This window comes from Hemiscyllium ocellatum, chromosome 26 (genome assembly GCF_020745735.1).
Source record: "Hemiscyllium ocellatum isolate sHemOce1 chromosome 26, sHemOce1.pat.X.cur, whole genome shotgun sequence".
NCBI lineage: Eukaryota > Metazoa > Chordata > Chondrichthyes > Orectolobiformes > Hemiscylliidae > Hemiscyllium > Hemiscyllium ocellatum.
Window position 1 is genome coordinate 48944878 of NC_083426.1, and position 108735 is coordinate 49053612.

Genomic DNA, 108735 nt, shown 5'->3' on the forward strand with positions numbered 1-108735 from the left:
TGTTAGTTTGATTTGACTGGAAGTGGAATGGAAAAATTAATCAATTTACACCCTTTTGCGAAGAGGAGCATTGGTGGGAAGGGAACAGTTTTATGTTATTTCGAGTCCAGCAATCTTTGAAAGAATGTACGGGGTAATTTTACACAGATGTTAAGCAATTGTATTCAGTATCTCCACAGTCTGATGATTTATTCACTGTACGTTAGTCAATAAAAGTCTACATGCTAACTATAAGTCTGTTGTGGATTCCTCATTCTTTTTCTCAGAATCGGGCTCCTGTTCGGTGGCTGTGGGCTCTTGATCAGTGGATGTGGGTTCTTGGTCAGTGATTGTGGGCTCCTGGTCAGTGAATGTGGGGGTGACCTTTTCTGTGTCAGCTATTGCTTCCAGCTCCTCCTCAGCAATCGTATCTTGTTGGTCCTGAGGGGACAATATCTAAAGGAACAACATCAAGAGTCAAAGCAGCACAAACAGCATCAATTCACAGTCTTTCAGAAACAAAAGTTCCATCTAGTTTTCTGTTTGGGAATCTATCCTGCAAATATGTATAGCCAATAACTTCCTCAGATTCTTCTCTCAACTGATCAACCATTATGTCAGCACAACTGATTTTTCAATGAAGTTTTGGTGACCACTTCATAGAAGCTCAAGGAAATATAAGTTTTAGTTCAGGGCTCTTATGGGGTGGTGGTAGTGACCCTACATCTGGGCCATGAGATCTGGTTTCAAGTTCTACATGTTACAGAGGTATTGTAATGTTACGACATTACAAATATCCAGCTGTTTTACATTCCAGGTAATTCATGCCAACATTTCCACCCAAATGTTCATTTCACATGTAGTACACTCCTCATGGGGGAAAAGAATGTCACTTAGAGTTGATAATGCTGTATTGAAATGATTTGGTTTGGAGCAGTATTCTGGCTATAGTGAACATAACTTAATTTCTCATAATTGGTACGTTACTTATTAAGAATCCTTTGGTCATTTCTAGGTAGAAAAGGTCAGGCTTTTCCAGTCTTATGGCTGTTCTCTAAATATCCTCGAGTATCTCACACCCTAAGACAGTTGATCTCTGACCTGGGGTCGATTGTAGTTGAAAAGTGGATAATCCACTCGAAATTTGATTTGCTCATGGAGGACACTAACTTTGTTATTTTTTTTCTTATGGAAAATTTGAAAAACTAACACTGACATTGGTTTTCAGCCACTTGCAGAATTTTGAACTGTGTCAGTTAGAAAACGTTGTGTCCCCTCGTTATGCAGCTCAATACTCAGGCACAAAGATTCTCTGGTTCCTGTTCAGCCAGAAAGGGACAAACTGAAATTTAGATAGCTGGGGAGATTTACTCAGGATATCAATCTTCAAGAATCTTTTTGAACACAGGACTGGCTAGAGAATTTGGCTTGAAAATGCATTTAACACACCACCAGCGGCAGTATGGAGGATCTTGTTATAGTCTGCTATGGGGAATGTTATAAAGTGATTAGTAATTCACTATATTCATTAGTCTGTTCACTTACTGTTTGAAAATTATCTACAGTAATCATTCACAGTCCTTCAACTGAACGTCACTCCAGACTATTAAGTAAAGGCCTATTCCAGATCATATAGGGCACAGTTACGTGAAACAAGTGACACTAAACACAAGAGAATTTGTAATTTGGTCCAAAACATGCATTAATGCACAAATCACGGTTGAAACGGTATTATCATTCTCATGCATAAATCCTCAAGACCATAGGATGTAGAAGGAGAAGTAAGTCACTCAGCCCACTGAGTCTGCTTTGCTGTTCTATGAGATCATGGCTGATTTAATAATCCTCAAATCCACCTTCCCATCGTATTACCGTAACACTTGATTCCCTTATTAATTAAATATCTGACTGTTTTCAACCATGAATATACATTTAATGACCCACAGCTGTCTGTGGTAATGAAATCCATAGATTGTCTGCACTCAGGAGAAGAAATTCGTGCTCATCACAGTCTTAAACGGGTGATGCCTTAATGTAAAATTATGCCCTCTGATCTCATACCCATTTACAAAGGGAAATAATCTCACCACATCTACACTGTCTAAATTCCTAAGAATCTTATAGATTGCAATAAGGTCACCTTTCATTCTTCTAAACTCTACAGAATATAAGCCCAACCTATTCAGCCTCTCCTCATAAGAAAATCCAATCATACTTGGTCTTCACATTTTTTAAAAATTTGCTCATCGGATATGGGTATCTCTGACTGTTTCAGCATTTATTGCCCATTTCTTGCTGCCCTGGAGAAGATGATGGTGATAAGCTGTCTACTTTACCCACTGCAATGCATGTGTTGTAGGTAGACACATAATGCTACTGGGGTGGACTGGCATGCAATTCTGATCTCCTGCCTAACGGAAAGGTGTTGTGAGACTTGAAAGGGTTCAGAAAAGATTTACAAGGATGTTGCCACGGTTGGAGGAGCTGAGTTAAAGGGGAGGCTGAACAGGCTGGGTCTATTTTCTCTGGAGCGTCAGAGGCTGAGGGGTGACCTTTATCGAGGTTTACAAAATGATGATGGGCATGGATAGGGTAAATAGCAAAGTCTTTTCCCTGGGGTCGAGGAGTCCAGAAATAGAGGGCATAGGTTTAGGGCGGGAGGGGAAAGATATTAAAGAGACCTAAAGGGCAACTTTTTCACTCAGAGGGTGGTATGTGTATGGAATGAGCTGCCAGAGGAAGTGGTGGAGGCTGGTACAATTGCAACGTTTAAAAGGCATTTGGTTGGGTATATGAATAGGAAGGGTTTGGAGGGATACTGGCAGGTGGGACTAGATTGGGTTGGGATATCTGGTTGGCATGGATTGGGTTGGACCTAAGGGTCTGTTTCCATGGTGTACATCTCTATGACTCTATAACAATGAAGAAATGGCAATATATTTACAGTTCTGGATGGTGAGTGGTTTGAAGTGAAATTTGCAATTGATGGTGTTCCCATGAATTGGCTGCCTTTGTCCTCTTAGATGGTTATGGTCCTGGGTTTGGAAGGTGAATTTCTACGTATAATAGAGTACAAACTGTTTCCACTGAGCATCATTGATATGTGTGGATATGGTGCCAATCAAACAGGCTACTTTGTCCTGGATGGTGTCAAGCTTCTTGAAGGTGTTGCAATGTTAGAGGATTTCTAGCATCTGGCCTGCTTTTGTAACCACTCCATTTATATGGCTAGTCCAGTTTCTGGTCAACCTTGTGAAACTTCTCTGGTCTGCCTATAACTCCAGTACATATATTTCCTTAGATAAGGGAACCAAACTGGTCACAGTATACTAGGTGTAGTTGAATGCCTGGTACTGTTTTAGCAAAACCTCCATATTTTTATACTGCATTCCATTTGAAATAAAAGCTTCCCTATTACCTTCTGAACTTGCATGCTAGCTTTTTGTGAGTTATGTCAAGAACTCCCAATTCTCTGGGCTGCACCTTTCTGCAATCTTTCCCTATTCAAATAATATTCAGCTCTTCTATTTTTCCTGCCAAAATGCATTACCTCCCAGTTTTTCACATTGTATTCCGTCTTCCAAGTTTTGCCCACTCACTCAATGTCTATATGCCACCGTTTACCTTCCCACCTATCCTTGTATCATCTGTAAACTTAACATTCACATTCCTCAATCAAGTCACTATATATTGTAAACAACTGCAGCCACAGCACTGATCCCTGTGCTACTCCACTAGTTACAGGTTGCTATCATGAAACAATGCCTTTATCCTAATTCTCTGTCTTCGATTAATAAGCCAATCCTTTATGCTAATCGTTGTCGAGTACCAGTGCACGCAGACTTCTGTTGACATAGATGTTGTAGCATAGCGAATCCTTGTAAGTCATCAGGAGCTTCTTGTCCACCACGTTCTTCTTCCCTCCTGTGGGAATCAGTAGTGGATTCAGTGCACATCAATCACATGGCAAGAACAACTTCTCTGAAAACCTACTGAGATTGGAGAAATGCTAGGTGATGTCAGGAGCAAACAGCTGATCACAGTCACCATCACTAGTGGAGGCCAAACATGGCCTATGGCCATACTAATCTCAAAATGACTAATCTCGGATGCTAAGCAAATTCAGGTCTGGTTAATACCTGGCTGGGAAACTGCCTGGGAACACCAGGTGCAGTAGGCTTTAGAAGGCTCTTGTGGTGCAGTGGTAATGTCCCTACCTCAGGCCAAGAAGCCTGGGTTCAAGTCCCACTTGCTCCAGATGTGTGTGGTCACATATTTTGAACAGTTTAATTATAAAATATGTAGAGGCCAAATGAGGAGTCTTGTGGCAGTGATAGTTTCCCTGTCTCTGGGCCAAAATGTCCAGCTTCATTGTCCCACCTGTGCCACACACCCGTGTAAACACATGAACTGGCTGATTAAAATATCTAGAGGCCAGATGTCAGTTTGATTAAACTATCTAGGGGTGTGAACAGACTGGCAGAGTCATTCTGTCGCACTGTAACAGTCAGATAAGGGAAGCTTTGGCAAACTCTGACCAGGTACTTTCTGTCTTTCAGACAGTGTCATCTTCACAACAAAACATTCACAATGTTTGAAGTTTAAGGATAGCCGCAGGAATTGATCAATGATGACTTTTTTAATGAAAGTAAACTAACTTTACATAAATAATGTCTCAGAAGGTTCAGTCAATTTCAATTTGTGAAGATTAAAAAGAACCCTGCAGCAAAAGCAAAGTACAGCTGATACTGTATGTCTAAAATAAAACTAGAAAACACTGGAAATCTTCGGTATCATCTGTGGAGAGAGAAATGAAGTTAATGTTTCAAGCTGAAATAAACCTTTGTATTTGATGTCAGTAGCCAGTTTGACTCCACTATTGGAGGAAACTCGAGCACTTGCTTGATTTTATCAGCAATACAGTGGGTCAATGCTGAAAATTCAAAGGATGGATCCCCAAACTCATTCTTACAGAGATTCTGCTGTAAAGTGTGAACCTACAATCTCATTGCCATAGAGATCAGCTGCAGTGCAGATTCCCAGGGGGAACAGCTGCAAAATATAGGTCCCCAATATCCTTGCCATGGGGATGTGGTGCAAAGTGCGGATCCATAATTTCATTTCCACAGGGATTAACTACAGTGTGGATCCCCAAACTCATTCTGATGGGCATTTGCTGCAAAACATGGATCCCTAAACTCATTTTGTAGGGTCCTGCTGCAAAGTAAGGATGCCAAAACTCATTCCTGTTCAGGATGGATGGTCGCTCATATTTGGACAGAGCTGTGTAAGAAAACATGCTGTTGGCTGACTTATTTTTTATTGCACACAATTAATATTGCTTTATAGCTCTTTAAATACTGTTACCATCTCACCAGTCTATGAAGCCCTGATAAACTCAGAGGAAACACCCACCTGTCAGGAAACTGACTATGAGACCAACAACCACAACAATCAGTGTACCGATTGGGCTCAAGTAAAGATATGAGATTGAATACAAAGTGTCTGCGATTGCTGGCCTGAAATTGAAAATGAGAAAACAATTGAAGGTTGTCACTAAAATGTTTGGAAGTACAGAACTTAAACAATGCAAAATGTAAACTAGGAATTAAAGCCTTCTGATAACTACAAGACCAATAGTTTCAAATTCTGGACACCTTTTAGGAATGCTGAAGTTTAAGGATGGTATTAAAGTAAGGCAAAGATCAAATGTGTTTTATTGTGAAGTAGATTGTTGATAAAATGGAGCTTAGATTGAGGAGTATAATTGTTCATTTACTGCTGTTCCAAATCTAAAGCCTGATTCTCTGCTGCCTGCATATCTGCTAAGTTGGGATATTTTCAATCTATAACACAGTACATGACTAAGTTGGTATCCTTAATAGAAAATAATAATTTGGGAAACTGAAATGTCACTTGTAGAATAAAATCTTATGAAGGTAAACTTTTGAGATCAGTCATTATCCACCATCTTCAAAACTCACCACCCCTGCCAGTGACACACAGTGGCTGTTCTATCATGTATACATTTCAGGAACTTGCCAAAGCTCCTTGCTAAAGTACCTTCCAATTTGTGATCTCTTCCACCTAGAATGACAAGGGCAGCAGATGTGTGGAAAATGATCACCAACATATTCCCCTTTGAAACACTCTCCATCCTGACTTGGAACTATATTGTCGGTGAATGAAATCCTGGAACTCCCTTCCTAACATCATTGTTGTAGTAGCAGGACATCCACATAAGACCATAAAACCATAAAGTTAAAGAGCAGAATTAGGCCATTAGCCCCATCAAGTCTGCTTCAGTTTTCAATTATGGCCGATATGTTTCTCAACATTCATAAAAGTTCATAAGATATAGGAACAGAAATTGGCCATTTGGCCCACCAAATCTGCTCCGCCATTCTATCCTCACACCCATTTTCCTGCTTTCTCTCCATATCCTTTCAACCCATTTCCAATTAAATTCCTAATGCCCGAAACGCTGATTCTCCTGTTCCTCAGATGCTTCCTGATCTGTTGTGCTTTTCCAGCACCACAGTCTTGACTCTGATCTCCAGAATCTGCACTCCCCACTTTCTCCCAATTAAAAATCTGTCTAGCTCCTCGTTGAATTTACTCACTGACCCAGCATCCATTGCTATTTGGGGTAGCGAATTACAGATTCACAACCCTTAGGGAGCAATAGTTTCTCCTCAACTGTTTTAACTTTGGTATCCTTTATCCTAAGACTATGACCTCTCGTCCTAGAATGCCCCACAAGGAGAAACATCTGCTCCACGTTAGTTTTATCCACACCTTTTATCATCTTCAATATAGCAATATGATCACCCCTCATTCTTCTAAATTCTCCTGACTGCTCCCTGTAACTTTTGATCCCTTTACTAATAAATAACCTGTCTGCCTGAAAGGCTCTCATTGACTTGGTCTCCATTGCCCTCTGTGGCAGAAAGTTCCATAGATTCACTATCCTCTATGTGAAGAAATTCCTTTTCATCTCAATTATAAACAGCCATCCCTTCACTCAGAGGCTGTGTCCTTGGGTACTCATATCTCCTACTATTGGAAACACAATCTCTTTGTCCAGTCTATCCAGGCATCTCAGTATACTGAAAGTTTCAATGAGATCCTTCTCGTCCTTCTAAACTCCATTAAGTACAGACCCAGAGTCATTAACCACACCTCATATGATCCCTCCTTCATTCCCAGGATCACTTTTATGAACCTTCTCTGGATCCCCTCTAATACCAGCATATCGTTCCTTAGATATGGGAACAAAACTGTTTGCAATATTCCAAATGTTGTCTGACTGAAAACCTTTTCCAGAAGTAAATCCTTGCTCTTACATTACAGCCCTCTCGAAATAAATGCCATCATTGCATTAGCCTTCCGAACTGCCAACTAATCATGCAGTCTTAACCTTAAGAGAATCCTAAACTAGGATTCCTAACTCTCTTTGTGCTTCAGATTTCTGAAGCCTTTTCACGTTTAGAAAATAATGTTCCTACCAAAGTGCATAACCGCACACTTTTCCACACTGTGTTCCATCTGCCACTTCTGTGCCTACTCTCCTAGCCTGTCTAAGTTCCTCTACAGCCTCTCTGCCTCTTTATTATCTGTTCCTCCACCTATCTTTGTGTCATCTTCAAACTAAGCAACAATGCTGACAGTTCCTTTGTCATGATCGTTAATGTTTAATATGAATAGTTATGGTCCCAACACTGACATCTGCAGAACTCCACTAGTCACCGGCTGCCATCCTAAAAAAGACTCCCTTATCCTCTTCTTTCTGCCAGTCAGCCAATTCTCTATCCTTGCCCCTCATACCATGGGATCTTATCTTATTTAGCAGTCTCCTGTGCAGCAAAAGCCATCTGGAAATCCAAATACATCGTGTCCACTAGTTCTCCTTTGCCTAACTTGCTCATTACTCCCTCAAAGAATTCTAATAGATTTGTCAGGCATGATCTTTCCTTGGCGAAACTGTGCTGACTTTATTTTACCATGCACTTTGAAGTTCCCCTCAAACAAACGTTGCCAAACTCCCCTGTGCCTTAACTGGTCTATAATGTCTTTGTCTTCCTGACTTACTTGCTGTCTCTTTTAATTTGGGCTGGGCAATTCCTCCTGCTGAACATTCTCTCTGGATTACAGCCCCCTGCTAAATCATTTTCAACCCTCTCATCAGCACCAGCAAACCTCCTCATAAGGATGCTGATCCCATTGTTCAGGTCCAACCCATCTGCCTTATACAGTCCCACCAACCACAAAAGCTCTGCCTCCTGCACTACCTCTCCATTCATCTTTCTAACTTGCTATTTCTCTTCATGAATATGGGGGTCCTGAAGCAATGCACATCTATTGGTCCATTTTTTTAACCTACTTCCTACCTCCCAAAATTGTACTTGCAGCACCTCATACCTATGGTCATTGGTATCAAAATGTACTTCAATCTTTTTGTCCCTCCCCCTTCAGAATGTTTTGCAGTTGTTCAGTGACATCCCTGACCCTGGCAAACAAACCACTTATGGCCCCAGAGAGGAACATACCATTTTGAGTGAGCGAGCTGACAACTCAAGACAATCAGCTACACTGAGAAGAGTCAACAAAGTGATAATCCAGAAGCAGGAAGACCAACAGTGGACCTGTGTGTGCCTCTGGAGCAATGACATTTGGGGTAAAGGGAGCAGTGAGAGCAGAAAGATCCAGAGCAAACAGACTGGAGACAGAGTTAGTTCAACAAAACAAAATCATGACATCTCACGTGACCAATAAGTAATTGATGGATATTTCTCTCTTTTAAAAAAAATCAGAATGTGGGTGCTGTAAATCAGAAACAAAAACAGAAGTTGCTGGAAAAGCTCAGCAAGGCTGGCAGCATCTGTGAAGAGAAATCAGAATTAACGTTTCAGGTCCGCTGCCCCTTCCTCAGAACTGCTAAGGAAGGTTCACTGGATCTGAAACATTAACTCTGATTTCTCTTCACAGATCCTGCCAGCCTTGCTGCGCTTTTCCAGCAACTTCTGTTTTTGGTATTTCTGTTGTTGTGATTGGATATTGATTTAAATTTAGATCGTAAATACAGTTTTTAAAGCTCACCTAAGCTTAAAAAGGAAAATGGAAAGCTCAGAGTGCATGAGAAAGTGTTGGCAGGTAGAATTAAGGAAAACCCAAAGGATTTTTTAAAAAAAATACATAAAGAGGAAGAGAATAACTAGGGAAAGAGAAGGTCCTATTGGGAGCAGAGAGACAATGTGTGTGAGGATGTAAAAGGTATGGGCATAGACCTCAATTAATACTTTATGTTTGTTTTTATAATGGAAAAGGATGCTGTCAATATAGATATCAGGGTGAAGGAATGTGAAATATCAAAGTAAATCAACATAGGGAGGAGGTACAGGTGGTTTTCGCAGTCTTCAATATGTTGGCCTACATAAGATGTTAACAAGTTTTCTGAAGATTTGTAGTTCAGGTTGAGGTTCTGGATGTAGGTTTGCTCATTGACCTGGAAGGTTCATTTTCAGACGTTTCGTCACCCTACTAAGTAACGTCTTCAGTGGGCCTCCAGGCAAAGCACTGTTGATAATTCCTGCTTTCTATTTATATGTTTGGATTTCTTTGGTTTGGTGACGTCAGTTCCTGTGGTGACATCATTTCCTGTGGTGATGTCATTTCCTATTCTTTTCTCAGCGGGTGGTAGATGGGGTCTAACTCGATGTGTTTGTTGATAGAGATCTGGTTGGAATGCCATGTTTCTAGGAATTCTCGTGAGTGTTTCTGTTTGGCTTGTACTAGAATGGATGTGTTGTCCCAGCCGAATTGGTGTCTTTCCTCATCTGTGTGTAAGCATACTAATGAGAGAGAGGCATGTCGTTTTGTGGCTAGTTGATGTTCATATATCCTGGTGTCTAGTTTTCTGTCTGTTTGTCCAATGTAGTGTTTGTTACAATCCTTGCATGGTATTTTGTAAATAACATTAGTTTTGCTTGTTATCTGTTTAGGGTCTTCCAAGTTCATTCGCTTCCCCAACAGCCAATGGGCAACTTCAAACCAGTGTCTACAGGAAATCAACACATACGGACCAAATATTGAACTAGAGAGGCAATCACCCTAACATCCACAAATAAAGCTGCATCAGAACATTATTGCAACGAGCCACCACACACTGCAGCACAGAGGAACTACACAGAGCAGAGGAAAATCACCTATACAGTGTATTCAAAAAGAATGGGTACCCAATGAACACAGTCCACTGATTTCTCAGCAACAAAGCCAAACAAGCAGACAAAGGACATCCAGAAACCCTAGTCACTCTCTCCAACATCAAAGGCATCTCGGAAATGACTGCTAGGCTACTCAGACCCCTTGGCATCATGGTAGCCCACAAACTAACCAACACACTAAAACAGCAGCTTTCAGGGCCCTGGCAGTAACTTAAAATTCTTTTCTGGCCACAGGTGAGGTGTTAGAGAATTGAAAGAGTGCTAATATTGTCTGCTTATTAAAAATTGTAGGGAAAGGATAAACAAGGAAATTATAAACCAATTAGTCTATAATTGATGGTGAAGTTGTTGAAAATAATATATCTGCATTTGGAGAAACAGATGTTATTAATGGATAGCATGGATTTGGAGACTGTGTTTGACAAATTTGACTCAATTTTGAGGAAGTAATCTGGTGTGTTGATCAGGGTAATGCATTTGATATGGTCTACATGGACTTTAGTCTGAGAATTAGTGCCAGGCACTTCATGGTGTCATACAGCACAAAACAAAACCTTCAGTCCAACTCGTCAATGCCAACTAAGTTTCCCAAACTAAACTATCCCATTTGTCTGCATTTGGCCCATACCACTCTAAACTTCGGAATCGACCAATCTTCGCTTTTTCAATTGTCTAGACTTACTCCAGGGTGAGACCTTACTCCAAGATGGGAGATCCAAAAACCACCCCAAAACCCTGATTACCTGGCCTGATTCCCAGACCTCATCGGAGAGATGCTAGGAAGCACTTCTATACACAATGTGAGCTCAATATTTGCAGCTGTCATCCATAAATAGCAGTGGATGCTAGATCAGTTATTAATTTTAAATCTGAGATAGATAAATTTTTGACAAAGGTATTAAGGGATATGGGCTGAAGGCAAGTATATGTAGTTAACTAGGGGCACAGATCAGTCATGATCTTATTAAATGGTGGAATGCTCAAGGGGCTGAATGGCTCACTCCTTTCTAATTATCAGAGGAGTCAATATCCAAGAGGCATAAATTTAAGGAAAGAAACAGAAGATTAAGATGGAAAATGAGGAGTAACTGAATGGATTGCCTGTAAGGGTGATTGAGTCATTAACTCTCGAAACATTTAAGCAATATTTCGATATTCCCATGCATTGTCATAACCTCCAGTACTATGGGACAACAGCTGGTCAAGGGGATCACTGTAGTCAGATCTTTGTTGACTGGTTTAAACATGATGGGCTGACTGGCATCCTTCTATACTGTAAATGTCTGAGTCACTGAAGAGCCACTGGACATTGCCTACTTTTGACAAACGCTGGCATGAACAAAAATGTATTTTATTCCTTGAACTTTAATTCCTTGTCTTTTGCGCTGTTTCTCCAAGGATTCTGCCAAAGATTGAGTTGGATGTCAGAGAAGTTTTACCCCTATGTATTGACCAAAAGTACCTTCAGAGACTCCTTATCAGGGGATTTCAGAGAAATGTTCCGTCCCACTGGGGTAGCACACGGGAAATCAAGCCCCACTCGTCCTTGATTCATCACAAAAGTCAAAGTTTTTAAAATTTACACAGAATTCCCTCATTTCCCTGTCTTTCTGAACCATATTGACCAACAGTACAGACCAAATTTCTGCACTTAATGAGAATGACTATTATGAATTACTAGACACTAATAAAAAAAATTGTGAACTGTTGACATAACGCTCTACTAATTAACACTCTAATCCCCTTATAAACTCCCCCTCTACACACGTGCAGAGAGGAAAAGGAACATAGGAGAAATGGATGGAAGGAAAAACCAGAAAGGCTGCTCTAGTCTCTGTCCATAAGATTTGCTGAAATGATCCTTGAGATGTCTTTTATTGCAGTCAACTGCATTTGTGGCGATCCAATTGCCTGTGACTATCTTGTTCACACCCCCAAGCTATTTAGTTGTTTCATATTAATCACGTAACTATACCAGGTAGAAGACCCTTGCCATCGAAAACTGGCCACGAGTTTAGACACCAATTAGTTGCTTATTACTGCCTAAAACTTCATTTATACCTATGTTCCCATTCCAGATTTTCACTGTTACTTGAACAAGCTGCTGTATAAACAGCATTTACAATGAGTGTCAGGCAATTTGCTTTTAAAAAGTGCAACAACCCTTCGTATTTTAAAAGAAGTGATTTTCTGATTTCAGCCCACAATTAAAAATACAGAAAACTAATAAGAATTTACAGAGCATCAAAGAGGTCTGAAATAGGGTTTGGGGTTGAGGTTGGGAGGCAGTTATAGTGGGGATTTGGTGCAGTTTTCCATTGCTCCCATCATTAACAGTAATTATCATTCCTAGTGTGCTGAGAAACCTGGACCTTTTAGAATCTTCCTCTTCTCTTCCCATATTAAGACCAATAAGACTGTTTTAAAAAAAAGCACAAATTAGTCTAGGGATGGAAGCAGCCTTCCCACACAAAAAAGTCAGGAGAATATGTGTTCTTGACCAAGGTCAGAGGCTGCTAAACTAAGTTGAATCTCCACCTGATATATGACTGATGAAACTGCTCAACAAGCAGAAGCAAGGAAGAGAATGTATTGACAATTCTGTCTGTGCCAGGTGCCAAATGTTTGGTCAAGATTTGTTGAACTTATGACTTACCCAATTGTTACATTATACAAATTTAATAAAAAGGAAGAAGAGGAGGAAGGCAGGGAGGAAGAAAACAAATGGTAAAGGTAATTTAACAGAGTGATATAATTTCCACAGCAGAACCAAACTACAAAACTGTTTTGTTCAAGGTCACCATTGATTTCACTTTACCTAGACGTCAGGTTTGATGCGAGATGTGTTGTTACTCTTGCTGATTGTGAGATGTTAATGTTGATATCAGTGCAGCCTGCTGTGCTGAGGGGTAACGGTCGACTTTGAACAGGTAGTGGTCGATAGACATGCTCACCAATTCCTATCCACATTGTCAGTATGAAAGCGGCACTAAGGCCAGATAGTGCACCCTGCAATCAAATAGGTAGCCGTTAGGTCAGTGTCTATGTTTAAAACAGTAACAAAACTCAGCCACCAGATTCCACATCAAAGCAACTGGCTGAGAACCCTTATCCGTCATGATGTTCCACGAGTCTTGTGAGCTTAGTTTTATCCCATATTCTCAAAACTGAATTGTAAATTCCATCTCAACCCAAAGGATGTTAAATTTTTCACAATCTCCTGAGGGGGCAGACAATGGTTGAGTTTAACATCTCATTCAAAAGAAAGAGCTGCATTCCCACAACCCTGTCCTGCAGTGTCAGACTACAGTCAGTGGGTTGATGATTTATATTCTGTTGTGGTGGGTTGTCCAACTGAAAAGCTAATTGAAAATATACCAGACTGTTATTGGCTCAGTATGTTGGTAAAGTAACGAGGAATAATCAGACATTAGATCTTGTGTTTAATATTGGGTCTAATTCATACTTGCCCTTCATGTAGGGAGCAGGGTGAGGTCTGGAGCAGGGATAAGAACAGGAGATTTAGCAGTGGTGGGAGCAGGCATGTGGGCAGACACTTCTTACATATTGCAAGAGTACTTGTCTCTACCACCCTCTCAGGACCCTGAGGTCTTGGGCACATCTGCCAAGGGGAAGAGATTCTCACAATCAATAGTCTGTGCCTCTCATAAATTTGTATCCCTCAATCAGACTCGTCCCTCAGCCTCCTCCGCTCCAAGGAAAACAAACCCAGCCAATCCAGTCTTTCCACATAACAGACACCTTTCCGCCCAGGCACATCTTGGTGAATCTCCTTGCACCCTCTCCAATGCAATCAAGTCCTTCTGAATGTATGGTGACCAGAACTGCACACAGGATTCCCACTGTGGCTTAACCAATGTTTTATAAAGTTGGAACAAGACTTCCTTACTCATGTAAGAAGAAAGTGAGGACTGCAAATGCTGGAGAGTCAGAGTCGCAAAGTAGGGAGCTGCATAAGCACAGCAGGAAAGGCAGCGTTTGAAAAGCAGGAGAGTTAATGTTTTGGGCATAAGCCCTCCATCAAGAATGTGGAGGAGGATAAGGGATGAGCGATATGTAGAGGGGTGGGAGTGGGAATAAGGGGAAAGAAGGTGGGAAGGCGGTAGATGGATGTGGGTGTTGGCCGGGCTAATTGTGAAAGGGAGGCTGGAGCAGATTGATGGGAAGGAAGAGAGACAGATAGACAGGTCAAGAGAGCAGTGCCAAGTTGGATCTGGGATGAGGTGGAGGGAGAGATTTGGAAACTAGTGAAGTCACTGTTGATACTGTGTGGTTCTAGGGACTGGAGGTAGAAGATGAGGCGTTCTTCCTCAGGCAGCTTTGCGTTGGTGGTCGAAGAGCCCATGGCTTGCATGTCCTTGGGGGTGTGGGAGGGGGAGTTGAAGTGGTCCGTCACAGGACGGTGGAGTTGTTTGGTGCATGTCCCAGAAATGTTTCCTGAACTGCTTCGCGAGTTGGCATCCAGTCTCCTCAGTGTAGAGAAGACCAGATCAAGAGCAACAGTGCAGCAGGTGAGGTAGGTGGATGTGCAGAAAAATCTCCACTGAATAAGAAATGATCCTTTGTGGCCTTGAAGGGGGAAGTGTGGGTACAGGTCTTAAACCTCATGCAGTGAGAAGAGAAGGTGCCGGTTGTGGAGGATGAGTAGGTGGGGGAGGGGGTGCGGAACTAACAAAGGAATCATGAAGGGAATGGTCTCTGCAGAATGCAGATAGGGGTGAGGAGGGAAACATATCTTTGGTGGTGGGGTCTGACTGTAGGTGGCAGAAATGGAGGAGGATAACGCACTGTGTCTAGAGATTCAAGGGATGGAAGGTGAGGAGCGGGAGTTCTATTTGTTGCAGCTAGATGGTTGGGGTTCAAGGGTGGAGCTGCAGGAAGTGGAGGAGATGTGCTGGAGGGCATTGTTGACAAAGTGGGAGGGGAAATTGCAGACCTCGAAGTAGGAGGCCATCTGGGATGTCCTGGAGTGGAATTGCTCTTCCTGATTTTCCTGCACGTCCACCCACCTCATCTACTGCGTAATCTCCTCTACATCAGGTAGACAAGACATCAACTCGCTGAATACTTCAGGAAATGTGTCTAGGACACACGCACCAAACAACTGCACAACCCTGTAGCCAACCACTTCAACTCCCCTCTCCCACTGCTCCAAGGACCTGCAAACCTTGGGCCTCCTCCACTGCCAAATCAAAGCCTCCCGCCAACTGGAGGAAGAATGCCTCATCTTCCACCTTGGATCCTGACAATGACAGCACTGACTTCACTAATTTCCAAATCTCCCCTCCCTCCCACCACCTCAACCCAGACCCAACCCTTCAACTTGGCACCGCTCTCTTGGCCTGTTCTACCTGCCCACCTTCCTTCCCACCTATCCACTCCACCCTTTCCATCAACCTGTCACAATTACCCCCCACCTGGAACCACCTATTGCCTTCCCACTTACCTCTCAGCCCTTTCCCCCTCCACATTCCTATGAAACGTTAACTCTCCCACTCTTCGGATGCTACCCGAGCTGCTGTGCTTTTCCGGCGCCATACTTTTCAACTCTTCCTTACTGTTAGTCTACACCATGAAGGTAAGCAACCCTTCTTCACCACTCTGTCTATCTGTACTGGCATCTTCAGGGATCTATGAATTGTACACCAAGATCCCTATGTTTCTATATGTCTCTAGGGACCTACCATTCATTGTATATATCCTTCCCTTATTAGAGGTCCCAAAATTTCTCATCTCACACTTATTGGGATGACATTTCATCTTCCATTGCTCTTCCTAATTTACCCAGCTGATCAATATCAGACTGCAGCCTGAGACCATCCTCCTCATTATCAACACTTCCAAGTTTTGTGTCATCTGCCAACTTACTAATTATATTTTCTACATTCACATCCATGTTATTAATGTATATAGCAAACTGCAACTGTCCCAGCATTGATCCCTGTGTTAAACTGCTGTTCATGAGCTTTTAATCACACAAATAACCCTTCACTATCCTTGGCCACCTAAGTTAAGTCTTTTTATTAAGCTTGCCAATTTGCCATGGATCCCATGGTCTCTTTCCTTTTGAGCCAGTTCTCCATGTGGGACCTTGTCAAAACCCTCACTGAAGACCATGTAAATCACATCAATTGCACTGTGATTATCAATGTATTTAGTCACCTTTTTCAAAAAAACTCAATTAGTCTGACAAGATCTTCGTCTAATAAATCCATGCTGATTATCTCTGATCAATCCCTACCTTTCTGGGTACTGATTAATCCAGTTTATCAGAATTTTTTCCAACAACATCCCTACCACGAACGTCAGATTAGGTGCTCTGTAATTAGCTAGACTATCTCTGTTATCATTCTTGAACAAAGGAACCACATTAGCCATCCTGCAGTTATCTGGCACTTCATCTGTTGACAGTGGAGTATTAGATATCTCCACGAGAATTTCAGCAATCTCCTCTCTTACTTCTTATAGCAGCCTGTGATACATTTCATCAGGCCCTGGGGTTTTATGCATCTTTATGCCTGCCAAAATATCTAATGCCTCTTCCTCATAAATCTTGATTGAGAACCTCAACATCCCAACTGAAATCCTGATTACAATGCCTTTCCCTTCTGCGAATACTTATACTGAGAAATATTCACTTAAGACTACACCTACATCCACTGGTTCTATGCACAGGTTGCTACTTTGGTCTCTACACAGACTGTTTCCCTGGTAATCCTCATACTTTTTCTGTGATTTTGCTATAATAATCCCAGCAAGGTAATCACCCCTTTTTTTATTTCTAACTTCTCCCAAGGTGGCCTTAAATAGAAAGACCCTTTGTGGATATCCTCCCTCATTACTTCAGTGATGGTTTCCTTTATCAATAATGAAATAGCCAACCTCTACTACTTCCTCACCAATCACACATAAAACTACAAAAGTCTGGAATGCTGAGCTGCCTCTATTGTCCTTCCTTCAGCCGTGTCTCAGTGAATGCAACAGTACCATAGTTCATCCACCTTGCCAGTCAAGCTCCTTGCACTCCCTCTACATGTGATTGGACCTTGCTCTCAATGTTACATCTACAGTGTACTGCATTCCCATGCCAAATCAGTTTAAAATCTCCACAGCAGCATGAGAAACCTCCTATACCAACTATTTTAGCCACGCATTCATCTGATCGATCTTTCTATGTTACTCACTGTGATACTGGAAGTAATCTGGAGGTTACAACCTTAGTAGTCTTCCTCTTTAATCCACTACCAAGCTCGTGAAATTCCTGTTGCAGGACCTCATTTTTTCTACTTGTGTCATTGATACCAACATGTACCACAATCGCTGGGCATTCACCCTCCCTCTTCAGAATGGCCTGCAGCCCCTCTGGGGCATCCCTGACTCTGGCACCAGGAAGGCAACATGCCATTCAAGAGTCTTATTTCCTGCCACAGAACCTCCTGTCAGTTCCCCTTACAATCAAGTTCCCAATCAATAAAGGTCTCCTAGACTTTGCTCTCCCTGTTGTGCAGCACGCCAAACATGGTATCACAAACCTGAAAGGCCATTTACCCTAACAGATCCAACACAGTATAGCTCTTTGAAACAGGGATAGCCTAGGTAGCCCCTGCACTGCCTGTCTGTACTTATCAGTCTTCCAAGAAGTCACCCACACTCTTCTGCCTGTGTAGTCCTTATTTGTATGAACAACTTACTAAACCTGCCACCCACGACATCCTCAACATCATGGATGCTCCACAGTGAGTCTATCTGCAGCTCCAGCCACTACATTCAGGGAATCAAGAGTTGCATTTCAGCTTACTTCCTGTATGCATGGACACCATGGACACTGAAAGTGTCAGGAGCAGTATTCCATAGGGCCAAGTTCTCCTGCCATTGTGAACCTTACCAACTACAAGCAATAAACGAGGAATGAATTACTCAAACTTACCCACAACTCACCAACTCAAATTTCTCCTCTCTCTTTCACTCTTTTTAACAAACTACAAACATAAGGACTTTACACTCTGTGTCCTTCCCTGCATCACTTTCTCAGTCCCAAAAGTTATTTCCTAAGCAATACAGGAAGTGTACCTGGTTTCTCATACATTGCAGGAGCAACATTTCACGGGCCAAGTTTACCATTTTCTCCTCTCTGCAAATATTTGGAAGGGTGTGGTAAAATAGGGTAAAGTCAACATGATTTCATCAAGGGGAGGTCATGCCTGCCAAATCTATTAGAGTTCTTTGAGGAGGTAACAAGCAGGTTAGACAAAGGAGAGCCAATGGATATCATCTATTTGAACATCCAGAAGGCCTTTGTCAAAGTCCTGCACAGGAGGCTGCTGAGTAAGAGCCCATGGTTTTAGAGTCAAAGTACTAGCACGGACAAAAGATTGACTGTTTAGCAGAAAGCAGAGAGTGGGGGTAAAATGGTCCTTGTCAGGATGGCAGCCAATTTTGCAAGGTTTTGTTGAGACCACAACTTTTCATTTTATACGCTAATGATTTTGATGAAGGAACTGAGGGCATTCTGGTTAAGTGAACGGGCAGTTAGTATTGAGGATGCAGGGAGGCTGCAGAAACATTTAGACAGGTTAGGAGACTGGGTAAAGAAGTGGCAGATGGAATACAACATGGGAAAGTGTGCGGTCATGCATTTTGGTAGGAAGAATAGAGGCACAGACTATTTTCTAAAAGGGGAGAAGATTCAGAAATCTGAAGTCCAAAAGGACTTTGAAGTACTAGCCCAGGATTCTCTTAAGGTAAACTTGCAGGTTGAGTCATTAGTTTGGAAGGCAAATACAATGCTGGGATTTATTTTGAGAGGACTAGAAGATTTAGAGAGGACTAGAAGCCTCGGGCGACTGACTGTGTGGAGTTTGCACATTCTCCCCGTGTTGGCATGGGTTTCCTCCGGGTGCTCCGGTTTCCTCCCACAGTCCAAAGATGTGCGGGTCAGGTGAATTGGCCATGCTAAATTGCCCGTAGTGTTAGGTAAAGGGAAAATGTAGGGGTATGGGTGGGTTGCGCTTCGGCGGGTCGGTGTGGACTTGTTGGGCCGAAGGGCCTGTTTCCACACTGTAAGTAATCTAATCTAATCTAATCTATAAAAGCAGGGATGTAATTCCAAGGCTTTATAAAGCTATGGTCAGACATAATGTAGAATATTATGAGCAATTTTGGTCCCCACATTACATCAGGAAGGATGTACTAGCCCTGGAAAGGGTTCACAAGAATAATCCCAAGAATGAAAGGCTTAACATATAACAAATGTTTGAGAACTCTGGGTCTATACTCAAGGGAGATTAAAAGGATGAGGAGGGATTTACTAGAAACTTACAGAGTATTAAAAGGCCTGAATACAGTGGATGTTGGGAAGATGTTTCCATTCACAGGAGAGTTTAGGACCCGATGGCACAGCCTTAGAGTAAACGGAAGATCCTTTAGAACGGAGATGAGGAGAAACCTCTTCAGCCAGAGAGTGGTGAATCTATGGAATTTGTTACAACAGAAGGCTCTACAGGCCAGGTCATTGACTACATTTAAGACTAAAATCGATAGGTTCTTGATTGTTAAGGGGATCAAGGGTTACAGGGAGAAAGGGGTTGAGAAACTTATCAGCAATGATTGAATGGCAGAGTAGGTTCGATGGACCAAATTGCTTAATTTCTGCTCCTGTGTCTCATGGTCTTATGCTCCCGCTCCTGCTTCGAATAAGACTGATCTGGGTTCCCTCCTCATATTTATCTAGAAGCTCTGCTGCAACCATTCACCTGTAGGTTCACTCTGCTCCTCTCTCACTGCTGCTCCAACTCAATGTGCTTAATGTTTCACAACAGATAGATTTACCACAAAACCTTCAAAGCTATTCTCTATGTATGATCTGAAAGCTTTATGTGTACAATTAAGTGGCGATATGTTTTCATCATTACTGACTTGGTGTTCCACCATTATTACAATTCTCCTGGATGTGAATAGATACAAGGACATGGACAATGTGAGAACACCATAGGTACCCCAGCTATAGCCGTGGAGGGGGTCGATAGGGCCGACTGCCTGCCCCTCTTCCGCGGTTACGTTAGAGCCCGGGTATTCTTGGAGAAGGAGCACGTGGTCTCCACCAACACCCTGGAGTTGTTCAGAGAGAAGTGGGTGCTGTAGGGAGTGGAGTGCATTACTTCCCCTGCCAACTCTATTTTGATTTAATCCCTGCCCTCCCCTTTACTGTTTGATCACACAGCATTGCCTTTTGTGAAGGGCACTGCTTGTCACTGGCCACTTGGGTGTTTCCTTTCTTCCTGGTAGTGGAAATTGAGTAAAGATTCGTACACCTTGTGTCTCTCACTGTGTCTCACACCTGCATGCACACAATTTTAAAACAAACAGGAGACTCATACCTGCACACATGCACAACATGGATTGCTGGGGAAAACAATAAGCACTACAGCAGTTAGGTGGTAGTGGTGGGCGTTAAGAAAATAAAAAAAGAGAATAAACAGGAAAAAAATGAACAGGAGTGTCAGAAAAAAAAGCAAAAAAAAAACAGGGGATTAACAGGTCCAGGCAGCGGCCGTGGAGGGGGTCGTTAGGGCCGACTGCATGCCCCTCTTCCGTGGTTACGTTAAAGCCCGAGTGTCTCTAGAATAGGAGCATGCGGTATCCACTGACACTCTGGAGTTGTTCAGGGAGAGGTGGGCATTGCAGGGAGTGGAGTTTGCATTATTTCCCCCTCCAACTCTATTTTGATTTAATCCCTGCCCTCCCCTTCACTGTTTGATCACACAGCATTGCCCTTTGATGGGAAGGTCACTGCTTGTCACTGGATACTCGGGTGTTTCTTTTCTTCCTGGTGGTGGAAACTGAATGAAGATTTTTGCACCTTATGTCTTTCACTGTGTCTCACACCTGCACACGCACATGGGTGCTGGGGAAAAATAAGCACTACCAAGAGAAAAAAAAAACAGGAGTGTCAGAGGTTCTGTTTACTCTGAGAGCTGGCTCTCTGGAAACTGGACCAGTGTCAATTATTATTATGCACGTGTAAATAAAGGGTGACTTGGTGATAGGATACTGGTTTCTGTGGTGTTATATCACTCTCTACAATAGCCAGCTGAGTTAACAGCAGCAAAATGTAACACATTAAATAATTTGTGATTTTATGAATTAATTCCTTTGTCTCAAAAAAGACAAAAAAAAGGGGATTAACAGGTCCAGGCAGTGGGCCGTGGACAGGGTCGTTAGGGCCGACTGCCCCTTTCTTCCGAGGTTACATTACAGCCCAGGTATCTCTGAAGAAGGAGCATGCGGTGTCCACCAAACCCTGGAGCTGTTCAGGGAGAGGTGGGTGCTGCAGGGAATGGAGTGCGTTACTTCCCCCTCCAATTCTACTTTGATTTAATCCCTGCCCTCCCCTTCAGTGTTTGACCACACAGCTTTGCCCTTTGATGTGAAGGTCACTGCTTGTCACTTGCCACTCGGATGTTTCCTTTCTTCCTGGTGTGGAAATTTTAATAAAGGTTCATGCACCTTGTGTCTTTCACTGTGTCTCACACCTGCACACAAACAGCATGGGTGCTGCGGGGAAAAAAAGCACCACGGGAGAAAAAAAAGAGAAAAAAAAGAAAAAAGCAAAACAAATGAAGCACTTTTGAAATGTGGTCACTGTCAAAACCACAGAGTCATGGTCATAGACATCTACAGCTCTTCACTGTATAAGGCCCTGCAGCTCATTATGTCTGGGCTAAATATTCCAATCCCATCTTCCAGCACTGGGACCCACAGCCTTGAATGCCTTGGCATCACAAGTGCACATCAAGTACTACTAATAATAAAACATAGTAGTCAATTTGTGCACAGCAAGATCCCACAAGTAAATAAACAAACAGGGGATTAACAGGTCCAGGTAGCAGGTTGTGGAGGGGATCGTTAGGGCCGACTGCATGCCCCTCTTCCGCAGTTATGTTAGAACCCGGGTGTCTCTGGAAAAGGAGCACGCGGTGTCCACCGACACCCTGGAGTTGTTCAGGGAGAGGTGGGCGCCGCAGGGAGTGGAGTTTGCATTATTTCCCCTTCCAACTCTATTTTGATTTAATCCCTGCCCTCCCCTTCACTGTTTGATCACGCAGCATTGCCCTTTGATGTGAAGAGCATCGCTTGTCACTGGCCACTTGAGTGTTTTCTTCCTGATGGTAGAAAGTGAACAAAGATTTGTGCACCTTGTGTCTCTCACTGTGTCTCACACCTGCATACACACAACATGGGTGCTGGGCAATAAATAAGAACAACCGCAGTTAGGTGATAGTGTGGGGGTAAAAGAAAAAAATAAACAGGGGATTAACATCTCCAGGCAGCAGGCCATGAAGGGGGTTGTTATGGCCGATTGCCTGCCCCTCTTTCACAGGTATGTCAAAGCCTGGATCCTTGGAGAAGGAGCATGCGGTGTCCACCAACACCCTTGAACTGTTTAGGGAAAGGTGGGCACCGCAGGGAGTGGACTGTATTATTCCCCTCTCTAACTCGATTTTGATTTAATCCCTGTCCTCCCGTTCACTATTTGATCAGGCAGCATTGCCTCCGAGAAGGACATTGCTTGTCACTGACCACTTAGGCATTTCCTTTCTTCCTGGTGGTAGAAATTGAATAAAGATTTGCACACCTGTTGTCTTTCACTGTGTCTCACACCTGCACACACCCACAATATGGTGCTGGGGAAATTATAAGCACCCCAGCAAGTAGACAGTAGTGTAGGGGTAAAATATTAGAAAAAATATAATCTGGAGATTTACAGTCTCCTCAGTTTAGGGGGAAAAAAAAAGAAAAAAATATATAACTGGGAGATTTTGAATCTCCTCAGTTTAGGGGACTGACTCTGAAAAAAAATAAACAGGATTAACAGGTCCAGGCAACAGGCCATGGTGGGGGTCGTTATGGTCGGTGCCTGCCCCTCTTCCACAGTTACATCAAAGCCTTGGTGTCTCTGGAGAAGAAGCATGAGGTGTCTGCCAATTCCCTCGTGCTGTTCAGGGAGAGGTGTGCACCGCAGGGAGTGGAGTGTTTTATTTCCTCCTCCAACTCAATTTTGATTTAATCCCTGCTCCCCCCCCTCACTATTTGATCATGCAGCATTGCCCTCTGAGAAGTACCATTGCTTGGGTTTTTCCTTTCTTCCTGGTGGTGGAAATTGAATAAAGATTTGTACACCTGATGTCTTTCAATGTGTCTCACAACTGCACACACACTGGGGAAAATATAAGCACTAAAAATAGAGGGTTTGCAATCTCCTCAGTTCAGCAGACTATCTCTGAACTGGCTGGGCCACAGTCAGTGTGTTCCTGCTGCTGTTAATAAAAATAAACAGGGAATTAACAGGTCCAGGCAGCGGGCAGTGGAGGGGGTCATTATGGCCGATTGCCTGCTCTTCTTCCATGGTTACATCTGGCCCGAGTGTCCTTAGAAAAGGAGCACATGGTGTCTACCAACACCTTCGAGGGTTTTAGGAAGAGGTGAGCAGTGCAGGGAGTAGAATGTTTTATTTCCTCCTCCAACTCAATTTGATTTAGTCCCTGCCCTCCCCTTTCACGTTTTGATCACGTGGCATTGCCCTTTTTCAAGAAGGGCACTGCTTGCCACTCAGGTGTTTCCTTTCTTCCTTGTGGTGGAATTTATACACTCATTGTTCATCTTCTGTGTCTTACACCTGCACACACAATGAGTGCTAGGAAAAAATAAGCACTACTGCTTCAGGTGGTAGCGCGGGAGTTATATAAAAATAATTCAAAAAGAAAAAGAAAAAAAAGGGGATTAACAGGTCTAGGCCGAGGTTGTTATGACTGATATTTGCCCCTCTTCTACTGTTACATCCGGACCCGGGTGTCCCTCTAGAAGGTGCATACGGCATCTACCAACACCCTCGAGGTTTTCGGGGAGAGGTGGAGTGTTTTATTTCCCCCTCCAATTCTATTTTGATTTAATCCCTGCCCTCTCCTTCACTTTTCTGATCACTTAGGCATTGCCCTTTGATGAGAAGGGCATTGCTTGTCATTGGCCACTTGGGTGTTTCCTTTCTTCCTGGTATGGTTTTCTGCACTCATTGTTACTTCAGTGTCCTATGCCTGCACGCACGTGACATAGGTACTGGGGAAAAGTAAGCACTGCTACAGTTTGGCAGTATTGGATTCCTCCTCTAATTCTATTTTGATTTAGTCCCTACCTTCCCCTTCACTTTTTCAATCATGTAGGCACTGCCCTTGAAGAGAAGGGCACTGCTTGTCTTTGGCCACTCAGATGTTTTTCCTTCCTGGTGGTGGAATACGAATAAAGTTTTATGCATTCACTGTTTCTTCACTGTGTCCTCCATCTACATGCACATGACATGGGTGCTGGTGAGAATAAGCACTACTGCTGTTTGGCATTAGTGTGGGGGATTAATAAAAAAAATATAAACAGGGATTCTTCCTTTAATTCTATTTTGGTTTCATGTAAGCATTGCTCGCTCTGAGTTTATGCTTCTTAGTGGTTCTTTAGCCACATGGCTGATTTGCCTTGTGGTGGACTAGTAATAAAGTTATTTACGCTTGATGTTTTCACTGCGTCTTACACATACATATACAGAAGATGGGTGCTGAAAATATCAGCACTTCTGCTAGAAAAAAATATAAACAGGGGATTCAGAATTCTCTCACTTCAGGGAGTGACTGAGCTAACAGGCCTGTTGGCCACAGCCAGGGTGTTCCTATTGTTTTTTTTTAGAACTGATTTCTGAGCATGCTGGCCACATAGCCAGTGTGGTACTGTTCTATTTCAGTTCTCACTAGGGAACTGTTGTTGTTTCGCTGCTGGTTGCAGCCTGTGTGCTACTTTTTTTGTTGTCTTAAGCAAGGACGATGGTGATTTTGTGGCAGAGCTTAGCCTTTACACTATGGTTTGTAGTGTCTGCACTTTCTTTTTTGCACGTTTTCAATTTTTGGTGTTTGGACTGAGCCCCTGTGATATAACTGCACATTTGCAAATCATCCATATCTCTATGAATGGGTCTGGGCCACTGTAGATGGGTCAGGCCTCTGCAAAGATTGAACATCTGTGTGTGAGCTGTGAGGTGTGCATTCACTGCCTTTGGGAGTGAACACTGCCTGCTGAAGCGGACTTGGCTTTGGGAACAGACTCAACTTTTTTGAAGGTCGATTTTATCACCTACATTGTGTCTTGTGTATCCCTGGGTCTGGCAGTCCTTACATTGAGCCAGAAGGTTTGTAGGCCGTCCCGAAAGCTGTCACCCCAAGACCGGAGGGTGGTTATGCCATCCTGTGGACCGTTCAGTGAGTTAGCTGTCCCTTGAGCCAGAAGGTGTGTAGGTCATCCCAATGCCAGCCGCTCCAAGAGCCAGAAGATGGATAACCATCCTGAGTTCTGTATTCCCAAGGAATGAATGGCTCAGGCTGTCCTAGACCTGGCCAGAAGGGGCTTAAGGGTGGGCCGAGGTCCCAGAGAGGCTTAGGAGCAGGCTACCTTGAGCGGCCAAAAGGTGGGAGGGCGGGCCACTTGCTGGTTTACCAGGCATATCTGTTTTATGTGCATATATTTTTATTCAGTTGATAGGATTTGGTCTGTATGTATGTACATCTACTGTGTCCTTTCTTCGATAAATTGTGATGGGATACGTGGTTCGTCCTCATTTCCCTGTGAATAGGTTGTACGGTGAGGTTTGGCCACTCCTTTTCCCTGTGAATTGCTGTTTATTATTACCTGTCGATTGTATTTTTTGTACAGTTTAACAAAAAAGAAGATGGGGGATTCAGAATCTTCTCATTTCAGGGACTGACTGAGCTGGCTACTGACAGCCAGTGCACTATGCACATGTAAATGAAGGGGGACAGTGATGGCACACTGTCCTCTGTGCAGTTATTTCAGTGGCGAAAGGAGAAAACAGTACATGCCTGAAGAACAGTCGCTCCCAACAGTCATCCTTGAGTAAACTTTCCTGGCATCGTGCCTTTTTTCGGGAAGCATGATTTGTTTAATCCTACTGTTGAAGACTGTACACAGTATGTAGAAAGAATGTGATTGTTTTTCTGAGCAAATGACATTGGAGCAGATGAAACCTAATAAGTAATCTTTCTGACTCCTGCAGACATGCAGTATTTTTGGATATTAGGGGCTTATTGTTCCCAGAGGCACCAGACACTAAAACCTCCAAGAGTTGATGAATTTGGTTAAGGAATATCATGACCCCCAAACCTCCACCAATTCTGAGACTCTATTGATTTTATCTGGCTGTTCAATAACCTGGAGAATCGGTATCAGGATTTTTGGCGAGGTTAAGATGACTGACAGAAGCATGTGATTTGGGGTTGACCCTGAATGAAATGCTGAGACCCCTGTTTGGTATGTGGGATTAATGATGTAACTACGCAAAAACGCCTATGAGCTGAAGCCCAACTGGACTTCAAACGGCCACTGCAACTGGCTTTGTGCAGAGAAAAGGAGCATGAGAGCAACAGGGTATCCTAATGGAAGTGGACACCTCACCTGTCTGACTGAACTTGGGGGTAACCACCTGAGTGTCAGCTATCACAGAGCCTCATGCAGGGCACATCTTGAGCAGAGGGACCTGAGGGCAGTCAACAGCAAAACCCCACAATAAACCCGAGCCCAGCAAAATGGCTGCAAAGCTCTTCAGGGGTCATGGTCAGCAAGCCATTGCAGTTGTTGTTGGTATGCAGACTAAAGACAACAAAGGAGTCATAGAGTCCTACAAGGTCTGACTTGAATAGGAAAACACTGGTTTCTAGAAGAGTTTGCTCCCTGTAAAGTCCACCTACAGTTAAATGCTTAGGCAAAAGTGATTACTGCAGATGCTGGAGATTAGAGTCAAGATTGTGGTGCTTGAAAAGCTCAGTAGGTCAGGCAGCATCCCAGGAGCAGGAAAATCGAAGTTTCGGGCAAAAGCCCTTCATCAGGATGAGGCTGGAAGCCACGGGGTGGAGAGATGAGAGGGGGATGGGGCTAGGGGGTGGAAGGTAAATGAAAGTGCAATAGGTGAATGGAGGTGGAGAGAAAGGTGATAGGGCATTGGGGAGGGTGGAACAGATAGTGGGAAGGAAGAGGGACAGATGGGACAGGTCATGAGGATGTTTTTTAATCTCAGGGACACCCACACCAATCAACCTCACCGTTCCCTGGCTGAACATTAAACTCCTCCTCCCACTCTGTTGAGGACATGCAGGACCTGGGCCTCCTCCATCGCCATTCTTTTACCATCTGATTCCTGGAGGAAGAACGCCTCATCTCCTGCCTCAGAACCTTCCAACCCCAGGGCATCAATGTGATTTTACCAGTTTCCTCATTTCCCCTCCCCTCTGCCTTACCCCAGTTCCAACCTTCCCGCTCAGCACCGTCCTCATTACCCGTCCCATCTGTCCATCTTCCTTCCCACCTATCTGTTCCACCCTCTCCTCTGACCTATCACCTTTCCCCTCACCTCCATCTGCCTATTGCACTCTCAGCTACCTTCCCTCCAGCCCCAGCCATTTATCTCTCCACCCCCAAGGCTCCCAGCCTCATTCCTGACAAAGGGCTTTTGCCTAAAACGTTGATTTTCCTGCTCTTCAGATGCTGTGTGATCTGCGGTGCTTTTCCAGCACCACACTCTCGACAGTTAAATTGCTTGGCAATATCCAAATCAGATCCCCCAATTAAAACTAATGTTTGGTTAAATGGTTTGATTCTCATGGAGGCCGATACCAGAATCTGTCTTTAACTAGATTTGCTCTAGACTCCATCCCTTATGACTGCACAAGCCCTCAGTCAGACTGAGAACACACACTGGGCAACTGTTACAGTTTAAGGTTACGACTTTGGTTCCATTCTCTTGAGAGGAAGTTGATGCAGTTACCACTTATTACGATAACGGGCTTGGGCCCAACCAGACAGAATTGGTTGACCTTGATTGGCTCAACATGCTTTGATTAAAAATTGGCTGCCTCAGTGAAGTCCTAGTGAAATATCCAGGAATTTTTCCAAAAGGTCTAGGGACCATCAAAGGGGCTAAAGACACTTTACATGTTGACCAGGAAGAAACCCTGTGATTTTGTAAGGCCCACCCAGTGCCATTTGCTTTGTGGCAAAAGTAGAGATGTAAATCAAAAGGCTGGAAAACGATTGAGTCATCAAACCAGTGCAGTTTGCAGAATGGGCAGCACCAGTCATACTGACTGTGCAGTCTGATGGCTCAGTTCACCTTTGTAAGGATTTTAAGGAAACGGTAAACCACTTCTTGCAGTTGCATAAGTACCAAATCCCTTGCAGAGAGGACTTATACACAAAATTGGCAGAGGGGCTGTCCTTCACTAAACTGGACATGAGTTACATCTACCTGCCATTGTAACTAGATGAGAAGTCCCAAATGTACGCTACAATTTCCTGATGAAGGGCCTTTGCCCAAAACATTGATTCTCCTGCTCCTCGTATACGGCCTGACCTGCTGTGCTTCTCCAGCAACGCACTCTCAACTCATGCCACAATTAATATCTACCTAAAAGAGGTTTTACCAATAAATGAGACTGCCATTTGGGGTACCATCAGCCTACGCCCTCTCCCAGCAAACAATGGAGAAAACTTTACAAGGGCTGCCCTAAATCTGGACGACATCTAATAACCAGGAAGACCAATAAACTTGGACATTGTGCTTAAACATTTCTCCCATACGGGCATATGCCTTAGAAGGGAAACCAGGTTACATCAGTTGGAAGATAAAGTGAGGACAATCAAAGGTGCTCTTGTACATTTGTACCAGAACTTAGGAGTTTTCTTGGGTTACTGAATTATTACAGGAAATTCATACATAACCTGGGCTTCATCTTGGCACCTTTACACCTGCTACTGAAAAAGGGTCAGCCTTGGAAATGGTTACATAGCCAAGAAATAGCGTTTAGGGAAGTGAAAAAAGCAGCTATCATTATCGTAAAGTGTTGGCCCACTTTGATCCTAAGTGAGAGGTGGTACTGGCACATGATGCCTCCCCATACAATATCAGAGTAATGTTGGCTCACTGATGGCCCAACGGAGAGAGGAGCGCCCAATATGTATGCTTCCTGGCTTCTGGCTAATGTTAAACATAAATACACCCAGATAGACATAGGTTTGGCAATCATCTTTGATGTGAGGAAATTTCACCATACCCTTACGGCCATGAATTCATCTCTAAAGTGATGGACTACAAATCCTTGCCAGGGTTACTTAAGGAAGACAAGGCAATGTCGCCCATAGCTTTGGGTAGAATTCAGCAGCAGATCCTTATTCTCAGTGCATACAAGTACAAGTTAGAACACATTACTTGAAGCCAAGTAGCTAATGCAGATGTCTTGAATCACCTCCCATATTCCACTGGTGGTGCCTTCCCTGGAAGAATCCCTTCTGGCTTTAAACTTCCTGGACACCCTCCCAGTCACGGCTGACAAACATCTGTGGACACAAAGATCCTATCCGGGCAAAACTAAACAGCTGGTGGTAACGCTGGGGTGGGCGAACGGACTTGGAGAACCCAGATCACAGTAGGTGATGGCACATTACTATGGGGAGCAAGGGTGATTGTCCTGGTAAAGGTCAGCACCAGATACTGGTTAACTCCACAGAATCATCCAGAGTTTTCCAAAATGAAGACGTTGGCAAGAAGTTATGTCCGGTGCTCAGGATTCAATGCTGACATAGCTGTGTTGGCACTCTGGGCACAAGGACAAAACTTGTCACCAGTGGCACCCACACATTCATGTGAATAGCCAAGTAAACCCAAGTCAACTATGTCAGTCCTTTCATGGGCTCAATGGACCTGGTCATTGTGGATGCCCATTCAAAGTGGCTGAATGCGCATAAAGATCATTTAGCAAACTCAAGAATGACGATTGAAAAGTTGCAAGCATCATTTGCAATACAGATTCATGGAGAATGGGATATCATTTACCAGCAGGGAATATGCATATTTCCCAAAGCTGAATCGCATTCAGCACATAAAGACAGCTCTATACCATCTATCGTCAAATGGTCTGGCGGGAAAAGCTGTCCAAACATTGAAGGCAAACTGAAAAAAATAGCCTACAGCTTGACTTGGTACCAAACTATCTAAGTTCTTATTCGATTATAGGGCCACCCTCATACAACTACAGGGATAACTCCAGAAGAGTTGATGATAGGGAGAAGACTCTGCACCAGGTTAAAGCTGATATTTCGAAACCAGGGAAGGAGAAGGAGAATGAAATGGCAGCGGGAATGCCAAGGCTGGCTACATGTTTCCTCTAAGAGAGACAGACAGTTTGAGTCAGGGGACAAAGTTTGGTGTGGAACCACAGAAATGGCCCTGCATTGGAGGCAAGGTGAGGTCAACGTGAGGTCAGGTCCTGTGACTTACAAAGTTCAGGTGGTTGAGGCAGTCCTGAACAAACATGTGGATCACCTGAAAGCTGCGACCTTACATATGGGCCTGTCGGGAACTGTGGGTTCTACCCTGCCATCTAATGTCAAGTAAACCTGAGTCAGAGCTGGGTGCAGCTTCGATACCATTATTGCCAGAAGAGGAGAATAAAACTCTCCCATGATGCTCTGGACATAAGAGACTTGATACAGTTTGGTAGATGTCACCTGATGTGTTAGAAGAACCATATCTGAGGCGACAATGTTGCAGAAGAAGCTACCTGAGAAAGGTCAGGCCTACATTTCCAGAGCTGAGGAGGCAGGTGGGGAGGTTCCAGCGATTGGAACCAGGTGGGCCTTATTGACTATGAGATCCTTGACTGAGGCTGTTAACCTGGGCCCATCAGAGAGCCTTGGTTAACTAAGATGAACAGGAGGTTCAGAGTTTCCTCACTTCAGGGAGTGATTCCAAGTTGGCTAGCCATAGCTAATTTACCATGTACATGTAAATAAAGGGTGACTTGGTGACAGAATATTGGCCTCTCTGCAATTATTTCAACATGTGCCTTCTTTGACTGGTTCCGATTGACTCCATGTGTGCACCGTACTTGTGTAAGAGAAGAGAATGTAGCTAGTGTGTTGAAACACTTTTGGTTGACCCAAGTGTTATAGCTGAATAGCTAGCTTACTGTGGAAGCTGTTAGTTGTAGGCGTAAGGTTGCAGCAGTGCTAAGTGTGGGAAAGTGACGAGAAACATATGAATGTTTGATATGAGGACTGATTGATAGAGATCATTGATAAGTCAGTGATGTTGGGAGATAGAAGTTTGGAGAAAGGGAGATCCTACACTACGAAACAAAGAGTAGAGAACACTGGTGAGTGTTTATCACAGGTTAAAAAAGTCCAAGAGTGTGGAAAGGAGGTGAAAAGCCTCAGGTGCTTCCACTGTGGTAAAGTTGGACACGTAAAGTCACAGTGCTGGTCATTAAACAAAGGCACTGTGGGAAAAGATGTAGTAAAAGAAGTTAAGCATTAGTGAAAATAGTAAAGGAAACCCCAAGAAAAGCTGAGGAGCTGCAGGGGAGTGCACAGCTTGAGCAGGGGCTGGGTATGGAGTTTGTGCTTGGTCTCTGTAAAGAACTTGCCTCTGTGGGTAAACTTTACTCAGAAAGAACAGGGGGAGAAGGGCAAGAAGTTATAATTTTGAGAGATACAGGATCTAGCCAGTATCTAATAGTAAGAGATGAGCAAATTTGCACTCTTTCTGATCTGTTACCCAAGAGTGTGGTAATTTGTGGGATATATAGACAGAAATTTAGCATTCCCCTACGTAAGATCAGGTTGGAGTACCAACTCAAGATGGGGAAGTAACAGTGGGAGTGATTGACGGAGTGTCACTTCCAGGAATCCAGTTTGATCTTGGGAATGATTTAGCAGGGTCCAAGGTGGGAGTGACACCTCTTGTTATAGAGAAGCCCAAGGAAGAGCAAGAAACTGAGGAGTTAAAAGAAAAATATTCTGGTACTTTTCCAGACTGTATAGTAACAAGATCCCACTGTCATAAGTCACAGCACGAAGCAAAAAGTAAAGAGAAAGATGAAGGAGTTGAGATTCAGTTAGCGAACCCTGGTTGATGTAATGATGCAGGAAAAACCTGAACAGGCAGTGGGTCAGACAGAAGTGTTCAGTCTTGAAAGGACAAGAGATTTGCAACAGACAGACAAGACGGTAAAAGATATATATGTGGATGCATACTCTGAAAAGGAGGCAGAGAATATTCCTCAGGGTTATTATCTGAAAGATAAAATCCTAAGACACAGCAGCTTAGTGCAGAGGAGAAATAGGCCTATGTGCATCAGATTGTGTTGCCGATAGCATACAGACAGGAAGTGTTAAGGGTAGCACATGAACTACTTGTAGGAGCTCACCTAGGTGCATGAAAGACTCAGGCTAAGGTACAAAAACATCTGCATTGGCCTGGATTGCACAAGAATATGTTGAACTTTTGCCATACGTGTCATACATGCCAAATGGCAGGGAAGCCACAGGTGGTAATAAAACCAGCAACTTTGTTGCCAATTCCCACATTCGAAGAATCTTTCACGCGGGTTATAATTGATTATGTAGGTCCCCTCCTGAGAACTAAAAGTGGGAACTAGTACTTATTAATCATAATGGATGTGTCTACCAGATTTCCCAAGGCAATTCCATTATGGAGTGTTATGGCAAAAAGGATGGCAGAGGAGTTAATAGCTTTCTTCACACAGTATGAGCTACCCAGAGAGATTCAGTCGGACCCAAGGGTCTAATTTTACTGCTGGGTTGTTTAAGGATGCCATGAATTGCTTAGGTATATAACACTTCAAATCAAGTGCATATTATCCTGAATCCCAGGGAGCTTTAGAAAGGTGGCATCAGACCTAGTTGAGAGCATACAGTCAGAATTACCCGAATGATTACAATAAAGGTATCCCATTCATATTGTTTACCATTAGAGATACCCCAAAAGACTCTACTCAGTTTACTCTCTTTGAGATAATATTTGGTCATGAAATGAGAGCCCCTTTGTAATTGATTACAAAGAATTTAACAGGACCAAAGTTGGAGATTTCATACTTAGCTTAGATATCAGAGGCGAGGAAGTGAGTTAGCTAAACAGCACCTAAAAAGGGAATGGCATAGAATTAAGTAGGTGCCAGATAACTCTGAGACTCGGACGTTTTCCCGAGGGGATGACGTGTTAGTACTGTTACCAATAATAGGAGATCCTTTTAGTGGTCCCTGTCATATTGAGAAAATGTCGAATCAGGTGAACTATCCAGTAAAGATGCCAGAGGGAAAAACACTATAGCGTAATTCATGTGAACATGTTGAAACCGTATTATACTGGAGAGAAAGAACTGGAGAAACAGGTGTTAGCTACTGCCGCGCAGAATGAGGAATCAAATCCAGATGATGTGGATTTTGATGTGCCTCAAAAAATGTTAAAAGCCCTTGAGGAGTGGGATAGGTTAGTGAACTATCTATGTCAGGAGCAAAGAACGGAGTTGAAAGGTTTGTTACTGCAGAATGAGGACATATGTAGAAATCAGATGGGGACGACTCATGCTATTGTATATGAAGTAGACATAGGGAATGCTGTTCCAATAAAACAACATCCCTCAGCTTAATCCTTTCAAAGCCAGACAGATCCAGAGGAGGTGGAGGCCATGCTCAATGTGAATATCATCAAACTGAGCCAGAGCGAGTGGATATGGCCAATCATCTTAGTTCCCAAACCTGATGGGACTCGATGATTTTGCGTGGATTATCGGAAGATCAAAATCAGACTCCTATCCAATTCTGAGATTGGAGGACTGTATCGAGAAAGTTGGTCAAGCCAGTTACATCACCAAATTGGACTAAAGGTTACTGGCAGGTATCTTTATCATAGAAGGCGGAAGAAATTTCTGTGCTTGTAACCCCAAATGGGCTATATGAATTTAAAGTGATGCCTTTGGAATGAAGAACTCACCCGCCACATTCCAAAGACTCACGAACAAAGTTGAGGCTGGGTTAACAAGCTGTGAAGTCTATTTGGACGATGTAGTGTATCTTTGATTATGCTGGCAAGATGACATGGTACAGTTGGCAGAGCTCTTTGAATGACTGCAAAACCTGTAATAAACTTAAACAAAACTGAATTCACGTCAGCAGAGGTGATGTTCTTGGGACATAACATCAGTCATGGAAGGGTGACCCCATGGAATGCAACGACAGCGGTCATCAAGGAATTTGAAACTTCAGCAGTACAGCAGCACCGTTAACAGACTTGCTGAGGAAGAACACAGTTTCAGTGGACAGAACAATGCCAGAGACATTTAACCATTTGAAAGCAATATTAACCACCTCACCAGTTTTAGCTACACCAAACTTTTTGAAACCCCTGAAAGTTGCCATCGATGCTAGGGACAAAGGAGTTAGAACTGTACTGCTACAGGAAGATGAGGATAGGTTTGAACTGCCAGTTGGTTACTTTTCAAAGAAACACAACATCCACCAAAGGAAATAGTCCACAACTGAAAAAGAACTATTGAGTTTGGTACGGGCCTTATAACATTTTAATGCATATGTCACAAACATTGTGTCGGAGACGGCTGTGTCCACGGATCACAATCCTCTTACATTCTTGGAATGCTTTCAAGACAAGAATATGAGATTATTTCATTGGAGTGTTATGTTACAGACTTTTAATTTTAAAATCATACATGTTGCAGGTTGTAAGAACGTAATCGCAAATGCGTTATTGCAGATTTAACTGACAATGTTTAGATGAGATTGGTATCTATCCAATGTTGTACATATATGGAAACAAGTTAAGATGAACTTAGGTTAAAAGTTATATGTGTGTCATGGGGATGTGGTTCAGGAATAGAAAACAAAAGCTACTTTTTCATTATGATGGTTCTTTTTTTCTTAAGGGGGGAGGTGTTATGAAGGTAGGTGCATATTATTTCTTTAAGACAGAGTGGAAGCAGGCACAGGCTTAAAGAGGCACAAAGTGTGTGTTGACAAATTTTAAAATGTAACATTTGGTTGAAACAAATACCTGGAGTTGCGTTGCCATGGTACAAAAACAAATTCAAATTTGGCCAATCGGTTTAAATTATGCTCCAGATGCCAAAATCCAATTGAATTTGAATCTTACTGTTTTGAATGACATCAAACCAATGAAATTATCCGATGTTTTGGGGTATAAAATTGGACATTTTGAATTGTTAGAGAGAGTACAGCAAAGAGTAGCCAAGCAAGCAACAACTGCCAGCAGAATAGCTCTCTGAAAGGTGTCTGTCCATAAAAAGTTTGTGCATCAGAATAACGAAGCCGGCCTAGAGAAACCTACAGAGAAAGTTTGATATCCGAAGAGGGGCAACTGGCTTTGAAATTGATTTGCTATAAATTTAAGAGGGAATTTATCGGACCAATATTGTAGAGTGGGGAGTGGGGTAAAAATAGGTTGAAGAGAAAGGAGTTGTAAATGGTTGTTGTTTAATGTTTTCTTTTAGACTTAAAGAATAAAATTGTTAATTTTTTCTTTAAATAATGAAATCTGGGATAGTTCTTTGTCTCTAGAGATTTCACAAATTATGGTGCGAGGTGAGTTTTTCTGTGTGTTGGGTTTAAATTAGCAGTGGGGTGTACCCCATGTCGTAACAGAGTACCTCCAGGCTAATTTAAAAGATGCTCATCAGCAATGAGGCTCAAAAGTGTATGTTAAATCTATTGTATAATATAATATTTCTGAAAGGGTTACTGCTGATGATTGCACAAAGTCTGCAAGAGAATGCCATACAGGCTTAGGTCTGAATAAGGCAGAAAATCCTGAGTCTTGTTAAGAGTCACAATGTTCACTTAACTGTAGTATTGCAGAGAAGACACATTTTGTCAAAACTTTTTCTTTTGCTAAATCAGGACAATTCACCAGAATACGATATTCAAGGGAAATCAAGATTTATGCTGCATGACAGGAGAATGCTTATTCATAGGCAAGTGAATTCTAATTGGTAGAAGTGCTGCCATGGACAGAGCACAAGATAATGATGGCTAAGGATTAACCGTCAAGCTTTGTTTAATTTTAAACCAGACAAGTTGACTTTGACTGGCCACGTATTGCCTTGAGATATGAACCAGGAAATGATTCTCACCTATTGTATTCTTTCTGTCTGAAAAAGAACAGGACTCTGTATATTAACAAATGTATCTTCCAGTACACACCTTAATTTGAAGCCGGAGAGAGGAACCCAAATTAATTGTCAGCATAATTCTTTATAAAATCAAGATTATATAACAAATGTTGTCCAACTGTAGAATCATGTCTAATGTTGGACATTATGAGTTTTGGAAGCATGGGCTAGTTGGCTGCAGTCAGTAGATTGCTCTTTGATGCCATCCACTATCTTTGGGATGTGCAGTCTACATACCTATCATCACCCAGTGTTGACATTCATATACAGTCATTTGTGCAATAGGCCAATGTAGCTTTTTCAGCAATACTCAAGTACCATACTGTCAGACTACTGTTTATCTAACTAATGTAACTTATACCTGATTGACACCATGCAAACAAAAAATTATTTGTTTAAGATAACGGGCGGCACGGTGGCATAGTGGTTAGCACTGCTGCCTCACAATGCCAGAGACCCGGGTTCAATTCCCACCTCAGGAAACTGTCTGTGTGGAGTTTGCACATTCTCCCTGTGTCTGTGTGGGTTTCCTCCGAGAGCTCCAGTTTCCTCCCACAGTCAGGTTAGGTGAACTGGCCATCCTAAATTGCCCGTAGTGTTAGGTGAAGGGGTAAAGGTAGGGGAATGGGTCTGGGTGGGTTGCTCTTCGGAGGATCAATGTGGACATGTTGGGCCGAAGGGCCTGTTTCCACACTGTAAATCGTCTAATCAAATCATAACAGTCTCTTCCTGTTCAAACACAATAATGTAAACTGAGCTGGTCCTTACAACCAATCCAGAAAATGGTGGAGCAAATATCCACAAAACCAGCATCATATTGCCTTAGGTACATGCAAACACGGAAACAGAAGTAAACCAGGAGGTGTTCCACTGCCATTTATTGAGATCATGACTGATCTCTCATCAAATTTCACGTAAGTATCTTTGTGCAATTTCTCCTAATCCTGGTCTTATAAAACTTGAATCAGTCTGTCTCATCTTTAAAATTTACATCTGATCCAACATCAATTAACATTTGTGGAAGAGAAATCCAAATGATCGCATTTTATATCCCTTTGTGTTTTCTAATTTCAGTCCGGAATTATTAAGTTCTAACTCTTAGGCTATGCTGCTTATTCTGACTTCCCAGCCAGCAGAAACATTTATTTCTATCTCCTGTACATATTCACATTTTATCATGAAAATTTCAATAAAATAATCCCTTACACACTCCTTAACCTACTATATTCCTGAGGACACCATACTATTTTGCATAATTTAAATCTTGGAATTATTTCTGGAAAATCAAAGTTCCAATCTCCCTGAGACTAATAATTGCTCTAAAAATGTAGTGCCCAAAACTGTTCACAATTATCCAGGTGCAGTTCAACCAAGGCCCAGTATGGTAGAAGTCTGGCACATCCTTTTTTTGTTCTATAACTTTCCTGACTTTCTGTACATTTTGTCACTTGTAACTGTTGATGTACCTGGATCTCTGTGGCCTTCCATTAATTCTTGTAATGCTCCCCATTTCCTCTCAAAACTATCCATTTGGTTCCAGAGCACTTGCACAACCCCTTCATGAACTGCTGATGTCTGTCAAGTACTTACAATTGAATTAGCACAACGGAATATCATGCCTAGAAAGAACATTCCAAGCAATGGACCACCAAGAATCCCAAAAATAGTGAGGGCAGCCTGAAAAACAGAGGAGAAAGTGGAGGGCTTATTTGTATGATGTCTAGGACAGAGAGATGCAAAGCAGTTTTAAAAGGACAAATCATTGACACCTGTGAAAATCACCAGTTTATTTTACATTCCTCTGACTCTCAGTCAAAAATAAGTTTTAATCTTTTGGCTGTGGATGTCACCAGAATAATTTATCTGAGGATCAAAGGTAGCTGCAGCTCTGGAATTGGAATATTTTAGTGACATTTCCTGTTCTCTATTAAACTTTCTTCACCCTGAAGGAACTGTCTTTAAACAGTCCAGAATATTAATTGTTTGAAAGCTCTGAATCAGAAAATGTTTCTTAATAGATATGCATTTTAATGTAATGCTATAACAATTGGGGTTGAACCCAACACAAACTGGCAGCAGATGGAATAAGCAGGGCTTTCAGCACATTCTTTGGCTAGGAAGAAAGGTGGGCACACAGTTTAATGTCACTGACCAGTGTGCCAATTTCCCAGCTCTGTTCTGCGCCAGCATCTGCCTCCAAGTGCTTCCATGTGGCGAGGGACAGTTCAGCTGCAGAGAAACAATCTCCAAATAGCAGACTAGTGATCAATATGCCAGGTAGACTTAGAGGCCTCCTGATCTGCTTGAAGTGCAGCAGCAGGTCTCCCCTCACAATGGTTGCCTGACTGCAGAGGCCACTGCATATTTTAAATATGAAATGTTTGCAGAGAGGATGCCACCATTTTTAAGTGCCCCCCCTTCTCACTTATCTGCAATGTTATTCTGCTACTTTCAAGATGATTAACTTCCTGTTAGCCCTCGAGCCTTGAGAGGCACTCATCAATGGATGGCAAACCCACCTCCTGGGCCAGCAAAAGGCCAAATCATGGAAGATTACAATGAGCAATTATCTCCCACAATGAGTAATTATCTCCCACAATGAGTGCATTTCTGATTCCCATTAGAGCCTAACAGCAAAGTTCAGAAGTCCACAGGAACTATCCTGCCAATAAGATCGCAATAAACACAAGGTACAAAGAAATAGCATAACTTGGAGCGGCACGGTTAGCACTGCTGCCTCACAGCGCCAGGGTCCCAGGTTCAATTCCGGCTTTGGGCGACTGTCTGTGTGGAGTTTGCACATTCTCCCCGTGTCTGTATGTGTTTCCTCCGGGTGCTCCGGTTTCCACCCACGTTCCAAAGATGTGCAGGTCAGGTGAATTGCTAAGTTGTCCGTAGTGTTTGGTACTTTAGTCAGAGGGAGGGTCGTGTGGACTTGTTGAGCTGAAGGGCCAGTTTCCACACTGTAGGGAATCTAATCTAATCATAATTGCAAACTTCAAATCATGGGGATAAAGGTTCAGACTATTATCCGTTAGGAAATTTCTAAGCACACAGACTATATCAACTCAAGAAGACAGCTCACTACCACCTTAAGGGCAACTACAGATGTGCAATAAATGCTGGCCCATGCAGTGATGCTCACATCCTATCAGCGAATAAAAAAGTCCTTAGCAAGCGCTTAGTTGAAGGGCCAGTAAGGGATGGGTATAAAGTCTGACCCAGCCAGTGATACTCACATACCATGAATTTATAACGAATTTACTATTGCTGGTGAATCAGTAAGAGTCTTTTATGCTGTAGTAGTAACACAGTATGGTCTCCATTCGTGCCGGAATTCCTCCTTGTATGGATGTTCTGAGGTAGAAAGTATAATTGGAATATGCAACCTGGCAACACTGTCAGCTCAAATCTCTTTTAACTAGAAAATCGGGGTCCAAATGCAGCTCAGACTAATAGAATTAACAATTTACAATCTCTGGATTTAAAAATCTTTTAGGGTTTCTCAATTAAGCTTCTAGTAGGATAGGCTTGTAGTGCTAAACTGGCAATCTTTGAGAATCTGATCACTGGAGACTGGCATGAGAAATGGAAACCTCACATTGGTACAGTAGGAAAGGTTGATGTGAGTGATTAATGTGCATTGTTGGAGAGTAGATCATGATTTCTCAGCAAAATTGTATTTCGGAGAGAAGTTATTTAAAATGACAGAATGCTGAACGTGTAAGAACAGGCCGTTTTGATGAAGGCTAAAATTGCGTTACATCTGTAAACAGAGGTGCATCCTACCTGCAGTACACCACCCATCACAGATGTCAATGCAGCAACTGCAATGCAGATGATTCCAAATGCGAAGCCTATGAAACAAACAAGATACTATTGTAGAACAGTACATCCTTGTTAAATGCAGCAAATCCATGGCCAAATACAGTGATTTACAATTCTCTTTGACAAACAGGTGGTCTTCTTGAAATTCAATGTGTTTAAAAGTGAAATTTGAATTAACATTACGAGAGACCAGTTCAACAGAATACGAAGACAGAATACTGAACTTGAGAATCTGGTGAGTCAATCTCTTTTTATAATCTAGTGAAGAGTTGCATTAAGCCTTTAAGTTAACTTTAATGTTGACTTTTTTTCCCCAGTTTTCATCAATGGAAAAAAGCTTCCTGTCTACAGCTGCAACATCTTATGTGGCTGTTTGAAGCTAGTTCTCAAGACATCAGGTCTAATTTAAGTGTTTGGAATTTTAGCCACAAAAAATACAAGATTTTGCTCATGAAAGAAGAGCTCAACAGAGTGCAGCTTCAAGAGAATGTTGGACCTGAGTGAGGATATTTAGTACATTGAGTAAGGAGCTGCTTTTCTGGTCTTTTACATAACCAGGTGTGGTTGGACAGAGGATGCAAGGGACAGCAGATCTGAGAACTGAAATCCAGAAGCGTTAATTAGGTAAGTGATGGGTTGATGAGTTTAAATGTAATTTTCTTTCTCTAAACTGGGGCAATGGTTCACTATACTATCACTCATTCATGTTCTACTGAATTTAGAGCATAGCTGGGTGCTTGCTAATCAATATAATTGCACATTGCTGTTGAGTGATATTTCAAAACTTGAAATGCTAATCAATTTAACAAAGTACAACAAAACTATTTGGAAAAGTGTTATGTTTCAAGTGGGGATACTCACAATAAACAATGCAATACATCAGAGGTGAGCTTAGAACAGAATACAATGATTAGAAATAAAATATGTTGACTGATCAATTTATTTTAGATGATGAATATTGTGAAACATTGTTTAGTATGGCTGTCTCTGAGTTGACAATGATATCATTTAAGATTATGATGGTGTCCACAATATAGAAGATGTTGGTGGTGTCTATCCATGTTATGGAAAAGTTAATGAAGTCACTTCATTACAGTAGACCGTCTAGGGTGACTCCCATATCTGAGGAATCGTTTTCTGAGATTTGAGTTACCCGCAGCCCAAACATATTACAGGGAACCTTCTGGAAACAGGAGGCTGCTGGGAAGGTAAATGTTCCAATTAAAAGAATGGGCTGGCTCCTATCCGTGGTTTCACCCTTCTGCAGCAGGTTTAGGAACGTATACCTTATAGGTAAAGGGGGTGTACTGTATTAGAAGATTTTGATAACATCTATTTGTCTGATGCTTCTTACCAGATGGCTGTGGAGATTTATCTGTCAAAACCACAGATCAATGTCATCATAATATATGGGGCCACATACTAAGCAGAACAGAAACATGTCTGTGGACTTTGCAATTTATAGTGAGGCCACAAGAAATTATGGCCAGTCATATGGAAATGTAACTTCTGTATTATAACACCTCATTTCTCCCTAGATCTCCTACTGAATTACTCTGACATATTATGCAGCATTCCACAGTGATCTAAAGAGTGTGTCAAGAATTGTTCAAGCTGTTAGGAACATAGGAACAGGACTAGGATATTTAGCCCTTGAGCCTGTTCCACCATTCAATAAAATCATGGTTGATCTGTGGCCGAACACCATATCCCTGCCCTCAGCCCATATGCCTTAATACCTTTGCTTAACAAAAAGTTACTTATCTCAGATTTAACATTAACAAGTCATCTACCACTAATCATTTGTGGAAGAGAGTTCCAAAGATATATCACCCTTTGTGTGTAGAAGTGCTTTCTAACATTTCTCATAAGCAGCCTGGCCCTAATTCTCAGACTATGTTCCTAAGTTCTAGAATCCCCAATCAGTGGAAATAGTTTATCTCCACCTGCTCCGTCTTTTCCTGTTAATGTTGTGAGGACTTCCATCAGATCACTCTTAATCTTCTAAGTTCTAGAGAAAAATGCCTAACTTGTACAATCTCTCCTCAGAACTTAACCCCTGAAGTCCAGGCATTATTCTTGTAAATCTAGGTTGTACTCTCTCCAAGACCAAGATAGCTTTCAAAAGGTATGGAGCCCAGATCTGCTTGCAGTGCTCCAAGTGGAATCTAACTTGGGGCGGCATGATGGCACAGTGGTTAGCACTGCTGCCTCAAGCGCCAGAGACCCAGGTTCAATTCCCGCCTCAGGCAACTGTCTGTGTGGAGTTTGCACATTCTCTGCGTGGGTTTCCTCCAGGTGCTCCGGTTTCCTCCCACAGTCCAATAATGTGCAGGTTAGATGAATTGGCCATGCTAAATTGCCCGTAGTATTAGGTGAAGGGGTAAATGTAGGGGAATGGGTCGGGGTAGGTTGCTCTCCAGAGGGTCGGTGTGGACTTGTTGGGCCGAAGGGCCTGTTTCCACACTGTAAGTAACTAAATCTAAATCTAACCCAGGTTTTATATAATTGTAGCATAACTTCTTTTAGATATCCATTGTAATTAACTTTATACCATCTAGAAACTGACTTGATCTATTCTTTTTCGAAGTCAGAAGTCACACAACACCAGATTATAGTCCAACCAGTTTATTTAAGATCAGAAGCTTTTGGAGCGCTGCTCCTTCGCCCACCTGATGAAGGAACAATACTCCAAAATCTTGTGAGTTTAAATAAACCTGTTGGACTACAACCTGGTGTCATGTGACTGCTGACTTTGTCCACTCCAGTCCAATACCCGCATCGCCACATTATATTTTTTCTCAGTCCAAAATAGATAGCCTCATACTTGCTTAATTGAACGCCATCTGCCATAGTTCTTTCATTCAACTAGTTTATCAATATCTCTTTGTAATTTTATGCTATCATCTACACTGTTGCAATGCTGCCTAACTTTGTTTCATCAGCAAATTTTGATATATGGCTTTCTATGCCATTAGAGACAAAAGAAAACTGCAGATGCTGGAATCCAAGAAGACATGCAGGGGACTGGAAGAACCCAGCAAGCCAGGCAGCATTAGGAGGTGCAGAAGTGAATGCTTCGGGTGTAACCCTTCTTCAGGACTGGGGGTGGATGTGGGGGGACCCTCAGATAAATGGGTAGGTGGGTGTCTCCCAATCCCCTGACTCCTTTCTCAGCCCCCCACCAACAACCGAATTCATTCCTCCCAATGACCAACCGAGGCGTACCCTCTATTTGTCTTCACCTATCCCCAGTTTACCACCCAGCCCCCATCTACCCCTTTATCTTTACCTGCAGCTTCCCCCCACACCCACCTGCAGGTCTGAAGAAGGGTTACACCTGAAACAGCGACTTCTGCACCTCCTGATGGGGCCTGGCTTGCTGTGTTCTTCCAGCCTCCTACCTGTCTTTCTATGCCATTATTCAGTTGTTAATAAACAATGTGAATAATTAAGGTCCAAACACAGATCCTTTTGGAACACCATTGGTCACATCCTGGCAATTTGAGTACCCACACATTATCTCTATTTTCTTTGCCTGCCACTCAAACAATTTCCCAACCACTTCAATACTTTGCCCTCAATTCTGTGCGCTCCAACCTTATCGAACAGTCTCTTATATGAGACTTTATTAAGTGCCTTCTGGAACACCATTTAAACCACATTTTCAGATACTTCTCTGTCAACTACCACAGTCAGTCACCTTTTCAAAAAATTCTATGAGATTTTTCAGACAAGACCCACCTATCATGAATCTATGGTCGACTTTTGCTGATTAACTGAAAATGTTTGAGGTGTTCAGTTACCACATCCTTGATTATAAATTCAAACAATATCCCCACCACAGATGTTAGGCTAATTGAGCTATAATTCCCTGGTTTTCTTCTTTTGTCCTTCTTAAATAAAGAGTAATATGTCTACTTTTCTGCTCCAGAGGGACAATTCCTGTGTGCAGGGAGTTCTGAAAGATTATAGTTAGGGTGTCTACTGGAATCCTTATTACTGATGTTTACTTCTATTAATATTATTCAGTCCCTGTTCGCAAATCCACTATTAATTTCTTTGGAACTTCCAGCAAGTTACTCCTCTTTTCTACTGTAAACACTGAGGCAAAGTTATTATTCAACATGTCTGCCACTTCCCCATAGTCATTGACAAGATTCCCACTTTCAGTCTTTCTTGAGCTAACCTTGCTCCTGACTATGCTCTGTACCTTTATGTAACTATAAAATTTCTTCTTCTTGATTTTGATATCCCTTGTAAACTCCTGTCATGATACCTCTTATTACTCGTAAAAGCTGCTCTGCCTTTGCAGATCTTTGTAATATTTCCCATTCAAAAGGATCAGTGCTTTTTTTGTTTGTTTTTGTAAACTTTTATAAGCTGTCCCTTATCTCTTTTGTTACCTGTGGCTGTTGTTTTCTGTGAGGTCCAGCTTTTCCCTCTCAGGGGCATAAACTGTCTTTGAGTTAAATGTTTCTTTAAGCACAACCCTTCTGTTGTGTTACTCATTAGCAGATTTTCCCAAATTACTGTGGACAGTCTCTGCCTCATTTCATTAAATTTGCCCTAACCTAAACTCTAATAGCTCATTCATTCTTTTCACGTTCAAACCCTATCATTTTATCATCACTAATCATTTTGTAATCAACCTGTTTAAAGATTTTATTTCATATCTCTGAAGCAGGTGGACTTGAACACAGGTCTTCTGGCTCAGAGATATGTACATTACCACTGAGCCACCAGAGCCTTTCACCAGGACTGTTGTACACTAATGGTCCATTGTGAATAAAAATGATAGGACTCCTTGACACAATGTTGAGTTTCCCAATGGAAAAGGGCTCATATCACTTGCAGGTAAGGGTAGTTGGTAGCTCAAAACAGGTTCTGAAAATCTGAAAGTAGGTTCTGCAGAAGGCCACCAAAAACATCGAGCACTGATGAGTTACATCAGGCAGGAACAATTTCATGATTACATTGATTTTCAGGGTTTACAGCTTACATACTGCAGTAAAGCCAGAGACAAAAACAGTTTCACAGTTTTAAGATCCTAGTGAAGAATGAATTTGATGTATAAATGCTAACACAGATTAGTCTTCATTTCCCACCTAAGAACTCAATCAACTAATACCAGTTCTGCTGAAATTCCAACTTGGAAGTGGTTTCTACATGTATCTGAACATTTGTAGCCGCGAAATCCAACTTACTGAGTCCCTTTGTGACCCAAGCAAGTTTCTGTTCCGATAAACTGGTGAAAGGTTTGATGATGTCCTCCACTGTGACAGCAGCCAATGCATTGATGCTAGAGGAAACCGTACTGGAAAAAGATGAATGAAAGAGAATCAGGGCTTCCATACAGAAGGAAACAGCATTAGAGAGATATCAAATGAAAGGGGCTAGAATGTTAACATTGAGAATTATTGGATGGAATCAGATATTCAGTACCTCAAAGTTCCACTGTATGCGGCTGCCACAAAGAGTCCTGGAACACCAGGATAATCCCTCAGAATATCCATCACCAGGTATGGGAGCAACTAAAACACAAGAGTATAATAAACCTGATTTAGCACATGAGGATCCACTTACATGGAGCCTTTTCTACCCCTTATTATATGGGGAATTACGAAAGAATACTATCCACTATTGAAGCAAAATCCTATACAGTTTGCTCAAGCAAGATCCCAAATACTGTCCAACTTGAAATAACTCCACAGAAACCGGTATCCTGTTACCATGTCACCCTTTATTCACACATAGAGAGTCATTGACACTGATCCAGCTCACTCATGGCCAGCTCTTAGTGTGAACATATCCTCTGATATTGCTGTTTATATCTATCGCTAGGGATTCCCGACTGGACCAGATTAACATCCCCAATCAGGGGACTCATATTCAATAGCTGATGTTATTATAATCAGGACATCCCACCCCCTCTGTGTCCGAGGAGATAGGTCGGTTCTTGGTTTTTTGTAGCTTCTCCTGGGGAGCTTTAGCCCCAGTTAGGTTCTTCCAAATCTGCCTCTGACACTGGCAGTGTGTAACGCACAGTAGCATGTCTCTTACACCCAGAACGTCTCAGAAGAAATTTGTTCTCTTCTTCAGGTGGCAAAGATGTTGTGGCGATGACATCTGCTTTGTCATCTCAGATTCTGAGATATCTTCAACACTTGACAGAGATAGAGAATCCATGGGCTCCAGAATAGTTGGAAGACATGTCAAGTAGCCAGGCACGCTTTCATTCAACACCATTTGTAAGTTTGCAGCTTTTATATGGTCCACATCCTTGCTAGGACCATTGCACCTTCCCGAACTTATATGTCACTGGACCTAGCCTCACACAGACCATGCCGCTTACTCATGCTGGACCATTCCCATACCAAACTTCGTCCCCTGAAATAAACTCTCTCTCTCTCACTTTCCAGAGTCTGGTGTTTGGCATTGGTGTTCATATTTCCGTTTCACCCTCGCAATCAGATCCCAGGGGATCAGATTTAATCTGGTGTGGAATCTTCTTCTCATCTGCACTTCTGCTGGAGCTATCCCCATATTTAATGAAGGGTGGTCCTATAATCAAATAGGAACTCGGACAGTTTGGTATCTAATGAAGCTCTAGGCTGTTTCCTTAAGCCTGCTTCAAAATTTGAATTACTCTTTCTGCCAGACCACTGGCTGATGGATGGTATTGAGCTGTCTTTATTTACTCTATTATCATAAAATGTCCAGTTGAAGCTACAAGATAGAACATTTGAAACATTTGCGAAAAACACAGAACAATAGCTTTCCTGGTTAGCACTGCTGCCTCACAGCGCCTGAGACCCGAGTTCAATTCCCGCCTCAGGCGACTGACTGTGTGGAGTTTGCACGTTCTCCCCGTGTCTGCGTGGGTTTCCTCCGGGTGCTCCGGTTTCCTCCCACAGTCCAAAGATGTGCGGGTCAGGTGAATTGGCCATGCTAAATTGCCCGTAGTGTTAGGTAAGGGGTAAATGTAGGGGTATGGGTGGGTTGCGCTTCGGCGGGTCGGTGTGGACTTGTTGGGCCGAAGGGCCTGTTTCCACACTGTAAGTAATCTAATCTAATCTAATCAATGGCTAAACACAGTGCATAACCAGAGCTCAGATATACCCTAAGCAGATGGTTGGATATAAGAAAATCTTTATAAGAATGAGGGTAATTCAGATGATCTGTTTGGCACATTTTCATTAATTGAAGCTGAGAAAGTAGATCTAGGGCTGAGTAAGCTGGGACAGCCAACTCACAGTGAAGCTGAGGCTGAAGGAGTTCCAGAATATTATTGTATTCAAAGTGGAGTTCTCATGACAAAGTGGAGAAAAGCCTCACAGACCTGCAGATGACAAATGTTCATCACATTTTGGTACCACTCAGATATTGCAAGGAGATACTGCGAGTACCATGTGAAATTCTGCTGGAAGGATGTGAATCTGTGGGCATCAATAAATGTGTATTTTACATGGCTGAGACTTCATTAAGTCATAGTGTACCTCTGTAAAACACATCATACAGTTCATAATTATTTATTTGTAGTTTAGAATCTCAACGTCAATCTGGGTCTGGAAACAGGTAAATTAGTGAAGCTATGAACTTTTAAGATTCTTTAACTTTGGTTCTGATCTTTGTGATGGGGGGCTTGATTTCCAGAGCATTACCTCAATGATATGCAACAGATTATTAGCGACAAAGAGTACGTACAGCCACAGGATGGAACTAGGATAATTAGTGAATTAGTACATTATATAAATGCTTAGAAAGAAGATGCTGACAAAACATTAGTAAACAGACATGGTAGTGGGAAAAGAGACAAAAACAACTGCAGACGCTGGAATCCAAAACAGACATAGGAGGCTGCTCGAACACACAAGCCAGGCAGTGTTAGGTAGTGGAGAAGTCGACATTTTGGGTGTAATTTATTTCACCAAAAACATTGACTTCTCCACCTCCTGATGCTGCCATTGTAGTGGTAAAGACTAGAAATTTAAAATGGTATTTATAGGAAAGGTTGTCAAAACTTCAAAGACTGAGAGTGAATAAATCACACAGCCCACATGGCAAGAATTTCAGGTTACTAGGGAAGCATGGCTGCAGATAGCAAAACAACTTGCCGTATTCACAGAATTTGTTTTGAGACAAAGGAGGTGTCAAAGATGGAAAGTCATAAATGTGCCAATCATGTTAAAGTTTTTATGTACATTCCTGATAACCACAGACTGGCCAGCTTATCATCACAGGTCAGTGAGATATTAGAATCAATAAACACTGAAAAAAGTAACAGGCACTTTGAAACATTTGTTTTGACGAACCTGGTTGAAGCTTTTGTATGAAGTAACAGAGAATGTGAATGAAGAAAATGCAGTGGATCTTCCTCATATAGATGTATAAAAAGCAATTGATAGAGTACCATAAGTTACATAACTTAACCTCATACAATAGTGGTCAATATCAATTTCAATTGAATAAAACAAATGGTTTAAAGATAGAAAACAACCAGTCACAAATGGTTCACAAACTCAGAAATTGCTGATCTGGCAGAATGTGTGGAGAGAAAGCAGAGTTAACGTTACTTCAGAATGAACCCACAACATTAACTCTGCTTTCTCTCCACACGTGCTGCCAGGCATGCTGAGTTTTTCCAGCAATTTCAGGTTTTGTTTCTGATTTCCAGCATCCATAATTCTTTTTTTTTTAATCATTAATGATAATTTCTCAGACTCAATGGTGGTGGACAATGGTGTTCTCCAACAGTCAGTTCCAGATTCGCTATTCAACTTTATATTTGAGCAAAACTTCACCAAGTGCTGAAGATAGCAAACTTGGAACAATGGCAAACAATATGAATGATATCAATTGATTGCAACATGATTTGCAGAAAAGGCACACTGGGCCAGAAGAAATTTAATACTCTGAAATGTGAGGTGATGCACTTTGTCAGAATATATGGAGAGAGTAAACGTACACTTACTTGCTGGTGTAATTTTAAAGAGAAGACATGGATAGAAGGATCTGGAAAGTTGATGTGCAATAATTTTGAGTGCTGGCATGATATGCTAAAACTGTATTAACTAAAGCAAGTGGGATCTTGAGCTTCATACAGAGGCATTTAATTAAAAAGGAGGAATGATTATGTTGATCTTTAATATATCTCTGTTCAGACTACAATTATGTCCAGTTTTGGTCTCCACACTTTGAACAATACAGAGGAGACTTACGAGAATTCACCAGAGATGGGGGAGTTTAGCTACAGAGTTAAATTGGAGAAAGTGGAATTGGAGTATGGTTGGAGTTAAAGGAGTATGGATGTTTAATAAGCTGGACAAAGCTATCAGTTGATGACAGCAAAACCTGAGGACACTCATTTAAGGCAAAAATATTGGGGTAAATTATTTACTGTACCAAGTGATAACTACCAGAATTCAATGTTTCAGAGGAAGGTATGATGACCAATGATTTTACAAAAGATTGATTAGTCATTTGACAGAGGTAACTTTTAGGATATTTGTTCATGGAGCTGGGGAATACAACTAACTGAATTGCTCAACAGAGATCTGGCATGAACCTGATGTGCCGCACATTCTCCTGAGCTGTCAGCTTACCTGGTCTGAGGCTCTGATTTTCTTCTGAGTTAGGGGATCACATTGGTGATAAACAGCGTACATAGTGAGCCCAGTAAACACTGCACAGATGGCTATTATCCACAGACCAACCAAATTGAAGTAGAGAGATCTGAAATAAAGAAAATCTGAGAATGGCAGCTTCAAGGGGCTGGAAGTGAACACTTACAATTGCTGGGAGACATTCATAAAAATAAAACAAGTCAATATAGCTCTGTGGAGAAAATAAAAGGGACTCTCAGTCCTGGACCATTAGTAAGCAGTCCACAATCCAATCTAAGACTGAGAATCAAGCTTATGCAACCAGCTTTTCAGTCCTCCAGATAGCACAATACAATTTCAAAGGTTTTTTTTAAATAACAGAGGAAGAATAAAAGACACAGACACTGCGGTAATTGCAATAATGAAAAGCTCTGTACACTTGTAATGGTAGAAAATCCATATCAGATGTGTCAGACTTAGATCTATCATATTAGTACATCATGACCAATATATCTGTTTCTTGGGCTATTACAATGTATTTCTGAATATATAATTCTTGTGGTGGTTATTATGTTTGTGGTTCACTGGATCCAGAAAGAGAACACAAAGTAAACATAGTGTAAATGTTAACAGGCTGTTATGGACCAGACCAGACCCACTCAAAATATTTTAAGAAGGTAGCGTGGACCATAACTTCTTTTAAAGGTCGGTGTGAAGTGCATGTTCCAGATGTGATGCAATTGCTCAAACAACTCGATGCTAAGCAAAACACAATTTATTTTAATATTTTAGTTAAAATACAAACAAAAGAAAGAAGAATTTAGAATAACTTAAATTTTGGAAAACTTATCTGAATATTAGATACAGTACTTATTACTACGTAACTGTTCCAATATAGTAACATCCTATAAACAGACAACTTGGCAAAAAAGTAAATTCAGACACTAATTCTTACATGCTGTTTTCCAATCCGGGAGAAAACAACATCAAGAGAGATTTCAGAGAAAGCAGCAGTTAAGAATCCATTACTGAGGCTTCCTACTCCACTGGGACCCAGCTTCTGACTGCTACAGCTAAAAAAAACCAGAAAGCTTGATCTGTGAGAACTGGCTACTGCCTTTCCATTGTTACAACTGTTCTAAAGAAAACCTAAGGGCCTTCTCTGATTGCTGACTTAGGTGGTCTCCCATAGCCACGTCAGCAGCTCTGCCTTTATGATCACTCTTCAAAAGAAAATCCAGGACAAAATAACATTTTTATAATAACAGCCTTGTCACACAGGGAATACTTTATTGTACTTCCTCTCAGCTCCACAGTCAGTTCTCAGATAGCTGCTCCTAGCTTCTACACAAGTTCACCTGACCCACTCTCTTAAAGGAGCAACACACACTCAATTACATTCACAATATCCCAACCCCCTTTATTTCAATACTGCCTTTAACAATACATAGATCCAACAGATATAACTATTGTGCAAGCATTGCAGCTAACATACGTATGTTGTCAGGAATATTTACAAAAAAAGGAAAATAAAAATAATCATTCCGTAGTCTACATTGACTTAATCAGTTTCTCAGTGGGATGGTGATCCCTAGAAAACTTCTCAGAAACCTTTTCTAATATAGGGTGGAAGCTTAGAGCTAGAACAGAGGTGTTATCTCTGATCTGTAACCCATGCCACATGGTAGTGAGGCAAGGAACAGGGAGAGAGAAGAGTTCAACATGTGGCTGCAGGGATGGTGCAGGAGGGAGGGTTTCAGATACCTGGATAACTGGGGCTCTTTCTGGGGTAGGTGGGACCACTACAAAAGGATGGTCTACACCTGAACCAGAGGGGTACCAATATCCTGGGGGAGATTTGCTAATGCTGGTCAGGAAGGTTGAAACTAATACAGCAGGGGGATGGGAACCTGAATTGTAGCTCCAGTGTACAGGAGGTTGAGAGTAATGAGGTCATAAATAAGGTTTCAGAGTAACAAGAGTGTGCCAGCTGGTTGGAAGCTAGTTTGAAGTGCACCTCCAGAATAACGTGGATGAACTTGCAGCATGGGTTAGTACCTTGGACTTCAATGTTGTAGCCATTTCGGAGATATGGACAGAGCAGGGACAGGAATGGTTCTTGCAAGTTCCGTGGTTTAGATGTTTTAGTAAGAACGAGGAAGGTGGTGGAAGAGGGGGAGGTGTGGCATTGTTAATCAAGGACAGTATTACAGTAGCAAAAAGGACTCGTTGACTGAGCTAGTATGGGCTGAGGTTAGAGTCAGGAAAGGAAAGGACACCCTGTTGAGAGTTTTTTGTAGGCCTCCAAAAAGTTCCAGAAATGTAGAGGAAAGGATTGCAAAGATGGTTCTGGATCGGAGCGAAAGTAACAGGGTAGTTGTTATGGGGCACTTTAACTTTCCACATATTGACTGGAAAAGTTTGAGTACTTTAGATTGGTCAGTTTTTGTCCAATGTGTGCATGAGGGTTTCCCGACACAGTATGTAGACAGGCAACAAGAGGCAAGGCCAGATTGGATTTGGTACTGGGTAATGAACTGGGCCAGGTGTTAGATTTGGAGGTAGGTGAGCACTTTGATGATAGTGATCACAATTCGGTTATGTTAACTTTAGTGATGGAAAGAGATAGGCATATACTGCAGGGCAAAAGATATTTCTGGGGAAAGGCAATTATGATGCAATTAGGCAAGATTTAGAGAGCATTGGCTGGGGAAGGAAACTGCAGGGGATGGGCACAATTGAAATGGAGCTTATTCAAGGTACAGCTGCTGCCTGTCCTTGACATGTATGTACCTGTTCGAGCTAGGGAGCTGTGGTTTACGAACGTTGAATCTCTTGTCAAGAGGAAGAAGGCGGCTTATGTTAAAGACCAGATGAGAAGGTTCAATTAGGGCACTTGAGAGTTACAAGTTAGCCAGGAAGGACCTAAATAGAGAGGTAAGAAGAGCTAGGAGGGGAAATGAGATGTCTTTGCCAGGTAGGATCAAGGAAAACCCTAAAGCTTTCTGTAGGTATGTCAGAAATAAAAGAATAACTAGAATAAGATTGGGGCCAGACAAGGACAGTAGTGGGAAGTTGTGCGTTGATGAAAGGAGATAGGAGAGGTGCTAAGTGAATAGTTTTCATCAGTAATCACACTGGAAAATGACAATGTTGTTGAGGAGAATACTGAGATACAGGCTATTAGACTAGAGGGGATTGAGGCTCATAAGGAGGAGGTGTTAGCAATTCTGGAAAATGTGAAAATAGATAAGTCACCTGGGCCGAATGCGACTTATCCTAGGATTCTGTGGGAAGCTAGGGAGGAGACTGCAGAGCCTTTGCCTTTGATCTTTATGTCGTCATAGTCTATGGGAATAGTGCCAGAAGACTGGAGGATAGCAAAAGTGGTCCCCTTGTTCAAAAAGGGGAGTACAGACAATCCTAGACCAGTGAGCCTTACTTTGGTTGGATTATAAGAGATAGGATATATAATCATCTAGAAATGAACTGTTTGATTAGGGACAGTCAACACGGTTTTGTGAAGGATAGGTCATGCCTCACAAGCCTTATTGAGTTCTTTGAGAAGGTGACCAAGCAGGTGGATGAAGGTAAAGTGGTTGATGTGGTGTATATGGATTTCAGTAAAGTGTTTGTTAAGGTTATCCACGGTAGTCTATTGCAGAAAATACAGTGGCATGGGATTGAGGGTGAGTTAGCAGTTTGGATCAGAAATTGGCGAGCTGAAAGCAGACAGAGTGGTGGTTGATGGGAAATGCTCATCCTGGAGTTCAGTTACTAGTAGTGTACCATAAGGATCTGTTTCACGGCTACTGCTGTTTGTCATTTCTATAAATGACCTGGATACAGCCGTAGAAGGATGGGTTAGTAAATGTGTAGGTGACATTAAGGTCAGAGGAGTTGTTGACAATGCCAAAGGATATTGCAGGTTACAGAGGTACATAGATAAGCTGCAGAGCTGGGCTGAGAGGTGGCAATGGAGTTCAATGTGATAAAGTGTGAGGTGATTCAGTATGGAAGGAGTAACAGGAATAAAAAGAGTACTGGGCAAATGGAAAGATTCTTGGTAGTGTGGATGAGAAGATAGATCTCAGTGTCCATTTACATAGATCCCTGAAAGTTGCCACCCAGATCGATAGGGTTGTTAAGAAGACATACAGTGTGTCAGCTTTCAGTGGTAGAGGGAGTGAGTTTCGGGTCATGTTGCAGCTGCACAAACCTCTGCTGCGGCTGCACTTGGAGTATTGCATACAGTTCTGGTTGCCGCATTATAGGAAGGATGTGGTAACATTGGAAAGGGTGCAAAGAAGATTTACCAGGATGTTGCCTGATATGGAGGAAAGGACTTATGAGGAAAGGCTGAGAGACTTAAGACTGTTTTCATTACAGAGAAGAAGGTTGAGAGGAGATTTAATGGAGACATTAAAGATGATCAGAGGATTAGATAGGGTGGACAGTGGATAGTGTCCCTTGGATAGTGAAGGCTAGCATGAGGGGACATAGCTTTAAATTAAGGGGTGATAGATATAGGACAGATCTCAGAGGTAGTTTCTTTACTCAGAGTGTAGTAGGGGCATAGAACTTCCAGTTTGCAACAGTAGTAGACTTGCCAATGTTCAGGGCATTTAAATGCTCACTGGATAAACACAATGGAATAGTGTAGATTAGATGGGCTTCAGATTGGTTTCACAGGTCAGTGCAACATCGAGGGTTGAAGGGCCTGTACTGTGCCTAATGTTCTACGTTCTATCATCTCTCAGGCTTCCAGAAGCTCCCTCTCTGACTGACTGTTGCTGCCCTGTGATGTGCTGTTGTCTTCTCCATGTATTTGGCCAACCCTGGCTTGGAGACACATGTCTCAGTAGACACCACTGGTCTCATCTGGACCGGCTTTGTATTTTGAGGTTTGCTCTCCCCCAACCCTCCACTCCCTCTGTTGGGGAGGTGCAGCAACCAGGTGGTTGACATTTCTCCGCTAGATCAATTCATCCCTTGACTGCACTGTAAATGAGAACAGCCCTACTGAGCCACCACTACCGATGAGAACCATTTCTCCCTAGATGTATTATTCTGAGCAGGAATACCCTCAACTATGAAATTCCCATCTTTCTGACAATCTATCCTTCCTGATTTCGCTCTACCACCTGTCTGGTCTCTTCCGGCCGCAATAAGTAAACATGGTTCTCAGCTGGCAGTTGGGTATGAAGGATGCCGCCAAACACTGGGTTGTCACATGTGATATGTTGCTGTACATGCTAAGGAACCTGCTGAGTCACTGTTCTAGTGAACCCTCCCTTTGTGAAGCCTTTAGGCTTGCTTCAAGATTTATAAAAATCTCTCCACCTGTCCATTTGTCACAGATTGATACAGAGCCAATCTCATATGTCTAACTGATTTTTCAGGTACTCTTCAAACTCTTGCACCACAAACTGTGGAGCATTATCACTCATGACTTACTTGTGGTTCCTGACCCTAGCAAATATTTCATCCAGTCGGTCTATTGTTGCCTCTGCTGATATCAACTTCATGACCACCATCTCAGATCACTTCAGAGTGGGTATCCATGACCGCTAGTAACACCCGCCCCTCCACTGATACCATAAAATTGATGAAATATAGATGGCACTGTGATTCAGTGGTTATAGCACCAGGGACCTGGGTTTTATTCAATCCTTGGATAACTGTCCGTGTGGAGTTAGCAATTCTCCCCATGTCTGTATTGGTTTTATACCTACTCTGGTTTCCTCACACAGTTCAAAGATGTGCAGGTTAGGTGGACCGGCCGTACTAAATTGCCCATACTGGCCGCAGGTTAGGTGGACTGGCCATGACAAATGCAGAGATTAGGCAGGGATGCACATCTAGGTTGGATGCTCTTCGGAGGGTGAGTATCAGACGCCACAAACAGAATGGTCCCGCAAGTATTCTAGAACAATAAATAGAATATAAGGGAGATGGAGGACATACTTGAACAGGAAATACTTCACTGCCTCCTCTCAGCTCCAGTGACCTTTCAGACAACCTCCCCTAGCTCTAGCTTCTGGGTGACCTGACCTGACCTGCTCTTTTGAAGGGGCAACATACACCCAATGATGTATATGACAGCAGTCTGATGAATTATTCTCTAAGGTAGAATTTCCTTTGCACTACATTACAAACAAGATAATGATTGAGACAACTGAAGAGCAGCTGGTGCCAAGATGAGAGAATACCTGGAGGTTGTAAGCAACATGAAGTGGGTTTATTTAACTACCAATGAACTATTTGAGCACTATGCCACACACTTCAATAGATCAAAGCAACTGCAGAGCTGGTACTTACAGCTTAGCCTCAAACTGGCTTCTACAAGAGAGGTACCGCTGAACCTGAGACTGATTAATGCCATAAATAGCTGTCCACACAAAAGTTCCACCAACCACGATCGTCCAGAAGGTGTGTCGTCTTACTGGGCTTGGATCAAAGCTGAGAAGAATAAGGAAACAGTGGTGAGGATTCATTGTTCAGTTTGCTGTAGGCTTATTGCTGGAGTAACAATGAGACATGAAAGACAAGCAAAGTGCTACCATTGTGCGCACTAGCACATGCCCATGTGAGTACTGGATCTCAGCTGGCAGTATTGCATAGCGCTGAGGCAGTGCTACCTCTTCAAAAGACTATCTCTTTCATTTTGGCATTTACTTGTGGCCCTAGCTGCCTGTTCTGACAGTTATAGAATCATATAGCACAGAACAGACCCTTTGGTCCAACTCATCTGTGCCGACCAGACATCCCAACCTGACTCAGTCCCATTTGCCAGCATTTGGCCCATATTCCTCTCAACCCTGTGTATTCATGTACCCATCCAGATGGCTTTTAAACTTTGTGATTGTATTTGCTTCCACCACTTCCTCTGGCAGCTCGTTCCAGATATGCACCACCCTCTGCATGAAAAGGTTATCCCTCAGCTCCCTTTTTATATCTTTCCCCTCTCACATTAAACCCATGTTCTCTAATTTTGGACTCCACCACCCAAGATAAAAGACCTTGGCTATCAATCCTATCCATGCCTCTCATGATTTTATAAACTTCCATAAGGTCTTTGATGTGCCAGGAAAATTAACCCCAGCCTATTCAGCCTCTCCCTATAGTTCAAACCTCCAGCCCTGGCAACATCCTTGTAAATCTTTTCTGCATTCTCTCAGGTATTAACAATATCCTTCCTATAGAAGGACTACCAGAATTGTATGCAATATTCGAAAAATGGCCTCACCAATGCCCCATACAATCGCAACATGAAATCACAACTCCTATACTCAGTGTTATGAAGGCAAGTGCACCAAATACCTTCTTCATTACTTGGTCTACCTGCAGCTCCGCTTTAAAGGAACTATGCACCTGCATGTTCAGGAAATATTGTATGTTACCATTCAATAATACAACACTTCTCAAAATTTCATTATGTCCCAAATAGCTAATTACACACACTTGAACTGAACCCCACTGCTCTTTTTTTGAGTTGAGATCATTTACAGCAACCCAAGAGGGCAGACTGGGCATCTGTTTAATGTCTCCCTTAAAAGTCAACCTCCCTGACATTTCTGCACAACCCCTACACAGCACCAAAATATCAACCTGGAATGTGGGATCAAATCTCTGCAATAAGTCTGACAATGTAATATAACTTGACTACGATCAGGAAGTTCCTTTGGTGACTATACGCTACAAAAAATTGATCATTTCCTTTCTTCTGTAATCTTATACAACGTTTTCCAAAGTAGTAACAGAGATTGTATATTAAATTAATTCCGTGTGAAATGTTGTATAAGTTGATGGTTCTGATGGAGTTCATGTTTGTGTTATACTGGCTGTATGGCTGTACCCATTTACTGATGTCACACTCTAAGAGACTATATATAGTCCCTGGGCTGTGTAAGGGTTCCGTTCTGGAGTTTAGTCATAATCAATTTATACAAAAGTTGGAACAAAGTCAGGACATTATAAAGGAACCGTTTATCAGTATAGGGCATATTTGTACATTGGATTTTGAAAATTACACGCTGAATGAAATCGGGTTCACGAGTACGAGTGTTTGCGAGTTGGATGTTCGTGAATTGGAGACCCTTTGTATTTTCTTTTCTGGGATAGTAAACTGAAACAGAAGCTGGACCAATTTACCAGAAAAGCCAGAAGAGTTTGCAACTTGGCAACCGAGTATTGTATAGTTCTGAGGTGCGCAATACAATGTTTCTTTATAAAGCAGTAAGAGGGAGAATTTGAGATTGAGCAGCAGCAAGAATATTTTAAATTAAGGAAATTCTGGCTAACAACATGCTCTTGGATTATTGACCTGCTGAGTCTTAAAATGCTATTAAGTGCCATGAACAACACAGGAGAAAAAAGAATGGCCAGAACTCACACCAAGAAAGCATCCATCTGTGTGTGTGTGTGTGTGTGTGTGTGTGTGTGCGCGCGCGCGCGTGCGTGTGTGTGTGTCAGTGAGAGTGTGAGAGATTGTGTGTGTGCTTTTTTTGTGAATAAGACAGTAAAACCATGATAGTTTAAAAGGAAAAAAATCAAAAACAAGGTGCAGGTCGATGTGATCAACCAACGAGTTAATGAACAACCATAACCCTACAGCCAACAGTATGCCTTCACGACAAAAATCTAAAGGGCTGAGAAAATCACTATCACCCTTGTAGTTTGGAGTTGGCTCTTCAGAATTTTGGTTAGCCTATATACATATTGTTTTCCCACCCGCTGTACATGTTAAGCCATTTTTTCTTTTGTGTGTCTTAATCATGATTGAATGTATATGTGTTTGGGGGTTTTGAACGGATGCAGAGTCAGAGCGTTGCAGAGCTGTAGAAGAGTCCTTTTTTCCTCTCTGCTGTAATTTGGTGTCCTACAATAATTAGCTAATTCACAGATACTGATGAAACCTGCTGTGAATTGTTTTTGTCCTGAGTTGCAGTCAATCAAGCAAATTGGTCATTTTTCTGGCCTCATTGTGATTTAATACATTACGTATGGTGGAATAGTGGGGCACAATTGCCAATGCAAGCTTCCCAGTTAAGATGTGATGACACAGACTGTGGGTGGAAATCAGTACTGTGGACTTTAGCTTTCGAAGCAAACTGATATATCTGCTCTCTAAGTTCTAATCATTATGAATGACTAACTCTGGTGTATTTATAGCTAACATGCAATAACTTTCTTGTTTTCTGTTAACAGTATCTCTTTTGTACCTTACAGGAGTGTATCCTCTGCGCCAAAGACAAAGGGGCATTGGTGGCAATAAACAACTTTATACAACCCTTTCCTAGTACCTCAAAATGATAGAAGTGGCATATAACTACAAGGTGCCAGCAATGGTCACCTGCAAAAAGACCACAAATCCATCAATACAAAGTCCGACATCTTAGAATGAAGGATGCCAGCAACATTAAATGACACAGAATATAAAAAAGACCCAACGATTTAGAGATTCTCACTTTGTACATCATAATTCAGAGGCTGAAAGAATGGATATGTTTAAGTTGAATTTAAAAGTCTTATTTACAAAGAGTAGTAATGGATAATTGGGACTAATATGGCTAGTTTTGTGTGAGGCTGCATTACTGTCAGCCACTTAGTCTCTGTGTGGTGTAACTTGTGACACATTTGATTTAAAGTTTGTGCATGACAAGGGGCAATAATCAACCCGGTAAAAACAATGACTACAGATGCTGGAAACGAGAGTCTAGATTAGAATGGTGCTGGAAAAGCACAGCAGTTCAGGCAGCATCCAAGGAGCAGTAAAATCGATGTTTCAGGCAAAAGCCCATAATCAACCCAAAGGAGCCTTCCACATCCATTCAAACTCCACTTGCACATCCACCAATGTCATTTATTGTATCTGTTGCTCCCGATGCGGTCTCCTCTACATTGGGGAAACTGGACGCCTCCTAGCAGTGCGCTTTAGGGAACATCTCCGGAACATCCGCACCAATCAACCCCACCGCCCCATGGCCCAACATTTCAACTCCCCTTCCCACTCTGCCAAGGACATGCAGATCCTGGGCCTCCTCCACTGCCACTCCCTCATCACCCGACGCCTGGCGGAAGATGAGGCATTCTTCCTCCTCGGAACACTTCCAACCCCAGGACATCAATGTGGACTTCACCAGTTTCCTCATTCCCCCTCCCCCACCTTACTCCAGTTATAACCTTCCAGCTCAGCACCATCCTTATGACCTGTCCTACCTGCCAATCTTCTTTCCCACCTATCTGCTCCACCCTCCACTCTGACCTATCACCTTCATCCCGACCTCCATCCACTTATTGTACTCTTGGCTACCTACTCCCCAGCCCAACTTCCCCCCACCATTTATCTCTCCACCCCGGAGGCTCCCTGCCTTCATTCCTGATAAATGGCTTTTGCCCGAAACATCAATTTTCCTGCTCCTCTGATGTTGCCTGACCTGCTGTTCTTTTCCAGCACTACTCTAACCTTGCCATATTGTAACAATTGGAGAATTGCCTGTGAGACAATCTATTTTACTGAATTTGCCTTTGCCAAGGATGTGTTCGTCGGATGTTTCTATGTTGGAACAGTTCATACGTTTATCAGATATAGGAACAGAATTAGACCATTTGATTATGGCTGATATGCTCCTTACCCCCACTTACCTGCCTTCTCTCCATATCCTTTCAACCCATTACCAGTCAAAAAAATCCAACTCCTCCTCAAATTTACTCACTGTTCCCGCATTCATCACATTTTGGGGTAGCGAATTCTACAGATTCACAACCCTTTGGGAAAAGTAGTTTGTCCTTAACTCTGTTTTTAATTTGCTAGCCTTTACCCTGAGATTATTACCTCTCATCCTAGAATACCCCGCAAGATGAAGCATTCGCTCCACATCTATTTTATCCACTCCTTTTACTATCTTGAATACCTCAATTTGATCTCCCTTCATTCTTCTAAATTCCAGACACTATAGGCTTAAACTGTTCAATGTCTCTTCATACGACAAACCTCTCAGCTCTGGAATTAATCTAGTGAACCTACTCTGACCTGTCTCCAATGCCACTACATCTTTCCACAAATAAGGGGGCCAAAACTGTCCACGTGGTCTCATTAATATATTCCTGACAAAGAGCTTATGCCCAAAGCGTCAACTCTCGTGCTCCTGGGATGCTGTCTGAACTGCTATGCTTTTCCAGTGTCACACTTTTTGATTCATCAATACCTTGTCTAGTTGCAACAAAATTTATATTCTATTCCTTCAGCAATGAGAGCCAACAGTCCATTCACTTTCTTTATTATCTGCTGTACCTGAATGCTAGTTTTCTGTGACTCATGAATGAGTACACCTAGATCCCTCTGCACAAGAGCACCCCAAAGTCTCTCTCCATTAATAGGTTGCCTTCCCATTGTTTTGACCCAAATGCATAACCTCATACTTATTCACATTAAACTCCATCTGCCAGATTTTGGCCCATTCTCCTAACCTATCTAAAGCCACTTGTAAGAATCTGATTTCCTCATTTCAATTTACCTTCCCGCCTATTTTTGCGTTATCTGCAAATATGACTGTACAGCCTTCTATCCCTGTGTACAAGTCGTTAATGTAGATGGTGCAAGGACCGAACCCTGGTACCATATAGTAGCGAAAATAATCTATTATTCTGTTAAGTTTTCCAATTGAGTTAAGCTGTACGTTTTCTTTTTATTTTTGTTGTATTTTAACTATGGTGTATGAATAAAACGGTTTTTGCTTCAAGACTGGTATTTTGACCAATCATTGCATCCAACATACAACACCTGTCACTTGCCTTTAAAATAAGAAAAGGTTAGGGTCTAGTCTTCCTTCATAGGATATTTTGAGGAGATTTGGTCTGGCCCATAACAACATAACTACGGTAGCTACTGATTCCCCAAAGCTGCTCCATGGGAACAAGTTCCCCACAAGAGTTTTGTCCAATGTACAAGTCAGGAGTGCCTAGGAAAGTGCAGCTCCTACAGTCCTCAAGAATATTTGAGAAAAATTGAGAAGATTAAGAGGTTTCATCTGGAAGCTCACTGAGGATATTACCTAGTATGGTGACGAAACGTCTGAAAATGAACCTTCCAGCTCAGTCAGCAAACCTACATCCAGTCCTCAGAAGCTTGACAGCAACAAAAATATAACAATCCACTTGACTGGCACCACATCTGCAGCATCCACTTCCTCCACTTCGTATGCTTAGTAGTAGAAGTGTGTACAAGATATACTGCAGAAATTGATCAAAAATCATCAAACAGTGTCTTCCAAAACCATGACTGCTTCCATCTAGAAGGACAAGAACTGTAAATACATGAGAACACCACCACCTGCAAGTTCCCCTCCAAGGCACTTACCATCCTGAGTTTGATTTCTGATATCACCGATCCTTCACTGTCACTGGCTTAATAACTTGAATTGCCTCCCTAACAACATATCGAACAACTGGCAGCAGATAGAATGCAGCAGTTCAAAAAGGCAGCTCCCCATCACCTTCTCAAGGGCAACTAGGGACAGGGAAATAAATGCTGGCCAGCCAGCAACGCCCACTTTCCATAAATGAATAAAAAAGGCAGGGAACAGAGGAATACAGAACACTTAGAGACAAAAGATTTTTAGAAACACATCATGTATCAGCACAGTCTTGATTGATTGAATAGCCTGTTCCTGTGGTGTACTGTTCTTAATAGCAAAGTATACCCAGTTATTTCTCAGAAATTTGATCAGGCTTTTCCCCCTAGAAAAATCAGCATCATCTGGGGACATTAGTTTGTGAGTTATGTTTTCAGGACGCTCTGAAAGGAAATTCAAGGCAGAGGGATGATGAGGTTCAGGGAAGAAATTCACTGGATCAGGACCACAGCTGCTGAATTCGCAGCCTGCAGCAATGGAATAAAGGGAAGTAGGGGATACTAGAGAAGCCAGGGCTAGAAAGCAGCAGGCTATTTGGAGGGTTATGGAGCTGTAGCAGAAATAGAGAAGGGAAAAGATTATGGAAATGAGTATTTAAAAACTGGGGCACTATTTGAGGATCTTTGGTCAATTTCTGCAGTGCATCTTATATACACTGTTAATACTAAGCACTGGTGGTGGAGAATGTGGATGTGGTACCAGTCAAGTGGACTACTATATCCTTGTTGCCGTCAAGATTGCTGGATAGGACCACAATGTAGGTCAATGACTTTATGGTAATAGATGGGTAGTTATCAGATGATGCAGGAAGTACAGGAGTCTTTTCTATCCCCAGATTTAGTTTCCGTCCCACTACTGTTAGGAAGCCTGTACATAACTCCTTTAAAAGGTTTTTTTTCACTTTTAGAATTTCCCAACGACTGACAGATCCTATTCCATCCAACAGTTTATCACTTCTTGCCATTAATTTAGTTTAATTTCTTACTAACAAGGTAACCTAACTCCCTCTGCTCATGTGCCTCTCGTCTTGATAGGATGTGTATCCTTGGATATTTAGTTCCCAGCCCTGATCCTTTTGCAGGCACCCACAACAACCTATCAGCCAATTTCAATCTGTGCTGCAAGGCCATCATCATCAATTTTTTTATTCTTTTCCTGGTGACAAGTGTAAGCAAAAGTAAACATCTTAAACTGCCTTTTAAACTCCTCCAAGTTACTTTCAAAAGCAGTCAGGAGATAGGGGCTCTTGGCCATTCCAGGTGGTTGGAAAGTTTCATCTATCAATTAGGCATGAAACACCTTTTACATCCAGCACTGGGTCCTACTATTTCACTCCATGATCTGCCCCATTTTGTTTTCTTTTTCTACCTTTACATTTATTTTTCTTGCAATTCACCGCTAACCTCCTCTAGGGTTGTATTTTGTTTCATTCTAGCTCCATATCCATTCTTATTGACCCTTTCCTGTCTTCCACCCTAACTCAGTCCTTCATTTTGTCCTTGCCCCACCCACCCCTTGTTATAACACTACTTTTCCCCAGTGCTGATGAAACATCACAGATCTGAAACATTTAACAGGCTGGGTTTTCGCCTCCTGAGTACTGACAAGGCAAATGGCAGGATGAGCAAATAATGGGGTGAACAGTTTCCGGAGACACAGCCACACCCCTCGAATCTCAACCTGCCACCAACACGACTTCTTGATAAGTGAAAAAAAGTGGCTGCCTTGCCAACCGGAAACCAGACAACCTGCCTGCATGGTTGGGGAGCCACCATGTGTTCAATCTGAGGATAACTGAGGGCATGGATAAGGAGGCAGGGAAGAGGCTTCAACTGAATACCTCCCTTCGTCCTTTACAATTGAAATCCTCAACTCTTATAATCCAACTCTGCCTTAGACCCTTATTCCTCAATCCACCCAAAACACCCACTTATTTCTTGGCATATAAGTGCAGATCTCCGTGTTTGCACAGCCTAAGCATTCATCAACCCTCTTCAGGTCTCAAGAGCTGGTAGGTTTTGATCTTTTGGCAATTCAGGCAGGGTGGGACTTCACCAGCAAAGCACTTGATAGGCTGAGAAGCCTGCCAGTCAGTGCCCAAGTGTCTAGTTGATGCTTGACCCAGCATGCTTTCTCACTAATGGCAGCCGATGTTTCTAATTTTTGAAGAGACCCAGCATCACACAAAAAAGGGACAACCACCAGGTAAAGGAGGGGCACTCTGAAAGCTAGTGCTTCCAAATAAACTTTGTTGGCCTATAACCTGGTGTTATGTGATTTTTAACTTTGCTTTAAATCTGTTACTCTCCCTACACTGATGCTGCTGAATAATTTCGATTTTTATTTGAGATTTCCAACATCCACAGTATTCTTTTCCTTTGATATCAATGTTTGACTAAAGCAATCCTTTATAATTCTGTTGTAAATTGGACATGGATTCTAGATTTGCCTTTTTCATTTGCTGTTTAATATGTAATGCAGTTCAGTGAAGCTTCCTCTCAACTGTTTCCTATCAATACGTCTGATGAAAATGTGAAGTAGATTACAGTGTTAAAGAGTCATATTGTGGAATTAGTTCCATGTCCTTTTGATCAGCAACAGCACAGCAACGTTCATGAAGAATTTTGGGCAACTTCCTATGAGACCATGACTCAAACATGTTGCTATTTTGGTTCTTAACAGTAGAAATTGGAACCACAACATCCTTAGACCTGTAATTGTAGTTTCTAACCCCAAACCCTTTTTACCCAAAAGCAAAAATTTAGATAAGTCAACACTTAATCATTTTACTCTCATTCATTTTGTTGCCAGTTCCAGTTCACCGGAAAGACATTCAGCTTCTGATGTTTATAACTTTTTCTCTGGACAGCAAATATTGTTGTCAGAGATAAAAACCAAAACAAAAAACTCCAAATGCTGTAAATCAGAAAGAAAAACAGAAGTTGCTGGACAGTGGTTAGCACTGCTGCCTCACAGCGCCTGAGACCCAGGTTCAATTCCCACCTCAGGTGACTGACTGTGTGAAGTTTGCACGTTCTCCGTGTCTGCGTGGGTTTCCTCCGGGTGCTCCGGTTTCCTCCCACAGTCCAAAGATGTGCGGGTCAGATGAATTGGCCATGCTAAATTACCCGTAGTGTTAGATAAGGGGTAAATGTAGGGGTATAGGTGGGTTGTGCTTTGGCGGGTCGGTGTGGACTTGTTGGGCCGAAGGGCCTGTTTCCACACTAAGTAATCTAATCTAATCTAAAAAAAAGCTAAAAAGCTCAGCAGGTCTGGCAGCATCCTCAGATTCTGAGGAAGCACCACCAGGCCCAAAACATTAACTCTAGTGTTTCTTCGTGGATGTTGCCACACCTGCTGAGCACTTCCAGCAACTTCTATTTTGATTATTTTTGTCATAGGGCTGCCTGAGCCAAGTTACTTCTGGACAACTCTAAGTAAAGGCACTGCCCTTTTTTTCTAACTTACTACTAAACACATATCTTTATTTCTTCCTGGGATATGGGCATTTCTGACTGGGCCAGCATTTATTGCCCATCCCTAGCTACCCTTGAGAAGTTAGTGGTGAGCTGCCTTTGTGAACCACTGCAGTCCATTTGTCATTAGGAAGAGACTGTCAGGATTTTGACTCAACAGCACTGAAGGAACAGCAATATATTTGCAGGTCAGGATATTCAGTGGCTTTGAGGGGAAGCTGCGGTTGACAGTGTGCTGCCCTTGTCCTTCAGATGGTAGTGCCATGGATTTGGAAGGTATTGTCTAAGGAGCCTTGGCGACTTTCTGAGAGGAACCTTAGAGATGGTACAAACAACTGCTCCTGAGCATCAGTAGTGGAGAGTCTGACTGCTTGTGGATCAGTGCCAATCACATGGGCTACTTTGGCCTATATGTTCACAAAGGTCTTGAGTATTGTTGGAACTGCACTCATGCTGGCAAGTCGAGGTATTCCATCATACTCCTGACTTCTTTCTGTAGATGTTCATAACCTTTGGGGAATCAGGTGGTGAGTTATGTGCTGCAAGATTCCTAGCCTCTGATCTGTCCTTGCAGCAATAGCTGTATCCATTTCATATTCTGGTCAATGGTGACTTCCAGAATGTTGATTCTGAGAATTGTGGTGGTAGTGTTATTAACTGTCAAGGAGTGATGATCAGATTCATTCTTGCTGGAGGTGGTCATTGAATGGCACTTGTGTGGTGTGAATGTTACTTGCCACTTGTTAGTCCAAACTACAAATTGTCCAGCACACAATGCATTTGAGCTTGGACTATTTCAGTATCTCAGGAGTTGTGATTAGTGCTGAACATTGTGCAATCATAGCATTGTTGAATCCCTACAGTGCAGAAAGAGGCCATTCAGTTCAACGAGTCTACACCGATTCTCCAAAATGCAGCATCACCCATGTATAGCCTCTTGCTCTATCCCCACATTTATCATGGCTATTCTGCCTTGCCTGCATGTCCCCAGCTACTACGGACGATTTAACTCGGCCAATCTACCTAATCTGTAAATCTTTGGACTGTGGGAGGCAACTGGAGAACTAGAGGAAATCCACGCAGACATGGGGAGAACGTGCAAACTTTACACGGACAGTCATGCAAGGCTGATTGAATGAGTTAACGAATGAGTGAATGAATGAGTAGAATCCCTGGAATCGAACTTGGGGTATCCTTAATGCTGTGGGGCAGCAGTGCTAACCACTAAACCACAATCCTGTCCTTACAGTGATCCATCTTTCAATAAACCTCACAAGTGAACATCCCCACTTTTAACCTTATCACAAACAGAATATCGTTTATGAAGCAACTGAACATGCTTAGGGCAAGGACACTACCCTGAGGAACTCCTGAGTTGTCTTGGAACGTAGATGTTGGACTTCAATCACCAAAACCACCTTCATATATGACAGGTATGATTCCAACAAGCAGAATATTTACACAGGTTATTAATTCCAGGCTTCTTGATGTCACGTGCAGTCATTTTGGCACCTCACCTCTGGGATACAGCTCTTTCGGTCATGCTTAAACTAAGACTGTAATGAGATCAGAAGCTGAATGGCACTGGTGGAACCTAAATTGAGCATGAGTTAGCATTATTAAGCAAGTGCTGCTTAATATTACAATTGATGATATGTTCCATCACTTTACTGACGATCAGAACAGACTGACAGGACAGTAATTGGACAGGGTGAATTTGTCCTGCCTTTTGTGTACAGGACATGTCTGGCCAACTTTTCACATTGTTGGGTAGATTGTTACTGTACTGGAACAGCTTGGCTAGAGGCACACAAAGTTCTAGAGCACAAATGTTCAGTACTACTACCACCAGAATGTTGTCAGGGTCAACAGCTTTCACAGTATCCAGTGATACTTTTAATATCACATGAAGTGAATCGAATTAGCTGAAGACTGGCAGCTGTGACATTGGGTCATCCACTTGGCACTTCTGGTTGAAGAGTTTTGGGAATGCTTCAGCTTTATCTTTTGTACAGGTATGTTGGCCTCTTCCATCATTCAGGATGGGAATACTTGTAGAATCTCTTCTTCCAGTGAGTTATTTAATTTTCCACCACCATTCACAACCAGATGTGACAGATGGCAGAACTTCGATCTGATCCATTGGTTGTGGGATCACTTAACTCTATCTATCATTTATGCCATTTTGCAAGCAAGCAGCCCTGTTTTCTTCTAGCTTCATCAGGTTGACACCTCATTTTTATGTATGCCTGGTGCTGCTCCTGGCATGCTGTCTTCATTGAACAAGGGATCTTGCTGGATTGATGGTAATGGTTGAGTGTGGGTCTGCCAGGCCACGTTTAGATTAGATTTTTTTTTACAGTGTGGAAACAGGCCCTTCAGCCCAACAAGTCCACACCGACCCGCCGAAGCGCAACCCACCCATACCCCTACATATACCCCTTACCTAACACTATGGGCAATTTAGCATGGCCAATTCACCTGACCCGCACATCTTTGGACTGTGGGAGGAAACTGGAGCACCTGGAGGAAACCCACACAGACACGGGGAGAACGTGCAAACTCCACACAGTCAGTCGCCAGAGGCGGGAATTGAACCCAGGTCCCTGGCGCTGTGAGGCAGCAGTGTTAACCACTGTGCCACCGTGCCGCCCAGAATCACACGTTGGAGTGTGATTCTGCTGATGCCCTACATCACCTCATGGAATTCCAGTGTTGAACTGCTAAATCTGTTCAATGTCTGTCTAAACACCAAACCCCTATGAGAAAACCACCCTCCCTACATTGTTAACTTATTCTCATATGCCCAAGGGTAAGTGTCAGAGTCTTACTCCCAGAAGTTGAGTCTTCCTCCATGATATGAAATATTCAAGACCTTGGCAAAACCTCCATGAATAACCGCACCTCGGATTATCACTGCTACGAACCCAATGATCATAACTGTCGTCTGAAACACATCAGTCCACACCACAGCTTTCAGACCACCCTGAAAACACAAGATGCGTCATGTTAAAAAATGACACAAAGCTACCTAAGAAGTTGAGAGTAGATCACATAAACAACCCGTGGATAGGTTTTAAGAATGTCTTAAAGGAGAAGGGAAAGGGAGAGAGGCGGAGGTGTGTAGGATTGAAATTCCAGATTTACAACTGAAGGCATGGCGCTGGAGGAGAGATTAGTTTTGGAAATGTCCCGGGGCTAGATTTAGAGGAATGGCGGATTGGAACGATGCTCTTTTGGGACCTAAGCAAAGGTAGGGAAAGAGGTGCTTTGTTGCGTTTGCAAAAATGTGATCCACCTCCAGGAATTGTTCTTGCTTGTCTGCAAAAGAAGAAACTGGTTAATTGATGAATATCCGCGAAATGATTAAGGGGTAGTCTATTCCTAAGAACATAAAAACATAAGAAACAGGAGCAGGGATAGGCCATTTGACCCTTCAACCTTGCCCTCACATTCAACAAGATCATGTCTGAAACAAATGCAGAGAATGCTGGGAAACTCAACAGGTGTGACTGCATCTGTGGACAGAGAAACAGAGTTGAATTTCAAATCTGGAATGGCTCTTCTTCAGATCAGTTCTGAAGAGTCATACCAAACTCAAAATGTTAATTTTGTTCACAAATAGTCTCTAACTTTTCTGAATGATGGATGCTAGGCTAACGAACATGAAGTTTTCTGCTCTCTGTGTCCCTCCTTTCATGAGCAGGGATTTCATATTCACAGTTTTCTAATCTGCTGGAACCCTCTCAGATTCCACCAAATTCTGGGATATTTCAACCAATATTTCCACTAGTTCTAAAGCCACTTCCTTTAAAACTCTCAGATGGAAACCATAAGGTCCTGGTCTGCCTTGAGTCCTAGTTGTTTGTCAGATACTTTTTCCTCCATGCTCAAGACTGTAACACAATACTTCCTCCCAAATGGACTTTGCATATCTACTCCTATGAAGGCAAATGCAAAATATTGGTTTAAACTATTTGCTGTTTCCCCATTACTAATGCCCCAGTTGCATCCTCCAAGGATCTCTCACTTACTTTAGCTACTCTTTTCATACATCATTGAAGCTCTTGATGTTTAATTTTATATTCTTTATCAGTTTACTTTCATGATCAGCTCTCTCCCTGTTTATTAACTTATGAGCTGACGTTTTTTTTAAAACGCCTGGGATGTGCATGTTGCTAGCTATTGCCCATCCTTAGTTACACTTGAGGTGATAGTGAACTGCTGCACTCTGTGTGTTGTAGATTGACCCACAATGTCCTGAGGGAGAGAATTCTAGCACTGAAGACGGTAAGAGAGTGTGAATCTCAGAGTCAGCCAACAGATAAAACTAAAATTTACAAACAGAATGAAAGAATAAAATTAAAGGCTTTGTATCTAAATGTACATAACATCAAAACAAAAATGATGAACTGAGAAAACAGATAGAAATGAATAGTTATGATCTGGTAGCCATAGAGATACATGATTACAAGATAATAGGATTAGTACCTGAATCTAGAAGGACACAGGACATCTAGGAATGCTTGGTCAGTAGGAAAAGATAAGGAAAGGTTCTGTTACATAATGATGTGTTCATACAATAGAGAGTAAAGGCCTACTTCCAGGAAACCAAGATCTATAAATAGTTTGGGTAGAGAAGGCAAGATGGGAGTAGCGCACTGATTACTAACAATAACAGCACAGTAGGGTGGAGAGCGTAAAAGAAGAGATAGTGAGAGCTTTTCAGAAAGACACGGTGATAAGCTTTGGAGATATGAATCAACATATCAATTTGGGAAGTCAGATGGGCAAAGCTAGCCTAGATGAGTATGATGGCACTGTGCCTTTAAGACAGATGTGTTGCTTTTGCAGGGAGATGTTGCCTGAATGTCTCCTTCAGACAAACAGTTGGTAAACAGCTTGGAATTAACCCTGGGTGATTCTTTTAAATGAGACAAAATAATAATGAGTGGGAGGCATCAGGGTTCACACAGTCCCAGGTAGGTTTTCAGTTTTGCTTTCAATTGGTGAGAAAGTTTCTGCTCGCTGACAGCTGGAACTAACAGCTAGAGCTCTCTCTCTGCTGCTAAAATGAGAAGACAGCCTGTGGAAGTAAAACTGTTTTGCTAAATTACATTATCAGGGATGTGATTATGGGATGCTGCATATATTGCAACAGTTGAGAATTATTATCTTGTTAAGTATTTCAATAGAATTAAAGTTAAGCCAGTTCTTCTTTTCATTTGTAGTTTAACTATGTTGTAAGAATAAAGTGTATTTAGATTAAAACCCAGTGGTGGACCAAGCAAGTCACATCAGGAACACAGCATTTCACATTTGCTTTTAAATAATATAAAAGTTAGGGTCTCGACAATACTTACAATACATGGCCATGGCAGGGAAGGATTGGGGGGATGTTGTTGTGGCAATCTGGTCTGCTCAATAACATGGAGGAGTTCAAATGGAATTTTTGGAACAACATGGAGCCAACCAGACACCAGGTTACAATGGAACTGGTGTTAATGATCTCACAGTGAAGGCAGCATTGAATGCAATATGATTGAATGTTACATTCAGTCTAAGGCTGAGAGGATTGGGCCCAAGATTCTTTTGATAAAATCTAATTAAGGCCAATTATGAGGGCATGAAAACACAGTTGCTACACTGAACTGGCAAAATAGATTGAAGGATAATTTAACAGTGATACAATGATAGACATTTAAGGAGATATTTCAGAGTACGCTGAATAGATACATTCCAATAAGTAAGAAAAATTCCAAAGGACAGACGCATCAACCATGGTTAATTGGAAGTGTTAAAGATAGTATCAAACTGTAGCGATTGGACCCAGGGCAAGCTGAATATCATTGACTATAAGATTCATGACTGCGGCTGTTAGCCCTGGCCAATTTGGGAGCACTGGCTGACAGATATAAAACAGGAGATTCAGAGAATCTCCTGATCCTAGGGGCTGGCTCTGAGCTGGCTGATCAGAGCCCATGTAAATAAAGGGTGACTTGGTGATGGAAAGCTGGCCTCTGTGCTGTTATTTCAGAAACGAAAAGAAAAATTAGATAATTATGTAAAGAGAGGTAGCACATCAGAAGATTAGAGAATGTAAAAACAGTAGAGAATATCCAAAAGATAACAAAGAGGTGAAATTGTGAATATAAAAGGCTAGCCATAAATATAAAAAAATATTAAGAATGTCCTTAAATATTTAAAAAAGTTAACAAAGTGAGCATTAGTCCTATAGAAACATAGAAGATCGGAGCAGAAGAAAGCCAATTGCCTTAAGCCTGCTCCATCATTCATCAGGTCATGGCTGATCATCCAACTCAACAGCTTAATCCTGTTTTCTCCTCATTACTTTTGATCACATTTGCCCCAAATGCTATATCTAGCTGCCTCTTGAATACATTCAATGTTTTAGCATCAACTTCCTGTGATAATGAATTCTATAGGCTCACCACTCTTTGGGTAAAAAAAATGGCTCCTCATCTCCATCCTAAATGGTCTCTCCTGAATCCGCAGACTTTGACCCTGGTTCTGGTGACATCAGGAACATCCTCCCTGCATCAACCTGTCGAGTCCTGTTAGAATTTCATAAGTCTGACATCCCCCCTCATTCACCTGTATTTCAGTGAAACCAATCCTAACCTAATCAAACCCTCCTCATAAGTCAGTCCCGTCATACTCAATATCAGCCTGGTAAATCTTCGCCGCGCTCCATTGAGAGCGAGAGCATTCTTCCGAAGTGGAACAGATGAATTGATGATGGAAGTGGTAAATTTGCTGAACAGATATTTTGCATCAGTCTTCACATTCAAGGATATAAATAACATCCATGAAGCAGTGATTAATCAGGAAATGGGTGGGATGAAGGAATTCAGGAAAATAATCATGAGGCAGGGGGTATTGAGTCAATTGCTGGAGCTGCGGGCTGACAAGTGCCCAGGTCCTAATGGACTTCATTTCAGAGTCTTAAAAAACTGGCTGGTCATAGGTTGATGTATTGGTTTTAGTGTGCCGAAATTCCCTTGATTCAGGGATGATCTCATTAGATTGGAAGATAGCGAATGAAACTCCTTAATTCAAAATGGAATAATTCAAAAAGCAGGAAACTACACAGCAGTTGGCTTAACATCCGTCACAAGAAATATGTTTGAAACTATGATTAACAAATTTATAACAGAGCGCTTAGATAAGCTCAAGGTAATCAAGAAAAGCCAACATGGTTTTGCAAAAGAGATATTATGTTTGACCTACCTCTTGGAGGTAAATGAGGATGTGACATGTGCTGTGCATAAAGGGAACCAATGGTTGCACTGTACTTTTTCCAGAAGGCATTTAATGAGGTGCCATATCAAAGAATATTGCAGAACATAAAAGCTTGTGATGTAACAAGTAACATCCTGGTATGGATAAATCTTTGATTAATAGGAAACAGACCAGGTAAAAACGGATCTTCTTCAGTCTGGTAAGATGTAACAAGTGGGATATCACAGGGATTGGTGCTGGAACTCAACTATTTATATAACCGTGTTTGCCAAATTTGCTGTAAACACAAAGATAGGTAGGACATTAAGTAGCAAAGAGGAAAAATGGTTACAAAAAGGAGTAGGCAAGGATATGGCAAATGGAGAGTAATATGGGAAAACATAAAGTTATCCATTTTGGCAAGAGAATATTATCTAAATGGTAAGTACTGCAGAGTTCTAAGATGCACAGAGACTGAGGTGCATAACTTGCTCAATGGTTAAATAACAGAGCAGGCTATTGGCCCACTCCTGCTCCTGATTCATATGTTTGTATTCAAAATGAAAATGAAGCTTCAGTTCACTGAGAGACATTATAGATCAGTGAGCATAGGGTGATTGTGGAATGGAAATTAGTGTGAGTTCAGGCAAGCACAGCAGAGTGTTGCATGACCTGAAATTTACAGTTGGGGGGGGCGCGGGGAGTGTGGACATTGGCCAGAAATACATGAGAACAGTCAATTCTGATGGGACAAAAATAATGATTATTTCAACCAAAGATCAACTGAGATCAGCTTTTAGGTCTCACATCTAAAGGAAGATAAACGGACAATAGAGGCCATCCAAGGCAGGTGCTCAAAACTGACATCAGATATGGAGGGACTGCCTTATGTGTGTTCATTAGAATTTAGAAAAATGAAAGGCAACCTTATTAAAACATACAAGATTCTTTGTGAATTTGACAGGGTAGATGCGGAAAGGTTGTTTCTACTTCTGGGAGAGTCTACGACCAGAAGGCATAATCTCAGAGTAAATGAGGAGGAAGTTTCTCTCTCAGAGGGTATGAATCTTTGATAGTTTTCACAGCAGACTCAATGGTCTGGAAGGCCTATTTCTGCATCTACATTTTATGGTCTTAAAGGTATTTGAAAATTAATCTTGGGATCAAATATGACACCAAATTTGCAAACAGTCTGGAGCTGCTTCCTTAGGTTGCCATACAGAGAGATCAGTTGATGAAGGATACAGGGTTGTGGCAGGAACAAAGAAAATGTCTCAGTCGCCTCAGTGTGTAATTGTTTCTGTTTATCCATTATTGGATCTTGGATAAACAGTCTGACAATTTAGAGATGGAGAAATTGAGAGGGTTAATGATGTAAACCTTGTCGACATCACTGAATACGCGGAAACTGATGTCACAATCTTGGATGATATTGCTGAGAGGTAGAAATGATGAACATAGCATGCAGCCTTCGGAGACTCAAGAGGTAATGGAGCAGGCACAGGGAAAAACTACCCAAATACAGGCAATATAATGTCTCTAATCAGGTAGCAAAGGATGAGACTAGGTGGGCAGAGTCACATACAGCTGGCAGCAATGGAGAGACATCAGGAGGAGTTGGTGTGATCAACTGTGTCAAAGGCTTGAGGCAGGTCAAGAAAGATGATAAGCGTCACAGAACAAAGGTGAACATCTGGTTGCAGGGTCTCAAACTTGAGAGTTATGAGGAAAATGGGCAGGCAATTGGGAGATAACAATTCATTCATGGACTTTAGAGAGAAAAGGGATGTTAGATATGGAATAGTAGTATGCAAGAATATAGGGGTGAGGAGTTTATACTGTGGGGATAGTGGCACATTTGAAGATATCCGTAATGACACACCTACATGAATCCATCTGTACCAATTCACCTGCTTCAGGATCTGTTTCCCCACACCTGGTTTACAATTTGCATCAAGATACATTCCCAGAAAAAAATTGTACAAACACAGCCAAATGTATCCACGCAGTCTACCTGCAGCAATACACAGAGAGACATATACACTAACACACATATATAAATGTAAATATAACCAGATTAAACTTACCAGGGTACAGTAAATGGTGCAGACAAGACCAGTTGCAACAAGAACACCCCAGAGATCAAATCCAGTTACTGATAAAAGCAAAAGTGATTCCAACTTAAGTGGAAAAAAATGAATGTTCTTTTACGCAGGAATAATTTAACGTATTAAAAATATAAATGACCTTATAAATTAAATATAGTTCCAAAAGTAGGAATGAATCAGTGCCTATGCCAGAGGCCACAAGAAAGGTAGAGGGGCATTTAAGTAAATTAACGCTGATGAGTGGATTAAAAGAAAATGACATAAGCCCTTCCTGATGAAGGGCTTATGCTCGAAACGTCGAATTCTCTATTCCTGAGATGCTGCCTGGCCTGCTGTGCTTTGACCAGCAACACATTTTCAGGTGTGATCTCCAGCATCTGCAGACCTCATTTTTTACTAAAAGAAAATGACATTGATTTTCTATCGTTGCACTTTGATTACAGAGTGATACAGAGACATGCTTCGTGACAGAACAAAAGAGAGAGGTGAGAGAAATATTATGTGAAGCACATTGAAAGATTAGTAATGCAGATATGTTGAGAGAAGCAAGCAGCAAGATGGTATACAGTATGATAGAGAAACAGATGGAAAACAAAAGGCTAATTGAAACTGATATAGAAACAGGAAAAAAGAGCAAGGCAGGGTGAAAGGGCTAAAACAAATAAAATCATGAAAGAAAAAAAGGACAAAAAAATTGAAGAGGAACAAGGGTGCTAAATTCCTTCGATAGAGAGAGAGAGAGAGAGAGAGAAAGAGAGCGAGCGAGCAGTCAGAAGCAAGGGCAGGAGTGTGGATCACAGCTGAAAGCTGCCTGAGTGGCATCCAGTCCCTAAATCAAGCACTTAATTTAAATTGAGAAAAATCCCCATCCCCATCACAAGCTTTGCAAAGGGTAGAAATGATTATGCACCCCACATGGTGACTGCCATACTCACAGCTGGGTTAATTTTAGGGTAGTGGACTAAAGCCTGTAATGTGCTGTTAAATGGCTTTTGAAAGGTCTTAATAAGTGGCAGAACTGGAAGGCTGACTCTAGGCTTTCCCTTTCAAACTTTAATTCTGATGGAGGAAAGAAGGAGTAGGGTGTGAGTATGATACCACTCTGCTTAACAAACTCCCCTTCTCACATCCAATCTCATCACCTCTGGGAGCAGAAGATTCTGTCCAACATTTCTGATAACAGAGAAAGCAAAAGTTGCAGAAATGAAAATATAACAGAGTCTTATCTTAAACTCCTTAATGATAATCTGACGCACAATTTTAATGTTACCTTAATAACTAATATTTAATTGCTATTATAAAGCACAGATAAATTATTGAAGGTGATATTCATCTTGGCTGTATATCAGACTTTGTGAATATATAGTGATGTTAAAACTTGCTGGAGAGAAAGGCAAATTTGAATGAGACAGAATTTTATTACATTGGGGAGTGTGAATGAATGTCAATTGCTTGTGCAATTATAAGGAAATACTACTTTACTATAGCAGCTGGGTGTAATTAACAAGCAAATGTTGTCATATTATTATGTGGCCACCAGCATATTGATATTTCTCATCCAAATTCTTTCATTCCTAATGCAGTCCAGGAGCTGGAGACTGCAACAACCACTTAACACTGGGCATCCTCCCACAGGAGATGATGATGCACATTACCAGGGAATGGCAGATGTTGACAAGGAGGAACCAACATCTGGCATTTGAGACTTCTTGAAATGAATAACAATCATTGGCTTCAGCTCTCCAAAATGGACAACTGGTCACTGTCGTTTAAGTGGATTTCTTGCAACCCTATACATTCCTTATAAATTCTTAAGTCCCTCCTTTAACTAATTAACTACTTTTAATTTAAGTGTTTTCTAATCAACAGATTCACGGCTATTATGACACACCTCTGGAGCAGATGAGATTTGAACCCAGGCTTCTTGATTCAGAAGGAAACACACTGCCAGTACATCACAACAGCCCCCTCAGTGCTTGCACTGACAAAATATTTTCCAGTTTGACCTCTTCAGAAGTGTTATTACACACCTCTGGAACAAGTGGGAATTGAACCCAGGCCTCCTAGCTCAGAGGAGGGACACCATCACGATACTGCAAGAGCCTCTTCCTCCTCTAACTATCGCATTCTTCATAAGAGAAAGCAGCTGATTTAAGATAGATCACAGGGAGATAAAATGTTTGTCTGCAGGGAAAATTCAGGGCTTCACTGTACAGTACTGGTTTAATAACTGTGGAAGGAATGTTAACTTGTACTTACCCTGATTCAATGCTAGTGCAGGAGCATAAATAACAATCCCAGTGTACAACACCTGTCAAAAAAAACTATATTATTAATCAATAATGTTAAGCACATCCATATTTGATATTAAATTAACAACTTCACGCAGTTGATGAAATTAGTTAAGTCTCCTTGCTTGTGCTTTAGGCTCAGTGCTGGAGGTGAGAGACCTGAAATATTAATATGTTTGTGTCCAGTTTCTCACTGTAAGATGCTAATCCAATCTCTGTCTCTTGGTATGTTAAACAAATTGTTGATCTTTGTGAATGAACCTTCATAGTGTCCATAGGCTATTAGATAAAGGCAGGAAGTTTTGGAACCTCAGTTGGATTTTTTTTTTCTTCACTAACCAACAACGTAAAACTCAAGTATCTTGGAAGTATCTTGGTATGGTGAAAGATTTGATACTCACAGTTTGAGTGACGAAGAAAGAGGTCCCAACGTATCGTGCTATTTTGTTGTACCTCAAATTTAAATACTGGAGAGAAAAAAATAGTTAGTGTCGAGTAACTTACATTTACAATGGTTCTGCATTTAATCCAGGATCTTACATATGGCTGCCATAGTAAGAGAGAATGGGATCCGCAGGAGATTTCCCTCTTCTGTCAAATATAACCAAGTCCTGACTCGTGATTGTGAAGAATTTTCCCATCGAACCTACTTATGAATGAGTGAGCTTATTCCTGGCTTTATTATTTGCCAACCTAATGGAGAAAGTAGGGACTGACTGATGATGGTGCTGCAGACTGACACTTATCTCACACCGAACATTGTGCACACCAGCATAATTACACAGATTCTGACTGTCAGGAAATAAACAATCTCAATTTATAAAAGGAGACCTAATGATGGAGGCCAAGAAAACTACAGCTCTGATGGATATCCTCTTTGACAACTGTGGTAGTACTGAGTGACTTTGTGGGGTTGCTCTTGTTATTCAGGGGAAAGGGAAATAAAATCTTTATACTAGCTGAGCTAGGAATCAATGCCCAGCTCTGTAAATCTGCGAGCCCTTCTTTGGAAAATCCCAAAATCAACCCCATACTTGGCTCAAAAGAAAGTTCCAGCAAAAAAGTTGAGGGCTCCTGTAATCAGCATCATCACTGATGTGCTCCTCGTGGTTTTCTATATGGTAGCCAATGTAACATACCACAGAGTAGGTTCATAATGAGTCATATATCTGGAAGCTTATTAATAAATAATGACATAGACTGTGACATCTGAGAATTCTACAACCAGTCTAAGTTGAATGCTTCTTAGATAACTGTTATATTATATACATTGTTAATTAACTGACAAATTAACTAGCAGACTGGCTGACTGCTTAATTGCTGAGTGAATGAACAGAGAGTAAAAAGTAGACCTCTTACATGAGAACATCACATGCTTAAAGGTGTAGTGTCTTCTTGAGAATATTGAATAATACAACAAACACCATCTTAGACCTGAGCTGCATTGAAGTTGACTTGACAGAATCCTGGCCTACATCAACTTTCCATGATTTTATCTCCAAATCATTATTTTGACCATGTTGTGAGCTCAGCAAATAAAAAAAAATCAAATTAACACAAAGAAATTAAAGTTAAAACCTATTAGCAAAAATGAAAAGACAGTAAGGACTAATTTAAAGAATTCCTAGATGAAGGCCTTTCAGCCCATTGAGGCTGTACCGACTGTCTGAAGAGCATCCCACCCAGACCCACCCCATCCCTGAAACCCCATAGTTCCCTTGGCTAATGCACCTAGCCTGCACATCCCTGGATACTACATGGCAACTTACCATGGCCAATCCACCTAACCTGCACATCATGGATCCACATTTTTCACTTTAGATCATAGGATAAATCATTTCAATCATCTAAGTTGTCTTTTCCAGTCACATCTATTCTTTGGATATTAACTGACTTGTTTCTTGGCATTGAGCTCAATTAGAAATAACATGCAGTAGATCTTTTCCCAATAAGCTCTTTTCCCTCACCATGAACTCTATTCCTCTTCCTGAAAGCTGTCTGAGATTGAATTGGAATTTTCTTTCCATTATCAATTCTGTGTAGTTTCATTTCCACAACGTCATCTGTCTTTTTAACTTCCTCACCTCATCTTTGTCATCTCATCTCATATCTTTGTCAGCTCTAGACTGTACAATTCCAATACTGTTCTAAAAGGGCTGCCTTTCAACTTCCATACAGGAGTTTATACCATTGTCTGCTGCCATTTTTCTAATTCACACCCATTCATCCACCTTCCTTCTGCTCATTGAGCTACCTTATTGGTTTCCAATCTGGCGGCTGTGATGCCATTTGAAATTTTTGTTTCCAATGGTCTCATATCTCCCAATCGCTGGAACTCCTCTGCACCTGCAACCATACAAGATCTCTATATTTCTCCAATTCCAGCCACTTCAGCAACCCCAATTTTAGTTGGTCCAATACGAGTGAAGGATGTGATATTTATTGGAAAGCAATTAAACAAGTTCTAGGAACTCCCCAATTCCTCCTCTAAGTGACCAGTGTTCACCCATATACATAAATTCAGTGGACTTCACCATTGAAAGCACAGACTGACAATATAAAGTATTTGTTCACTCTGAGTATTTCAGATTTCAAAGTCATAGTGATGCACAGCATGGAAACAGACCCTCAGTCCAACTCATCCATGCCGATCAGGTATCCTAAATTAATCTAGTCCCATTTGCCAGCAATTGGCTCACATCTCTCTAAACCTTTCCTAATCATATAACCATCCACATATCTTTGAAATGTTGTAATTATACCAGCTGCCACCATTTCACTGGCTGCTCATTCCATACACTCACCACCCTCTGCGTGAAAAGAGTTGTCCCTTAGGTCCCTTTTATATCTTTCCCCTCTCACCTTAAACCTATGTCCTCAAGTTCTGGAGTCCCCCATCCCAGGGAAAACACCTTGTCCATTTACCCTATCCATGGCCCTCATAATTTTATAAACCTCTGTAAGGTCACCCCTCAGCCTCCAATCTTCTAGTGAAAACAGCCCCAGTGTATTCAGCTATTGCTCAAATCCTCCACCCCTTGGCAACATCTCTGTAAACCTTTTCTAAACCTTCTCAAGTTTCACAACATCCTTCCTATATCAGGGAGACCAGAATTGCATGCAATACTCCAAAAATGGTGTAATCTACGTCCTGTACAGCCACAATATGAGCTCCCAACTCTGGTACTCAATATTCTGACCAATAAAAGAACGCCTTCTTCGCTATCCTATTTACCTGCGACTCCACTTTCAAGGAACTATGAACCTGCACTCCAAGGTCTCTTTGTTCAGCAACACTCCCCATGGCCTTACTATGAAGTGTACAAGTCCTTCCCTGATCTGCCCTTCCAAAATGCAGCACTACACATTTCTCTAAATTAAACTCCATCTGCCACTCCTATGTCCACTGGCCCATCTGATCATTGTAGTCTGAGATAACCTTCTTCTCTGTCCACCACATCTCCAATTTTCATGTCACCTGCAAATGTACTAGATATACCTCCTATCTTCACATCCAAATTATTTATATAAATGATGAAAAGCAGTGGACCCAGCACCGATCCTAGTGGCACTCTACTGGTCACAGGCCTCCAGTCTGAAAAGCAAGCCTCCACCATCATCCTCTGTCTTCTACCTTCAAGCCAGATCTGTATCGAAATGGCTAGTTCTCCATGTGATCTAACATTGTTAACCAGCCTATCATGAGTAACCTTGCAGAACTCCTTACTGAAGTCCATTTAGATCACATCCATAAAACCATAAGACATAGGAGCAGGAATTAAGACATTTGGCCCATCGAGATCATGACTAATAGGTTTTTGAACCCCATTTTCCTCTTTCTTCCCGTAATCTTTGTTCTCATTGGCAATCAAGAACTTATCTATTGCTGTTTCAAATATACTCAATGTCCTGGCCTCCACCACTCTCTGCTGAAAGAAGTTTCTCCTTATCTCCATTCTAAAAGGTCTTCCCTTTACTCTAAGGCTGTGCCCTCGGGTCCTCATCGTACCTGCCAATGGAAACATCTTTCCAACATCCACTGTGTCCAGTTTGTTCAATCCTCAAAGTTTCAATTAGATCCCCCTTCATCTTTCTAAATTCCATTGAGTATTGTGCCAGAGTCCACATGTGTTCCTCATATGTTAAGTTTTTCACTCCTGGGATCATTTTTGTGAACCTGCTCCAGGGTCAATACATGCTTTCTGAGGTATAGGGCCCAAAATTGCTCACAATACTCTAAATGTAATCTGACTAGAATCTTTTAAGCCTCAGAAGTACATCCCCTGCATTTATATTCTAGTCCTCTCGAGATGAATGACGACATTGCATTTGCCTTCCAAATTACCGACTCAACCTGCAAGTTTGCCTTAAGAGAGTCCTGGACTAGGACTTCCAAGTTCTTTTAGCACTTGATTTCTGAATTTTCTTCCCATTTAGAAAATAGCCCATGCCTCTATTCTTCCTACCAAAATGTATCACTTCATACTTTCCATGTTGCATTTCATCTGCCATTGCTTTGCCCACTCTCCTAACCTGTCCAAATTTTTCTGCAGCCTCCCCAATATGACCTGTCCCTCTAACTATCTGTGTGTCATCTGCAAACTTTGCCAGGATGTCCTCAGTTTTTTCAGCCAGACCATAAATGTATAAAGTGAAAAGTTGTAGTCCCAACACCAACCCTTGTGAAACACTACTAGTTGCTGGCTTCCATTCTGAGACGGACCCTTTTATCCCTATTCTCTGCTTTGTGCCAGACAGTCAATCTTCTATCCAAGCTAGTACCTGGCCTCTCACACCATGGGCCCTTCTCTTACTCAGCAGCCTCCTGTGCTGCACCTTATTAAAGGCCTTCAGGAAGTCCAGATAGATAACGTCCATTAGCTTTCCTTGGTCTAACCTGCTCGTTACCTCCACAAAGAATTCTAACAGATTTGTCAGGAGTGATCTCCCCTTAATGAGACCTATTTTACCATCCATTTCCAAGTATTCAGAATCTCAACCTTCACAATGGACTTCAAAATCTTACCAATGACTGAGGCCAGGCTAATCGGCCTATAATTTCCCATTTTTTTTGGTCTTGATCCCTTCTTAAACAAGGGTTAAATCAGTGATTTTCCAGTCCTCTGGGACCCTCTCTGACTCAGTGATACCTGAAAGATCTTACTGAAGCCTCCACTATCTCTTCAGCTATCTCCTTCAGAACTCTCGGTGTAGCCAGTTTGGTCCAGTCAATTTATCCACTTGCTAGACCCTTAGCACTCTAGCACCTTCCCCTTAGTGATGGTCACTGTACTCACCTCTGCCACCTGAATCTCTTAAATTTTTGGGATATTACTCATGTCTTCCACTGTGAAGACTGACATAAAGTACATATTCAGTTCCTCAGCCATGTCTTTAGTCCCCATTATTACTAATCCAGCATCATTTTCCAGTGGTCCAATGTCTACTTTTGCCTCTCTTTTGCCCACAACTCCGTCCTCACCAATCCACAGCGGTACTTCCTCAAAAAAACTCAATCAAATTAGTGAGACACAATTTGCCACAAACAAAGCCATGTTGACTATCCCTAATTAGTCCTTGCCTTTCTAAATACTTGGGATTCCCTCCAACAACTTGCCCACCACTGATGTTAGGCTCACCGGTCTATAGTTCCCTGGCTTTTCCTTATCACCTTTTTTTAAATAGTGGCACCAGTCTTCAGTCATCTGGCACTTCACCTGTGATTATCGATGATACAAGTATGTTGGTAAAGGGCCTAGCAATCACTTCCCCAGCTTCCCACAGAATTCTGGGTATGCCTGATCAGGTCCGGGGATTTATCCAACCTTATGTGTTTCAAGATGTCCAGCAACACCCCGTCTGTAATATCAACATTTTTCAAGATACCACAATGTATTTACTCAAGTTTTATATCTTCTAAATCCTTCTCCCCAGTAAACACTGATGCAAAGTACTCATTTAGTATCTCCCCCATCCACACACAGGCTGCCTTACTGATCTTTGAAGGATCCTATTCTCTCCCTAGTTACCCTTTTGTCCTTAATGTATTTATAAAGTCTCTTTGGATTTTCCTTTTTTGCCAAAGCTATCTCATGTCCCATTTTTGCCCTCCTGATTCCTCTCTTAAGTATACTCCTACAACCTTTCTAGTCTTCTAGGCATTTACTCGATCTCTGCTGTCTATACCTGACATAGGCTTCCTTCTTTATCTTGACCAAAACCCTCAATTTCTCTAGTCATTCAGCATTCCCTACACCTACCAGCCTTGCCCTTCACCCTAACAGGAACATGCTTTCTCTGGACTCTTATTATCTCATTTTTGAAGTCTTCCCATTATCCGTTGTCCCTTCACCTGTGAACATCTACCAACCACCTACCCCCCCCGCCCCCACATTAACCTTTGAAAATTCTTGCCTAATATTGTCAAAATTGGCCTTCCTCCAATTTGTTCCTGACTGTTTGACTTGCTCCTTTTCCCAACTGTACCAGACTCAGACTGATCTCTTTTGTCACTATTTCCCCAGCCCCCTTTCCTACTCTAAATCCTCCTGGGCAGCTCTTGCAAATCTCCCTGCCAGTATATTAGTCCTGTTCCAAATCAAGTGCAATCTATCCTCCTTATACAGGTCACTTCAACTCCAGAAGACATTCCAATGATCCAAAAATGTGAATCCTTCTCCCCTACACCAGCTCCACAACCACACATACATCTGCTGTATCCTCCTATTCCTACCCTCACTCGCTTGTGGCAGTGGCAGTAATCCAGATATCACTATCCTCAACGACCTCCTTTTCTCTATATTGCCTAACTTCCTATATTCTCTCCACAGAATCTCATCCCTCTCTCCACCTATGTCATTAGTTCCAATGTGTATAATAACTCCTGCTGGTCCTTCTCCCCTTTGCGAATGTTCTGCACTATCTCAAAGATATCACCAGAGCCACAACATACCATTCCAATGCCTCATTATCGTCTGCAGAAATATCTATCTGTGCTTCTGACTACAGTCCCCTATCACAATTAATCATTTGAAGCCTGACATACCTGCCGTTACATTAGAGCCTGTCTCGGTATTAGAAACCTGGCTACTAGTTCGACGTTCCCCTGAGAGTCCATCACTCCCTACATTTTCCAAAACAGCATATTTGTTTGAGATGAGGATAGCCATATGACACTCCTGCATGATTTGACTCTTTCTCTTACCTTTCCTGGATGTAACCCATCTACCTGATTGTATCTTTAGTTTATCTTTGGTCATCCATCACACCCCCTAGTTCCTGTAAATTCCCTATTGCCTCTAACTGCCACTCCGTTCAATCCATGCGATCTGATAAGTTTCGCAGCTAAACGCACTTCATGCAGACGTTATCAGTAACATGGAAATTTCCCAAATCTCCCACATCCAACAGGAAGAACACATCACTCTACCAAAGACCATTTTTGAACCTGAACAATATACAGATCTAGAAAATAGCAGCCATACAGCCTGAAAAAAACTGTTCCAAGCTAACATAGTACCTATGTTTTATATTTTTAAAGTTTAACCAAGAGACAGATCTCAACAAAACATATAATAAAGGAAGAACCCACTCTACTTACTATTGTAGATTTACAAAAAAAAGTAAGGTTACACTTCAGAAAGCCACTTAGCTCCTCCCTTGCTGTGAGCTTCCAAACACAGGTTTCTCCAAAGTCAGCTATGAATTTCATTGTTTGTTAATTTTTCTTAGACAAACTCTGATGTCCAGAGATACTTGAAACCAAACAGCAAAACAGCAGCCATGCAGATTCACTGCTGGGTCAGACAGCAGTGCAGTTTATTTCTCCATTTGATTCACTTCCTGTGGTCACTGCCTTTGTTCGTTGTCCTCCTTTTCAAAATGCTGTTGATCTTTTTTCCCCCTGAAGTTCCAAAACAATGCAACAGCTTATAAAAGTAATTACTGCTCCTAGAATTCGAGGAAATCAAAAAAGGAGCAGCATTTACAGCCACGTTGCCATTTTGTTCTGTACTTTATGTAAAAATTGATCAACGTTATAATGTTATAACATTGATCAATTTCAAAGTGTTTTGTGTTCAGCAGGTCTGACCTTTTTTTTAAACTGAATACTGCTTTCAAGAGGGAAACAGAACATGCACAAAATTAATGATAGTGCATTATCAAAGAGAGTTGCTCTGATGATTTTATTGGTCTAAGAATTAGCATGGATTTTTATGGCATCTATATGTACATAAAATACATGTTGGGGAAGCACAGGAATATCAGATAATGTTTTCGTCAGCAGAAATTCCTGATCTCCCCCTCATAGAAAACTTCCGTATTTTGTCTTTTGTATCATCTGACACAGAATCCTTGCAGTGTGGAAACAAGCCCTTCAGTCCAACAAGTCCACACCGACTCTCCAACCAGTAACCTATCCAGACCCATTCCCCCTACCCTATATTGACCCCTGACTAATGCACCGAACCTACACACCCCTGAACACTGTGAGCAATTTACCATGGTCAATTCACCTAACCTGCATATCTTTGAACTGTGGGAAGAAACCGGAACACCCAGAGGAAACCCACACAGACACAGGGAGAATGTGCAAACTTCACACATACAGTCACTCGAGGCTGAAATCAAACCCAGGTCCCTGGCGCTGTGCAGTGGCAGTGCTAATCACTGAGCCACAGTGCTGGCCCTCCTGTATTTACCCTTGACTACTGCACCTAACCTACATATCCTTGAACACAATGGGCAATTTAGCATGGCCAATTGACATAACCTGCACATTTTTGGATTGTGGGACGAAACCGGAACACCCGGAATACTTTGTTAATTACAAGGTTATGATGCGTTATTTTGAACTCCCCAACAATGGAAATGGCTTCTTTTTATCTTCCTATCTTATTTTTAAACTTTTTGATCATCTACGCCATTGGTGTTTGTGGGAATTTATTGTGAAGAACTTGGCTGTGAAGTCAGCACAACAGCAGTGACTACAACTCAAAAATATTAAATTGGCTACAAAATAGGTTGGAGCATACTGAAGTCCTGGAGGGCACTATACAAACACTTCTTTTGAAATAAAAGGAATCCTACTCATCTTTGTTTAAAACTTATGTTATAGAATGTACTGCATGCTTCATACGATCATCATCAGATAAGGATTGAACACAAATTTAAAGAAAGTTTGCAGACTAAGGGGTTAAATGTAACAATAATCAATTTAGAGCTCCAGAACATTTTCATAAGGAGCTATGTCACGATGACAGCAGGTTACATGGGATTGAGACCTGATGGAAGAAAGCAACTGTGAAGCCCTTCTCTACAATGTTTACATACATAATTTCTAGGAGAAAATGAGGACCGGAAATGCAGGAGATCAGCGCTGAAAAATGTGTTGCTGGAAAAGCGCAGCAGGTCAGGCAGCCTTCAAGGAGCAGGAGAATCGACGTTTCGAGCATAAGCCCTTTTTCAGGAATGAGGAAAGTGTGCCAAGCAGGCTAAGATAAAAGGTAGGGAGGAGGGACTTGGGGGAGGGGCGTTGGGAATGCGATAGGTGGAAGGAGGTTAAGGTGAGGGTGATAGGCCGGAGAACTCGGGAAGATGATTGCAGGTCAAGAAGGCAGTGCTGAGTCCAAGGGTTGGGACTGAGTTAAGGTAGGGGGAGGGGAAATGAAGAAGCTGGAGATATCTGCATTCATCCCTTCTGGTTGGAGGGTTCCTAGGCGGAAGATGAGGCACTCTTCCTCCAGCGTTGTGTTGCCATGATCTGGCGATGGAAGCGGCCAAGGACTTGCATGTCCTTGGTAGAGTGGGAGGGGGAGTTAAAGTGTTCAGTCACAGTTGGGTTGGTTGGTACGGGTGTCCCAGAGGTGTTCTCTGAAACGTTCCGCAAGTAGGCGGCCTGTCTCCCCAATGTGGAGGAGGCCACATCGGGTGCAGTGGATGCAGTAAATGATGTGTGTGGAGGTGCAGGTGAATTTGTGACGGATATGGAAGGATTCCTTGGGGCCTTGGAGGGAAGTGAGGGGGGAGGTGAGTGTGCAAGTTTTGTATTTCTTGTGGTTGCAGGGGAAGGTGCCTGGAGTGGAGGTTGGGTTGGTGTGGGGGTGTGGACCTGATGAGGGAGTTGCGGAGGGAGTGATCTTTCTGGAATGCTGATAGGGGAAGGGAGGGAAATATATCCTTGTCGGTGGGGTCTGTTTGGAGGTGGCGGAAATGACGAAGGATGATACAATGTATCTGGAGGTTGGTGGGGTGGTAGGTGAGGACCAGTGGGGTTCTGTCCTGGTGGCACTTGGAGGGGCGGGGTTCAAGGGCGGAGGAGCGGAAAGTGGAGGAGATGTGGTGGAGAGCATCGTTGACCACGTCTGAGGGGAAATTGCGGTCTTTAAAGAAGGAGGCCATCTGGGTTGTTCGGTTTTGGAATTGGTCCTCCTGGGAGCAGATGTGGCGGAGGCGAAGAAATTGGGAATATGGGATGGCATTTTTACATAATTTCTAGGCAATAAATGTTAACAATTCCCACTAGCTTTGTGTTCACTGGTTACATATCCAAACCCAAGTTCCCAATTAAAGTCCTACAAGCATGAGAACAAGTGAATAAATGTCTGAAAGGCTAACTCAAAGGAGAGAGTGCAGTGACAAGGTTTCGGAATGGAATTTAAAAACTTGGGAACAAGATATCTGAAAGCACTGCCAGCATAAAAGCAAAATGCTGGAGGTCTGAAATATAAACAGAAACTGCTGGAAAACTCACCACATCTGGCAGAATCTGCAGAGACAGAAACAAAGTTCAAGTGTGGTAGAACTCTTCTTTGGACCCTTCTGAGTTCTAAATTTCATACTGGACTCAAAACATTATGGTTGCCTCACTGCCTGACCTCCTGTATTACTCCAACATCTTCTGTTTCTCTGCCAATAATGATTAACTAAACCAGTTCAAGGTGCACAAGAAGTCAAAGCCAAAGGAGTGCAGGGATTATAGATAATGGTATTTTTGGAGGAGTTAAAGAGGTAGAGAAGTGATCATAGAAACAGTGTAGAAAAAGGTCATTTGACCCAACAAGTTCATACCAACCCTCCAAAAAGTAACCCATCCAGACTTATTCCCCGACCTTATTAATCCACATTTTCTCTGACCAATGCATCTAACCTACGCATTCCTCAACATGATGGGCAATTTAGCTTGGCCAATTCATGGAAGGATTTGAAAACAATTATGAGAACTTGTGAATATAGAACAGTTACAGGACCAGAAGCTAATTTAGATCATTTGGATGATGGGTGAACAAGGCTTGTTTTGAGTTATGACACAGAAAGTGCAGTTTAAGATGATGTCAAGTTTATGAAGGATGCAATGTAAGAGCCTAGCAAGGAGAGCACGATAGATTATTCAAGTATAGAGGGAATGAAGGCATGAATTAAGGTCTCAGAAGAGCTGAGACAGCTGTGGAGATAAACAACATTTTGCAGTTAGTCTTGAAGACAGAGGATTATGGGTTTGGAAATCAGTTTTTGTTCTTACCTCATAAGCACTGGTGATGTTGAGTCTGTAGAATACAGGCAGGAAGAGTTCAGCAGTGATGGTGATCACGATGGCATATGTAATGCAGAAAATCAAGAACATGGCCCCAAACCGGTAAACCTCTGCTGGTGTCCCAATCACAGTAATTGCAGACATAAAGCTGGACGCAAGGGACAGAGCTACAGGCAATGCCCTCAGCTCTCTGTTGCCCAGCAGAAACTGGACATTGCTTTGCTGGTACCTTGCTTGAAAGGCCTGATACATTCCAATGAGTGCAGAAACTAACAGCATAAGCACAAACACTACATAATCCCACACAGTGAACTCACCCACATCAGTTTTAGGAGTAGACATTTTCAAACAGATTCTAAGTGGGAGTTGTGCACTTCAGAGAAATGGAAGGCGTTTGAATAAAAAGTTTAAAAGTAAACTTTCAGAAAGTTTTACTTCTCAACACAAGTTGACAGAATGAAACTTAACTTCTGAAAAAATCAAGAAAATGCCAAATGAAATTTGCTAAACTAGTTTTGCATTTCATTAAAGTGATAAATGAAGGGAATTATGATATGATTTTGGTAGCAATCACAAGTAAATGTAAGCTGTAGCTAGAGCAAAGAGAAACAGAAAACTCATGGGTGCACACATTGGTTCTTGGCCTCTCAAATGGCACAGCTGAGAAAAAATCTTTGCACAGCACCTAACCGATCGAATGATAAGTCACCTTACCTCCCACTTCACAAAGAAATTACTGACTTATTATTGATGAACTCGTTTCAAATGAAGCTTCTGAACTCCCAACTTGATAAGCAAACATTAACCATCACAGATAATATGTATATTTAAAAGTGAAGTGCAGCCTATTTTGTATCAATATGTCTTGTATTTGAATATTTGGATCAGGAATCACAACAAAAGATGTGCTGGCCTTCTCCCTCACATCTTGTCTTCTGTTAACACACTCCTAAGTTGTGTGTCCTTTGAAGCTTTACAGCCTCACAGACGAGGCTTCTGTGAGTGAGTGGCTATTTTTCTTCTGGAGGTGGTACAATTCCCGTTTGTTCGAGATGTCAACCCACTGATGCCAGTTACCATCCCACCCCTACAGCCTCATCGTCTAACTCCGCACAGACCACCTACTGGGGACAGAATTGAATATTGTCTGGCGGGTGTTGAGCTGGGCCCAATTGTGTGATCAGGGGCGATGTGGGGGTGGGGTCGAGGTCCCGCCTATTCTCGCTTCCCTCTAATTAATTACAGGCCGGGAAACCATGAACGGCCTTCATTCTGCTGCGACTAGGATCCAGTTGGAATTGGGCGGAAGGAGGAGTTGGCGCCAGAGGATCCTGTCAGGTTTGTTGCCGCCTTCCTCAGGGGGAAATCCAGTCAAGGCGCTGCCGGAAGTTGTCCCCTGTGTTGTCCGGGCGGTGCCCTGTCCCCCGCCCCCTTCACCGTCCGTGCTCTCCTGGTGCCAAGACAACCCAATCTGGGAGTGACCATCAGTGACCAGCCGCAGCTCCTGACCTGCCATTCCCGCCATTACAGTTGTTGCTGTGTTTGGAGATTTCTTCCATTTGGAAGCGGGTCAGTGGAGATTTCCTGCAGATACATTACATTTCCCCCAGATGGGGTTCATTTCTATTCTGTATTATAAAGTTCCAAAGCAAAAAAAGGATTATCCTCCTGATAGGTGCGTGCCAGTGTTTATCCTTGTGTTCTACTTAAACAATTGATCAATGTGAAGGCGAAGTTAAGGATTTTCTTCAGGCTTATCTTCAAACTATTCTTATCCCAGTGTTTTATTTTTACTTCATTCAATGCTGAACCAGCATTTATTGCATATCTCTAGGAGCCAACACACTATCACTGGACAATTCAGATCCCAGTCTGAAATCTGGTTTGTTATTGTTTTGGTTTTAACAAGATCCATCTTTCACTGAAACATAAACATGCAATGTTACGGATTTGGTTTTAAAACTTAAAAGAGTTTGAAACATGTAGAGTAGAATCCAATTTATCCCAAAACAATACCATATAGTACACAGCAGTGAAAAATGTGTTCTCTGTCACCTGCTTAATTTAAGGGTGGCATCAACATCCGGTCTGGATAATCTGACAGACTCTTACTGAATCCTTCAAATACATGAGCTAAGGTTTTGCACTAAAACTTCTGGTTTTATGACTAAGTTCCTTATTCTAAAGCAAAATGGTTTGTTAATAAATCTAACTCTCTTCTCCTTTTCTCAGGGAGCAATTGGTTTAAACATCCATTTTCATCCAACACTTCTGCAGAACTGCCCCATCTAAAATGAAAATAATTATTTTCCAACCTGTGGATGTTTGCCCTAATCAAAAAAAAATTCCAACCTCCAAAACTAGAGGGTATTACACCAATGTTTACCTTGTTCGCTCATAAATTCTTCTAGTGCACACCAAACACCATTAGTCCAGGAAAGTTATCTCTCAAACTATTTGAAAATAAATCACCATGGCTACAGAAAAATGGACAAGATAATTATTAAACCACATCAGACACACATTGAAACTGACATGCCATTGGCTCACAATACAAAATCTTAACTCAAATATAAATGTTATTAAGGCACCTTTAAATCACACACCTGACATTATGCCTCTCCCCATGGAAGGAAGAAAATATACCTTTAAGAGACATTTCCTTACTCATGATAAATTTTCTTAATGTTATTTTTATGTCACATGACAAAGGATTATTATGCCAACATTAATCATAAGTTGCACAGGTGCTTTGGTTTGACATCACATGCGCTCTCAATAAAGCATCTGCAATCACATTTTCTTTTACAAGCACATGAACAAAGATCAATAATACAGTTGGAGAATTATGCACCATTGAAATAATTGTGAAATCCTGTCTCCAAATGTTTCCCAAAATGTAAAAGAGCTGTGATCCATATAAGTTTCAAGTTGTTGCTGATATCTATTTGAAAATGACATTCAGCAAGCATGAGACTTTTTTTTTAAACAGTGTGGAAACAGGCCCTTCGGCCCAACAAGTCCACACCGACCCGCCGAAGCGCAACCCACCCATACCCTTACATTTACCCCTTACCTAACACTACGGGCAATTTAGCATGGCCAATTCACCTGACCCGCACATCTTTGTGACTGTGGGAGGAAACCGGAGCACCCGGAGGAAACCCACGCAGACACGGGGAGAAAGTGCAAACTCCACACAGTCAGTCGCCTGAGTCGGGAATTGAAGCCGGGTCTCTGGTGCTGTGAGGCAGCAGTGCTAACCACTGTGCCACCGTGCCGCCCATGACTTGTAGAGTCATAGAGGTGTACAGCATGGAAACAGACCCTTCGGTCCAACCTGTCCTGGCTGACCAGATATCCCATCCCGATCTAGTCCCACCTGCCAGCACCCATCCCATATCCCTCCAAACTCTTCCTATTCATATACCCATCCAAATGCCTCTTAAATGTTGAAATTGTATCAGCCTCCACCACATCCTCTGGCAGCTCATTCCATACACGTACCACCCTCTGCGTGAAAAAGTTGTCCCTTAGGGTTCTTTTATATCTTTCCTCTCTTACCCTAAACCTATGCCCTCTAGTTCTGGACTCCCCAGGGAAAAGACTTTGTCTATTTATCCTATCCATGCCCCTCATAATTTTGTAAACCTCTATAAGGTTCAGTCCTTAGCGTCCGACACTCGAGGGAAAACAATCCCAGCCTGTTCAGCCTCTCTCTATAGCTTAAATCCTCCAACCCTGGCAACATACTTGTAAATCTTTTCTGAACCCTTTCAAGTTTCACAATATCTTTCTGATAAGAAGGAGACCAGAATTGCATGCAATATTCCAACAGTGGCCTAGCCAATGTCCCGTACAGCCGCAACATGACCTCCCAACTCCTGTACTCAATACTCTGATCAATACAGGAAAGCATACCAAACACCTTCTTCACTAGCCTATCTACCTGCGACTCTACTTTCAAGGAGTTATGAACCTGCATTCCAAGGTCTCTTTGTTCAGCAACACTTAATGTCTCCCCTATTGTAGAATATTTTTGTTGATGTAAATTCAGTTTCATTGAAAAATACCTGAGGTTGTTTAATCCCCATCTTGTCATCCTGCAGTAAAACAGCCCCCATGCTGATGCTGTTGGTATCAACAGCCACTACATTCACTTGAGCTGAGAAGAATGAGGGAAGACCTCACAGAGACCTATCAGATTATTACAGAACAAGGCAGGAGGATGACTGGGAAGTCCAGAAACAAGTATCACACACAAAGGATACAGGATAGGTCATTTCGAACTGAGATGAGGAGAAATTTCTTCACTCAGAGTGGTAAGCTTGTGGAATTCTCTGCCACAAAAATTAATTGAGGACAAAATATTGAATGTTTACAAGGAGTTGAAAAAATCACTTGGAGCTAAGGGAAATAAAGGGCATGGGGCAAAATGAGGAACAGGGTGCTGAGTTGAATAATCATCTTGAATGGTGGAGCCTTGAAGGGTTGAATGGCCTGCTTCTATTTTCTATGTTTGAATGGTTTCACACTATTCGGTACAACTAAATCTGGTACTAACGTCAAAACAGCTTTTAAAATTTCAACAGCACTTTGACACTTGTATCCATTCAAATTTTCAGCCAGTTTTTACTAGTTTATTAAAGGTACAGTGATAGTGCTGAGGTTTGGGACACTCACACCAATAAAACATTTTTCATCCAAGTTGCAGGAAAATCTAAAATAGCCCATTCTTTCGCTTCTCTCAGGGCTACTTGGCCTTGTCCCACATTATGGCCCAAATAAATCTCCTCTGCCTTGGCCAATACACTCCTTGACAAATGTATAACCAAACTGATTTTTTTATAGCTAATAAAACAGTTCAGGCAAATATCGTAAATTTCTTCCCAGTTTAGTTGAAATGCAAGCAGATCATTAATGTAAACAGAACAATTAAAGGGTTCTTCAAAGACTGTATTGGTTATTCAGTGAAATATTGCTGGTGCATTTTTCATTCCAAACAGCTAGGCTTTACACTGATAAAGAGCATTTGGTGCAAAAAAAGGGTGTTTTTTTTTAGTTGAACAGTTATCAGAATTTACCAATACCCTTTTAGAAAGTAACTTGTCATGACAAATTGTGTATGTCCAATTCAATCAATGCAGTGCTGCAGTCTAGGGCGAGGTTATGAGTCTGCTTTTGTTGCTACATTGTCATTAAGATAATTCAGAATCTTTGTGGCCCATCCAGTTTGCACCACCACAAGAGATGAGCACCATTAGTTTAATCTCTTCCCTCACTTGTTCTTTTTCTCAGGGGGTGGTCAATGGAATCCAAGTCAATGTGTTCAACTGGGACAACACATCCGTCCTAGGACAAGCCAAATAGAGACATGCGTAAGAATTCCTAGAAGCATGGCATTCCAACTGGAACTCTACCAATAAACACATGAACTTGGATCCTATTTACCACACTGAGAAAAAGAACAGGAAATTACATTACCACAGCAAATAACATCCCCACAGGAAATGATATCGCCAGCGCAAGGAAACCTAAACACAACTAGAAAGCGGGCCATGTCACCTGTGCTTCATCCAGAGGCTCACTAATAATGTTACCTAGTAGGGTGATGAAATGTCTGAAAATGAACCTTCCAGCTCAGTGAGCAAACCTACATCCAGAACCTCAACCTGAGCTACAAATCTTCTCAAACCTCACTAATTGTATAAGACTTTTATTAACAATGGATGGATGTAAATCTCAAGTGTTGTAGACCATGTGTCTTATGCCTTGTAGTCAAATACAATCGAGTTCCAATTATCCTAAAATGAAAGCATATAATGACCACTTCTGGTATTCTGGGCTGTGGACTAAAAATAGGAAAAGTTGTTGCTTTAAACCAAGAAACTGGAAGTAAAGGTTTGCATTCTTAAAGAAAAGAGTTAGTGGGACGCATAGAGTATTGTATTTACAATATTACCTTATTCAAGCAACCTGAGGGATTGAATGTGAGACAGCCCAGCTTCACGAGCCCTTGTTCAGTGTAGTTTTGCCCAGATACAGTTTTTTGTTTCTCTTATTTTTCAATAAGGATCAGTTGAGTTTGTTCATTGGTGTTCAGCATAGCAAGAACCTGTTGATTACCACCTGGGAAAATTTAACCCCTTAGTCTCCCGCAATTTCTGCTTTCATTTTGGAAATTTTGCATTTGGTTCCTACATATGGATTCTGGGTAATCCAAGGTGGAGGATGGGAAAAACTTCTGGCTGTAACAGTTGCTCCTTTTTTGAGGCATTTTAGGTGCTGGAGGTGATTTCCTTGAATTCCAGGAGCAGCAATTACTGTTTTATATGCTGTTGCATTGTTTTGGAACTTTGGGAAAAAAAGTCAAAACAACAGCAGTTTTAAAAGGGAGAAGAACAGACAAAGGAAGCACATGGTGAGGACAGTGCAGGAGAGAGAGAGAGAGAAAGAGAGAACCTGCACAGTTACTGCTTTAGCTGTTTTGAATTCGTGTATCGCTGGACATCGGAATGCGTCTGGGAAAATTAACACAGTGAAGTTCACAACTAATCTTGGAGAAACCTGTTAGGGCAAAGTTCACAGCACAGAATCAGATAAATTAATCGTTGTTTTAAGTGTGTCCAACAGAAAGGCTACAGTAGTGATTAGAGTGGGTTCTTTCGTGATAATATGTTTTTGGAGCTATGTCTCTTGATTAAACTTAAAATATAAGCCATAACTATTAGTTTAACCTGGGGCAGTGTTTTGTAGAGAATAAGACAATGTTATTTTCTGGATCTGTAGATTGTGAAGGAGCAAAAATAGCATTTAGTACAGTGATATGTACTTCTTGTCAGATGTGGGAGTTTAAAGAGAGTTTAAAGGTTACTGCGGATTATATCTGCCATAAATGCTGTTGGATGTGAATCTTATCAGATCGAATGGCTCAGTTGGAGAGACAGTTAGAAGCAATGAGGAATTTGCAACAGCAACAGTATGTGGTGGATGGCAGTTATAGGAATAGGGGAAAGTCTCAGATACAGTCACATAGATGGGTTAACTCTAGTAAGGATAACGGAGGTAGGCAGCTAGTGCAGGAGTCTTTTGTGGATATACCCATTTCAAACAGGTATGCTGTTTTGGAAAATATAGAGAGTGATGGATTCTCAGGGGAACATAGCACGAACAGCCAATTTTCTGGTATTGAGACTGGCTGTAATGCAACGAGGGGTACGTCAGCTTCCAAGAGATCAATTGTGTTAGGGGATTCTCTAGTCTGAGATGCAGACAGATGTTTTTGTGGCAACAGCAAAAAAGCAGAACGGTGTGTTGCTTCCCTGGTGTCAGGATCAAGGATATCTCAGAGAGGGTGCAGAATGTTCTCATGGGGGAGAGGACCCAGCAAGAGGTCTTTGTTCACATTGGAACCAATGACATAGGAAGGGAAAAGATTGAGATTCTGAAGGGAGATTACAGAGAGTTAGGCAGAAATGTAAAACAGAGGTCCTCAAGGGTAGTAATATCTGGATTACTCCCAGTATTATGAGCTAGTGAGGGCAGGAAATGCAGGATAGAGCAAATTACTGCATGGCTGAGGAGCTGGTGTATGGGAGAAGGATTCACATTTTTGGATCATTGGAATCTCTTTTGGGGTAGAAGTGACCGACTCAGGAAGGACAGATTGAACCTAAATTGGAAGGGCACTAATATACTGGCAGGGAAATTTGCTAGAGCTGCTCAGGAGGCTTTAAACTCGTAAGGTGGAGGGGTGGGACCCAGGGAGATAGTGAGGAAAGAGATCATTCTGAGACTGGTACAGTTGAGAACAGAAGTGAGTCAAATAGTCAGAGCAGGCAGAGATGAGGTAGGACTAATAAATTAAACTGCATTTATTTCAATGCAAGGGGTCTAACAGGGAAGGCAGATGAACTGAGGGCATGGTTAGGAACATGGAACTGGGATATCATGGCAATTACAGAAATGTGTCTCAGGGATGGGCAGGACTGGCAGCTTAATGTTCCAGGATACAAATACTACAGGAAGGATAGAAAGGAGAGACAAGAGAGGAGGGGGAGTGCCATTTTTGATAAGGGATAGCATTACAGCTGTGCTGAGGGAAGATATTCCCCGAAATACATCCATGGAAGTTATATGGATGGAACTGAGAAATAAGGAAGGGATGATCACCTTATTGGGATTGTATTATAGACCCCCTAGAGCCAGGGGGAAATTGAGAAACAAACTTGTAAGGCGATCTCATTTATCTGTAAGAATAATACGGTAGTTATGGGAGGGGATTTTAATTTTCCAAACATCGACTGGGACTGCCATAGTGTGAAAGTTTTAGATGGAGAGGAATTTGTTAAGTGAGCAGAAGACAATTTTCTGATTCAGTATGTGGATGTACCTACTGGAGAAGGTGCAAAACTTGACCTACTCTTGGGAAATAAGGCAGGGCAGGTGACTGAGGTGTCAGTGTGGGAGCACATTGGGGCCAGTGACCATAATTCTATTAGTTTTAAAATAGTGATGGAAAAGGATCGACCAGATCTAAAAGTTGAAGTTCTAAACTGGAGTAAGGCCAATTTTGACAGTATTAGGTAAGAACTTTTGAAAGCTGATTGGGGACAGATGTTCGCAGGAAAAGTGACGGCTGGAAAATGGGAGCCTTCAGAAATGAGTAACGAGAATCCCGAGAAAGTATATTCCTGTCAAGGTGAAAGGGAAGGCTGGTAGGTATAGGGAATGCTGGATGACTAAAGAAATTGAGGGTTTGATTAAGAAAAAGAAGGAAGCATATGTCAGGTATAGACAGGATAGATCGAGTGAATCCTTAGAAGAGTATAAAGGCAGTAGGAGTATACTTAAGAGGGAAATCAGGAGGGCAAAAAGGGGACATGAGATAGCTTTTGCAAATAGAATTAAGAAGAATCCAAAGGGTTTTTACAAATATATTAAGGACAAAAGGGTAACTATGGACAGAATAGGGCCCCTCAAAGATCAGCAAGGCAGTTTTTGTGTGGAGCTGCAGAAAATGGGGGAGATACTAAATGAGTATTTTGCATCAGTATTTACTGTGGAAAAGGATATGGAAGATATAGACTGCAAGGAAATAGATGGTGACATCTTGCAAAATGTCCACATTACAGTGGAGGAAGTGCTGGATGTGTTGAAACGGGTAAAGGTGGATAAATCACCAGGACCTGATCAGATGTACCCTAGAACTCTGTGGGAAGCTAGAGAAGTGATTGTTGGGCCTCTTGCTGAGATATTTGTGTCAGCGATAGTCACAGGTGAGGTGCCGGAAGACTGGAGATTGGAAAACTGTTTAAGAAGGTTGGGGTAAGGACAAGCCAGGAAACTATAGACCAGTAAGCCTGACCTCAGTGGTGGGCAAGTTATTGGAGGGAATCCTGAGGAACAGGATGTCCATATATTTGGAAAGGCAAGGACTGATTAGGGATAGTCAACATGGCTTTGTGCGTGGGAAATCATGTCTCACAAACTTGATTGAGTTTTTGGAAGAAGTAACAAAGAGGATTGATGCGGGCAGAGCAGTAGATGTGATCTATATGGACTTCAGTAAGGCGTTCGACAAGGTTCCCCATGGGAGACTGATTAGCAAGATTAGATCTCATGGAATACAGGGAGAACTAGCTATTTTGATACAGAACTGGTTCAAAGGTAGAAGACAAAGGGTGGTGGTGGAGGGTTGTTTTTCAGACTGGAGGCCTGTGACCAGTGAAGTGCCACAAGGATTGGTGCTGGCTCCTCTACCTTTTGTCATTTACATAAATGATTTGGATGCGAGCATAAGAGGTACAGTTAGTAAGTTTGCAGATGACACCAAAATTGGAGGTGTAGTGGACAGCGAAAAGGGTTACCTCAGATTACAACAGGATCTGGACCAGATGGGCCAATGGGCTGAGAAGTGGCAGATGGAGTTTAATTCAGATAAATGCGAGGTGCTGCATTTTGGGAAAGTAAATCTTAGCAGGACGTATACACTTAATGGTAAGGTCCTCGGGAGTGTTGCTGATCAAAGAGACCTTGGAGTGCAGATTCATAGCTCCTTGAAAGTGGAGTCACAGGTAGATAGGATAGTGAAGAAGGCGTTTGGTATGCTTTCTTTTTTTGGTCAGAATATTGAGTACAGGAGTTGGGAGGTCATATTGCGGCTGTACAGGACATTGGTTAGGTCACTGTTGGAATATTGTGTGCAATTCTGGTCTCCTTCTTATCGGAAAGATGTTGTGAAACTTGAAAGGGCTCAGAAAAGATTTACAAGTATGTTGCCAGGGTTGGAAGATTTGAGCTTTAGGGAGAGGTTGAACAGGCTGGGGCTGTTTTCCCTGGAGCATCGGAGGCTGAGGGGTGACCTTATAGAGGTTTACAAAGTTAGGAGGGGCATGGATGGGATAAATAAACAAAGTCTTTTCCCTGGAGTTGGTCAGTTCAGAACTAGAGGGCATAGGTTTAGGGTGAGAGGGGAAAGATGTAAAAGCGACCTATGAGACACAGAAGATGGTAAGTGTATGGAATGAGCTGCCAGAGGAAGTGGTGGAGGCTGGTACAATTGCAACATTTAAGAGGCATTTGGATGGGTATATGAATAGGAAGGGTTTGGAGGGATATGGGGCGGGTATTGGCAGGTGTGACTAGATCGGGTTGGAATATCTGGTCAGCATAGAGGGATTGGACCGAAGGGTCTGTTTCCATGCCGTACATCTCTATGACTCTATTTAGGCCCTTTATGCATTTGAGGAGAAAGTGAGGACTGCAGATGCTGGAGATCAGAGCTGTAAATGTGTTGCTGGAAAAGCGCAACAGGTCAGGCAGCATCCAAGGAACAGGAGAATCGACGTTTCGGGCATGAGCCCTTCTTCAGTAATGAGGAAAGTGTACCAAGCAGGTGAAGATAAAAGGTAGGGGGGAGGGACATGGGGGAGGGGCGTTGGAAATGCGATAGGTGGAGGTTAAGGTGAGGGTGATAGGCTGGAGTGGGGGCGGGGGCAGAGAGGTCAGGAAGAAGATTGCAGGTTAGGAAGGTGGTGCTGAGTTCGAGGGTTGGGACTGAGACAAGGTGGGCGGAGAGGAAATGAGGAAACTGGAGAAGTCTGAGTTCATACCTTGTGGTTGGAGGGTTCCTAGGCGGAAGATAAGGCGCTCTTCCTCCAGCCGTCGTTTTGGTATGGTTTGGCGATGGAGGAGTCCAAGGACCTGCATGTCCTTGGTGGAGTGGAAGGGGAAGTTGAGGTGTTGAGCCACAGGCTGGTTGGGTTGGTTGGTCCAGGTGTCCCAGAGGTGTTCTCTGAAACGTTCCGCAAGTAGGCGGCCTGTCTCCCCAATATAGAGGAGGCCACATCGGGTGCAGCTGATGCAGTAAATGATGTGTGTGGAGGTGCAGGTGAATTTATGGCGGATATGGAAGGATCCCTTGTGTCCTTGGAGGGAAGTAAGGGGGGAGGTGTGGGCACAAGTTTTGCATATCTTGCGGTTGCAGGGGAAGGTGCCGGGAGTGGAGATTGGATTGGTGGAGGGTGTGGACCTGACGAGGAAGTCACGGAGGGAGTGGTCTTTTTGGAACGCTGATAGGGGAAGGGAGGGAAATATATCCCTGGTGGTGGGGTCCGTTTGGAAGTGGCGGAAATGAACATGGATGATACGATGTATATGGAGGTTGGTGGGGTGGTAGGTGAGGACCAGTGGGGTTCTGTCCTGGCGGTGATTGGAGGGGTGGAGCCCAAGGGCGGAGGAGCGGGAAGTGGAAGAGATGCGGTGGAGAGCATCGTCGATCACGTCTGGGGTGAAATTGCGGTCTTTGAAGAAGGAGCCATCTGGGTTGTTCGATATTGGAACTCATCTTCCTGGGAGACAAAGAAATTGGGAATATGGGATGGCAATTTTACAGGGGGCAGGGTGGGAGGAGGTGTAGTCTAGATAGCTGTGGGAGTCGGTCGGTCGCTTGAGATAGAAATGGAGAGGTCTAGGAAGGGGAGGGAGGAGTCTGAGACGATCCAGGTAAATTTGAGGTCGGGGTGGAAGGTGTTGGTAAAGTGGATGAACTGTTCAACCTCCTCGTGGGAGCACGAGGCAGCACCGATACAGTCATCGATGTAGCGGAGGAAAACGTGGGGTATGGTGCCATTGTAGCTGCGGAAGATGGACTATTCCAGATATCCTACGAAGAGGCAGGCGTAGCTGTGGCCCATGCGGGTGCCCATGGCTTGTCCTTTGGTTTGGAGGAAGTGGGAGGATTGGAAAGAGAAGTTGTTCAGAGTGAGGACCAGTTCAGTCAGTCGAAGGAGGGTGTCAGTGGAAGGGTACTGGTTGGTACGGCGGGAAAGGAAGAAGCGGAGGGCTTTGACTTCTTCGTGATGGGGAATGGAGGTGTACAGGGACTGGATGTTCATGGTGAAGATAAGGCTTTGGGGACTGGGGAAGCGAAAATCACGGAGAAGGTGGAGGGCGTGGGTGGTGTCCCGAACGTAGGTGGGGAGTTCTTGGACTAAGGGGGACAGGACCATGTCGAGGTATGCAGAGATGGGTTCGGTGGGGCAGGAGCAGGCTGAGACAGTGGGTCGGCCGGGGCAGTCAGGTTTGTGGATTTTGGGCAGGAGGTAGAAATGAGCGGTGCGGGGTTGTGGGACTATGAGGTTGGAGGCGGTGGATGGGAGATCCCTGAGGTGATGAGGTTTTCGATGGTCTGGGAGATGACGATTTGGCCCCCTTGACCATGACCCCACCTCCCACCACCAAACCATCATCTCCCAGACAATTGAAAACCTCATCACCTGAGGGGGTCTCCCATCTACCGCCTCCAACCTCAGTCTCACAGCCCCGCACCGACCATTTCTACCTCCTGCCCAAAATCCACAAACCTGACTGCCCCGGCTGACCCATTGTCTCAGCCTGCTCCTGCCCCACCGAACTCATCTCTGCATACCTTGACATGGTCCTGTCCCCCTTAGTCCAAGAACTCACCACCTACGTTCGGGACACCACCCACTCCCTCCACCTCCTCCGTGATTTTCGCTTCCCCAGTCCCCAACGCCATTTCTTCACCATGGACATCCAGTCCCTGTACACCTCCATCCCCCATCACAAAGAACTCAGAGCCCTCTGCTTCTTCCTTTCCTGCCGAACCAAGCAGTACCCTTCCACTGACACCCTCCTTCGACTGACTGAACTGGTCCTCACTCTGAACAACTTCTCTTTCCAATCCTCCCACTTCCTCCAAACCAAAGGAGTAGCTGTGGGCACCCACATGGGCCGCAGCTATGCCTGCCTCTTCATCAGCTATGTGGAACAGTCTTCAGCAGCTGCACTGGCACCATCCCCCATCTTTTCCTCTGCTACATCAATGACTGTATCGGTGCTGCCTCGTGCTTCCACGAGGAGGTTGAACAGTTCATCCACTTTACCAACACCTTCCACCCCGACCTCAAATTTACCTGGACCGTCTCAGACTCCTCCCTCCCCTTCCTAGACCTCTCCATTTCTATCTCAAGCGACCGAATCAACACGGACATTTACTATAAACCGACCGACTCCCACAGCTACCTAGACTACACCTTCTCCCACCCTGCCCCCTGTAAAAACGCCATCCCATATTCCTAATTCCTTCGCCACCGCCGCATCTGCTTCCAGGAGGATCAGTTCCAATACCGTACAACTCAGATGGCCTCCTTCAAAGACCGCATTTTCCCCCCAGACGTGATCGACGATACTCTCCACCGCATCTCCTCCACTTCCTGCTCCTCCGCCCTTGAGCCCCGCCCCTCCAATCACCACCAGGACAGAACCCCACTGGTGCTCACCTACCACAGCACCAATCTCCATGTACATCATATCATCCTTTGTCATTTCCGCCACCTCCAAACAGACCCCACCACCAAGAATATATTTTCCTCCCTTCCCCTATCACCGTTCAGAAAAGACCACTCCCTCCGTGACTCCCTCGTCAGGTCCACACCCTCCACCAATCCAACCTCCACTCCCGGCACCTTCCCCTGCAACCGCAAGAAATGCAAAACTTGCACCCACACCTCCCCCCTTACTTCCCTCCAAGGCCCCAAGGGATCCTGCCATATCTGCCACAAATTCACCTGCACCTGCACCTCCACACACATCATTTACTGCATCCGCTGCATCCGATGTGGCCTCCTCTATATTGGGGAGACAGGCCGCCTACTTGTGGAACATTTCAGAGAACACCTCTGGGACACCTGGACCAACCAACCCAACCACCCCGTGGCTCAACACTTCAACTCCCCCTCCCACTCCACCAAGGACATGCAGGTCCTTGGACTCCTCCACCGCCGGACCATAGCAACACGACGGCTGGAGGAAGAGCGCCTCATCTTCCACCTAGGAACCCTCCAACCACAAGGAGTGAACTCAAACTTCTCCAGTTTCCTCATTTCTCCTCCCCCCACCTTGTCTCAGTCCCAACCCTCGAACTCAGCACCGCCTTCCTAACCTGCAATCTTCTTCCTGACCTCTCTGCCCCCACCCCCACTCCGGCCTATCACCCTCACCTTAACCTCCTTCCACCTATCGCATTTCCAATGCTCCTCCCCCAAGTCCCTCCTCCCTACCTTTTATCTTAGCCTGCTTGGCACACCCTCCTCATTCCTGAAGAAGGGCTCATGCCCGAAACGTCGATTCTTCTGGTCCTTAGATGCTGCCTGACCTGCTGCGCTTTTCCAGCAACACATTTTCAGCTTGATTTATTTGACCCCAAAAATGATCCATGCAGTACTCCACTAATCACTGCTTGCCTCTCAGAAAAAGACTAATTTATGCTTCACCCCTGTCTCTCAAACAATTCTCAGTTCATGCCAAAATATTACCATGCTTTAATTTTGTTTGATCCTCATCAAGAGTCTTCTGAAAATCCAAATATACCACATTCACTGAGAATGAAGAACAACATAGTGCAGGAACAAGCCTGTGCCAACACATTTTGCACTTCCGTACTAAAATTGTCTTATATACAGGGTCTGTATCCCTGTATTCCCTTCTTATTTATGTATTCGTCCAGGTGCTTCTTGAAAGCTGCTGTTCTATTTGTTTTCACCACTTCCTCTGGCAGAGCATTCCAGGGACTCACCGCCCTTTGTGTGAAAAACGTGCCTTGCACATCTCTTTTAAACTTTTCCCCCTCACACCTTGACCCTATGTCCCCGAGTAATTGAACCCTCCATCCAGGGAAAAAGTTTCATACTTTCCATCCTATCCATGCCATTTGCAATTTTATAAATTTCTGTCAGGTTGTCCTCTCAATCTCCTGCGTTCCAGTGAAAACAAACCCAGTCTATCCAATCTTTCTTCATATTCTAGTTGCATCCACAAAAAAAAACTCCAATTGATTTTTTAAGCATGCTGGCTTTGTCTAATCCTGTTAATGCTTTACAAATGTTCTATTATCATGTCTTTTACAATAAACTGTAGCATTTCCAACTACTTTGTCAGACTAAATGGTCTGTAATTCACTGATTTTCTCTCCTTTTTAAAATAGTTGCAGTGGGGTAGGGGGTGTGAATATAGAAGTTTTGCTTTGTTCCCCCAGTTCCAGGATCTTAGTGATCAGGTATAGAACATAGAACGTTACAGCGCAGTACAGGCCCTTCAGCTCTCGATGGTTTCACAGGTTGGTGCAACAATCTGAAGCTTATCTATCCTTCACTACTCCGTTTTCATCGATGTGTTTATCCAATGACCATTTAAATGCCCTCAAGGTTGGTGAGTCTACTACTGTTGCAGGCATGTCGTTCCATGCCGTACTGTTCTCTGAGTAAAGAAACCACCTCTGACATCTGTCCTATGTATATCTCCCTCAATTTAAAGTTATGTCTCCTCGTGCTTGCCATGACAATCCGAGGAAAAAGGTTCTCTCTCTCCACCTTATCTAACCATTTGATTGTCTTATATGTCTCAATTAAGTCACCCCTTATCCTTCTTCTCTCTAATGAAAACAGCCTCAAGACCCTCAGCCTTTCCTCATAAGACCTTCTCTCATACCAGGAAATGTCCTAGTGAATCACCCCTGAACCCTTTCCAAAGCTTCCGCATCCTTCCTATATTACGGTGACCAGAACTGTATGCAATACTCCAAAAAGTTTTGTACAGTTGCAACATGACTTCGTGGCTCCGAAACTCAATCCCTCTACCAATAAAACCTAAAACACCGCATGCTTTCTTAACAACCCTGTCAACCTGGGTGGCATCTTTCAGGGATCTATGTACATGAACACAGATGTCTCTGCTCATCTACACTGCCAAGAATCTGGATGAAAGTTTGCTTGCTAAGCTGGAAGGTTTGTTTTCAGATGTTTCATCACCATACTAAGTAACGTCATCAATGAGCCTCCAGTGAAGCATTGGTGGTATGGCCTGCTTTTTATTTGTGTGTTTAGGTTTCCTTGGGTTGGTGATGTCATTTCCTGTTCTTTTTCTCAGGTGGTGGTAAATGGGATCCAAATCAACGTGTTGATAGAGTTCCTGTTGGAGTGCCATGCTTCTAGGAATTCTCACGTGTATTTCTTGAACAAGCTGCCTTCCCATCTATACAACTCAAACTTTGGATCCGCTACTTGGATAATACCTTTGTCATTACAAAACAGAACAAATTAGAGGAAACATACAACACCAGCAATATCCTGACAGTCATAAAATTCACAAAAGAGGAAGAAAACGACAACAGACTCCCATTCCTTGACATGACAGTTGAACGTAACCTTAATGAAGAGCTTCAAAACAGTGTGTACAGAAAAACAACACGCACAGACTAAATACTTAAGTTCAGAAGCAATCACCCCAACACCCACAAACGGAGTTACATTAAGACATTATTTCAACGAAAAATATCTATACAACGATTTCAAGAAAAACAGGTACCCACTAAATTCCTCAGAAACCCAAACAGATAGACACAATGCAACCAAAAACCATAGCCACATCAAAGATATATCAGAAATGAACTCCAGATGACTCAGACCCTTTGGCATCATGATAGCCCACAAACCTCTCAACATACTTAAATGGCGACTAATTGAACTAAAGAATCCATTAGATATCACCAGCAAAACTAATGTCATTTACAAGATACCATGCAAGAATTGTTTAAAAAAAAAACACTATATTGGACAAACTAGCAGGAGACTTGCCACCAGGATACATGAACACTAACTGGCCACCAAAAGACATGACCCTAGTTTCTATACATACAGACAAAGAAGGACACCACTTTGGCTGGGACAACACCCACATCCTAGGACAGGTGAAACAAAGACATGCACGAGAATTCTTAGAGGCCTGGCATTTAACCAGAACTCCATCAATAAATACATTGTTTGAGATCCTATCTACTTTTCCTTTGAAAAAAAAGAACCGGAAATGACATCACCCACCTTAAGAAACCAAGAACTATAAATAGAGAGACGGAACGTACTACCAGCACTTGACCAGAGACTCTCACTGATGATGTTACTTAGTATGGTGATGAAACGACTGAAAACAAACCTTCAACTCAGTGAGCTAACTTACGGACACGCAGAATTTATAGTAAAACATTACAGTGTCATGCAACTGAAATTATATACTTTTTTACTTCATCCATGGAATATGGGTGTCACTGGTTAGGTTACCATTAATTGTCTGTCCCGAATGTTAAGAATTAACCACATTGTTCTGGGTCTGAAGTTGAGTACTGTTGAGTATTTCAATAGAGTTAAATTTATGATAACTTAATCTGTTTGTATTTTAACTGTGGTGTAAGAAGAAAGTGTGTTTTGCGTAAACCTAGAGGTTTGATGAATCGAATCACATCTGGAACACTGTGCGAACGCTTTCTTTCAAATAAAGATAAAACTTAGCATCTAGGTTATTGTCCTGATATGTTTTGTGGGGTTTGGTCTGGTCCATAACAGAGATAAGGAAGGCAGATTTCCTTCCCAATAGGAGAAAAGTGAACCAGAGGTGTTTTTCCTGATAATTGGCAATGGTTTCATGGTTACACTTGAATTCAGTTTTAAAAAGAAAATCTAAGCTCTGCTATGGTTGGCTTTGAACCTTTGACCTCAGGAAGTGAGCTGGATCTTTGGTTGAGTAGTCTAGTGGTAATACTACTATACCATTGCCTCCCTTTGTTTACAGAAATCCAAACTAATAATATTGAAATATACAAACTAATTAAATTGAGCTTTGCAAATAAGGCATGATTGAAAGTTATATTTTATTGATTAACCTACCTTTCTGTACACAATCCTGTGATTGGATGGCCAGCAAGACATCATTTTTTTTGTGGTGAAGCATTCAATGGGCAAGCCGATTTAGTTGGCTGATGATTTTTAAATATATTCTTCTGCATTGAGTGCCCATTGACGTATAATTTTCTGAAAGTTTGAAAGATGTGTTTGTTTGGAGCTGATCAGGTTGCTGATCCCAGTTAAACATAGAACAGTACAGGCCCTTCAGCCCATGCTGTTGTGCTGAGCATTTATCTTAATCTAAGATCAACCTAACCTACACACCCCTCAACTTACTGCTGTCCATGTGCTTGTCCAGCAGTCACTTAAATGTCCCGAATGTCTCTGACTCTACTACCATCGCTGGCAGTGCATTCAACGCACGTGCCACTCTCTGCATAAAGAACCTACCTCTCACATCTCCCCTATATCTTCCACCAATTACATTAAAATTATGACTCCTTATGATAGCTATTTCTGCCCTGGGGAACAGTCTCTTGCTATCTGCTCTATCTATGCCTCCCATTACCTTGTACACCTCTAACACGTCACCTCTCTTCTTTCTTCTCTCCCGTGTGAAGAGCTGGAGCTCACTCAACCTCTCTTCAAAAAAACAAGACCTGCAATCCAGGCAGCATCCTGGTAAATCGCCTCTGCACCCTCACTAAAGCATCTACACCCTTCGTCTAATGAGGCAGCCAGAACTGGACACAATATTCTAAGTGTGGTCTAATCAGGATTTGATAGAGCTGTATCAAAACTTCACATCTCTGAAACTCAATTCCCTTGTTAATGAAAGTCAAAACACCATATGCCTTCTTAACAACCCTATCAACTTGGGTGGTAACTTTGAGTGTTCTAAGTATGTAGACCCTAAGATCCCACCACACTGCCAAGAATCCTGTCTTTAACCCTGTATTCAACATTCAAATTCAACCTTCCAAAATGAATCACTTCGCATTTATCCAGGTTGAACTCCATCTGCCACTTCTCAGCCCAGCTCTGCATCCTGTCAATGTCTTGTTGTAGCATGCAACAGCCCTCAACACTATCTACAACACCACCAACCTTTATGTCATCGGCAAACTTGCTAACCCACCCTTCCACTTCTTCATCCAAGTCATTTATAAAAACTACAAAAAGGAGAGGCCCAAGAATAGATCCCTGTGGGACACCACTGGTCACTGATCTCCAGGTATAGTACTTTTCATCCACTATCACTCGCTGTATTCTTTCAGCCAGCCAATGCTGTATCTAGACAGCCAAATTTTCCTGTATCCCATATCTCCTAACTTTCTGAATGAATCTATTGTGGGGAACCTTATCAAATGCCTTACTAAAATCCATATACACCACATCCACTGCTCAACCTTCATCAACTTGCCTCGTCACATCCTCAAAGAACTCAGTAAAAGTTGTGAGACATGACCTGTCCCTCACAAAGCCATGCTGACTATCTTTGATCAAACTATGTTTTTTCAAATAGTCATAAATCGTATCTCAGAATCCTTTCCAATACCTTGCTTACCACAGACATAAGACTGACTGGTCTGTAATTCCCAGGGATTTCCCTATTCCCTGTCTTGAACAGAGGAACAACATTTGCCTCCCTCCAATCATCTGGTACTACTCCCATGGAGAGTGATGATGCAAAGATCATCGCCAGAGCGCAGCA

The 108735-nt window shown here is 42.4% G+C and overlaps 1 protein-coding gene across 1 annotated transcript; it reads right to left on the minus strand.

The window, feature by feature from the left end:
• Nucleotides 1-355: 355 nt before the first annotated feature.
• LOC132828237 (sodium-coupled monocarboxylate transporter 1-like) lies at nucleotides 356-89166 on the minus strand. The gene is made up of 13 exons (XM_060845199.1): nucleotides 88813-89166; nucleotides 77693-77758; nucleotides 77260-77311; nucleotides 74980-75047; nucleotides 68482-68636; nucleotides 56080-56220; nucleotides 49759-49888; nucleotides 45599-45687; nucleotides 45361-45470; nucleotides 40115-40182; nucleotides 37916-38002; nucleotides 13021-13211; nucleotides 356-435 (listed from the first exon to the last, which is right to left on the minus strand). The coding sequence occupies exons 1-13, from the start codon at nucleotides 89164-89166 to the stop codon at nucleotides 378-380; spliced, it is 1569 nt and encodes a 522-aa protein (XP_060701182.1). The 3' UTR covers nucleotides 356-377.
• Nucleotides 89167-108735: the final 19569 nt, after the last annotated feature.

What these genes read in the sequence shown, in the direction of transcription:
- LOC132828237 (XM_060845199.1), bottom strand. Translation starts at nt 89,166, where the DNA reads ATGTCTACTCCTAAAACTGATGTGGGTGAGTTCACTGTGTGGGATTAT. An exon ending in AAATCAGAGCCTCAGACCAG is followed by an intron (nt 45,688 to 49,758) that starts GTAAGCTGACAG and finishes CTTGTGTTTTAG; the next exon opens with TTGCTCCCATACCTGGTGAT. An exon ending in TGATGGGTGGTGTACTGCAG is followed by an intron (nt 38,003 to 40,114) that starts GTAGGATGCACC and finishes TCTGTTTTTCAG; the next exon opens with GCTGCCCTCACTATTTTTGG.